Genomic DNA, 118,252 nt, shown 5'->3' with positions numbered 1-118,252 from the left:
AACATTTTCTTTGACCAATAAATATATTTCTTCTATTGTATCTTCAGCGCCTGAGATCCTCCCTTCCATCTCTTGCATTGCTGATCATGCTTGCCTCTGGAGTCTCTGTTTGCTTACCTAGATTTTTCATTTCCAGATTTCCCTCAGTTCATGTTTTCTTTATCGGTTCTATTTCCATTTTTCAGGTCTTAAAATTTTTATTTCTTTGCTTCATCTGTTTTGGTTTTTTATTAGCTTTCATTGCTGCTTTTAAAAGACTTTACCCTCCTCCAATATTTTTTTGTCTTTTTCTCAAATTCTTTAAGGAATTTATTCAATTCTTTTTTAAGGGTGTCTATCAACTTAATAAAATTGGTTCTAATGTCTTTTTCAGCTATGTCAGATTATCCAGGGTTTACTACAGTAGTATACCAGGGCTGGTGACATATTGCCCTGGCTGATATCCTTTTTATTGGTTCTTTGTGAAGGTCATGTGTACCCTAATCCCACTTATCTACTCATCCCTTCATATCTACCCTCTGCTCTTGCATCTTCCCCCCAGAAAAACAAAAACAAAACAAAAGATCCTGCAGGCAGAAGCAGCGTATCCTTTTGTCCAAACAGCTTTACATGCAAATGTTTGTCACATGGCGTCATTGGTTTGCTTCAAAGCCTCTGGCTTCTGCCACACTTCCAATTCCGAGTCCTTCCTGGGACTCCTCTGGAATATCCTGTTGTTTCCCTGTGTCACGGAGATCCTGGGGCTTAGGTTCTACAGACCAGGCCCCTCACACATTCCTGAAGTTCATCCATCATGGAGGTGTTAGTGTGGGCTAACTCAAAGTCCTGAATCTGAGCCTAGCTGGCACACTGAGTCAGTCTGCCTAGCCGATCTCCTACACCAGTACTATCAGGGACAGTTCTCCCACTTTGCCCAGGCCAGTGGCAGGGCCAGATTTCATGTCTGCAGTATCAGTGAAGGTACAGGACTGGCTCTCCTGAACTTAAGCCCTCAGTGCCAGCTCACCTGCCACCAGGCCAGCTTTCCAGTGCTACTCAGGTACAAGGTGTGGGACCCACTGTCCTAAGTACAGCAGCCAGTGTTGGTTAGGGCCATCTCTCCTGCTTGAGTCAGGAAGAAAGAGGCAGGGAACAGGGAATCTCTCAGGCACCCAAGCAACATCATTGCTGATGAGGGAGGGGCATGGCCAATGCTTCTCTGTTCACATCCTTGGGATCGTCTTACCATCTTACCACCACGGGCAGCTCTACTGTGCTGTCCTGGTGAGATGTGGGGCTCATTCTCCCAAGTGCTATAGCTGGCAAAAGAAGGGGCCATCTCACCCATGCCAAGCCAAAGGGAGCTGACAGTTCTCCTGCTTGCCACGGGCAGCAAAGGGTAGGGCCATCTCTTCCATACCCATACAGCCAAATGGTGAGGAGGGCATGGTGCCAGTTCTCCTGTCTGCAACAGAAGGGTAGGGGCAGGAAAGGAGGTATCTCTTCAGAGGGTGTGCCATTACACAGCTGTCAGGGGGTGGGGCCAACTGTCTTGCTAAAACCTTCAGAGCAGGCTTACCTAGCACCAGGACCCAGGTGGAGCCTTTCCTCCGGGGTATTGCAACCAGGGAGGCCCAGGTTCAACTCTCCTGAGATACCCAGGTGGCAGGTGGGCCAGATCTGATCAGCCCTCAGATACCAACATGGCCCTCAGTGTCAGCATGACCAAGATTTCAGCATAGCCTCAGGCAACAGCACAGGCTACTCACACCAGACTGTTCCTCACCATCCTTGCCTATCCAGTTCCACCTCTCTTCATAGTGCACAAACCTTTCTGCTTCCCTTTCTCTCCCATGTATGTGGTGTTCTGTGTATGGAACACTGAGTGCATATGCTGTCCCGACCCACAGGATAGTCAACAGGGACCCCGGACCACGTAGGAGAAGGTGAGAGACAAGAGACACGAGAGATGGACAGCAAGACAGTATTCTGATCAAGCTGTCAAATTTTATTTTTTCACACAAGGCAATTTAAAGGGAAGCAAGCAGGTGTAGGGAGGGGTGAATGGGGAAAGTCATTGTATTCGGGGAACAATCTCAGGGGGCTAGCATCATATCCCAGGAACAGTTTCTCAGGATTGTGTCTCAGAATCTCAGGGGGAGATTGGCAATTGCTGTAGGAACTTGGCACTAAAAATTGATCATGAGGAGATGAAGTGGAGAGGAGTTGCTATGGTAACCTAACCACAGGTGACCTTCGTTTGTTCGAGCCCACTCAGGTGAGCTCTGCATGTAGTGATCTTTAAACTAGTACATTTCCTACTAAAAGTGGCCTAGAGAAAGCAGGCTAGAAATGGCTGAGAGGAGGGGGTTTTGAAATCTATGTGAGAATGGCTCCTGGCAATATGCTGTGTAGTGGAGTGTGTCTGTGTGCTGTGTATATTATATGTCAATTGTCGTGGGGTATATGTGTATGCTGTGAGTGCTTTATGTGTGCTTCGTGTCCAAAGTTTTTCTCATGAGATCACCAATCCTATCAGATTAGGCGTTCACTGGACACCAGTATCACTTCATTTTAACTGTATCAGTTACAAATTCAACACTCCTATTTCTTAATAAGGTCACATTCTAGGCCAACAAGGGATAAGATTTCAACATATAAATGTGAGGACACCATGCAACCCCACATAGTTGGTATGGAGTAACAATGATGCTGAAACTTTAAATTTTTGCTGTTCCTGCTCCTGCTGCTCCTGCTGTTGCTGCTGCTACTGCTGCTGCTGCTGCTGCTGTTGTTGTAGTAAGCCAGGGTCTCATGTACCACAGGCTGAACTCAAAGATGTTATGAAACCAAGAGGGACTTTAAACTCCTGATTCTCCTGCATCAACCTCTCTAGTATTAGAGATACTATATGCCTTCATACCCAGCTCTGCAATTTTACTTCTCTAATTCCCAATAGTGTTGAGCATGACCCTTATATGGTCATATGAGCTTGCACTTTTCTCCTGTAAACTGTCCTGCCTTAAGGGACAATTTACAAGATACATGTATGCTTGTGAGTCTAGCGGAAGCAGAATCTGACTATGCCTCCAGGTGCCACTCACCTCTCCATTCCCAGAAATGGGTACACTCTTCCACCTCCACCCCCAGTTCACTTCTACGCCACACTCTCAGTCCCTTCTAGTTCTTCTCCTCCCTACCCAAAGCTATTTCACAGCATCTCACCGCTCCTGCATACAACTTCCTTCTCAGTTTCCTTCTCTTTCTTTTTCTCTTCAGTAACTTTTAAAATATTGTATTTATTATTAATCCATGCTATAATAAAACTGGATCAAATCCACCTCCCTTTATCTTCCTTAGAACCTCTCCCCCATTTCTCCACCAGCTTTTCCTATCAACTTTCTTTTTACTTTTAGAGACAGGGTCTTACTTATCTAGTCAGTTCCCTTCTTCTACTTTGTAGATGCCAGGGATCAAATTCAGGTCTTCAGGCTTAACATCAGGCATCTCAGGAGACTTGTGAACGTCTCCTCCTGGCGCTATACATAGTAACATTAAGTAATTGGTGCCCTCCATCAGAGTTACTGTCAGTGAGAGAGCAAACCAGTTGGAGGAGATGGAAACATAAGAGGGTAATGGGAATATGAACAAAGTACAATGGCATGTGTGTGTGTGTGTGTGTGTGTGTGTGTGTGTGTGAATAATGAAGCACATTATTCTATATGCTAACTAAAACGTTAGTAATAAAAAACAAAATGGACAAAGCCCTGGATTCTATTCATCTTCAAGAAGATATAAAATTTGCAACAAGTACAAATAAAGGTGTTTAGTATCCACAGCTATCATGTAAATGCCAATCAAAGCCACCGTGAGATAGCACTCACATCTGCTAGTATGTTCATCACCAAAGGAAAGAGGTGACAAAGGATTAGAAAGAGTGTGGAAAACAGGGGACACTTGTACACTGTTGGAAGGAACATAGATTGCCACCACCTTTGTGAAAAATGGCATGGAGGTTATTAAATAAACTTGAAAAGATTTGTCTATTGTTTTACCCAAATCATTTCTTCTGTGTATATGCACAAGTGAAATAACATCATCTCATCAAGAAGATTCCTGTTTCAGTGTTCTTCACATACCAGATGATGGCAAGGACTCTCATTTTGCTTGGCAAAAAGCAACTTAAGGAGAGTTCAAAGTTACAGTCCATCGTGGTAGGGAAGTCAAAGCAGCAGGAATTTGATGTGGCTAACACATTGCGCCCACAATCAAAAAGAAGAAGGTAATGAACCCTTATGCTCAACTGACTGTCTCCACTTTACATAGCCTGGAATTCCAACCCAGGGAAGGCAATGGGCAGGTCTACCTTGATTAGCCTAATAAAAATAACCTCTCAAGCTTACGCTGAGGCCAGTCTCCCAGGAGACTATATCTCATCATGTTGAAAATTGAGAATCATCATCACCAAGTGTTTGTTTTGACTTAGTGTGAAGGTATAGTCTATCATGGAAGTGATGCTACAGTACATAAACATGCCTCTAAGTGTAGTGCTAGGCACATAACACAGATGTGTCATTCTAAACGATAATGGTCTACAGATAATGGTCATCCTAAATCCATACTTAGGAAACAGAGACAGAGACCAATGAGTAGTAATGTTACACTTAATTTCTACTTTTTATTTAATCTAATACCCTGCGCCATATAATAGTCCCACCGATATACATGGTATGTCTTTCCACTTCAGGTAAACATCTCTAGAGGAGCTCTGCAGCCACACCTACAGGCATACCTCCTACATTACTCTAAAACCCAACCCTTGACGGTCAAGGTTAAGGATCACACTGGTGAGGCGTCCTGCATCACAAGTCAACAGGATTCCACATTGTGCAACTTGCCACTTTTGGTATGTGATGGAAACTACTGTCTTACTAAGTTAATGTGATCCTGAGGAAAGAGTCCTCTGCACACATCTGCACACATCTGCCAGGTACAGAAGAGAGCGAGTGAGCAAATAACAAGGAATCAGAGGTTTGCTGAGTGAGTCTATGAACTCCAGAGTCCCTCTGCAGTTAACAAGCGTGTCTACGCTTGAGTTCACTGGAGCTGCAAGATGATGGCTGGAGACGAAGAGCATGAGAAGCTTCGTTGGTGGCGCCTCCCTCTGGAGAAGAAAGGCCCACCTATCTCACTGCTCGCTCGGGCTCCCCTCTTGGGATAATCTGAGTGTGGCATACACACAGGTCTCGTGTGTAGGCCTGCCCTCAAGTGTTTTGAAGGGAGGTGAATCCATGTGCTCCAGGAGTATGTCTTGGCAGAGTTGGGCATAAGTCACTTCCGTTGAGTCTTCTACTGGAGACAACTGCCATGATGAGAAACAAATTATGAAGAGAACACGTAGGTAGGATTCAAGAAGAGGAGAAGAGGGAGGGAGGGAGGGCTCACCTGTGCGTCCACCTGGCTGCAGTTCTCAGGCTGGGTGCATTCTAACTCACCATCTGGAAGGAAAGGCAGGAGAACGGGCCTCTTTCACATGAGCCTTGAAACCATAGAGGCTTGTATTTTATCTTTCATAAGTGACTGACAGAATCCTAGGGAAAGACAGTGACCTCACACAGCAGGGCGGCACCTCCCACCTTCCCACCTCTGCTGTTCTTCCCGGAGGGCCTACAAAGTCCCACAAGCAACCCTTCCTCAGAGACACTCCACCTTACATTTAATTTTCTCCTCGGTGTCCATGGCTGAGCTAGAGTTGAGTTAAAAAAAAAAGTGGAAATGTTAAAATATGCCTAAGAGATTATATATAAGTAGAATTTTTAGGAGTTTAGAGTGCTTGTTGAGCAGTAGGGGCCCTGGCTTCAGTATCCAGTACTCAGACAAAGTCTTAGATGGAGATGAAGAGGTGTATTTATTAGGAGAGTCAAATTTCCCTACCTTTTATATTTCGCTTGGATCCTAGTTCCACTACTGCTGGTCTCTACAGAGAGACAAAGATCAATCTTAGAATCCAACAAGCCCCAAACACCCCATACACCTACACACCCATACACCTACACACCCATACACCTGTACACCCATACACACCCCATACACCCATATACCCCATACATCTCATACTCCACACACCCATACATGCCACACACCCCCACACGCCCCACACACCTCACATGCCCCACATGCCTCACACACCCCACACACCTCATACACCCATCCCAGATTAACATCATCCCCAGGACATACTGCATTTGGCCCAATGGTGCCAGAGGCAGATGAGGAGAAGGAAAATGAAGAAGCAGACAGCAGCAACTGTGACCCAAACCACAATGGAAGACACAGATGGGCCTACAATTAGAAAACGGTAGTGATCTGTTATTAAATGTCTGTTACATTAGTTCACTTATGCAATTAAACATTTATTGCATGCCAACCTTATACCAAACAGAGAACTGGGTATTTAGGAAACTATAGAGAACCTACCTAACAAAACAATTGACACTATCAATCCATATGTTATTGATCATATAGGTAGTGTCTATGATGAGTCTCATAAAATAGAGACTTACTATGTAGCCCAGGATGACTTCAACCTTGAGGCCTACCTGACATCAGTTGTCTTCAGCTGGGATCATAGGCATGCATCAGCATACCCAACTGATGAGAAAAATTAAATACAATACCAAAGAAAATTCATTTGGGGAAGTGGTTCATAAAGGATAACTCAGTCCACTGAGGTTCAAGAAGAACTCTTTCCAGATAGTCTAGGAAGAACATACACTAATCTTGACTGAGAGCCTGAATGACCCACATGTAGAAAAGAAAATCAGGAAACAACAGGGAAAGTGTTTTATAATAAAAATTGGAGGTCAAACATAAAATTCAGCAGTCATAAACTGCAAAATATTATAATCTACAAAGACATGTTTAAATGAAATAAGTCTACAAAGAGATTAGCATACAATGACTAATATATTGTATTCTGTTTGTTTTGTTTTCTTTGTTTTAATAAAAGGGAGAGAGCATTATACCTTATCCTGACAAACTCTAAGTAAACATAGCAGTGTCTTCAACATTTGTGTGCACTAGTCACAGCAGCTAGGGAATATACACATGGCAGCTTGATATCCATTCACTGATAAACGCATAAGACAATGTAATATGTAGGCAGAATAGAACTTTATACATCTAGAGAAGAAAATGAAATCATAATACCCATAAGAAAATAGATGGACAACAACATCTGCCCCAACACCAGGGAGTAACTGGGACCAGCAGCATCCAGGGATGCAGGATCCCTGCCAGACCTACAGGAACCCAGTGGCATGGGTTCCTTCCAGTCTGAGCCCGTACCCTGAGCAGACCTTGGGCACTAGCTCCACAGCCAGTCCCACAACACCCAAAAAAAGTTCAACTCCTGGGCACTCTAACAAGCCCAGTAACAAAGGATTACAGGATCTCAGGAGCTTGGTCACACCAGGATCTCAGAATCCCAGAGGCAGCTTGACTCGTAGGAGCTCAGACACACCCAGGATCTCAGGATCAGAGGATCTCAGAATCACAGAATCACAGAGACAGCTTGACTCTGAGGAGTTCTGACACAACCAAGATCACAAGAGAGACAGGCTCCAGTCAGATACAGTGAGGGCAGGTAGCACTAGAGATGACCAGATGGTGGGAGGCAGGCGTAAGAACATAAGCAACAGAAACCAAGGTTGCTTGGCATCATCAGAATCTAGTTCTCCCACCATAGCAAGTCCTGGATACACCATCACACCAGAAAAGCAAGATTCAGATCTAAAATCACTTCTCATGGTGAAGATAGAGGATTTTAAGGACATAAATAAATCCCTGAAAGAAATACAGGGGATCCCTTCTGCTCCTTCCACCCCTTCCGTCACCCGGTCCTTTCTCCTGGAGCAAACTCTTGGGGAATCTGCTCCAGTGAACACACCATACCCTGATTCACCCTGGAGAATCCGATGCACTCAGTGCAGTTGAGGACCCACTGCACTCAGAGAAATTGAGGACCTACTGCACTCAGAGAAGTTAAGGATCAGCTGCACTCAGAGCAGCTGGATAACATCCTGACTGCTCCACTGTAGACCCAACAGTCTAAGGCCTCCCAGGAGATCGACTACAGCCAGGGCAACAGATCAGTAGCTTCTCTGCCCTTGTGAAGAGACCCCCCCCATAGGAATGCCCCACAGGTGGTCTGCTACAGCTAGGGCTGCAGGCCTACCAGGAGACTTGAAGCAATTCAGTGTCAAAAGAGGCAGACTCCAGAAAATCACTCAGACAAGCAAACACCAGGGATATCCAGAAGGTGAAAGGCAAGCACAAGACCATAAGTAACAGAAGCCAATATACGTGGTCATCATCGGAACCCAGTTCTCCCACCACAGCAACCCTTGAATACAACAACACAGCTGAAAATCAGGAAGCTGACCTAAAATCCTATCTCATAAAGATAATAGAGTCCTTTAAGGAGAACATCAATAACTCAATGAAAGAAATACAGGAAAACACAGGTAAACAAGTGGAGAAATTAAATAAAGTGATACAAGACCTAAAAGTAGAAATAGAAACAATAAAGAAAACACAAATGAAGGCAAACCTGGAAATGTAAAACCTAGAAAAGAGGCCAGAAATTACAGATTCAAGTATCAACAACAAAATAAAAGAGATAGAGAACAGAATGGCAGGATTGATATAGAAAAATGGCCGTCTTGCCAAAAGCAATCAACAGATTCAAAGCAACCCTCATCAAAATTCCAACTCAATTCTTCATAGAGTTATAAAGAGCAATGTCCAAATTCATTTGGAATAACAAAAAAATCCCAGAATAGTGAAAACTATTCTCATCAATAAAGGAACGTCTAGAAGAATCACCATCCCTGACCTCAAGATGTATTACAGAGCAATAGTGATAATAACTGTATGGTATTGGTACAAGGACAGGCAAGAAGATCAATGGAATAGAATTGAAGAACCATAAATGAATCCACACACCTATGGTCACTTGATATTTGACAAAAGAGCTAAAATCATCCTGTGGGAAAAAGACAGCATTTTTAACAAATGGTCCTGGTGAAGGTCAACATGTAGAAGAGTGAATATCGACCCATATTTATTTCCTGTACAAGCTCAAGTCGAAAAACATCCACATAACACCAGATAAAGTGAAACTTCTAGGGGTGAAAGTGGGGGAAAGTCTTGAACACGTGGGCACAGGAGAAAAGTTCTTGAACAGAACACCAATGGCTTATGCTCTAAAATCAAGAATTGATAAATAAGACCTCTTAAAATTGCAAAGCTTCTGTAAGGCAAAGGACACTGTCAATAGGACAAAATGGCAACCTTCTGGTTGCAAAAAGATCTTTACCAATCCTACATCTGATAGAGGATTAATATCCAAGACATAAAAAGAACTAAAGAAGTTAGACTCCAGAGAATCAAATAACCCAATTAAAAAATAGGGTTCAGAGCTAAAGGAAGAATTTTTAACTTAGGAACATTGAATGGCTAAGAAGCACCTAAAGAAATGTTCAACATCCTTAGTCATCGGGGGAATGCAAATCAAAACAACCCTTAGATTCCACCTCACACCAGTCAGAATGGCTAAGGTCAAAAACTCAAGTGATAGCAGACGCTCTTGAGGATGTGGAGAAAGAATACTCCTCCATTGTTGGTGGGATTGCAAGCTGGTACAACCACTCTGAAAATCAGTCTCACAGTTCCTCAGAAAAATGGTCATAGTACTTACTACCTGAGGACTCAGCTATACCGTTCCTGGGCATATATCCAAAAGGTTCTCCAATATATAACAAGGACACATGCTTCACTATGTTCATAGCAGCCTTATTTATAATAGCCAGAAGCTGGAAAGAACCCAAATATCCTTCAACAGAGAAATGGATACAGAAAATGTAGTACATTTACACAATGGTGTCCTACTCAGCTATTAAAAAACAATGAATCCATTAAATTCATTGGTAAATGGATGGAACAAGAAAATATCATCCTGCATGAGGTCACTCAATCTCACACGTGGTATGCACTCACTGATTAGTGGATATTAGCCCAAAAGTTCCAAATACCCAAGATACAATTTACAGACCACATGAAGTTTAAGAAGATGGAAGACCAAAGTGTGGGTGCTTCAGTCCTTCTTAGAAAGGGTAATGAAATACTCACAGGAGCAAATGTGGAGACAAATTATAGAGCAGAGACTGAAGAAAATGCCATCCAGAAACTGTCCCACCTGGGGATTCACCCCATATACAGTCACCAAACCCAGACTCTATTGTGGATGCCAAGAAGTGCTTGCTGAAAGGGCCCTGATATGGCTGTCTCCTGAGAGGCTCTACCAGAGCCTTACAAATACAGAGGCGGATGCTCACAGCCAAAGATTGGACTGAGCGCGGGGTCCCCAATGGAGGAATTAGATAAAGCACTGAAGGAGCTGAAGGTGTTTGCAACCTCATAGGAAGAACAGTATTAACCAACCAGACCCCAGAGGTCCCACAGACTAAGCCACCAACCAAGAAGTACACATAGAGGATCCCATGGCTCTAGCTGAATATGTAGCAGAGGATGGCCTTGTCAGGCATCAATGGGAGAAGAGACCCTTGGTCCTGAGAAGATTAGATGGATGCCCCATCGCAGGGAAATTCAAGGGCAGGGATTTGGTAGTGGGTGGGTGGGTGAGGGAACACCCTCATAGAAGTGGGGGTGGGGGATGGTATAGTAGTTGTGGTGGGGAGCTTGGGAAAGGGTTTAACATTTGAAATGTAAATAAAGAAAAAAAACAATAAACGAAAATAGTTGAAACTGAAAATCATTATATTATACCAAGTAAGCCAGAATCAGAGAGTAATAAATACCACATGGTTTCACCCAGGTATGAAACTTATATTTAAAACTATGCAAGTGCACCTATTGAAACTAAATAAGGTGATCACAAAGAAAGAGAACTTAAGGAAGCTAGGAACAGGAAAGCATAAGGAAATTATGTAACAGGAAAGCAGCAGTGGGGACTATCTTGGGAGAGAAAAAGAAGTAGTGGCCCTGGCTCTTCCTCCCAGTCTCATGTTCTCAGGTGTGATGGCACATAGATATATCATTAATTCCAGCACCCAGATCTCTGTGAGTTTGAAGCCATATGTGTTATTACTGTGTAGAAAGTAATAAGACTTAGACTCAAAATATACTTACAAATACCTTGGTAAGAGTAGCTAGGTGCCACTCTGGCTAGACATAACTAAAGATTTCCAGTTTATTCTAGCCTACATTCTGCCATGTGGCCGGTTACCTGTGCTAAGTACGATGTGTCCATCTTACCACATCTTTCTAGCCTGCTTCTTCCTTCTCATCTCAGCATCTTTCTAATTTCTGCTATCTGCTGGTTTATGACCTTCTTCTTGGTCCATCTCGTCTCCAGTCTCTCCCTGGGACTCTCTTGAATCTCTCTCATATATTCTTACCATGTCCTAGAACATTCTCTCTTCCTGCCAGAGTCCCACCTCATATTTACTGCCTCTTCTCATTGGCCATTGGCCATTATATTGACAGGTGATACTTATAAAAGATTCCTTCTACACAGTAATAACGCATATGGCTTCAAACTCACAGAGATCTGGGTGCTGGAATTAATGATATATCTGTGTGCCATCACACCTGGCTTGAAATTTTAATGTAAACATGAATTGAGGCAGTCAGCAGTGCCATACACCTTTAATCTCAGCTCTTGAGAGATAGAGGCAGGCATATCACTGAGTTCGAGACACTTTACAGACCAAGTTTCAGGATCGTTAAAAAAAGAAAGCTGTATCAAAAAGCCAAAATGAAATAATTTGTTTAAAAAGAAAGAAGGCAGTCAAGGAACACACCTGAAGTGGGTGTTCAACTTTCTGAATTAAACTGGTGGCGTTAGATGTGTTGCAAGATCCTGTGGTTGGGAGTGAATTGAGAAAGCAGAGAACTGCCCAGTTGAGAACAAAGGGCCAGCCCCGGGTGCCTAAAAATGGGTGCTTGCTGCCTTTAATTTTGTTGATTGAAAAAAAATGTCTAATGAGTATTTTATCTGACTATTTCAATATCAATGAAATATAAGGAACCTGGCCACCAGAGAAGATGGTGTACAGTGATGCTTCACCCACATCCCAACTGCTTATTTAAAATTGATCAACATTCTCTCCAATAACTGTCTGGAGCAGAAGAGCTAAGAGCACACAGGACATATGGTCAGTTGAGCAGCAGGGACAGGATCCTTCCAGCCGACATTTGCACCAAGGAACCAGGCGACTCCACTGCCTTCTGTGCACCGCTCGCCAGGAAAGAGTGATCTCCCAGCAGCACTTTCACTTCTGGGCATGGAGGTGAGATCTCCACTTTATCTCCAATAATTGTCCAGAGAGGAACAGCTAAGAGCGCATAGGGCATACAGTGGAGCAGCTGGGAAAGGAGTCTTCTGGTTGCCATTTGCACCAGGGAGCCAGGCAGCTCCGCAGCCCGCTGTGCACAGCCCACCAGGAAAGAGTGATCTCCCAGCAGTGCATTCACTTCTGGGCAAGGAGGTTGGATCCCCACTTTCTCTCCAGTAACTGTCTGGAGCAGAAGGGCTAGGAGCGCATAGGACATACAAACAGTGGAGCAGATGGGACTGGATACTTCCAGTCGACATCTGCACGCAGAAGCCGAGTGGCTCCACAGCCATCTGCACAAAAATCCTGCCAGAAGAGAGTTGGTCTCCCAGGAGTGCTGACACAGGCTTACAGGCCCACAGGTGGGACAAGCTACAGCAGAGGCAACAAGACCAAATAACACGAGAGATAACCAGATGGTGAAAGGCAAGCACAAGAACCCTACCAACAGAAACCAAGGCTACTTGGCAACATCAGAACCCAGTTCTCTCACCACAGCAAGTCCTGGATACCCCAACACACTGGAAAATCAAAAGTTGGGTTGAAATAACACCATGCATCTTATCAGATCATCACAGATTGAGGCTGATCTTCAATAACATCAGAAACAACAGAAAGCCCACACACGTCTGGAAGCTGAACAACATTCTACTCAATGATAACTTGGTCAAGGAAGAAATAAAGAAAGAAATTAAAGACATTTTAGAATTTAATGAAAATGAAGCCACAACATACCGAAACCTATGGGACACAATGAAAGCAGTCCTAAGAAGAAAACTCATAGCTCTGAGTGCCTCCAAAAAGAAAACAGAGAGAGCTTACACTAGCAGCTTGACAGCACATCTGAAAGCTCTAGAACAAAAAGAAGCAAATACACCCAAGAGGAGGAGAGAGCAGGAAATAATCAAACTTGGGATGAAATCAACCAAACAGAAACAAAAAGAACTATACAAAGAATCAACCAAACCAGGAGCTGTTTCTTTGGGAAAATCAACAAGATAGATAAACCGTAGACAGATTAGCCAGAGGGCACAGAGACAGCATTCACATTAGTAAAATCAGAAATGAAAAGGGAGACATGAAAACAGAAACTGAGGAAATCCAAAAATCATCAGATCCTACTACAAAAGCCTTTATTCAACAAAACTGGAAAATCTGGATGAAATAGACAATTTCCTAGACAAATACCAGGTACCAAAGTTAAATCAGAATCAGATAAATGATCTAAACAGCCCCATAGCCCCTAATGAAATAGAAGCAGTCATCAAAAGTCTCCCAACCAAGAAAAGCCCAGGACCAGATGGGTTTAGTACAGCGTTCTATCAGACCTTCAAAGAAGACCTAATACCAATACTCTCCAAACTATTCCACAAAATTGAAACAGAAGGAACACTACCCAACTCATTCTATGAAGCACAATTACTCTGATACCTTAACCACACAAAGACCCTACGAAGAAAGAGAATTTGAGACCAATTTCCCTTATAAATATCGATGCTAAAAGACTTAATAAAATTCTTGCCAACCAAATCCAAGAACACATCAAAATGACCATCCATCATGTAAAAGCAATGTACATCAAACCAGTAGCCAACATCAAACTAAATGTAGAGAAACTCAAGGCCATCCCACTGAAAAGAGGGACTAGACGAGGCTGCCCACTCTCTCCCTACCTGTTCAATACAGTACTCAAAGTCCTAGTCAGAGCAATTAGACAACAAAAAGAGGTCAAAGGGATACAAATTGGAAAGGAAGAAGTCAAAATATCATTATTTGCAGATGATATGATAGTATACTTAAGTGGCCACCGAAATTCTACCAGAGAACTTCCAAACCTGATAAGCAACTTCAGCAAAGTGGCTGGATATAAAATTAACTCAAACAAATCAGTGGCTTTCCTCTACTCAAAGCATAAACAGGCTGAAAAAAATTAGAGAAACAACTCCCTTCACAATAGTCACAAATAATTTGTGTGAGGTGCAGATATGTGCTTTGAGCTTTAGTAAAGTTAATTTTATGAATGTGTGTGTCCTTGCATTTGGAGCATAGATGTTCGAATTGAGAGTTCATCTTGGTAGATTTTTCCTTTGATGAGTATGAAGTGTTCTTCCATGTCTTTTTATGTTTATGTGGCTATCTTCTTTTGGGCTTGTTGAAAGATTACTTTCTTGCTTTTTCTAGGGTGTAGTTTCCCTCCTTGTGTTGGCGGTTTCCATCTATTATCCTTTGTAGGGATGAATTTGTGAAAAGATATTGTGTAAATTTGGTTTTATCATGGAATATCTTGGTTTCTCCATCTATGATGATTGAGTTTTGCTAGGTATAGTAGCCTGGGCTGGCATTTGTATTCTCTTAGGGTCTGTATGAGGTCTGCCCACGATCTTCTGGCTTTTATCATCTCTGGTGAGAAGTCTGGTGTAATTCTGATAGCTCTGCCTTCATCAATTACTTGACCTTTTCCCCTTACTGCTTTTAATATTCTTTCTTTGTTTTATGCATTTGGTGTTTTGATTATTATGTGATGGGAGGAATTTCTGTTCTGATCCAGCCTGTTTGGTGTTCTGTATGTTCATGGATATCTCTTTCTTTAGGTTAGGGAAGTTTTCTTCTATAGTTTTGTTGAAGATAAAACAAGTTGTAAATCTTCACTGTCTTCCATACCTATAATCCTTAGATTTGGTCTTCTCATTGTGTCCCAGATTTCCTAGATGTTTTGGGTTATAAGCTTTTTGCATTTTGCATTTTCTTGAACTGTTGTGTCAATGCTTTCTATGGTATCTTCTACACCTGAGATTCTCTCTTCTATCTCTTGTATTCTGTTAGTGATGCTTGCATCTATGACTCCTGATTTCTTTCCAAGGTTTTCTATCTCCAGAGTTGACTACCTTTGTGATTTTTTTTATTGTTTCTACTTCCATTTTTAGATCCTGGATGGTTTTGTTCAGTTCCTTCACTTGATTGTTGGTGTTTTCCTGTAATTCTCTAAGGGATTTTCGTGTTTCCTCTTTAAGGGTTTCTGCCTGTTGACTCATGTTCTCCTGTATTTCTCTTTTTCTTTCTTTCTTTTTTTTAAATTGAAAACGGAAGTAAAAAACATTTTATAATAAAATTGAAGTTTACATAGAAAATATTTCTGGCAAAATTGATAAAAATGTCTCCTGTATTTCTTTAAGGGATTTTTGTGTTTCCTCTTTAAGGGCTTCTACTTTTGACTCATGTTCTGTTTTGGTTTTTTTTTTTTTTGGCCTTTTGGATTTTTTTTTTTTTGGAGACAGAGTTTCTCTATATAGCCCTGGCTGTCCTGGAACCCACTCTGTAGACCAGGCAGTCCTCAAACTCAGAAATTGCCTGCCTCTGCCTCCCAGAGTGCTAGGATTACAGGAGTGCGCCACCACCGCCCAGCTCCTGTATTTCTTTAAGGGAGTTATTTATGTCCTTCTTGAAGTCCTCTATCAGCATCATGAGATGCAATTTTAAATCCAACTCTTGCTTCTCTAGTGTATTGGGGTATCTGGGACTGGCTGTGGTAGAACTGGGTTCTGATGTTGCCATGTGGCCTTGGTTTCTGTTGGTAGGGTTCTTGTGCTTGCCTTTCAACATCTGGTTATCTCTGGTGTAAATTTGTCTTACTGTCTCTGGCTGGAGCTTGTTCCTCCTGTGGGTCTGTAAGCCTGTGTCCTAGGAGACCAACTCTCTTCTGGAAGCGTCTATGCACAGAAGGCTGTGGAGCCTGGCTCCCTGGTACAAATGGTGACTGGAAGGCTCTTGTCCCACCTGCTCCACTCAACTCTTTCATTTTCAATATCACTATTAGCTAGGGAGGTATGTATGTACATGTGTGTGTGCATGTGCATGCACGTGCATGTGCCAGCACTGAAGTAATTTACATAGCCATAACTGAGTAGAACACCCTATATCGTGATGAATAATATCTGTCCTCCAAGAGAATACACCCACATCTGCCCTATTTTCACATGATTAGCAGAAATTTTTCAGAGTCCAGATGCAAATAAACAATTCCAGTCTGAATCAAATAGCACACAGGCAGACATAAAGTGGACTTGATATATCCCACATCCATTGGGAATTCTCTAAGCACAGAGACAATGGCCAAGTACCACACATCCTTACCTGGGACCGAAAGCTCAAGGGGGTCACTAGGCAGTGACCACAAGTAGGAATTCATTTTGAAGGAGCCAAAGCATCTGTAGGTCCTCCTGTGCCCTGGGCTCAAAGGGAAGATGGGGAATGTGTTGTGGTCCTGTTGTAAGCAGTTCTGAGGAAAGGATGCATTCCCACCTCTGCAGAGGATAAAGATCTCAAAGAAATGATCTGTGTGACAGACAAGAGTCACATTTCTTTCTGAGAATCCCTTGGGTCCTGAATCAACAGCAAGGGATGGCTTCTCTTTGTAAACACCTGGAAGTGAGAAAACCCTGTTATTAGCTGCTCATGGTAGCACAGACCTTTAATCTCAGGACCCAGGAAGCAGAGGCAGGTAAATCTCTGTGAGTTTAACATCATCCTGTTCTATATAAAGATTTCAAGGCCAGAAACAGTTATACATGAGACCTAAACCCACAGCCCCCAAAAAATCACAAAAGATCCTGTTATTTAAAAACATTATTAAAATTGATCATAAGATTCAGTCTTATAAAACAGAAGGCAATATGAAACCAAAAGGAAATTCTTCGATCTATAAATACAACCAAAGAAGGCTCTATGTAGGAACAGAAAGCCGCTGTCATTCCCCGTGAATTCCACCACGAAGGGACATAGTCACCACTCTAAAGGGACCACAGTCAGCATAGACCTACAGAGGGTCAGGGTATGAATCTAAGTCGGTAGAGCTCTTGCCAAATATATGCACTGCCCTGGGTTCTATACCTATCACCACATGATTATGTGGCTGACCAGGTGTATAATGCTAGTACTAACAGCACAGAAGCAGAAGGATCAGGTGGCTCCAGACACACAGGCAGCAGAGGATGGCCTTGTTGGACATCAAAGGGAGGAGAGGACCTTGGTCCTGGAAAGGTTTGATGCCTCAGTGTAGGAGAATACCAGGACCAGGAAGCAGGAGGGGGATGATTGGGGAAAAGGAGGAGGGGAGAGGGCTTATGGGACTTTCGGGAGGGAGGAGACTAGGAAAGGGGACAACATTTGAAATGTAAATACAGAATATATCTAATAAAAAAAGTAAAAAAAAAAAAAAAAAAGAAGTTCAAGATTATGTGAGGATACACATCAGAGAAGAGGAAGCACCGGAAGGAGAGGACAGGACAGAAAAGGAAAAGAAAAAAAGAGAGATCAGCATATGGGGGCAGAGATACAGAGCAGGGCCTGTGATGGGTCGTGTGTAGTTCACTGAGGTAGGCAACAGAGATTTAGACTGGCGAACAGTGTTCCTGGAAGTTACTCACCTGTCACGATCAACTGCAGTGTGCCATTAATATGTGTCCATTTTCCTCCCTTGTGGTATGTACAATAGTAAATCCCAGCATTGATGTGCATCATGTTCAGCAGACTGAACTCAAAAACCTCTTGGGTTTTTCCATGTGCTGTGCTATCACGCCACATCCCACTGGGTACGTGATGTTGTAGACGCACCTTGGTCACTCCTGGAGGGGTCCTACAGAAGAGTGTCACGGCACTACCTGTGGAAACCACAGACCCCGGAACTGCCCAGATGGAAGGCTGGGGAGATGGTTCTAAAGGGACATGGAAAAAGAAGTCTAGTCATCTGATGTCAGGGAAGTGTGGTTCCCAGGGAGCTATGGAGTAACTCCCACATCAATCGTGAATCAAGAAAATGGCCACACAGGCATGCTCACAGGCTGATACGGTGGAAGCAATTGCTCTGTTAACATTCCATATTCCCAAATGACTCTAGCTTATGTCATGTTGAAAGAAAACTCACCAGCAGACTTCCTGGCATGTTTTAATAGGCCTAATCATCTTTACTGTTCTCAAACAGTGTAAGAATAACTCCCCTACCTTAGTGCTGTCTAGTGGCTTCTCTCCATGTCTCCCGACAGCCCAGGAACTAACCCTGAAGATTGTCACTCTTATCACCAAACCTTGACATGTCCACAGGCCAGCCAACATAGTGCTCCATTAAAGCACTGACATAATGTCTTACTTTGCCCCTTTCTTCCCCCGTAAAATCCAACCACTCCATTCTCACAAAAATCCTGAGAGCCTCAGCATCTAGATGAACTGCCTCTGTGCTGCCCCCTCATTAGACAGCAGTTACTTCAACTCTGTCCGAAGATGATGTGTCTTCCTAGGAGCAGGCTCAGTAAGAGAACCAGAAACAGCTCACATGAGAAGAGATGAGAAGAAAAAGAAAACAAACTCGAAATTAAATGGCTGAATCTTAAGCAACAAACAATTGTACAGGCGCCCCTCCTCCACACCATTTGTTGCAATATCCTTCTAAACTGGATAGCATGTGAGCCGTAGTAGGCCATGGTGGAGAATCTATACCCCACAGAAGGTCACAATAGTAAGGACTAAATATGAAGTAAGTATACAGCTGGTTGTCAATATCTGCTCCAAGATTCCTAAACTTCCAATGCTACTCTAAACCAAAAACCAGTTTCTGGGTGCTTAAACAAAAACAGACTCACCATGGTGTGCCCAGATCCTCTGTTCTATTAAACACACTGAAACAGGAAAAGAAAAGATCTGATGAGAGAAGTCTGCCCTGAACTCCACTGACGCCCTACCAAGAGCCAAGAGCAGGGCGAGATGGACAGGCTGAGGATTAAACCTGGGAGCCTGTGTTCATCACTCTCTAGCTAAGAATAAAGACCCTTGTACCACTCACCAAATGCAAGAAGAGCAGCCCCAAGGCCCATGATGGTGATTCGAGCCAGATCTCCACATCCACAGAGACCTAGTTATACTGTCTGCGCTGGGGGGACACACCCATGGAGTAGAGCAGACTGGTGTCCGGAAACTCTGTCAGGAATTATGACACCCAATAAAACAGGAAGAGGATAAGCTCTTGCACAACACATCTTCGACGCCTCAAGTCTGGGCCAGGCAATGAGTCCTCTATTCACTTTTTTTTTCCAGGCTTTAAATCCTGTTATGGGTGTGGGCACACTATCCTCTGACGTTCCCATATATGTGTGCACCTGTGGGCAATGAGAGAAAACCACAAGATGCAAGCAGAAAACATGGATCCCAAATGCCCCCCTCCAAAATCTACTGGAATGGTTCAACTAGTCTGAACAGGAAGTAGGCAGACATGAAATATAACAGCTTGGATTACAGGAGGGAAGAGCCAAGGAAGATACATACCAAGGCTTCTGCAGTATGTGCATGGTCTCCGTAAATAATTCTCCTAACCAACTAACTGCAGAAGTAGTTAGTAGGAACTAACTACATGTCCCTAGAGCTGATGATGCAAATAACAGAAATGAAAATAACTCAACTTAAAAGCAGACTACAGGACTTCCAGGTGTGTCGTTAAGCTGCTAGTGTATGCTCTCTCCATTTTCTTTTTGGAGGCACTCAGGGCTATGAGTTTTCCTCTTAGCACTGCTTTCATTGTGTCCCATAGATTTGGGTATGTGATGCCTTCATTTTCATTAAATTCTAAAAAGTCTCTGATTTCTTTCCTTATTTCTTCTTTGGCCAAGGTGTCATTGAGTAGAGTATTGTTCAGCCTCCATGTGTATGTGGGCTTTCTGTTGTTTTTGTTGCTATTGAAAACCACTCTTACTCCATAGTGATCTGATAAGAGGCATGGGATTAGTTCAATCTTCTTATATTTGTTGAGGTCTCTCTTGTGACCAGTTATATAGTCGATTTTGGAGAAGGAACCATGAGATGCTGAGAAAAAGGTATATTCTTTTGCTTTAGGGTGAAATGTTCTATAAATATCAGTCAAATCCAATTGGTCCAAAGCTTCAAGTAGTTTTACTGTGTCCTTGTTTAGTTTCTGTTTTCCCGATCGGTCCATTGAGGAGAGTGGAGTGTTGAAGTCCCCCACAATTATTGTGTTAGGTGCAATGTGTGCTTTGAGCTTTAGTAAAGTTTCTTTTACGAATGAGGGTGCCCTTGCATTTGACGCATAGATGTTCAGAATTGAAAGTTCTTCTTGGCGGATTCTTCCTTTGACCAGCAAGAAGTGTCCTTCTGTGTCTCTTTTGATGACTTTAGGTTGAACGTCAATTTTATCTGATATTAGAATGGCTACTCCTGCTCCGTTTCCTGTGACCATTGGCTTGTAAGTTTGTCTTCCAGCCTTTTACTCTAAGGTATTTTTTATCTTTGACACTGAGGCACACGTGAAAGCCCTGGAACAAAAAGAAGCTAATTCACCCAAGAGGAGTAGAAGACAGGAAATCATCAAACTCAGGGCTGAAATCAATCAATTGGAAACAAAGAGAACCATACAAAGAATCGACGAATCCAGGAGCGGTTCTTTGAGAAAATCAACAAGATAGATAAACCCTTAGCCAGACTGACCAAAGGGCACAGAGAAAGTATCCAAATTAACAACTTAGAAATGAAAAGGGAGATATAACAACAGAAACTGAGAAAATCCAAAAAATCATCAGATCCTACTACAAGAGCCTATACTCAACACAACTGGAGAATCTGGAGGAAATGGACAATTTCCTTGACAGATACCAAATACCAAAATTAAATCAGGACCAAATAGATCATGTAACAGTCCCATAACGCCTAAAGAAATAGAAGGAGTCATAGAAAGTCTTCCAACCAAAAAAAGCACAGGACCAGATGGTTTCAGTGCAGAATTCTATCAGACCTTCAAAGAAGACTTAACACCAATACTCTTCAAACTATTTCACAAAATAGAAACAGAAGGAACACTACCCAATTCCTTCTACGAAGCCACAATTACGCTGATACCAAAACCACACAAAGATCCAACAAAGAAAGAGAATTTCAGGCCAATTTCCCTTATGAACATTGATGCAAAAATACTCTATAAAATTCTTGCCAACCGAATCCAAGAACACATCAAAACGATCATCCACCATGATCAAGTAGGCTTTATCCCAGGAAAGCAGGTTTGGTTCAATATACGGAAATCCATTAATGCAATCCACTACATAAACAAACTCAAAGAAAAAAACCACATGGTCATTTCATTGGATGCTGAAAAATCATTTGACAAAATTCAGCATCCTTTCATGCTTAAAGTCTTGGAAAGAACAGGAATTCAAGGCCCATACCTAAACTTACTAAAAGCAATATACAGCAAACCGGTAGCCAGCATCAAACTAAATAGAGAGAAACTTGAAGCAATCCCACTAAAATCAGGGACTAGACAGGGCTGCCCCCTTTCTCCTTATCTTTTCAATATTGTACTTGAGGTACTAGCTCGGGCAATTCGACAACATAAGGAGGTCAAAAGGATACAAATTGGAAAGGAAGAAGTCAAACTATCATTATTTGCAGATGACATGATAGTCTACCTAAGTGACCCAAAAAGCTCCACTAGAGAACTCCTACAGCTGATAAACAACTTCAGCAAAGTGGCAGGTTATAAAATCAACTCAAGCAAATCAGTGGCCTTCCTATACTTAAAGGATAAGCAGGCTGAGAAAGAAATTAGGGAAATGACCCCCTTCACAATAGCCACAAACAGTATAAAGTATCTGGGGTGACTCTTACCAAACATGTGAAAGATCTGTATGACAAGAACTTCAAGACTCTGAAGAAGGAAATGGAAGGAGACCTCAAAAAATGGGAAAACCTCCCATGCTCATGGATCGGTAGAATCAATATAGTTAAAATGGCCATTTTGCCAAAAGCAATATACAGATTCAATGCAATACCCATCAAAATCCCAACTCAATTCTTCACAGAGTTAGAAAGAGCAATTCTCACATTCATCTGGAATAACAAAAAACCCAGGATAGCTAAAACTAATTTCAGCAACAAAAGAAATTCTGGGGGAATCAGTATCCCTGACCTCAAGCAATACTACAGAGCAATAGTGTTAAAAACTGCATGGTATTGGTACAGTGACAGGCAGGCAGATCAATGGAACAGGATTGAAGATCCAGAAATGAACCCACACACCTATGGCCACTTGATCCTCGACAAAGGGGCTGAAAACATCCAATGGAAAAAAGATAGCCTTTTCAACAAATGGTGCTGGTTCAACTGGAGGTCAGCATGCAGAAGAATGTGAATTTATCCATCCTTGTCTCCTTGTACTAAGTTCAAATCCAAATGGATCAAGGACCTCCACATAAAGCCAGACACTCTGAAGCTAATAGAAAAGAAACTGGGGAAGACCCTTGAGGACATCGGTACAGGGAGAAAGATTCTGAACAGAACACCAATAGCGTATGCTCTAAGATCAAGAATTGACAAATGGGACCTCATAAAATTACAAAGTTTCTGTAAGGCAAAGGACACCATCAAAAGGACAAATTGGCAACCAACAAATTGGGAAAAGATCTTCACCAATCCTACATCAGATAGAGGGCTAATATCCAATATATATAAAGAACTCAAGAAGTTAGACTCCAGAAAACCAAACAACCCTATTAAAAATGGGGTACAGAGTTAAACAAAGAATTCTCACCTGAAGAACTTTGGATGGCGGAGAAGCATCTTAAAAAATGCTCAACTTCATTGGTCATTAGGGAAATGCAAATCAAAACAACCCTGAGATTTCACCTTACACCAGTCAGAATGGCTAAGATTAAAAATTGAGGAGACAGCAGGTGTTGGCGAGGATGTGGAGAAAGGGGAACACTCCTCCACTGCTGGTGGGGTTGCAAATTGGTACAACCACTCTGGAAATCAGTCTGGCGGTTCCTCCGAAAACTGGGCACCTCACTTCCAGAAGATCCTGCTATACCACTCCTGGGCATATACCCAGAGGATTCCCCACCATGTAATAAGGATACATGCTCTACTATGTTCATAGCAGCCCTATTTATAATTGCCAGATGCTGGAAAGAACCCAGGTATCCCTCAACAGAAGAGTGGATGCAAAAAATGTGGTATATCTACACAATGGAGTACTATTCAGCCATTAGAAACAATGAATTCACGAAATTTTTAGGCAAATGGATGGAGCTAGAGAACATCATACTAAGTGAGGTAACCCAGACTCAAAAGGTGAATCATGGTATGCACTCACTAATAAGTGGATATTAACCTAGAAAACTAGAATACCCAAAACATAATCCACACATCAAATGAGGTACAAGAAGAAAGGAGGAGTGGCCCCTTGTTCTGGAAAGACTCAGTGAAGCAGTATTCGGCAAAACCAGAACGGGGAAGTGGGAAGGGGTGGATGGGAGGACAGGGGTAGAGAAGGGGGCTTACGGGACTTTCAGGGACTGGGGGGCTAGAAAAGGGGAAATCATTTGAAATGTAAATAAAAATATATTGAATAAAAAAAGTTAAAAACAATAAAAAAATAAAATAAAAGCAGACTACAGAGCTAAATACAGAGTTCTCAGAGGAAAACAAATGGCTAAGAAATATTGTCCTTGCTCTCCACAGAAATCCAAATAAAACTATCTTAAATTTTTATCATATTCCAGCCAGAATGGCTTATTAAGAAAACAAAAGAAGAGTCATGCCACCTGACACACCTACAGGCCTATCTGCAACCACACCGTGTGGCAAAGACGAAGGATGACACCCAGGTGCCAGCCTACTGCTCCTCACAGCGGGAACCAGAGCAATGTGCAAGTATGTGGTGCAGAGAAAGAGAAGCCAACCTGTTTGAGCATTATACAGAGAGACAAAACTAGAGACACAAGAGTGGAGAGGAGTAGCCTGGTGTGGGTAGCCTGCCCTGCCACCTGAAGTGGAGAAGTCCTAGCCCATGCTGCCACTAAGGGCCATGTATGGGTCTATAGCCATGCAGCAGCAAGGGTCTGTGTAGATGTGCAAAGTTTATATTACCACTATTGACCATTTGAATGTCTCTACTCTAGGGTGTTAGCATGTTAGCATGTCCAAGGCTTGTGCAGAGCTGGCCCCACCATTCACCAGATGTTCAGTCCCCATCACTAACCAAAAATTAAAAAAAAAAAAAAGGTTGCTACTATGGTACTATGGTGGCTCGTACCTGTAATCCCAGGCAGAAAGATTGCCAAGTTTGAGGCAACCTAGGCTACATCCTGAGTCACAAGCTAGCATGTACTACAAAGTAAGTAAGACCATCTCAAGAAAGGAGGAGAAGGAGGAGGAGGAGGAAGAGGAGGAGAAGGAGGAGAAGGAGGAGGAGGAGAAGGAGGAGGAGGAGAAGGAGGAGGAGGAGGAGAAGGAGGAGGAGAAGGAGGAGGAGGAGGGGCATGGGTTCCTTCCAGTCTGTCTGAGCTGGTGCCCTGAGCAGACCTTGGGCACAAACTCTGCAGCCAGTCCCACAACACCCAGAGGAAGCTCCACTTCCAGACACTTTTTCAAGCCCAGGATCACAGGATCACAGGAGCTTGATCACACCAGGATCTCAGGGTCCCAGAGTCAGCTTGACTCCCAGGAACTCAGACACACCCAGGATCTCAGGAGCTCAGGATCACAGAATCACAGAATCACAGGATCACAGGATCACAGGATCACAGAGATAGCTTGACTCTGAAAAGTTCTGATACAACAAGGATCATAGAAAGGACAGACTCCAGTCAGATATAGAGAGGGCAGGTAGCACTATTGATAAACAGATGACAGGACCCATCCGTAGGAACATAAGCAACAGAAACCAAAGCTAGCATGTACTACAAAGTAAGACCATCACTTGGCATCATCAGAACCCAATTCTTCCACCATAGCAAGCCCTGGATACACCATCACACCAGAAAAGCAAGATTTGGATCCAAAAATCACTTCTCATGATGCTGATAGAGGACTTTAAGAATGACATAAATAACTCCCTTAAAGAAATTCAGGAGAACACAGGTAAACAGCTGGAAGCCCTTAAAGAGGAAATACAAAAATCCCTTAAAGAATTACAGGAAAACACAACCAAATGGGGAGGAATTGAACAAAACCATACAGGATCTAAAAATGGAAATAGAAACAATAAAGAAATCAAAACATGAGACAACCCTGGAGATAGAAAACCTAGGAAAGACTTCAGGAGTCATAGATGCAAGCATCAACAACAGAATACAAGAGATAGAAGAGAGAATCTCAGGTGTAGAAGGTACCATAGAAAGCATTGACACAACAGTCAAAGAAAACACAAAAAGCAAAAAGGTCCTGGCCCAAAACATGCAGGAAATCCAGGACACAATGAGAAGAACAAACTGAAGGATAATAAGTATAGAAGATAATGAAGATTCCTAACTTAAAGTGCCAGTAAATATCTTCAACAAAATTATAGAAGAAAACTTCCCTAGCCTAAAGAAAGAGATGAACATACAAGAAGCCTACAGAACTCGAAAAAGACTGGACCAGAGCAGAAATTTCTCCCGTCACATAATAATCAAAACACCAAATTCACTAAAGAAAGAAAGAATATTAAAAGCAGTAATGTAAAAAGGTCAAGTAACATATAAAGACAGGCCTATCAGAATTACACCAGACTTCTCACCAGAGATGATAAAAGCTAGAAGATCCTGGGCAGACCTCATATAGATCCTAAAAGAACACAAATGTCAGCATAGACTACTCTACCCAGCAAAACTCTCAATCATCATAGATGGAGAAACCAAGATATTCCATGATAAAACCAAATTTACACAAATATCTTTCCACAAATCCAGCCCTACAAAGGATAATAGATGGAAAACGCCAACACAAGGAGGGAAATTACACCCCAGAAAAACCAAGAAAGTAATCTTTCAACAAACCCACACAAACATAATTTCACTTCTAACAACAAAAATAACAGGAAGTAACTATCACTTTTCCTTAATATCTCTTAATATGAAAATTAATATTACCTACATACCCTAATCAATTGAAACTCAAAAATGTGAAGAATTAGAAATTTGTTGTCTGGCACCCAGGGTCTCTCTAATTTGGTAATTGGAAAAATATGTCCAATATTGTATAATCTATATACACTTTCTGCTTGTTTGTGCATGACAGTGTCTTGCTGTGTACCGCATAATGGTCTTGAAATCATGCTTCTCCAATCTCAGCCTCTCTATAAATAGGATTGTTTAGTTGATGTTTTCACACTATACTATGGTTTTCAGAACAGCTTACATATTTCAAATTTATTTATACAGTCAAAAGGAACATAGACAATCAATTTGGGAGGTGGCTTGGCTTGTAGGAGAACATCAAAGAGTGAGACTGAATGTTTTGCTTGATATTTATAATTATTGTATCAATTTTGAAGAAGATGACCTTTTTCTGAGATGAATGCTTTACAAAATCGTCACAGCCAATGAACCAGAATCTTATCTTCACCTAATGTCTTGCCACCCTCTAAGCAGTACCATTGTTCATTGAAACAGTTGATGAATGACTTCATGGATAGACCATGTTAGATAATTTCTTAAGTGAATGTAACCTGTTCCCTGTGGGCTGAGAATGATGACAATCACTCAAGTCAAATAGCTTTGACCATAGCAGAAAATCTGTATCCAAATAATTGTGCCTACAGTTCATGACTTGGCCCAGCAGAACTGTCAACTCTTAGCTTAGCTACTATGGAGGTAAAATCCTTTGGTGATGTGAGGGACATTGAAGTACAGCCTTATTACTATGAACTCCAACGTCTAAAAATTGTTCTTATTTTCGGTTTCTACCACAGTAAGAGCCAAGATTGTAAGTTCTAGTAAAAACAAAATGGAAGAAACAAACAAAAAGACTTTATCTTTTTATGTTCATTAAATAACATGTCCATTATTTTTATGCTTGGTATAAAAATATATATTGTGTTAAATATGATAAAAATTAAAATTAAAATTAAAAAACTGGAACTAGGTGCAAGGACAGAAAATAAATGATGGACTAGTCCATCTATACAAGACTTCAACATAAAACACAAAGCAGATGATTTATCTCTTGACAAAACTATGCTAACTTATGACATAAAATTATTGCTTTAAACTTTTAATGAATTTATGATGCTAGAAAAAGATAATGAATGTTAGTCAGATACTAGTCTTAATGGAAAGACAATTCTTTTGTAACTCCTTAAACCTTTATTGATCTATGACATGAACTATTGCCTTAAGCTTATTATGAACTTATAGAAGTAAAAATGCTTTAGAAACCATGTGATCAACTATCCTGAGATAAAAACTAAGAACAACAATAAAAAAAGAAAGATGTAAAAAATTTAAAGGAGAAGAGGAAGAGAAAGGAGAAGGAGGAGGAAGAGGAAGAAGAGGAAGAGGAGGAGAAGGAGAAGATGAAGATGAAGAAGAAGAAGAAAAAGAAGAAGAAGAAGAAGAAGAAGAAGAAGAAGAAGAAGAAGAAGAAGAAGAAGAAGAAGAAGAAGAAGAAGAAGAAGAAGAAGAAGAAGAAGAAGAAAGAAGAAAGAAGAAAGAAGAAGGCAGAGGAACAGGAGGAGGAAGAAGAGGAGGAGGAGGAAGAGGAGGAGGAGGAGGGAGAGGAGGAGGAGGAGGAAGAGGAGGAGGAGAAAAGAAGAAGCCTGAGAGAAAGAAATTACTAGAGACCCAGAAGAACCCCAAGTCCCTTGGAGGGCATCAACACTTCCAATCATCTACAAAACGCCTCCACTCCCGTCATTTTCACATTAGCACACCGAGGGCCAAGGTTTCCCCAGGCTAACATGCCCAAGGCATATGCAAACCACATATCTTAGTTAGGGCTTCTATTGCTGTGAAGAGACACCACGACTCCTCCAACTCTCATAAAAACATTTAACTGGAGCTGCCTTACAGTTGAGAGGTTTAGTCTACTATTGTCATGGTGGGAAGCCTGACAACACACAGGCAGACATGGAGCTGGAGGAGCTGAGAGTTCTAGATGGAGACTGACAGTAAGCAGGAAGAGAATGAGACACCTGGCTCGGTTTGAGCATCTGAGACCTCAAAGCCCATCCCCAGTGTGTAGCATAGTTCTTCCAGCAATGTCACACCCACGCCAACAAGGCCATGCCTCCAACAATTCCACTCCTTATGAGTCTGTGGGGACCGCTGTTTTCAAACCACCACACCACAGGAACAGCAAACTCCACCAAAGCCTCCAAGAGGTGGGAGGAGAATATTCTATGTAGCATGGAAGAGTCTGCTAAGAGTTCTAAGACGCTTTTGAAAGCCAAGGTGGGAGCCTGGCATTTGGAATTCATCTGCAATTCCAGAACAAAACCAGAGAGAGGAAGGGAGAGAGAGAGGGAAGGAGAGAGAGAGGAGAGAGGTGGGCAGAAAGAGATGGAAATTCCTGCCTCTGCTCATTGGCATTTGCACAAGCCTGGGTATTCTGGTTACATACACCTCAAAAACTCAGTCTGGTTCCATCAGAGTCTTACTGTGCAGTCTAGGAGGCCTTAAACTCATGCCAGTCCTGTCTCTTCCTCCCAAGGGTTATAGGCATGTGTCTTTGCCACCAACACCCCGGCCGGGTATGGGGGTCCCTGGGATGGGGGTTCTTGAAGTCCAGGTGGGTAAGGATTCAGTGGTGACAAACAGAAACAAGCACAGAGGCAGTTTGTACTCAATTTTTTTTTTTGAGACACGGTTTCTCTGTGTAGCCCTGGCTGTCCTGGAACTCAGTCTGTAGACCAGGCTGGCCTTGAGCTCAGAAATCCGCCTGCCTCTGCTTGTTCAACCACACTAGCAATCGAGTATTCTTTTGTCAATAAATCTGCCATAGCATTTCCTAAAGCCAATGGACCCGGCAGGCCAGGATGTCCTCTGATATGTCCTATAAAAATTTTTCTTTCTCTTGGTTGAATTTTATTTTGCAACTGAATCAAGAGTGATATAATTTTGGAATTCCAGATATAAGAGCTGTCTCTATATCTGGAAATAAACAAACTACATATTTTGAACTGCATAAAGATTGAACTCTTCCGGTGTGTGTTCGAGCACAGTAATGACTGCAATAATTTCCACCTGCTGTGCGGAAATTTCTTTTGCCTTTTTAATAATCACAGGTCTATCTTTTATATAGACAGCTGAAATCCCATTGGATGACCCATTTGTAAATACTAAGAGGGCATCAGAAATAGGTTCTGACACTATTTTAGAAGGAAAGATTATTTCTATTTCTTCTACACACTTTAATATAGGGTGCTGAGGTACATGATATTTAATTTGTCCGATATAATGAGTGAATGCAATTCCCCAATCATCTGCAGTTTGGAGTAAACACTCCCGTTGTTCCTTATTATAGGGAATAACAACTTCATGCATTTCTCTGCCAAACAGTTCCCTGGATCGTAACCTCCCTTTAATAATTAATTGACTGGCAGTGGTGGCACATACCTGTAATCCCAGCGGAGGCAGAGGCAGGCGGATTTCTGAGTTCGAGGACAGCCTGGTCTACAGAGTGAGTTCCAGGTCAGCCAGGGCTACACAGAGAAACCCTATCTCGAGAAAAAAAAACAAAAAATAAACAAAAACAAAAAAACACAAATAATTGAGATTTTGCTGTGCGGTGGTGGCGCATGCCTGTAATCCCAGCACTCTGGGAGGCAGAGGTAGGCGGATTTCTGAGCTCGAGGCCAGCCTGCTATACAGAGTGAGTTCCAGGACAGCCAAGGATATACAGAGAAACCAAATAAAAAAACCAAAATAATAATAATAATCACAATAGTAATAAATTGACTACACATAAAAGGATAAGATGATACCATTTTTCCTTGAGTATGAGGGAGATGAATTAATTCATTCCAATACACCTTCTTGCCATAAACATGCAGTTGGTGTGTAAGATGTTTTAAGTATAATAGGGAACCATGTTTTTACATAGTTTATCTGTTTTACTTTAGCATCTTTTGTTCTATCAATTCTAATTGCTTTAAGGCTTCTTTTGTAAGCTGTCTTTTAGATTTGGGATTAGGATCTCCTTTAAGAATTTCAAATAAATGATGCAATTGTCCTGTGGTAATTTTTAAATAAGGTCTAATCCAATTAATATTTCCCAATAATTTTTGAAAATCATTACATGTCTTTAATTATCAATCCTAAGTTGCAATTTTGAGATACAATATATTCATTATGAATTGTTTTTCCCAAATAATTTATTGGCTTGCTATGTTGAATTTTATCAGAAGCAATAATTAGTCCATGCTTGGTCAATGCCTCAATCATATTTTTCAAAATTAATTCAGGTAAATCCTTTGTTTTTTCTGCTATAAGAATATCATCCATAAAATGTGATATGAAAACCTTTTTATGCTTAGCCCTGATGGATCTAAAAGCTTGATCTACAAATTTCTGACCAAGAGTTGGACTATTTTTCATGCCTTGGGGGAGAACCTTCCATTGATATCTTTGAAATGGCTTTTGAAAAGTAACAGAAGGAATGTTGAAAGCAAATCTTTGTGTGTCTTTTGGTTGTAACTTTATATTGAAAGAACAATCCTTTAAATCTTTAACTATAATATGATAATTCTCTGAAACAGCTACTGGGGATGGAAGTCCTGGCTATAAGGCTCCCATGTCGTGCATTGTCTTATCAACAGCCCTAAGATCTTTTAAGAGTCTCCATTTGCCTAACTTTTTTCTTAATGACAAACACAGGAGTATTCCATAGACTGTTAGATTCTTCAATATGTCCTAACTGCAGTTGCTTTTCTACTAATTGTTCTAGAGCCTGTATCTTTCCCTGAGTTAGGGGCCACTGATTCTTCCACACAGCCTCATCGCTAATCCATGAAATTTTGTCTGCATATAACTCATCAGCGGCCCCTATAAAAATGCTGATGGTTCCAGTTTTCATCTGTGGTTAGTTTTATTTTCATTTCCCCTAAGATATCTCTTCCCCGTAAGGAGAATGGCAAAGAGGAAATAATGCAAGGTTGGAAAGCACCCACTTTCCTTCACATTCCCGTGTCAGGATTTTTGAACTTTAAGCTATGTTGGGAGCTAGGCCCAATCCCACCAGAGTAGAGGTGGTGTGAACTATATAAACCATGTCCCAGGCCAGGCCTTTCCTGCAGTGCAAGGCCTATCTGCTCCTGTGTCCAACAATCCTTGGGTATTTTTTCCCTCTACTTTTATAGTTTTAAGGGTCTTTGTCTAGCAATTTTCTGAGCCCAGGCTGTCACTTCTGTGGGGCCACACACTTCATCCCCTCTAGTCTGTTTTAATATTGGGTTGGGGAGCTACACATAAGGGAGTACTATTATCTGACCTACCCGTTGGTTTTTATGCAGTTGTATTGTTTCTTTTAATGGCCTAATCATAATTTTTACCTCTCCCTGGAAGTCTGAATCAATTACTCCAGGAAGTACTTCAAATTTTTTCTTATAATTTGAGCTTCTCCCTATTATAAGACCAAAGGTGCCAGGTGATAGTGGCCCTTTTCATCCTGTGTCTGCTAATTGCACGCCCTCATAATTAGAGGCTATGTAATCTTTGTCTACTGCAAGATCTAATCCTGCACTTCCTGGTGTTGCTCTGGGTAAGCTTAAGATGTTAAACTCAGGGGCCAGAGGAGTCAATTCACTTTTACCTTCCTCTGTCTCCCTATTTTGCCCTTTTTGTAAATTTCGGGGCAGAGGGCATGGCCCTCAACCTGATTTTTGTCTCCTCATCTTTCAGAGGGGCTCCATCCTTGGGAAATTTTGATTCACATTCATTTCCCTCCTTACACTGAGGACATAACCCCAGAGGTTGGTTTTCGTATTTTTATTTTTTGAAGTCTGCTCTTCTTTTGTACAGTCATGGCTCATGTGTCCTTGCTGGCTGCAAGAAAATCATAAGCCTTTCAAGTTCTGAACATCAGCGCTGAAATGTTGCCCTTGCATTGCTGCAGTACAGGCCATGCCCTGGACCACAGCTGGCGAGGCATCTCTGCATACTTCGATGGAATCGTACACGGTCCCGGTTTTTCTGGTTGGTCTAATTGGTTCCTGGCAGAGAGGATTGCTATTTTCTCTCTTTTGTTAATTTAACATATTCTTTATTTACATTTCAAATGATTTCCTCTTTCTGGTATCCCCACTCCCCAAAAGTCCCATAAGCCCTCTTCCCTCCCCCTGTTCCCCCATCCAACCCTTCCCACTTCCCTGTTCTGGTTTTCCCCTACACTGCTGCACTGAGCCTTTCCAGGACCAGGGGCCTCCTTTCCTTCCTTCTTCTTGGACATCATTTGATATGTGGATTACGACGTCTTGGGTAATCCAAGTTTCTAGGCTAATATCTGCTTATCAGTGAGTGCATACCATGAGTGAACTTTTGAGATTGTGTTACCTCACTTAGGATGATGTTCTCCAGCTCCATCCATTTGTCTAAGAATTTCATGAAGTCATTTTTCTAATGGCTGAATAGTACTCCATTGTGTATATATACCATTTTTTTGTATCCATTCCTCCGTTGAGGGACATCTGGGTTCTTTCCAGCTTCTGGCTACTATAAATAGGGCTGCTATGAACATAGTGGAGCATGTATCCTTATTACATGCTGGGGAATCCTCTGGGTATATGCCCAGGAGTGGTATAGCAGGATCCTCCAGAAGTGTTGTGCCCAGTTTTCTGAGGAAATGCCAGACTGATTTCCAGAGTGGTTGTACCAGCTTGCAACCCCACCAGCAGTGGAGGAGTGTTCCTCTTTCTCCACATCCTCACCAACACCTGCTGACTCCTGAGTTTTTAATCTTAGCCATTCTGATTGGTGTGAGGTGAAATCTCAGGGTTGTTTTGATTTGCATTTCCCTAATGACTAATGATGTTGAACGTTTTTTTAAGGTGCTTCTCAGCCATCTGAAGTTCTTCAGGTGAAAATTCTTTGTTTAGCTCTGTACCCCATTTTTAATAGAGTTATTTGGCTTTTCTGGGGTCTAACTTCTTGAGTTCTTTGTGTGTATTGGATATTAGCCCTCTGTCATATGTAGGGTTGGTGGCATTTTTACATACTTGTTGTTTCAATAACATGTCCAAGCCCTCAGAGGGAGGAAGCATCCTGCCTAGTCCTTCTTCCAACCTAGCAATAAAGTCTTCTAAAGACAGGCTTCCTTCCTCCGCGAACCACTGACTGACACTCAGTACAAAGTCATAAAGTGCTGCCAAACTCTTCTCTGAGGTTTTAACACCTCTACTTTCTAAAATATGTCTCAACACTGCCAGGCACAGGCCTCTGTTCTTGGACTGTGAGAGCCCCATGATTCTTACCTTCTCATCATCTTAACTCATCTGTCTCTATCGAAGAGTCTGCAGCACTCTGGACGAGGTCCTATCCTTTACCTGAAAAAGTGTTTTTTAGGAAAAAAGGAGAGAGAAAGCCTTCCTGCTTTGAGACCAGCGTTGAAGCGCCAGCTGTCACAGACCACCACAGCTGGGTATGGGGGTCCCTGGGATGGGGGTTCTTGAAGTCCAGGTGGGTAAGGATTCAGAGGTGACAAACAGAAACAAGTACAGAGGCAGTTTGTACTCACTTATTTTTTTTTTCAAGACATGGTTTCTCTGTGTAGCCCTGACTGTCCTGGAACTCACTCTGTAGACCAGGCTGGCCTCGAACTCAGAAATCCACCTGCCTCTGCCTCCCAAGTGCTGGGATTAAAGGCGTGCGCCACCACTGCCTGGCACAGAGGCAGTTTGAATCTGAGTGTATTCTGCAGCTCTCAAGCAGGGGATTTTATACATGAAAGCAAACATGATGCAACTCTTAGAAACCATATCCAGCAAAACAATCGTGAATACCAACAAGAATCATTTGGCACAGTAAAATACAAAAATCACCTAAGCATTACAACTGTGAAACTACATGTTCAGTGAATCACAAACAGAACAGGTAACGCCATTATCAAGATATAACAATTCTGAAAGAATATGTTCAATAGGGCTATCATCCAAGGCTAGTGGCATATTCCCAAGAACAGGTTAATAAATCTTTATGGTCAGCGCTCTTAACCACTGGGCTAACTTTCCAGCCCCTTTGATTAATTACTCCTTAACATCTAATACCTGATTTTTTATAAATCTTCAAAGCATAAATTTAAACTATTTTAATTCTTTCGAATTAAGGTTTTCTTTACCATATACCAAAATCCACCTCCAATGACACACGTGCAGCCATATGAAATTTTATTGTTGGGAAAGTTTTTATCTATCATAATAATTTTGTAAACGATTTGAAAAGTAAAGCATTGGTTTCCCTGGAGATAAGGTCATGTTAGTGACCCCATCTCTAGAGATGGTTTCATACCCATTATTCTTGCTTAAGATCGTGGTCTAGGCTACCAGGAACCTGTAGGTAAGAAAAGGAATGAAAGAGAACGAAATAGAAAAATTGCAATGGTCAGGCGGTGGTGGCGCACACCTGTAATCCCAGCACTTGGGAGAAATAGGCAGGTGGATTTCTGAGTTCGAGGTCAGCCTGGTCTACAGAGTGAGTTCCAGGACAGCCAGGGCTACACAGAGAAACCCTGTCTCGGAAACAAACAAACAAACAAACAAACAAACAAAAAATATTGCCATGAGAACTATGGCTCAATATGTTTTCTCCAGCCAAGAGTTCCACAACCGGTTCCAGGAAACCTTCTTTTGAAGTCTAATGCCTCAGTCTGTGGAACTTGTCACACAGATTCTACTGGGGTCGGTGTGGCGTGACGTGACTCCCACACAACTTAGAGACTCATCTCAACACCATCTCCTACTAGATCACACAGCTCACGGGCACCAGGGTTTTCTTTTATTCTCATGCACACCAGTGTTTTGACTGTGTGTATGTCTGCAGGAGCATGCTGGATCTCGTGGGGCAGGCATCACAGTTGTGAGCTGCCATGAGGGTGATGGGAATCGAACCCAGGTCCTCTAGAAGAACAGTCTCTTAACCACTGAGTCATCTCTTCAGCTCCCGGTCACCAGAGTTATGGCCATACTCTTAAGGGGCCACCATCCAACTGGCCACAAGGACCCACCTGGGAGGAACTGACCCTGCTAATGGATAAACACACAGGCAGAATCTTGAAGACATCACAGATCCAGCACGTGCCTTACTGTGGAACTTAACTGCCTTAATTAATATCCCTTGTTACTTATGTCTAGGGTAATTTTCAACATTCCACTATCCACACCAGGTGGGCCCTGTCCTGTCAAAGGTGCTGATGATCCAAGAACTAGATCAGTTTACCTGGGGCTGCTGGGAGTTAACCCTTCAGTTGCTGGATTATGCGGTGCCCAGGAAGACCTGAGAGAGGAACCAGTGGAGGAAGACATTGGGTATATTCACCCACCAGGTTCCACTGTGCTTGGATAGTGTCACAACTGACGAGGTTGTGTGGTCACAAATCCAATGTGGGTCAGGACAACATCATTTGTAGACCTGTAATCCTACCACTCAGGAATTGGAGGCAGGAGAATTCACACCTGAAGGTCTCTCTGTGCTCCTGAGTTTGAGCCTAGCCTGGGTTCCAAGAACCGGTCTCAAAAACATGAATTTATGTCAGCCCAGTGTGTACCCTTTGGACATTTTGTCACTGGTCACCAAAAGCAACAGGACAGACTGAATTCCTCAGCTCCAAAGAGCAGTACATATAATCTATTCCAAGTTCAATCCCTTTCTGTGCTGAGTCACCATGCAAAGCGACATTTTGTGGCTGTTCCTTTGGTCTGTTTTGGGGTTTTGTCTTCATTCATTGTGGCTTGAGTTCCAGTTTTTGAGCTAGAATCTTACTATTGCAGTCCAAACTAGACTCAAATTCAAGATCTTCCTGCCTTAGTCTCCCTAAGCTAGGATTACAGGTATGTTACTGCCATACCCCAGTTCTTTCGTTGGCCTAATTACTTGCCCACAAATTATATATATAAAGTGTGTGTGTGTGTGTGTGTGTGTGTGTGTGTGTGTGTGTGCCACGTATGCCTACAGGCCAGAAGAAGGCATCAGATCCTAGTATAGATTGCTGTGAACTACCATGTGGTTGCTGGGAATTGAACTCAGGACCCTGGAAAAGCAGACAGTGCTCTTAACCACTGAGCCATGCTTCCAACCCTCTGTACTGGTTTCTCAACTACATTTTGTCAACTTTCCTATCGCTTAGGGTTCCGCTGTCTTCAAGCCATCTGGGACCTTGCGATTATGAGGGGGAAGCATTTGTGGTACACGACGTCTCTTGGTTTTGAAAAGGAAATAGATATTGGTTGAGGATCTGTGGTTAGAAGCAGCCACATCCATTTGCAAGAAAGACAAATCCTCCAGCATGAATGGCATCTCCATGGTCAACCACCCGGGCAGCCTGGGCCCCACATGGATATGGACTTTTAGGATGAACTTTATCTCCCAGGGAAGATACCCTGCGGTGGTTAATACCGTCGACTCGACAGTGTCACGTCTGTCATGTCTGAGGGAGTTTCTGGTTGAGTTCTTTGTGATGTGAAGACCCACAGTGCGCATGCGCAGCATGGCTGACGGCCGAGCCTTAACAAAAAGCAGAACCCAGAGGCTGCTAGGACTGCTCCGCAGGTAAAGGCACTCGCCACAGGAGGCCGACAACCCGAGTCCAGTCCCCAGAACCCGTGTCACAGTGGCAGGGATGAGTTGGCTCCATGATGCTGTTCTCTCAGTGCCACAGGCAGAGCATAGCGTTCGTCCACCACACACTAGCAATGACAGCAGCCAACCAGGGAAGTGGCGAGATCATTCGCTGAGTAGGAAGAACGCTTGTGACCAAGAGGTCTTCTCTGGCTTCCACGAGCATGCACTCGCATTCCTCTCGGTGCTGCCACACTGAGCTGCCCCGTGCCTGCCTCCTGCCCCCATGCCCTCCGCGCCATGAACTCCTGTGTCCTGGGACTGCCAGACTAAAACCTTCCTTCCTTAAGTTGATTTTATCAGAAACAATGTCCCCTCGTAAGTGCACACCTCAAACAAAAGGACGAAGACAAATTATCGGCAGAAATGTCTATTTCCATTTATTTGGTTGTAAACATCGATTGTAAACGCAGGGTGTAGCAGACCTGTAATCTCTGGGCCCCAGAGGCTCAGACAAGGAGACTGAGAGTCCAGGTTTAGTCTGAACTATAGAGTGAAACTCTGTCTCAAAACAAAGGAGAAGAGTGAAGTCGATCTAGTCTAATTTACGCAGAACAGGATAGGTTTGGGGGATGAGAAATAATGGGAATTTTTGCAAAGTCACCATCTTGGTAACAACTGAATGTCTTAGTTTCTTAAAGGGAATAAACAGCAAGGTTATATGTGTAATAAATTCCACACAGAAAGAATAAAATAAAACCCATGACTCACAGCAGGCACTATGGGTCAGAGGTGAAGGCCCCTTTCACCAAGTCCGACAAACTGAGTTGGATCCTCAGACTTAAAAAGAGAGATTCCCACAGGTTGTCCGAGGGTTGCCCTCTGACCTTCATCATGTAATGCACATACAAGGGCATGTGCACATACCTGTAAACATACATAATATACATGTTCATATGTACACACACACTCACACACTAAATAGACATTTTTATTTTAAATCTATCAGTCAGCTGTTTGGAGATTTCACGGTTTTGTTTTGTTTTGTTTTAACAGGATCTTGTTTAGCCCAGGCTGGAGAGGATGACTTGAACTCTTGATCCTCCTGCCTCTCTTCCCTCTTAAGTGTCACTACCCCTAACAAATTATCATCATCAAACAAGCCTGAGCGTCTAAGGTTTAAAATTAGGAATTGGAGAGATCGTGACCCCAGGTCACGCTGGTTTTCTGAGGCAGTAGCTGTCAGCGTTTCATTCCACTCTGTCCTGAGCAGTTCAGGGTTAACAAGGGCTGTGCCAGGGTTCCCAGTGGACTGCAGCCTGCAGCCCCCGCCACTGTCCAGGACACGAGGTGTCCACAGCTGCCCTTTCTGAGTTGGGCAAACGCTTCAGGCCCACACCATCCCTGAAGTAGCAGTGACACTTTGCAGTTTGGACTCAAGAGCTGCCTGGACCGGGCCGGCACCAGTATCTGGGCCGGGCATAGTAAGGCATGCCTTTAATCCCAGAAGGCAAATATCTGTGAGTTCAAGGCCAGCCTGCTCTACACAGCAAGTTCCAGGAAGGTCAGGGTTACAAAGTAAGACCCTCTCTGCAAAATAGTAATAATAATAATAAAATAGAAAGGTATCTGATGCATGCCTGTGAGCACACCTCCATGGGGATCTGCTTCAAGTTACTGTCCTGAGTTCCTGCCCTGTCTCTGCTCTTCCATGATAAACTATAACCTGTAAGATAAGGAATCCCTTTTCCTCCCCGAGTTGATTTTGGTCATGGTGTTTATCACAGCAACAGAACGCTAACTGGAACAACAGTGAAATCAGAAAGCAGGCACAGTGTACACAGCCACAGAGATCCATAGAGCACCTGCTCCTTAGCAGTGGACCAGTCAGTCCGCCACAGCAGCTCTAGCGCCCACTGTCTCTGGACCCTGCCCATGACCACAGTAACCGACTCCTCTATCGGCCTCCCCTTTTAGATTCCTAAGGAGGGCACCTGATGGACCACCTTCCCAGTAGCCAAGAGTACATGTCCCTGCTACCCCCTGAGCTAGTGCCTACCTGTGGTCCAACTCAATGTAACTGGCTAACAGTAAATGCTAGGACCAACACTGCCACCTAGAGGATGATGAGGGCATGGCAGCCAGCAGTCACAGTCTTGAGATTCTAATAGTACCAACGCTGCCCCTAGAGGATGATGAGGGCATGGCAGCCAGCAGCCATAGTCTTGAGAGTTCAACCATGCAACGCTGCCCCTAGAGGATGCTGAGGGCATGGCCAGCAGCAGCCTTGGTAACACAGCCCCATCTGGATCTCTGAAGGTTATCTGGGGATGGAATGTCCTCTCCCAGTGGACCCTTGAGCCATGTCCAAGCCCACCAAATGGGCACTTTCAGTCCAAAGCCTCCGGGCTACTTCTTCATCTTCAGCCTCGGGAGATGGAGCCTTCTCTCTGAGTCCATCAAAGTACTTCCCCGAAACATTCTCCAGTTCCTCTGCTACAGCCAGATATGTGCTGGGCTGGGCCGCCAGCTGGGGACTCTTGAACAGCAACCAGAAGAAGGGCCCTACAATCACCCACAGAACAGCTAAAAAATTTTTTTTTAAAATCCCTGGTCTCAGCTCCTGGTTTTGTTGATTCTTTGTATGGTTCTTTTGTTTGCACTTGATTGATTTCAGCCCTGAGTTTGACAATTTCCTGTCTTCTACTTCTCCTGGGTGAATTAGCATCTTTTTGTTCCAGGGCTTTCACGTGTGCCATTAAGCTGCTAGTGTGTGCTCTCTCCCGCTTCTTTTTGGAGGCACTCAGGGCTATGAGTTTTCCTCTTAGCACTGCTTTCATTGTGTCCCATAGATTTGGGTATGTGATGCCTTCATTTTCGTTAAATTCTAAAAAGTCTTTGATTTCTTTCTTTATTTCTTCTTTGGCCAAGGTGTCATTGAGTAGAGTATTGTTCAGCCTCCATGTGCATGTGGGTTTTCTGTTGTTTCTGTTGCTATTGAAGACCACTCTTACTACGTAGTAATCTGAGAGAAGGCATGGGATTAGTTCTATCTTCTTATATTTGTTGAGGTCTGTCTTGTGACCAATTATATGGTCGATTTTGGAGAAGGTACCATGAGGTGCTAAGAAAAAGGTATATCCTTTTGCTTTAGGATGAAATGTTCTACATATATATCTGTTAAATCCAATTGGTCCAAAGCTTCTATTAGTTTCACTGTGTCCCTGTTTAGTTTCTGTTTTCCTGATCAGTCCATTGAGGATAGTGGAGTGTTGAAGTCACACACAATTATGGTGTTAGATGCAATGTGTGCTTTGAGCTTTAGTAAAGTTTCTTTTATGAATGAGGGTGCCCTCCCATTTGGAGGATAGATGTTCAGAATTGAGAGTTCTTCTTGGTGGACTTTTCCTTTGACCAACAAGAAGTGTCCTTCCATGTCTCTTTTGATGACTTTAGGTTGAAAGTCAATTTTATCTGATATTAGAATGGCTACTCTGGCTCGTTTCCTGAGACCATTTGCATGTAAAAGTGTTTTTCAGCCTTTTACTCTAAGGTAGTGTTTGTCTTTGACACTGAGGTGTGTTTACTGTATGCAGCAAAATGTAGAGTCCTGTTTCCTTATCCAGTCTGTTAGTCTATGTCTTTTTATTGAGGAATTGAGTCCATTGATGTTAAGAGATATTAAGGGATAGTGATTATTACTTCCTGTCATTTTTGATGTTATTTTTATATTTGAGTGATTATCTTCTTTTGGGTTTGATCAAAGAAGGTTACTATCTTAATTTTTCCAGGGTGTAGTTTCCCTCCTTGTATTGGAGTTTTCCTCCAGTTATTCTTGGTAGGGCTGGGTTTGTGGAAAGATATTGTGTAAATTTGGTTTTATCATGGAATATCTTGGTCTCCCCATCTATGATGACTGAGAGTTTTGCTAGGTTTAGTAGTCTTGGCTGACATTTGTGTTCTCTTAGAGTCTGCATGAGATTCTCCCAGGATCTTCTAGCTTTCATGGCCTCTGGTGAGAAGTCTGGTGTAATTCTGATAGGTCTTCCTTTATTTTTTTCTATATTCTTTGTTTACATTCTGAATGCTTTCCCCTTTCCTGGTTCCCCCGTCCCCATCAGTCTCATGAGCCCTCTTCCCTTCACCTATTTCCTATTCACACACACCCCCAGCCCATTTGCTTGTCCTGGTACTCCCCTACAATGGCGGATCAAGTCTTTTCAGAGCCAGGGCCCTCTGTTTCCCTCTTCTTGGGTATCATTTGATATGTTAACTGTGTCTTGGGAATTCAGAGATTCTGGGCTAATTAATGTCCACTTATCAGTGATTGCATTCCATGTATATTCTTTTGTGATTAGGTTACCTCACTTAGGATGATATTTTCCAGTTCCAACCATTTGCCTAAGAATTTCATGAATTCATTGTTTTTAATAGCTGAGTAGTATTCCATTGTGTACATATACCACATTTTCTGTATCCATTCCTCCACTGAGGGACATCTGGGTTCTTTCCAGTTTCTGGCTATTATAAATAAGGCTGCTATGAAAATAGTGGATTATGTGTCCTTATTGCATGCTGGGGAATCCTCTGCATATATGCTCAGGAGTGGTATAACAGGGTCCTCCAGAAGTGTAATGCCCAGATTTCTGAGGAACCGCCAGACTGATTTCCAAAGTGATTGTACCATCTTGCAATCCCACCAGCAGTGGAGGAGTGTTCCTCTTTCTCCACATCCTCGCCAACACCTGCTGTCTCCTGAGTTTATAACCTTAGCCATTCTGACTGGTGTGAGGTGAAATCTCAGAATTGTTTTGATGTGCATTTCCCTAATGATTAATGATGTTGAACATTTCTTAAGGTGCTTCTCAGCCATCTGAAGTTCTTCAGGTGAAAATTCTTTGTTTAGCTCTGTACCCCACTTTTTAATAGGGTTATTTGGTTATCTGGGGTCTACCCTCTTGAGATCTTTGTATATATTAGATATTAGCCATCTGTCGGATTTAGGGTTGGTGAAGATCCTTTCCCAATTTGTTGGTTGCTGTTTTGTCCTTTTGACAGTGTCCTTTGCCTTACAGAAACTTTGCAATTTTATGAGGTCCCATTTTTCAATTCTTGATCTTAGAGCATAAGCTATTGGTGTTCTGTTCAGGAACTTTTCCCCTGTGCCCATGTCCTCAAGGGTCTTCCCCACTGTCTTTTCTATTAGTTTCAGTGTGTCAGGTTTTTGTGGAGGTCCTTGATCCACTTGGAGTTGAGCTTAGTACAAGGAGAGAAGAATGGATCAATTCACATTCTTCTGCATGCTGACCTCCAATTAAACCAGCACCATTTGATGAAAAGGCTGTCTGTTTTCCATTGGATGTCTTCAGCTCCTTTGCCGAAGATCAAGTGACCATAGGTATGTGGGTTCATTTCTGGATCTTCAATCCTATTTCATTGATCCACTTGCCTGTCATTGTACCAATACCATGCAATTTTTATCGCTATTGCTCTGTAGTAATGTTTGAGGTCTGGGATACTGATTCCCCCAGAATTTCTTTTACTATTAAGAATAGTTTTAGCTATCCTGGGTTTTTTGTTATTCCAGATGAATTTGAAAATTGCTCTTTCTAACTCTATGAAGAATTGAGTTGGGTTTTGATGGGGATAGCATTGAATCTGTAGATTGCTTTTGGAACAATGGCCATTTTAACTGTATTAATCCTACCAATCCATGAGCATGGAAGTTTTTTTCCATTTTCTAAGGTCTTCTTCGATTTCCTTCTTCAGAGATCTGAAGGTCTTGTCATATAGATCTTTCACCTGTTTGTTTAGAGTCATACCAAGATACTTTATGCTGTTTGTGGCTATTGTGAAGGGTGTCATTTCCCTAATTTCCTTCTCAGTCTGCTTATCCTTTGAGTATAGGAAGGCTACTAATTTGCTTGAGTTAATTTTGTAACCTCCCACTTTGCTGAAGTTTTTTATCAGCTGTAGGAGTTCTCTGGTGGAGGTTTTGGGGTCACTTAACTATACTATCATATCATCTGCAAATAGTGATAGTTTGACTTCTTCCTTCCCAATTTGTATCCCTTTGACCTCTTTATGTTGTCTAATTGCTCTAGCTAGGACTTCAAGAACTATATTGAAAAGATATGGAGAGAGGAGGCAGCCTTGTCTAGTCCCTGATTTTAGTGCTTCAAGTTTCTCTCCATTTAGTTTGATGTTGGCTACCAGTTTACTGTATATTGCTTTTGCTATGTTTAGGTATGGGCCTTGAATTCCTGTTCTTTCCAAGACTTTTAGCATATGTTACTTGACCTTTTTCTCTTACTGCCTTTAATATTGTTTCTTTGTTTAGTACATTTGGGGTTTTTATTATTATGTCACGGGAGGTACTTCTGTTCTGGTCCAGTCTGTCTGGAATTCTGTAGGCTTCTTGTATATTCATGGGCATCTCTCTCTTTAGGTTAGGGACGTTTTCTTCCATAATTTTGTTGAAGATATTTGCTGGCCCTTTCAGTTGTAAATCTTCACTCTCATCTATACCTATAATCCTTAGGTTTGGTCTTCTCATTGTGTCCTGGGTTTCCTGGATGTTTTGGGTTACAACTTTTTGCATTTTGCATTTTCTTTGACTGTTGAGTCAATGGTTTCTATGTTAGCTTCGGCATCTGAGATTCTTTCTTCCATCTCTTGTATTCTGTTATTGATATTTGCATCTATGTCCCCTGATTTCTTCCCAAGGTTTTCTATCTCCAAAGTTGTCTCCCTTTGTGATTTCTTAGTTGTTTCTACTTCTGTTTTTAGATCCTGGATGGCTTTGCTCAGTTCCTTCACTTCTTTGTTTGTGTTTTCCTGTAATTCTTTAAGAGATTTTTGTGTTTCCTCTTTCATGACTTCTGCCTGTTTACTCAATTTCTCCTGCATTTCTTTAAGTGATTTTTGTGTTTCCTCTTTATTGGCTTCTACCTGTTGACCCATATTCTTCTGAATTTCTTTAAGTGATTTTTGTGTTTCCATTGTAAGGGCCTCTAACTTATTCATGTTCCCCTGTATTTCTTTAAGAGATTTATTTATGTCCTTTTTGTGTTCCTCTAGCAGCATCATGACCAGGATCTTAGATCCAAATCTTGTTTTTCTGGTGTGTTTGGGTATCCAGGACTTGGTGTTGTTGGAGAATTGGGTTCAGACGCTAGATGATTGCCTAGATTTCTGTTAGTAATGTTCCTACGTTTGCCTTTTGCCATCTTGTTATCTCTGGCATTAATTGGTCTTGTTGTCACTGGCTGGTGTTTGAACCTCCTGTGAGCCTGTAAGGCTATTTCAGCACCTCTGGATGGCTGATTCCTGATGTGCTGCCCTCCTCTTGGGTGCACTTGAATCCCTAGTGTGTCCTGCCCCAAGTTGTCTCTGTGAACCTGGTGCTTCCTGTCTGCTCCTTCAGGGAGTGATGATGGCAGATGCTATGGGGAACTTTCCCAAGTGCTGATCCCTCTGCAGGGCAAAAGATCCCCCAATTGGGTTGGTGCACAAATGGCCTGCCAAGCTGCCCAGGCCCTGAGTCCAGGTAAAAGCCTGACAGGCTTAGGTCCGAGTGATGTTCGCCTAGGGCTATGTCTGCTAGCTGGCTCTGTCTGTTAAATCTCTATGCCAAGATAGCAAGGCGTGCCCCTGCAAGTGCTGGGCAGTCTGCAGGGCAAACGACCACCCTACTGGATTGGGACACAAACGGCCCACCGAGTTGCCCAGGGCCTGGGTGCAGGCAAAAGCCTCACAGGCTTAGACCCAAGCAATGTTAGCCTCGGACTATGTCTGCTAGCTGGCACTGTCAGATCTCTCTGGCGTCCAGGAGCCAAGATGGCGGAGCGCCTCTCATAACTGGCTGGCAGGAGACAGAGGTCTTATGGGGCTTCAGTGTGGTAAAAAACACTGCAACTCTGCCACATGCAGCCCAGCTGGCCAGTGGTGGCCATGGTCTGCGGCCGCCTGTGGGTTTTCTTCTCAGTATTTATTTAAAGTTTTACTATACTTTCTTATTTCATGGAGAAGGGAGAGCTAGAGCATTCCAAAGCATGAGTGTGTTCTCTCCTTCTACCATGTAAGTCCCAAGGATTGAACTTGGGTCATCAGGCTTAACCTTTATCCACCACTCTATCTCACCACCACCACCCACAATATGTCATCAACTTTTTTCCCGTGTATCCCAAGCTAGCTTCACATTCTCTATGTAGAAGAAGATGACTTTTGACTCCTGGTCCTCCCAAGTGCTGGGACCTATACCACCATGCCCAGTCTTATGTGGATGCTGTGATTGCACGCATCACAGATGTATAGCCTGCTCAGCTTGATACTACTTCACATAATACCTGTGTATTAGTCAGGGTTCTCTAGAGTCACAGAACGTATGGGCAGTCTCTATATAGTTAGGGAATTTGTCGATGACTTACAGTCTTCCAACTCCCCAACAATGGTCAGCAGCAGCTGTGGATGAAGTACAAGGATCTAGCAGTTGCTCAGTCCCACGAGGTTTTAAGCCAGCAAGGAAGAGTGAGTGAGTCTTACTCTTCTGAGGAGCAGAGCCTCTAGAGCCTCTCCCTCATCTATGCTGACATTTTGGCTGGCTTGATCTGTACAGGTCTCATGCAGTTAACTACAGTTGCTATGAGCTCATGTGTACAACAGTCATGCCGTGTCCATATGATAATGCTTCACATGGCTCCTCTCCGTGCTCCAGCTCTTAGTCCCCCCTTACAAGATGTTTTCCTGAGATGTATAAGGAGAGAGGTTGATGAAGATGGCCCTCTATGACTGAGCACTTCATTTATTCTTAACATTGTGATCAGTTATAAGATTCTTCATTAACCACACTTAACTGTAAAAAGAAGCTTCTCTGACTAAACTTGAAAACAACACAGGTTGTAGTTATAAATATTTCTCAGTTTGACAGTGTGTGACTATCTAGTGAAATGACATCCAGTTCCCCACTGGAAAACTTTCAACACTTTTTATGGTACCATGTAGCCTCCTTTCTAACAGCCTCAAATCTAAGCAGCAATTTGTTGGTAACCCCCATCACTATCATGCCCCTATTGTACAAGCAAGCACAACTTGCCTAGAAGGTGAGTATTAGAGTGCACAGGATCCAGTGCTGGATAAAACTTAATGAGTTAAGTTTTGTGTCTTGTCTGCAAGGCTGTGTAGATGCTCCATCACTCTGTCCAACTACAACGACTTCTCTGAGACTCTCTCGGAAGCAACAGGAACATGAACACTCTAGACCTGTCTCAGAATGCCATGGGAATGGATGCCGTAAAGACATTCTGTGAAGCCTTGAAACTTCAAATTTGTCCCCTCCAAACACTCAAGTGTGATCCCGCTATTTCCTATTTCATAGTGTTTCATACATGGAGGTTTTGGTGGTGGTGAGACACGCAATGCAACAGAATGATTCACTGTTGACATCAGTCACTGGCGATAAGCTTCCATCTACTGGCATTTAGTCAAGCAAATAATATTTTAAATTTTCAAGACAGCATTTCTTTGTATAGCCCTAGAACTCTCTTTATAGACCAAGCTACAAAGAAACTAAGAAAAATGCCTGCCTCTGTCTACCAAATGCTGGAATTAAAGGTATGTACCACCACATCAGGGATCACCAAACAATATTAACCTTCTCTTTAACCCTTCTGTTGCACTGGTGGGTAAACAGAGTCATAAAGCGAATGCATGGGAGGCCAAGAAGCCACCGTTGTCAGACACTTGTCTATTAGGGTAGATAAACTGTAAGTCCAACATAGTGTCTCAAGAAAAGTGGGAGCCTGGTATGATAGCTCAGGTCTGTTTTCTGGACCTTGGGAAGTTGAGATAAGATTGCCATACATGGGTTTACATTGTGAGTCTCAGGCATTCCTAGACTAAAGCATGAGATGCTCTCTTAAAATAACACAAATAAAAATGTGGCTGGGGAGATAGATTACTTAATAAAGTGCCTGTTACTCATTCATGAAAACCGCAGAACACACATAAGTGTATGAAGGTATGAGTTTGTAATCCCAGTTTTGGGGAGCCAGAAATTAGGCAGATTCCCCTAAAACTTGACATACAGCTTAATCTAGCCAATTGATGAGCCCCTGTTTCACAGACCCTGATTCAAAACATAATGACCAAAGGAGACACTGCATATATCTTTTTTCCCTGTTAAATCAATATGCAGGGCTGAGTATGTGGCTCAGTTGATAGCATTGTTGCCTAGTGTGTACCTTGAGTTTGATCCCTAGAACTGCATGAAAATGGCTGTGATGGTAAACTTGAAAGGTGGAGGTGGAACCTGAGAGCAAACATGGGCTAGACCTAGGGCCCTGCACAGATGTCGCAGATGTGCATCTTTGACTGTAAGCAGGTTCCCTATAATTGGAGCATGGACTGTTCCCCACTCTGTCACTTGTCAGTGGATATTGTTCTCCTAACTGGACTACCGTGTCTGGCCTTGGTGAGAAAGGATGGGCCTAGTCTTGTGTGACCTGATGTGCCAAGAGGAGATGATACCCAAGGAGGCCCTCCCTGTTCTCAGAGGAGGAGAAGGGATATGGGGGAGGAAATTTTTGAGCAGGAACTGGGAGAGGTGGGCTAATATCGGGGTGTAAGGTGAATAAATAATGAAAGAAAGGGGAAAATAACAATTCAAGGCCATTAGTAGCTACATAATAAATTTGGGGCTAGCATAGGCTACATGAAACCAAGTAGGCTGGGGCTGGGAAGTTAGTGAGTAAAATTCTTTCTCTGCTAACATGAAAACCTTAGTTTGGACCATCAGTACTCACATAAAAGCTAGGCACGGCCGTACAGGTCTATAATTTCAGTACTTAGAGACAGAGTCAGAAAGATTCTGGCAGCTTACTAGCTAGCCAGTTTAATCAAAATGGTAAGCGGCAGGGTGTCAGGGAGAGACCCTGTCTCAAAAACTAAGATGGCTGCGATTGATCAGATTGCCCAGAGGTTAAAAGCACTTGCTGCTCTTGCAGAGGGCCCAGATTTGTCTTCAGCACCTGCAAAGGGGCTCACAGCCATCTATAACTCCAACTTCAGGGATCCAGTGCCCTCTTCTGAGATCCCATGGGAACCAGGCACCAGGCACGATTGTGGTGCACATACATACATGCAGGCAAAATACTAATATAAAAAAATAATTTTGAATGGGCATTATAGTAAATAATCAGTTGACATACCTGTGGCAACCTCTAGCATCTATGTACAGCCACAGGAGTGCATTCCACCAACATATGCACAGGCACACATGCATATACCATATACCAAAATAAGATTTAAAATATGACTACGCAATTCCACCTTGCAGTATAGTATTACAGTGACCCATGAAACATTTAAGGCATGTGGGAAGTTTAAATGGGTTTTCTCAAAGCAACAAGAAACAATTTTTCTCCTCTGGTTGTGACCTAGGTTGAAATTTGATGGCGCTAACCCCAGTATACAGAACTTGATCCAAGAAAGGAAGGAGGACCATCCACAACTGAGCATTATCAGTGGCCAAGCGGATCTTAAGAAAAAGGGTCTGTCTTTTCCTCACTTCATTTTTTGAGCCAAAAGAGTAGGGGGCCTTGAAGATGTGGGTGAAGGCTCTCTTGGCACCCTCTCTGATCTATTGGTATCTGGGCTAAATGTCCTTATCCTTCCCAGGTCTCTGTATAAAACTAACACATGTCACTAAATGATGGTAAATGTCAAACATTTGTATCACTGGTATGTTGAGGAATAAAAGTAAAAGCATTCATGAAGAACTGTGTTTACTAATGGGTCCCCGCAAAACTGAAAGAAAATGTTAGGGTAATATGCAACACTATTCCTGAGCAGATGCTAACTACACACACCCAGATTGGGCACCAATGACAGACCAAAGTATGGATACCACAAAAATCTAATTTGGTAAACCAGAAATTTTTTTAAAAATTAGGATTACTTCCAGAAGTAGCAGCGACTCAAAGGTAACCACATCACCAAAGCTCACCCCAGCGTGGGTGATGACTCAAGAAATCTGACAATCTGGACCATGCTGCACAACTCATAGGCCATTGGATAGGTTGGAGAGTTTCTGCCAGGCACATGGGGCCAGTCTGGTCTGAGTATCTCTCAGCATCCTTAGTATTATATATGTTTGTGAAGTAATGGGCCTAGTATATCTGGTCAGTTTCAGTGACTGTCTCAGTCACTGAGTTGATTCCTTCCTGAGTTAAAGGGTCTGCCCTACAGTACAGTGGTACGTTTTACCTCCCTTTAGAAGATCCTGCATCTTAATGAGATTCCCTACAAGATGAAAGGTATCATCTCATTTGGAATGTAAACAAAGAATATAGAAAATAAAAATATTAAAAAAAAAAGAAAGGTATCATCTCCAAAAAAAAGCACTACACAATAGTATGGAGATTGCAGAGCAGGAAATGAATGTGGCAACTGTTTGGTTATACCTATTTCTATAGTCCTACCAGGCTACACTGGATTATGGTTTTATGTTTTGTTTGCAGCCCTGGGGATCAAAGCCAAGGTCACACACAACAAAGGGTAGAGAATAGAGGAAGCACAGAGTGAAATAGGTATCCTTGACCTAGGTATGGCATGTCCAGGACTCTAATGTTTCAGCCCTGCAGGACTGGCTACAGCTTACCTAGTGATGGCAAAACCTTCCTAAAGAGTCCAAGTACAATTGAGTGACCAGTGTGGGTAAAACCTAACACCCGCTGTTCTATTTCAGGTGTTGAATCCAGAGTCACTCAAGAATAAGTTGTAATGAGAGGAGGCTTTTTGTTTAAGCACTGGCACCTGAACTGATTGGTGCCAGGATTACACTTAGGGGCATTCCCAAGCCTAGAGTCCTATCAGCCCAGAGATTATAAAGGCAAAAAACCATGAGATTTTGTGTATTCTGCCTACATGTAAGCAAAGGCTTATTTTAACACGTATGTCTTACAGCGGTCCAAGGCACCTTTTGAGCAGGGTAAGCAAGCTTGAGTACAAAAGCAGAAATAGCAGTTAACGTTGCAAAAGCAGCAGTAACTCAAAGGTAACCACATCACCAAAGCTCACCCCAGCCTCCATTCCAATATCAGAGGCCACTGCTCTCCACACTCTTTGCTGGTTCTTTTACTTTGGAGATGGGGGAGAAGCAGACTGAATGGCTGGATTCTTGTGTTGTAGTTTTGTCTCTTAACCATTAGATCTTTTAACTACCTGTAATATCAGTATTTCCATTCAAGGTTACTTAGAGTTTTATTGTGTAAGATTTGTAATAATTTCTTATAACAGTTATTTGTTTTTTTTGAAATTGATACACACATATATATACACATATATATTTATTTAACTATTAAGTACAAATAGGTGTGCCGTGTAACTTGGCTACAGAGCTGGATGAGCAGCTAAGAGCACACACTGCTCTTCCAAAGGACCCAAATTCTATTCCCGACATCCACATCAGGCAGCTACAACTGCCTGTGACTCTAGCACTGAGCATCTGACGCCCTCATCTAGACACTGTGGACAAGCACTCATGTACACATACCCACCACACACCCACACTGGATTTTAAAACACATCTTTTCAGGAGGATGTTTTTAATTTTTTTTCTGTCTTTAATTCTCCTTAGTAGCAGAATATACCCCCAGAAAAGTACATGTTTTCCAATTTATCTTATTTTTAAAATGTAGGTTTCTCTACTCTAACAGTTCCAGGGCAGGAACCTGTAACTCAGTGGTAGAACATGTGCCTAGCATATGGGAAGTCTTAAGTTCCAACACCACCACTACAAAATAAATACACAAGCCCAAAAAAGTTTCAATAGCTGTGTGTGTGTGTGTGTGTCTGTGTGTCTGTGTGTCTGTGTGTGTCTGTGTGTCTGTGTGTGGGTGTGTTTGTGTGTGTGTGTGTGTCTGTGTTTGTGTATCTGTGTGTGTGTCTCTGTGTGTGTGTCTGTATGTGTGGTGTATGTCTGTGTGTCTGTGTGTGTCTGAGTGTCTGTGTGTGTGTCTGTGTGTGTATGTGTGTGTGTATGGGTATGTTTGTGTGTGTGTCTGTGTGTGTGTCTGTGTGTGTGTCTGTGTCTGTGTGTGTCTGTGTGTGTGTGTCTGTGTGTGTGTATATGTGTGTGTATATGTGTGTGTGTGCCCCTGCACAGGCATGTGCAAAGGCAACAGCTAGACAGCCGCCCTTTCCGTGATCTCAAAGAGACATATCTGAAGACAGAAAATACCAGCAAAATAAAAGCTCCAGTTAGCAGGAAGGGACCAACCCCTGGCTGGAAGCCTGGGTGACAGTAAACAGCATTTTCTAGATAATTCCAAGCAGTTTCCTAGAAAAGTCAAACCATGTAGAAATGATGACTAAACCAAATAGACAGATTTTTCTTTTAATATTTTGGGAGGTATAACTCATAAACCAAATTACCATCCTCCAAAATCAATATTTAACACACATAATAACTAAAATTGTACATTTACATGGGGTACATGTATGTATATTATGTAATATACCTTTTTCTGTTGAAAACATTCAAAAATCATTGTGTCCTTTTTTTTGTTTTTTTGTTTTGGTTTTGGTTTTGGTTTTGGTTTTAGAGACAGAGTTTCTCTGTGTAGCCCTGGCTGTCCTGGAACTCACTCTGTAGACCAGGCTGGCCTCGAACTCAGAAATCCGCCTGCCTCTGCCTCCCAAGTGCTGGGATTACAGGCGTGTGCCACCACTGCCACCCGGCTCTGTGTCCTTCAAATACACAATACATTATGGTTACCTGAAGTCAAGATGGTATATGTTTCGGAGGTGTGAATTCGTATGCAGTACAAAGCCAGCGTTGAACTCAATACCCTCTGACGTCTCTTCCCATGCACTGGTGTGGCCCTATCGACTTCGCTCAGCTGCCTGACTAGTTGTTTTAAGCGAGCCAATCAATGGCTCTCAGCACACTGTCAATATTGGCCAGCCATCATCTCATTCCAGTTCCACGACAATCTTCATCACACTACAGTTCTTCCCGCATTCCCCTCCTCTATCCTCATCTCCCAGAAGTGATCATTTCCAATCTCTCTGAATTTGACTATTCTGGCCTTTCAGGTGAGATTAAGACTCTTTTTAACACAGGGAAGTCATACGTGTGTTTTTCAGGAGTGTGTATGGTGTTGCCTCATATGGTTTGTATCACATTTAATCAAGCTTATGCTGAAAATATTAAGTGAAAAAATTATATGAGTAAAAAATTTCACACCATCCCAGACTATTACATCTCAGAAAGTAAACCAACGTTGTGGGTGTGTATACACTGCCTGCCTGTTCATGAAGATGCAACAGCCACCTTGTTTGGCAGACCAACTGTCAGACATTCTAGTCAGATACCTCTTATTTTAATGGCCTCAAAATGCAAGACTATATGTAGGAAACACATGATGGGTACAGGATTTGGCACTTTCTATAGTTTTAGGTACAAATCTTGAAATATATCTACTATAAACAAAAAAGACTATGCAGATCATATAGATTATATCGTAAGAAAAAGTAACACGCTGTCCCACTTTCTGGAGGGCACATTTCCCTTCTAGAAAGGGAACATATCCAACTGTGACTTAAGTTGAATTTAGGGTAAAGGTTAAAGCTATGGCCTATCAGAGGAACACAGCCTATTACAGAACAAAAGATTGTGCATAAATGATGGAAGAGGTCTGCTGTGAAAGCCAGGTATTTTATAGATTAATCTCGAATCCATGTTAGATTGCATCCAAAAGATTGAAGAAAGGCCATTGCTCAGGTCTATTATGATATGTACAATATGCACGATATCAGAAAAGAGGCTTTTCCCATCCTGTGTGGAGTTATTAGAGCAAAGCAAACGTTGGCTCAACTCTTGACTGAGCACCAAGAAAGCTCATGACTCACCATCCTACCTTGTTGTCTCTGCCTCATATTTATTCTCCACGCTCATTTTTTTATATAACCTCCCCACTCCTGAGTTCATGTTCATGTCTGTGGCTCTAATGGTGATGTCCATGGTTATGAACATCTGGTCAATCCCTCTGCTGAAGGCCATGTTATTTCTAGGCCAGTGGAAGGGGTGGTAGTGGCCTTTGGCCAGCTCTGATCCTGTGTTGGAGGCATTTCTTCCGACTGTGACAATCCTCTCCTAGAAGCCCCACCAAGATTATTATAATCATGGCACCGAGGCATATCCGGACCAGATTCCCCTTGGCATAGTGCTGATAAGCAAAATCTAAGGGAAAGAAAGTTGATAACAGATGTTAAAAGGCTCATCTCCATGCCCCACTCTGTGGCGATCCACACCATTCGCCATTACAAGATGGCGCCGAGGAGTGTGGTAAACACCTTCATTTTGGACCATGTCCCAGCATGAGTCTGCCCAGCAACAGCAATCAACCTATCCCAGCTTGACTAGCTTATCTATAGTAGAAACATCCTGCCCTGCCAATATAAGCCGCTCCCTTTCCTTCTCCCTCGCCCCTTGCCTCCAGCTCTCCCTCAACCAAGCAGCGCTCCAATAAAGTGTGATCAGAGAAGGATCCATGTCAGTGGTCTTCTTCCCCTGCTGGTCAGGGGCTCGCCACACCACTCCATATTCATGATTTGAGATTCTATTCTCCTCCATCAGTTAAGATGATCATCCCCACCATCACCAACAGGGGTCAGAACAGAATAAGTCCAACTCTCAACACAGTGATGCTCTCAGAGATCCCTTCCTGAGTCCCAATACAATCTCTCCTCTAATACAATCAACAGCTTGTTATATTACTGACTTATAAAAGAAGATAACTTGCAACACCTGGGGATCCATCCCATATGCAGCCACCAAACCAAGACACTATTGTTGATGTCAAGAAGTGCTTGTCGACAGAAGCCTGATATAGGTGTTTCCTGAGAGACTTGGCCAGAGTCCTACAATACAGATGGGGATGTTTGCAGCAATCATTGAATTGAGCAGGAGGACAAAAAAGGAGGGGTTATGGGAAGGGCAGAAGGAGCTGAAGGGGTTTCCAACCCCATAAGAAGAACAACAATATCAACAAAGCAGGTCTGCCAGAGCTCCCAGGGACTAAACCACCATCCAAAAAATACACATGAAGAGACCCATGACTCCAGCTGCATACATAGCCAAGGATGGCCTTTTCTGGCATCAAAGGGAGGGGAAGGCCTTGGTTCTGCGAAGGCTTGAGGCCCCAGCATAAGGGAATGCTAGGGCAGTGGGGTGGAAGTGGGGGAGCACCTTGTGGAGACAGGAGGAGAGGGTTGATGGGGGAGGGGGGTGAAGGGGGAATTTCCAGAGAGGAAACCAAGAAGGGATATAACATTTGAAATGTAAATAAACAAAATGACCAATAAAAACTTTTTAAAAAAACTAAGGAAAAATTAAAAAATAAAATAAGCCGGGTGGTGGTGGCACACACCGTTAATCCCAGCACTTGGGAGGCAGAGGCAGGTGCATTTCTGAGTTCGAGGCCAGTCTGGAGTTCCAGGAACTACAGAGTGAGTTCCAGGACAGCCAGGGCTATACAGAAAAACCCTGTCTCGAAAAAAAACAATAAATAAATAAATAAATAAATAAATAAATAAATAAATAAATAAATAGAAAAGAAGATAACTGTAGATGAGGAATGTCCTTATTTGAGTATTTGAAATTTTCCAACCTTCTAACTAAATTTTCTCTACCAATTCTGAACTTCATATGTTGATATTCTACTCCCCTTAATGTTTTATGTACCAGACTCCAAAATTATAGATCTATTGATTCCACGTAAAGGGAAAATAGTCTGCATGAAGGGATGGGATACAACGGAAGATCCTGTGGTTGGGAATGAATTGAGAAAGCAGAGAACTGCCCAGTTGAGAACAAAGCGCCCGCCCCGGGTGCCTAAAAATGGGTGCTTGTTGCCTTTAATTTTGTTGATTGAAAAAAAAATGTCTAATGAGTATTTTATCTGACTATTTCAAATAGCAATGAAATATAAGGAACCTGACCACCAGAGAAGGAGATGGTGTACAGTGATGCTTCGCCCACATCCCAACTGCTTATATAAAATTGATCAACATTCTCTCCAATAACTGTCAGGAGCAGAAGAGCTAGGAGCACACAGGGCATATGATCAGTTGAGCAGCAGGGACAGGATCCGTCCAGCTGCCATTTGCACCGAGGAACCAGGCGACTCCACTGCCTTCTGTGCACGGCTCGCCAGGAAAGAGTGATCTCCCAGCAGCACTTTCACTTCTGGGCATGGAGGTGAGATCTCCACTTTATCTCCAATAATTGTCCAGAGAGGAACAGCTAAGAGCGCATAGGGCATACAGTGGAGCAGCTGGGAAAGGAGTCTTCTGGTCGCCATTTGCACCAGGGAGCCAGGCAGCTCCGCAGCCTGCTGTGCACAGCCCACCAGGAAAGAGTGATCTCCCAGCAGTGCATTCACTTCTGGGCAAGGAGGTTAGATCCCCACTTTCTCTCCAGTAACTGTCTGGAGCAGAAGGGCTAGGAGCGCACAGGACATACAAACAGTGGAGCAGATAGGACAGGATACATTCAGTCCACATCTGCACGCAGAAGCCGAGTGGCTCCACAGCCATCTGCACAAAAATCCTACCAGAAGAGAGTTGGTCTCCCAGGAGTGCTGACACAGGCTTACAGGCCCACAGGTGGGACAAGCTACAGCAGAGGCAACAAGACCAAATAACACGAGAGATAACCAGATGGTGAAAGGTAAGCACAAGAACCCTACCAACAGAAACCAAGGCTACTTGGCAACATCAGAACCCAGTTCTCCCACCACAGCACGTCCTCGATACACCAACACACTAGAAAAATAAAAAGTTGGGTTGAAATAATACCATGCATCTTATCAGATCATCACAGATTGAGGCTGATCTTCAATAACATCAGAAACAACAGAAAGCCCACACACGTGTGGAAGCTGAACAACACTCTACTCAATGATAACTTGGTCAAGGAAGAAATAAAGAAAGAAATTAAAGGCATTTTAGAATTTAATGAAAATGAAGCCACAACATACCGAAACCTATGGGAAACAATGAAAGCAGTCCTAAGAAGAAAACTCATAGCTCTGAGTGCCTCGAAAAAGAAAACAGAGAGAGCATACACTAGCAGCTTGACAGCACATCTGAAAGCTCTAGAACAAAAAGAAGCAAATACACCCAAGAGGAGGAGAGAGCAAGAAATAATCAAACTTGGATGAAATCAACCAAGTAGAAACAAAAAGAACTATACAAAGAATCAACCAAACCAGGAGCTGTTTCTTTGAGAAAATCAACAAGATAGACAAACCTTAGACAGATTAGCCAGAGGGCACAGAGACAGCATTCACATTAGTAAAATCAGAAATGAAAAGGGAGACATGAAAACAGAAACTGAGGAAATCCAAAAATCATCAGATCCTACTACAAAAGCCTTTATTCAACAAAACTGGAAAATCTGGATGAAATAGACAATTTCCTAGACAAATACCAGGTACCAAAGTTAAATCAGAATCAGATAAATGATCTAAACAGCCTCATAGCCTCTAATGAAATAGAAGCAGTCATCAAAAGTCTCCCAACCAAGAAAAGCCCAGGACCAGATGGGTTTAGACCTTCTATCAGACCTTCAAAGAGACCTAATACCAATATTCTCCAAACTATTTTACAAAATTGAAACAGAAGGAACACTACCCAACTCGTTCTATGAAACACAATTACTCTGATACCTTAACCACACAAAGACCCTACAAAGAAAGAGAATTTGAGACCAATTTCCCTTATAAATATCTATGCTAAAAGACTCAATAAAATTCTTGCCAACCAAATCCAAGAACACATCAAAATGACCATCCATCATGTAAAAGCAATGTACATCAAGCCAGTAGCCAACGTCAAACTAAACTCAAGGCCATCCCACTGAAAAGAGGGACTAGACAAGGCTGCCCACTCTCTCCCTACCTGTTCAATACAGTACTCAAAGTCCTAGACAGAGCAATTAGACAACAAAAAGAGGTCAAAGGGATACAAATTGGAAAGGAAGAAGTCAAAATATCATTATTTGCAGATGATATGATAGTATACTTAAGTGGCCACTAAAATTCTACCAGAGAACTCCCAAACCTGATAAACAACTTCAGCAAAGTGGCTGGATATAAAATTAACTCAAACAAATTAGTGGCTCTCCTCTACTCAAAGCATAAACAGGCTGAGAAAAATTAGAGAAACAACTCCCTTCACAATAGTCACAAATAATTTGTGCGAGGTGCGATGTGTGCTTTGAGCTTTAGTAAAGTTAATTTTATGAACGTGTGTGTCCTTGCATTTGGAGCATAGATGTTCGAATTGAGAGTTCATCTTGGTAGATTTTTCCTTTGATGAGTATGAAGTGTTCTTCCGTGTCTTTTTATGTTTATGTGGCTATCTTCTTTTGGGCTTATTGAAAGATTACTTTCTTGCTTTTTCTAGGGTGTAACTTCCCTCCTTGTGTTGGCGGATTCCATCTATTATCCTTTGTAGGGATGAATTTGTGAAAAGATATTGTGTAAATTTGGTTTTATCATGGAATATCTTGGTTTCTCCATCTATGATGATTGAGTTTTGCTAGGTATAGTAGCCTGGGCTGGCATTTGTGTTCTCTTAGGGTCAGTATGAGGTCTGCCCAGGATCTTCTGGCTTTTATCATCTCTGGTGAGAAGTCTGGTGTGATTCTGATAGCTCTGCCTTTATCAGTTACTTGACCTTTTCCCCTTACTGCTTTTAATATTCTTTCTTTGTTTTATGCATTTGGTGTTTTGATTATTATGTGACGGGAGGAATTTCTGTTCTGATCCAGTCTGTTTGGAGTTCTGTATGTTCATGGATATCTCTTTCTTTAGGTTAGGGAAGTTTTCTTCTATAATTTTGTTGAAGATAAAACAAGTTGTAAATCTTCACTGTCTTCCATACCTATAATCCTTAGATTTGGTCTTCTCATTGTGTCCCAGATTTCCTGGATGTTTTGGGTTATAAGCTTTTTGCATTTTGCATTTTCTTGAACTGTTGAGTCCATGGTTTCTATGGTATCTTCTACACCGAGATTCTCTCTTCTATCTCTTGTATTCTGTTGGTGATGCTTGCATCTATGACTCCTGATTTCTTTCCAAGGTTTTCTATCTCCAGAGTTGACTACATTTGTGATTTTTTATTGTTTCTACTTCCATTTTAAGATCCTGGATGGTTTTGTTCAGTTCCTTCACTTGATTGTTGGTGTTTTCCTATAATTCTCTAAGGGATTTTCGTGTTTCCTCTTTAAGGGTTTCTGCGTGTTGACTCATGTTCTCCTGTATTTCTCTTTTTTCTTTCTTTCTTTTTTTTTATTGAAAATGGAAGTAAAAAACATTTTATGATAAAATTGAAGTTTACATAGAAAATATTTCTGGCAAAATTAAAAAAAGGGGGCTCCTGTATTTCTTTAAGGGATTTTTGTGTTTCCTCTTTAAGGGCTTCTACTGTTGACTCATGTTCTGTATTTTTTTTTTTTGGCCTTTTGGATTTTTTTTTTTTGAGACAGAGTTTCTCTGTGTAGCCCTGGCTGTCCTGGAACCCACTCTGTAGACCAGGCTGGCCTCGAACTCAGAAATTCGCCTGCCTCTGCCTCCCAGAGTGCTAGGATTACAGGAGTGCGCCACCACCACCCAGCTCCTGAATTTCTTTAAGGGGGTTATTTATGTCCTTCTTGAAGTCCTATATCAGCATCATGAGATGCAATTTTAAATCCAACTCTTGCTTTTATAGTGTATTGGGGTATCTGGGACTGGCTGTGGTAGGAGAACTGGGTTCTGATGTTGCCATGTGCCCTTGGTTTTTGTTGGTAGGGTTCTTGTGCTTGCCTTTCAACATCTAGTTATCTCTGGTGTAAATTTGTCTTACTGTCTCTGGCTGGAGCTTGTTCCTCCTGTGGGTCTGTAAGCCTATGTCCATACTCCTAAGAGACCAACTCTCTTCTGGAAGCGTCTATGCACAGAAGGCTGTGGAGCCTGGCTCCCTGGTACAAATGGTGACTAGAAGGCTCTTGTCCAACCTGCTCCACTCAACTCTTTCATTTTCAATTTCACTATTGGCTAGGGAGGTATGTATGTACATGTGTGTGTGCATGTGCATGCACGTGCATGTGCCAGCACTGAAGTAATTTACATAGCCATAACTGAGTAGAACACCCTATATCGTGATGAATAATATCTGTCCTCCAAGAGAATACACCCACATCTGCCCTATTTTCACATGATTAGCAGAAATTTTTCAGAGTCCAGATGCAAATAAACAATTCCAGTCTGAATCAAATAGCACACAGGCAGACATAAAGTGGACTTGATATATCCCACATCCATTGGGAATTCTCTAAGCACAGAGACAATGGCCAAGTACCACACATCCTTACCTGGGACCGAAAGCTCAAGGGGGTCACTAGGCAGTGACCACGAGTAGGAATTCATTTTGAAGGAGCCAAAGCATCTGTAGGTCCTCCTGTGCCCTGGGCTCAAAGGGAAGATGGGGAATGTGTTGTGGTCCTGTTGTAAGCAGTTCTGAGGAAAGGATGCATTCCCACCTCTGCAGAGGATAAAGATCTCAAAGAAATGAGCTGTGTGACAGACAAGAGTCACATTTCTTTCTGAGAATCCCTTGGGTCCTGAATCAACAGCAAGGGATGGCTTCTTGTAAACACCTAGAAGTGAGAAAACCCTGTTATTAGCTGCTCATGGTAGCACAGACCTTTAATCTCAGGACCCAGGAAGCAGAGGCAGGTAAATCTCTGTGAGCTTAAAATCATCCTGTTCTACATAAAGATTTCAAGGCCAGAAACAGTTATACATGAGACCTAAACCCACAGCCCCCAAAAATCTCAAAAGATCCTGTTATTTAAAAACATTATTAAAATTGATCATAAAATTCAGTCTTATAAAACAGAAGGCAATATGAAACCAAAAGGAAATTCTTCAATCTATAAATACAACCACAGAAGGCTCTATGTAGGAACAGAAAGCCGCTGTCATTCCCCGTGAATTCCACCACGAAGGGACATAGTCACCACTCTAAAGGGACCACAGTCAGCACAGACCTACAGAGGGTCAGGGTATGAATCTAAGTTGGTAGAGCTCTTGCCAAATATATGCAATGCCCTGGCTTCTATACCCATCACCACATGATTATATGGCTGTCCAGGTGTATAATGCTAGTACTAACAGCACAGAAGCAGAAGGATCAGGTGGCTCCAAACACACAGGCAGCAGAGGATGGCCTTGTTGGACATCAAAGGAAGGAGAGGACCTTGGTCCTGGAAAGGTTCGATGCCTCAGTGTAGGAGAATATCAGGACCAGGAAGCAGGAGGGGGATGATTGGGGAATAGGGGGAGGGGAGAGGGCTTATGGGACTTTCGGGAGGGAGGAGACTAGGAAAGGGGACAACATTTGAAATGTAAATACAGAATATATCTAATAAAAAAAAGTAAAAAAAAAAGAAGAAGAAGAAGAAAAGAAGTTCAAGATTATGTGAGGATACACGAGTCTGGGAGTGCACAGCTTGCTCCGGTGGCAAGGAGCTTAGGTTCCAGTCCTGAGGCCTCTGGCGGGAGCCCTCAGATCTCTCCGCTTCCGGATCCAGATCATCTTGGGCGGCAACACCACATCTCCAGGTCCTGCAAGAGGCAAGAGGGGCTTCCGGGCGGCCAGCAGGGAGAAGTCGGTGTGCTCTGGTGAATCCAGCAGGCCCCAGCAGGAGCCTTCAGGTGTCTGCTTCGGGATCTGAACAGCCTGGGCAACAGCACCCTGTCTCCAGGCAGTGCAGGAGGTAAGCTGTGCACCAGAGGCGACCTGGGAAGGGGCAGCTTGCACTGGTGAGTCCAGCATTGACAAGACCAACTAACACCAGTGAGAACTAGATGGCAAAAGGCAAACGCAGGAATGTCACTAACAGAAATCAAGGCAATATGGCAACATCTGAACCCAATTCTCCTTTACCAGCATGTCCTGGATACCCCATCACACCAGTAAAACAAGATTTGGATTTAAAATCACTGGTCATGATGCTGGTACAGGAACACATGAAGGACATACTTAAAGAAATTCAGGAGAAAATGGATCAAAAGTTAGAAGCCCTTGCAAGGGAAACACAAAAATCATTGAAAGAAATTCAGGAGAATACAAAAGTCAATAATGAGGAAATGCAAAAAACACTTAAAGAAATACAGGAGAACTTTTGTCAACAGGCTGAGGTCATGAAAGAGGAAACACAAAAATCTCTTAAAGAATTACAGGAAAGCACAAACAAGCAAGTGAAGGAGCTAAGAAAAACCATCCAGGATCTAAAATCAGAAGTAGAAACAACTAAGAAAACTCAAAGGGAGACAACTTTGGAGATAGAAAGCCTTGGGAAGAAATCAGGGGACTTAGATGCAAATATCAACAACAGAATACAAGAGATAGAAGAAAGAATCTCAGATGCTGAAGATACCATAGAAACCATGGACTCAACAGTTAAAGAAAATGCAAAATGCAAAAAGCTTGTAACCCAAAATATCCAGGAAATCCAGGACACAATGAGAAGACCAAACCTAAGGATTATAGGCATAGATGAGAGTGAAGATTTACAACTTAAAGGGCCTGCAAATATCTTCAATAAAATTATGGAAGAAAACTTCCCTAACCTAAAAAGAGAGATGCCCATGAATATACAAGAAGCCTACAGAACTCCAAACAGACTGGACCAGAACAGAAATACTTCCCATCACATAATAATCAAAACACACAAAGAAAGAATATTAAAGGCAGTAAGAGAAAAAGGCCAAGTAACATATAAAGGAAGACCTATCAGAATCACAGCAGACTTTTCACCTGAGACTATGAAGGCTAGAAGATCCTGGGCAGATCTCATGCAGACTCTAAGAGAACACAAATGCCAGCCAAAACTATATATCCAGCAAAACTCTCAATCACCATAGATGGAGAAACTAAGATATTCCATGACAAAACCAAGTTTACCCAATATCTATCCACAAACCCAGCCCTACAAAGGATAATAGGTGGAAAACACCAATACAAGGAGGGAAACTTCACCCTGGAAAAATCAAGATAGTAACCTTTCATCAAATCCAAAAGAAGTTAACCAATCAAATTTAAAAAATAACGTCAAAAATGACAGGAAGTAACAATCACTATTCCTTAATAATCTCTTAACATCAATGGACTCAATGCCCCAATAAAAAGACATAGACTAACCGACTGAATACGTAAATAGGACCCTACATTTTGCTGCTTACAGGAAACACACCTCGGGGTCAAAGACAAACACTACCTTAGAGTAAAAGGCTGGAAGATAATTTTACAAGCAAATGGTCTCAGGAAACAAGCTGGAGTAGCCATTTTAATATCAGATAAAATCGACTTTCAACCTAAAGTCATCAAAAGAGACTCTGAGGGACACTTCTTGCTGGTCAAAGGAAAAATACAACAAGAAGAACTCTCAATCCTGAACATCTACGCTCCAAATGCAAGGGCACCCTCTTTCGTAAAAGAAACTTTATTAAAGCTCAAAGCACACATTGCACCCAACACAATAATTGTGGGTGACTTCAACACTGCACTTTCCTCAATGGACCGATCAGGAAAACAGAAACTAAACAGGGACACAATGAAACTAATTGAAGCTTTGGACCAATTAGATTTAACAGATATATATATATAGAACATTCTATCCTAAAGCAAAAGAATATACCTTTTTCTCAGCACCTCATGGTACCTTCTCCAAAATCGACCATATAATTGGTCACAAGACAGACCTCAACAAATATAAGAAGATCGAACTAATCCCATGCCTCCAATCAGATCACTATGGAGTAAAAGTGGTCTTCAATAGCAACAAAAACAACAGAAAACCCACATACACGTGGAAACTGAACAATATTCTACTCAATGATACCTTGGTCAAGGAAGAAATAAAGAAAGAAATTAAAGACTTTTTAGAACACAATGAAAATGAAGACACAACATACCCAAATCTATGGGACACAATGAAAGCAGTGCTAAGAGGAAAACTCATAGCCCTGAGTGCCTCCAAAAAGAAAATGGAGAGAGCACACACTACCAGCTTAATGACACACCTGAAAGCCCTGGAACAAAAAGAAGCTATTTCACCCAGGAGGAGTAGAAGGCAGGAAATCATCAAACTCAGGGCCGAAATCAATCAAGTAGAAACAAAGAGAACCATACAAAGAATCAACAAAACCAGGAGCTGGTTCTTTGAGAAAATCAACAAGATAGATAAACCCTTAGCCAGACTAACCAAAGGGCACAGAGACAGTATCCAGATTAACAAACTTAGAAATGAAAAGGGAGATATAACAACGGAAACTGAAGAAATTCAAAAAATCATTAGATCCTACTACAAAAACCTATACTCAACACAACTGGAGAATCTAGAGGAAATGGACAGTTTCCTAGACAGATATCCGACACCAAAACTAAATCAGGATCAAATAGATCATCTAAACAGTCCCATAACACCTGAAGAAATAAAAAGGGTCATAGAAAGTCTCCCAACCAAAAAAAGCACAGGACCAGATGACTTCAGTGCAGTTCTATCAGACCTTCATAGAAGACCTAACACCAATACTCTTCAAACTATTCCACAAAATAGAAACAGAAGGAACTCTACCCAACTCGTTCTATGAAGCCACAATTATGCTGATACCAAAACCACACAAAGATCCAACAAAGAAAGAGAACTTCAGGCCAATTTCTCTTATGAATATTGATGCAAAAATACTTACTAAAATTCTTGCCAACCGAATCCAAGAACACATCAAAATGATCATCCACCATGATCAAGTAGACTTCATCCCAGGGATGCAGGGATGGTTCAATATAAGGAAATCCATCAATGCTATTCACTACATAAACAAACTCAAAGAAAAAAACCATATGATCATCTCATTAGATGCAGAAAAAGCATTCGACAAAATTCAGCATCCTTTCATGCTAAAAGTATAGGAAAGAACAGGAATTCAAGGCCCATACCTAAACATCGTTAAAGCAATATACAGCAAACCGGTAGCCAACATCAAACTAAGTGGAGAGAAACTTGAAGCAATCCCACTAAAATCAGGGACTAGACAAGGCTGTCATCTCTCTCCATATCTTTTCAATATAGTACTTGAAGTTCTAGCTAGAGCAATTAGACAACATAAGGAGGTCAAGGGGATACAAATTGGAAAGGAAGAAGTCAAATTATCACTATTTGCAGATGACATGATAGTCTACTTAAGTGACCCGAAAACCTCCACCAGAGAACACCTACAGCTGAAGCAGGAGGGGGATGATTGGGGAATAGGGGGAAGGGAGAGGACTTATGGGACTTTCGGGAGGGAGGAGACTAGGAAAGGGGACAACATTTGAAATGTAAATACAGAATATATCTAATAAAAAAAGTAAAAAAAAAAAAAAAAGTTCATGATTATGTGAGGATACACGTCAGAGAAGAGGAAGCACCGGAAGGAGAGGACAGGACAGAAAAGGAAAAGAAAAAAAGAGAGATCAGCGTACGGGGGCAGAGATACAGAGCAGGGCCTGTAATGGGTCGTGTGTAGTTCACTGAGGTAGGCAACAGAGATTTAGACTGGCGAACAGTGTTCCTGGAAGTTACTCACCTGTCACGATCAACTGCAGTGTGCCACTAATATGTGTCCATTTTCCTCCCTTGTGGTATGTACAAGAGTAAATCCCAGCATTGATGTGCATCATGTTCTGCAGACTGAACTCAAAAACCTCTTGGTTTTTTCCGTGTGCTATGCTATCACGCCACATCCCACTGGGTACTTCATGTTGTAGACGCACCTTGGTCACTCCTGGAGGGGTCCTACAGAAGATAGTCACGGCACTACCTGTGGAAACCACAGACCCCGGAACTGCCCAGATGGAAGGCTGGGGAGATGGTTCTAAAGGGACATGGAAAAAGAAGTCTAGTCATCTGATGTCAGGGAAGTGTGGTTCCCAGGGAGCTACGGAGTAACTCCCACATCAATCGTGAATCAAGAAAATGGCCACACAGGCATGCTCACAGGCTGATACGGTGGAAGCAATTGCTCTGTTAACATTCCATATTCCCAAATGACTCTAGCTTATGTCATGTTGAAAGAAAACTCACCAGCAGACTTCCTGGCATGTTTTAATAGGCCTAATCATCTTTACTGTTCTCAAACAGTGTAAGAATAACTCCCCTACCTTAGTGCTGTCTAGTGGCTTCTCTCCATGTCTCCCGACAGCCCAGGAATTAACCCTGAAGATTGTCACTCTTATCACCAAACCTTGACATGTCCACAGGCCAGCCAACATAGTGCTCCATTAAAGCACTGACATAATGTCTTACTTTGCCTCTTTCTTCCCCCGTAAAATCCAACCACTCCATTCTCACAAAAATCCCGAGAGCCTCAGAATCTAGATGAACTGCCTCTGTGCTGCCCCCTCATTAGACAGCAGTTACTTCAACTCTGTCCGAAGATGATGTGTCTTCCTAGGAGCAGGTTCAGTAAGAGAACCAGAAACAGCCCACGTGAGAAGAGATGAGAAGAAAAAGAAAACAAACTCGAAATTAAATGGCTGAATCTTAAGCAACAAACAATTGTGCAGGCGCCCCTCATCCACACTGTTTGTTGCAACATCCTTCTAAACTGGAGAGCATGTGGGCCTTAGTAGGCCATGGTGGAGAATCTATACCCCACAGAAGGTCACAATAGTAAGGACTAAATATGAAGTAAGTATACAGCTGGTTGTCAATATCTGCTCCAAGATTCCTAAACTTCCAATGCTACTCTAAACCAAAAACCAGTTTCTGGGTGCTTAAACAAAAACAGACTCACCATGGTGTGCCCAGATCCTCTGTTCTATTAAACACACTGAAACAGGAAAAGAAAAGATCTGATGAGAGAAGTCTGCCCTGAACTCCACTGACGCCCTACCAAGAGCCAAGAACAGGGCGAGATGGACAGGCTGAGGATTAAACCTGGGAGCCTGTGTTCATCACTCTCTAGCTAAGAATAAAGACCCTTGTACCACTCACCAAATCCAAGAAGAGCAGCCCCAAGGCCCATGATGGTGATTCGAGCCAGATCTCCACATCCACAGAGACCTAGTTATACTGTCTGCGCTGGGGGGACACACCCATGGAGTAGAGCAGACTGGTGTCTGGAAACTCTGTCAGGAATTATGACACCCAACAAAACAGGAAGAGGATAAGCTCTTGCACAACACATCTTCGACTCCTCAAGTCTGGGCCAGGCAGTGAGTCCTCTATTCACTTTTTTTTCCAGGCTTTAAATCCTGTTATGGGTGTGGGCACACTATCCTCTGACGTTCCCATATATGTGTGCACCTGTGGGCAATGAGAGAAAACCACGAGATGCAAGCAGAAAACATGGATCCCAAATGCCCCCCTCCAAAATCTACTGGAATGGTTCAACTAGTCTGAACAGGAAGTAGGCAGACATGAAATATAACAGCTTGGATTACAGGAGGGAAGAGCCAAGGAAGATACATACCAAGGCTTCTGCAGTATGTGCATGGTCTCCGTAAATAATTCTCCTAACCAACTAACTGCAGAAGTAGTTAGTAGGAACTAACTACATGTCCCTAGAACTGATGATGCAAATAACAGAAATGAAAATAACTCAACTTAAAAGCAGACTACAGGACTTTCAGGTGTGTCGTTAAGCTGCTAGTGTATGCTCTCTCCATTTTCTTTTTGGAGGCACTCAGGGCTATGAGTTTTCCTCTTAGCACTGCTTTCATTGTGTCCCATAGATTTAGGTATGTGATGCCTTCATTTTCATTAAATTCTAAAAAGTCTCTGATTTCTTTCCTTATTTCTTCTTTGGCCAAGGTGTCATTGAGTAGAGTATTGTTCAGCCTCCATGTGTATGTGGGCTTTCTGTTGTTTTTGTTGCTATTGAAAACCACTCTTACTCCATAGTGATCTGATAAGAGGCATGGGATTAGTTCGATCTTCTTATATTTGTTGAGGTCTCTCTAGTGACCAGTTATATAGTCGATTTTGGAGAAGGAACCATGAGGTGCTGAGAAAAAGGTATATTCTTTTGCTTTAGGGTGAAATGTTCTATAAATATCAGTCAAATCCAATTGGTCCAAAGCTTCAAGTAGTTTTACTGTGTCCTTGTTTAGTTTCTGTTTTCCCGATCGGTCCATTGAGGAGAGTGGAGTGTTGAAGTTCCCCACAATTATTGTGTTAGGTGCAATGTGTGCTTTGAGCTTTAGTAAAGTTTCTTTTACGAATGAGGGTGCCCTTGCATTTGACGCATAGATGTTCAGAATTGAAAGTTCTTCTTGGCGGATTCTTCCTTTGACCTGCAAGAAGTGTCCTTCTGTGTCTCTTTTGATGACTTTAGGTTGAAAGTCAATTTTATCTGATATTAGAATGGCTACTCCTGCTCCGTTTCCTCTGACCATTGGCTTGTAAGTTTGTCTTTCAGCCTTTTACTCTAAGGTATTTTTTATCTTTGACACTGAGGCACACATGAAAGCCCTGGAACAAAAAGAAGCTAATTCACCCAAGAGGAGTAGAAGACAGGAAATCATCAAACTCAGGGCTGAAATCAATCAATTGGAAACAAAGAGAACCATACAAAGAATCAACGAATCCAGAAGTAGAAGACAGGAAATCATCAAACTCAGGGCTGAAATCAATCAATTGGAAACAAAGAGAACCATACAAAGAATCAACGAATCCAGGAGCGGTTCTTTGAGAAAATCAACAAGATAGATAAACCCTTAGCCAGACTGACCAAAGGGCACAGAGAAAGTATCCAAATTAACAACTTAGAAATGAAAAGGGAGATATAACAACAGAAACTGAGGAAATCCAAAAAATCATCAGATCCTACTACAAGAGCCTATACTCAACACAACTGGAGAATCTGGAGGAAATGGACAATTTCCTTGACAGATACCAAATACCAAAATTAAATCAGGACCAAATAGATCATGTAACAGTCCCATAACGCCTAAAGAAATAGAAGGAGTCATAGAAAGTCTTCCAACCAAAAAAAGCACAGGACCAGATGGTTTCAGTGCAGAATTCTATCAGACCTTCAAAGAAGACTTAACACCAATACTCTTCAAACTATTTCACAAAATAGAAACAGAAGGAACACTACCCAATTCCTTCTACGAAGCCACAATTACGCTGATACCTAAACCACACAAAGATCCAACAAAGAAAGAGAATTTCAGGCCAATTTCCCTTATGAACATTGATGCAAAAATACTCAATAAAATTCTTGCCAACCGAATCCAAGAACACATCAAAACGATCATCCACCATGATCAAGTAGGCTTTATCCCAGGAAAGCAGGTTTGGTTCAATATACGGAAATCCATCAATGCAATCCACTACATAAACAAACTCAAAGAAAAAAACTACATGGTCATTTCATTGGATGCTGAAAAAGCATTTGACAAAATTCAGCATCCTTTCATGCTTAAAGTCTTGGAGAGAACAGGAATTCAAGGCCCATACCTAAACTTACTAAAAGCAATATACAGCAAACCGGTAGCCAGCATCAAACTAAATAGAGAGAAACTTGAAGCAATCCCACTAAAATCAGGGACTAGACAGGGCTGCCCCCTTTCTCCTTATCTTTTCAATATTGTACTTGAGGTACTAGCTCGGGCAATTCGACAACATAAGGAGGTCAAAAGGATACAAATTGGAAAGGAAGAAGTCAAACTATCATTATTTGCAGATGACACGATAGTCTAAGTGACCCAAAAAGCTCCACTAGAGAACTCCTATAGCTGATAAACAACTTCAGCAAGGGGCAGGTTATAAAATCAACTCAAGCAAATCAGTGGCCTTCCTATACTTAAAGGATAAGCAGGCTGAGAAAGAAATTAGGGAAATGACCCCCTTCACAATAGCCACAAGCAGTATAAAGTATCTGGGGTGACTCTTACCAAACATGTGAAAGATCTGTATGACAAGAACTTCAAGACTCTGAAGAAGGAAATGGAAGAAGACCTCAAAAAATGGGAAAACCTCCCATGCTCATGGATCGGCAGGATTAATATAGTAAAAATGGCCATTTTGCCAAAAGCAATATACGAATTCAATGCAATACCCATCAAAATCCCAACTCAATTCTTCACAGAGTTAGAAAGAGCAATTCTCAAATTCATCTGGAATAACAAAAAACCCAGGATAGCTAAAACTATTCTCAGCAACAAAAGAAATTCTGGGGGAATCAGTAGACCTGACCTCAAGCAATACTACAGAGCAATAGTGTTAAAAACTGCATGGTATTGGTACAGTGACAGGCAGGCAGATCAATGGAACAGGATTGAAGATCAGAAATGAACCCACACACCTATGGCCACTTGATCCTCGACAAAGGGGCTGAAAACATCCAATGGGGGAAAAAAGATAGCCTTTTCAACAAATGGTGCTGGTTCAACTGGAGGTCAGCATGCAGAAGAATGTGAATTGATCCATCCTTGTCTCCTTGTACTAAGCTCAAATCCAAATGGATCAAGGACCTCCACATAAAGCCAGACACTCTGAAGCTAATAGAAAAGAAACTGGGGAAGACCCTTGAGGACATCGGTACAGGGAGAAAGATTCTGAACAGAACACCAATAGCGTATGCTCTAAGATCAAGAATTGACAAATGGGACCTCATAAAATTGCAAAGTTTCTGTAAGGCAAAGGACACCATCAAAAGGACAAATCGGCAACCAACAAATTGGGAAAAGATCTTCACCAATCTTACATCAGATAGAGGGCTAATATCCAATATATATAAAGAACTCAAGAAGTTAGACTCCAGAAAACCAAACAACCCTATTAAAAAAATGGGGTACAGAGTTAAACAAAGAATTCTCACCTGAAGAACTTTGGATGGCGGAGAAGCATCTTAAAAAATGCTCAACTTCATTAGTCATTAGGGAAATGCAAATCAAAACAACCCTGACATTTCACCTTACACCAGTCAGAATGGCTAAGATTAAAAATTCAGGAGACAGCAGGTGTTGGCGAAGATGTGGAGAAAGGGGAACACTCCTCCACTGCTGGTGGGGGTTGTAAAAGGTACAACCACTCTGGAAATCAGTCTGGCGGTTCCTCCGAAAACTGGGCACCTCACTTCCAGAAGATCCTGCTATACCACTCCTGGGCATATACCCAGAGGATTCCCCACCATGTAATAAGGATACATGCTCTACTATGTTCATAGTAGCCCTATTTATAATTGCCAGATGCTGGAAAGAACCCAGGTATCCCTCAACAGAAAAGTGGATGCAAAAAATGTGGTATATATACACAATGGAGTACTATTCAGCCATTAGAAACAATGAATTCACGAAATTTTTAGGCAAATGGATGGAGCTAGAGAACATCATACTAAGTGAGGTAACCCAGACTCAAAAGGTGAATCATGGTATGCACTCACTAATAAGTGGATATTAACCTAGAAAACTGGAATACCCAAAACATAATCCACACATCAAATGAGGTACAAGAAGAAAGGAGGAGTGGCCCCTTGTTCTGGAAAGACTCAGTGAAGCAGTATTCGGCAAAACCAGAACGGGGAAGTGGGAAGGGGTGGGTGGGAGGACAGGGGTAAAGAAGGGGGCTTATGGGACTTTCGGGGACTGGGGGGCTAGAAAAGGGGAAATCATTTGAAATGTAAATAAAAAATATATTGAATAAAAAAAAGTTAAAAAAATAAATAAATAAAAGCAGACTACAGAGCTAAATACAGAGTTCTCAGAGGAAAACAAATGGCTAAGAAATATTGTCCTTGCTCTCCACAGAAATCCAAATAAAACTATCTTAAATTTTTATCATATTCCAGCCAGAATGGCTTATTAAGAAAACAAAAGAAGAGTCATGCCACCTGATACACCTACAGGCCTATCTGCAACCACACCGTGTGGCAAAGACGAAGGACGACACCCAGGTGCCAACCTACTGCTCCTCACAGCGGGAACCAGAGCAATGTGCAAGTATGTGGTGCAGAGAAAGAGAAGCCAACCTGTATGAGCATTATACAGAGAGACAGAACTAGAGACACAAGAGTGGAGAGGAGTAGCCTGGTGTGGGTAGCCTGCCCTGCCACCTGAAGTGGAGAAGTCCTAGCCCATGCTGCCACTAAGGGCCATGTATGGGTCTATAGCCATGCAGCAGCAAGGGTCTGTGTAGATGTGCAAAGTTTATATTACCACTATTGACCATTTGAATGTCCCTACTCTAGGGTGTTAGCATGTTAGCATGTCCAAGGCTTGTGCAGAGCTGGCCCCACCATTCACCAGATGTTCAGTCCCCATCACTAACCAAAAATTTAAAAAAAAAAAAAAAAAGGTTGCTACTATGGTACTATGGTGGCTCGTACCTGTAATCCCAGGCAGAAAGATTGCCAAGTTTGAGGCAACCTAGGCTACATCCTGAGTCACAAGCTAGCATGTACTACAAAGTAAGTAAGACCATCTCAAGAAAGGAGGAGAAGGAGGAGGAGGAGGAAGAGGCGGAGAAGGAGGAGGAGGAGGGGCATGGGTTCCTTCCAGTCTGTCTGAGCTGGTGCCCTGAGCAGACCTTGGGCACAAACTCTGCAGCCAGTCCCACAACACCCAGAGGAAGCTCCACTTCCAGACACTTTTTCAAGCCCAGGATCACAGGATCACAAGAGCTTGATCACACCAGGATCTGAGGGTCCCAGAGGCAGCTTGACTCCCAGGAACTCAGACACACCCAGGATCTCAGGAGCTCAGGATCACAAAATCACAGAATCACAGGATCACAGGATCACAGAGATAGCTTGACTCTGAAAAGTTCTGACACAACCAGGATCATAGAAAGGACAGGCTCCAGTCAGATATAGAGGGGGCAGGTAGCACTATTGATAAACAGATGACAGGACCCACCCGTAGGAACATAAGCAACAGAAACCAAAGCTAGCATGTACTACAAAGTAAGACCATCACTTGGCATCATCAGAACCCAATTCTTCCACCATAGCAAGCCCCGGATACACCATCACACCAGAAAAGCAAGATTTGGATCCAAAAATCACTTCTCATGATGCTGATGGAGGACTTTAAGAATGACATAAATAACTCCCTTAAAGAAATTCAGGAGAACACAGGTAAACAGCTGGAAGCCCTTAAAGAGGAAATACAAAAATCCCTTAAAGAATTACAGGAAAACACAACCAAATGGGGAGGAATTGAACAAAACCATACAGGATCTAAAAATGGAAATAGAAACAATAAAGAAATCAAAACATGAGACAACCCTGGAGCTAGAAAACCTAGGAAAGACTTCAGGAGTCTTAGATGCAAGCATCAACAACAGAATACAAGAGATAGAAGAGAGAATCTCAGGTGTAGAAGGTACCATAGAAAGCATTGACACAACAGTCAAAGAAAACACAAAAAGCAAAAAGGTCCTGGCCCAAAACATGCAGGAAATCCAGGACACAATGAGAAGAACAAACTTAAGGATAATAAGTATAGAAGAGAATGAAGATTCCTAACTTAAAGTGCCAGTAAATATCTTCAACAAAATTATAGAAGAAAACTTCCCTAGCCTAAAGAAAGAGATGTACATACAAGAAGCCTACAGAACTCGAAATAGACGGGACCAGAGCAGAAATTTCTCCCGTCACATAATAATCAAAACACCAAATGCACTAAAGAAAGAAAGAATATTAAAAGCAGTAATGTAAAAAGGTCAAGTAACATATAAAGACAGGCCTATCAGAATTACACCAGACTTCTCACCAGAGATGATAAAAGCTAGAAGATCCTGGGCAGACCTCATATAGACCCTAAAAGAACACAAATGTCAGCATAGACTACTCTACCCAGCAAAACTCTCAATCACCATAGATGGAGAAACCAAGATATTCCATGATAAAACCAAATTTACACAAATATCTTTCCACAAATCCAGCCCTACAAAGGATAATAGATGGAAAACGCCAACACAAGGAGGGAAATTACACCCCAGAAAAACCAAGAAAGTAATCTTTCAACAAACCCACACAAACATAATTTCACTTCTAACAACAAAAATAACAGGAAGTAACAATCACTTTTCCTTAATATCTCTTAATATGAAAATTAATATTACCTACATACCCTAATCAATTGAAACTCAAAAATGTGAAGAATTAGAAATTTGTTGTCTGGCACCCAGGGTCTCTCTAATTTGGTAATTGGAAAAATATGTCCAATATTGTATAATCCATATACACTTTCTGCTTGTTTGTGCATGACAGTGTCTTGCTGTGTACCGCATAATGGTCTTGAAATCATGCTTCTCCAATCTCAGCCTCTCTATAAATAGAATTGTTTAGTTGATGTTTTCACACTATACTATGGTTTTCAGAACAGCTTACATATTTCAAATTTATTTATACAGCCAAAAGGAACATAGACAATCAATTTGGCTTGGTTTGTAGGAGAACATCAAAGAGTGAGACTGAATGTTTTGCTTGATATTTATAATTACTGTATCAATTTTGAAGAAGATGACCTTTTTCTGAGATGAATGCTTTACAAAATCGTCACAGCCAGTGAACCAGAATCTTATCTTCACCTAATGTCTTGCCACCCTCCAAGCAGCACCATTGTTCATTGAAACAGTTGATGAATGACTTCATGGATTGACCGTGTTAGATAATTACTTAAGTGAATGTAACCTGTTCCCTGTGGGCTGAGAATGATGACAATCACTCAAGTCAAATAGCTTTGACCATAGCAGAAAATCTGTATCCAAATAATTGTGCCTACAGTTCATGACTTGGCCCAGCAGAACTGTCAACTCTTAGCTTAGCTACTATGGAGGTAAAATCCTTTGGTGATGTGAGGGACATTGAAGTATAGCCTTATTACTATGAACTCCAACGTCTGAAAATTGTTCTTATTTTGGGTTTCTACCACAGTAAGAGCCAAGATTGTAAGGTCTACTAAAAACAAAACAGAAGAAACAAACAAAAAGACTTTATCCTTTTATGTTTATTAAATAACATGTCCATTATTGTTATGATTGGTATAAAAATATATATTGTGTTGAATGTGATAAAAATTAAAATTAAAAAACTGGAACTAGGTGCAAGGACAGAAAATAAATGATGGACTAGTCCATCTATACAAGACTTCAACATAAAACAAAGCAGATGATTTATCTCTTGACAAAACTATGCTAACTTATTTCATAAAATTATTGCTTTAAACTTTTAATGAATTTATGATGCTAGAAAAAGATAATGAATGCTAGTCAGATACTAGTCTTAATGGAAAGACAATTCTTCTGTAACTCCTTAAACCTTTATTTATCTATGACATGAACTATTGCCTTAAACTTATTATGAACTTATAGAAGTAAAAATGCTTTAGAAACCATGTGATCAACTATCCTGAGATAAAAACTAAGAACAACAATTAAAAAAAAAAGATGTAAAAAATTTTAAAGGAGAAGAGGAAGAGAAAGAAGGAGGAGGAGGAGGAAGAGGAAGAAGAGGAAGAGGAGGAGGAGAAGATGAAGAAGAAGAAGAAGAAGAAGAAGAAGAAGAAGAAGAAGAAGAAGAAGAAGAAGAAGAAGAAGAAGAAGAAGAAGAAGAAGAAGAAGGAAGAAGAAAGAAGAGGAAGAAGAAGAAGAAGGAAGAAGAAAGAAGAGGAAGAGGAGGAGGAAGAGGAGGAGGAGGAGAAAACAAGAAGCCTGAGAGAAAGAAATTACTAGAGACCCAGAAGAACCCCAAGTCCCTTAGAGGGCATCAACACTTCCAAACATCTACAAAGCGCCTCCACTCCCATCATTTTCACATTAGCACACCGAGGGCCAAGGTTTCCCCAGGCTAACATGCCCAAGGCATATGCAAACCACATGTCTTAGTTAGGGCTTCTATTGCTGTGAAGAGACACCACGACTCCTCCAACTCTCATAAAAACATTTAACTGGAGCTGCCTTACAGTTGAGAGGTTTGGTCTACTATTGTCATGGTGGGAAGCCTGACAACACACAGGCAGACATGGAACTGGAGGAGCTGAGAGTTCTAGATGGAGACTGACAGTAAGCAGGAAGAGAATGAGACACCTGGCTCGGTTTGAGCATCTGAGACCTCAAAACCCATCCCCAGTGTGTAGCATAGTTCTTCCAGCAATGTCACACCCACGCCAACAAGGCCATGCCTCCAACAATTCCACTCCTTATGAGTCTGTGGGGACCGCTGTTTTCAAACCACCACACCACAGGAACAGCAAACTCCACCAAAGCCTCCAAGAGGTGGGAGGAGAACATACTATGTACCATGGAAGAGTCTGCTAAGAGTTCTAAGACGCTTTTGAAAGCCAAGGTGGGAGCCCAGCATTTGGAATTCATCTGCAATTCCAGAACAAAACCAGAGAGAGGAAGGGAGAGAGAGAGAGAGAGAGAGAGAGAGAGAGAGAGAGAGAGAGAGAGAGAGAGAGAGAGAGAGAGAAAGAGAGAGAGAGAGAGAGGAGAGAGGTGGGCAGAAAGAGATGGGAATTCCTGCCTCTGCTCATTGGCATTTGCACAAGCCTGGGTATTCTGGTTACATACACCTCAAAAACTCAGTCTGGTTCCGTCAGAGTCTTACTGTGCAGTCTAGGAGGCCTTAAACCCATGCCAGTCCTGTCTCTGCCTCCCAAGGGTTATAGGCATGTGTCTTTGCCACCAACACCCCGGCCGGGTATGGGGGTCCCTGGGATGGGGGTTCTTGAAGTCCATGTGGGTAAGGATTCAGTGGTGACAAACAGAAACAAGCACAGAAGCAGTTTGTACTCAATTTTTTTTTTTTGAGACACGGTTTCTCTGTGTAGCCCTGGCTATCCTGGAACTCACTCTGTAGACCAGGCTGGCCTCGAACTCAGAAATCCGCCTGCCTCTGCCTCCCAAGTGCTGGGATTAAAGGTGTGCACCACCACCGCCTGGCACAGAGGCAGTTTGAATCTGAGTGTATTCTGAAGCTCTCAAGCAGAGGATTTTATACATGAAAGCAAACATGATGCAACTCTTAGAAACCATATCCAGTGAAACAATCGTGAATACAAACAAGAATCATTTGGCACAGTAAAATACAAAAATCACCTAAGCTTTACAACTCTGAAACTACATGTTCAGTGAATCACAAACAGAACAGGTAACATCATCATCAAAATATAACAATTCTGAAAGAATATGTTCAATAGGGCGATCATCCAAGGCTAGTGGCATATTCTCAAAAACAGGTTAATAAATCTTTATGGTCAGCGCTCTTAATCCCTGAGCTAACTTTCCAGCCCCTATGATCAATTATTGCCTAACATCTAATGCCTGATTTTTTATAAATCTTCAAAGCATAAATTTAAACTAGTTTAATTCCTTGTAAGTAAGGCTTTTACCATATACCAAATCCACCTCCGATGACACACGTGCAGCCATATGAAATTTTATTGTTGGGAAAGTTTTTATCTACCATAATAATTTTGTAAACGATTTGAAAAGTAAAGCATTAATTTCCCTGGAGATAAGGTCACATTAATGACCCATCATTCTTGCTTAAGATCATGGTCTAGGCTACCAGGAACCTGTAGGTAAGGAAAGGAATGAAAGAGAGCAAAACAGAAAAATTGCCATGAGAACTACAGCTCAATGTTTTCTCCAGCCCAGAGTTCCACAATCAGTTCCAGGAGACCTCCTTCTTTTGAAGTCTAATGTCTCAGGCTATGGAACTTGTCACACAGATTCTGCTGGGGTCCGTGTGGCATCCCTCCCCCTTTTATTTATTTATTTATTTATTTATTTATTTATTTATTTATTTATTTTTAGTTTTTTTTAGTTTTTTTCGAGACATGGTTTCTCTGTGTAGCCCTGGCTGTCCTGGAACTCACTCTGTAGACCAGGCTGGCCTTGAACTCAGAAAACCACCTGCCTCCACCTCCCAGAGTGCTGGGATTACAGATGTGCGCCACCACCACCACCACCACCACCACCGCCCGGCCCTTTTTTATTTTTTATTTGAAGCTCTTAAATTTCTCTTTTGACTGTAGAGATGGAGGAAAAGATTAGTCGGAAGATGCTTGGAAAAATAAGGAAAAGAAGAAGAAATATTCCTGAAGCCTCGGCCTCAACAATGATCCAATGCAGCTAATGAACAGGGTTTAAAGACCATAACCAAGGCTAATAGACTGAGCCGAATCCTCTATGCCAGCAGATTAAATATGTGCTTTGCTCATAGCGGAGATTTGTCCTATTGCCAAAACTACCTCCTCTAAAGCATCAAGTTTTACTTCTAACTTTTTATCTATAATTTGTTGCCTTGCAAGTACTAAAGAGACATTTTTATTTAAATCATCAATGAAATGTGCAGTGTTTATACCTGAAACTATTGCAACTGTTGAAACTGTAAGTGAGGTAAGGGTGGCTATTAAAGCACCAATGCCCCCCAGTATGTTCATACCAGCCTTATTTATAATAGCCAGAAGCTGGAAAGAACCCAGATGTCCCTCAGTGGAGGAATGGATACAGAAAATGTGGTATATTTACACAATGGAATACTACACAGCAATTAAAAACAATGAATTCATGAAATTCTTAGGTAAATGGTTGGAACTGGAAAATATCATCCTAAGTGAGGTAACCCAATCACAAAGGATCACACATGGAATGGAGTCAATGATAAGTGGATATTAGCCCAGAAGCTCTGAATACCCAAGACACAACTCACATATCGAATCATTCCCAAGAAGAAGGAAGGAGAGGTAGCTGGTTCTGGAAAGGCTTGATGCAGCAATGTAAGGGATTACCAGGAGAAGTAGGAGGGGGTTGATTGGGGAACGGGCGAAGGGAAGAGGGTTTATGGGACTTTTGGGAAGGGGGTACCGAGAAAGGGAAAATCATTCGAAATGTAAACAAAGACTACAGAAAATAAAAAAAAAAGAGAGAGAGAAACTTAAAAAAACAAAAAGCACTAAAGCTGCAGCAAACGCTTTGGTCTAATTAGCTCATTAACTCTTTTAAGCATTTGCAAAGCTACATTATCAAACCAATACCATCTTTTAAATCTACAGGAAGCACAACGTAAGAAGGTCTTTGTAATAGCAAAATGACTGAATAATTTTTAATTGAAATGGGATCAACACAATTAGTTAGAAAACATTTGGAACAGCTGACTTGATAAAATATTTCTACCTTAGTAATTTTTAAATCTGAGGACTGTCCACGAGTGTACCATAAGGATAGTTTAGGCAACATCTAATTGCCAAAGGAGTGCTCTTAGATCCCTTCGGTTTTTTAGAAGGACCATGTTAGTTGCAGCAAAAAGTCTAAATAATCCTGGAGAAACATTAGAAATATTATGTGGAGAAGGGAGAGCAAGCTTCTTCAAATTCCATATTACTTCTCTCGCCTTCTTCTGCTTCTTTCTTTTCAGGTTCTTGATAGAGGATTTTTGGTGGAAGGGTCGAATAAGTCTGTCTGGGATCCAGATTGGTGTTTCTGCATTCTGTGGAAAAATGCAAGCATATCCTCTTCCCAAGGTGATTAACAATCTGGCCCTTTCCAGGTGCCTGTTAAAAGATCCTTACACATCACTAAAGGAGTAGCAGTCTGCTGTAGGGGCCCAATGTTTTTGCATAGGAGCAAAAACCTTCATCATCTGTATTAAGGTGATCAATGGGAAATAAAGCATGGCTTAATAATTGATGAGGTGAATAGTAATGGCCACTAGATTTTAATCTTTGAAGTTGTGCCTTAAGATTTTGATGAGTCCTTTCTGTGATAGCCTGACCTTGGGGGTTATATGGAATTCCTGTTGTATGTTCTGTGCCCTACTGAATACAAAATTTTGCAAAAGCTTGGGAAATAAATGCTGGAGCACTATCAGTTTTAATTCTTTTTGGCACACCTAAGGAGGAGGAGCATGTAATAAGATGTTGCGTGACATCTTTCACAGCCTCCCCGGTTCTCGCAGTGGCCATGACCACACAGAGTAGGTATCTACAGTAACATGTGCATAGGCCGACTTTCCAAATTCTGGGATGAGAGCTACATCCATTTACCTCAAAACCTGAGCCTTAAGGCTCCTTGGATTAACTCCCATTTTTAATGGATGATACACATCAGGACAATGTTCACAGTCCTTCACAATTGCCTACCCTGTTCTCGTGTCAAATTGAACATCCTTCTCAAGCCCAGTGCGTTCTGATGATGTAAAGCATGGCTGTCTACTGCTTGTTCAACCACACTAGCAATCGAGTGTTCTTTTGTCAATAAATCTGCCATAGCATTTCCTAAAGTCAATGGACCCAGCAGGCCAGGATGTCCTCTGATATGTCCTATAAAATTTTTTCTTTCTCTTAGTTGAATTATATTTTGCAAATGAATCAAGAGTGATATAATTTTGGAATTCCAGATATAACAGCTGTCTCTATATCTGGAAATAAACAAACTACATATTTTGAACCTGTATAAAGGTTGAACTCTTCCAGTATGTGTTCGAGCACAGTAATGACTGCAATAATTTCCACCTGCTGTGCGGAAATTTCTTTTGCCTTTTTAATAATCACAGGTCTATCTTTTATATAGACAGCTGAAATTCCATTGGATGACCCATTTGTAAATACTAAGAGGGCATCACAAATAGGTTCTGACACTATTTTAGAAGGAAAGATTATTTCTATTTCTTCTACAAACTTTACTATAGGGTGCTGAGGTACATGATATTTAATTTGTCCGATATAATGAGTGAATGCAATTCCCCAATCATCTGCAGTTTGGAGTAAACACTCCAGTTGTTCCTTATTATAGGGAATAACAATTTCATGCATTTCTTTGCCAAACAGTTCCCTGGATCGTAACCTCCCTTTAATAATGAATTGACTGGCAGTGGTGGCACATGCCTGTAATCCCAGCGGAGGCAGAGGCAGGCGGATTTCTGAGTTCGAGGACAGCCTGGTCTACAGAGTGAGTTCCAGGTCAGCCAGGGCTACACAGAGAAACCCTATCTCGAGAAAAAAAAACAAAAAATAAACAAAAACAAAAAAACACAAATAATTGAGATTTTGCTGTGCGGTGGTGGCGCATGCCTGTAATCCCAGCACTCTGGGAGGCAGAGGTAGGCGGATTTCTGAGCTCGAGGCCAGCCTGCTATACAGAGTGAGTTCCAGGACAGCCAAGGATATACAGAGAAACCAAATAAAAAAAACCAAAATAATAATAATAATCACAATAGTAATAAATTGACTACACATAAAAGGATAAGATGATACCATTTTTCCTTGAGTATGAGGGAGATGAATTAATTCATTCCAATACACCTTCTTGCCATAAACATGCAGTTGGCATGTAAGATGTTTTAAGTATAATAGGGGACCATGTTTTTACATAGTTTATCTGTTTTACTTTAGCATCTTTTGTTCTATCAATTCTAATTGCTTTAAGGCTTCTTTTGTAAGATGTCTTTTAGATTTGGGATTAGGATCTCCTTTAAGAATTTCAAATAAATGATGCAATTGTCCTGTGGTAATTTTTAAATAAGGTCTAATCCAATTAATATTTCCTAATAATTTTTGAAAATCATTAAATGTCTTTAATTATCAATCCTAAATTGCAATTTTGAGATACAATATATTCATTATGAATTGTTTTTCCCAAATAATTTATTGGCTTGCTATGTTGAATTTTATCAGAAGCAATAATTAGTCCATGCTTGGTCAATGCCTCAATCATATTTTTCAAAATTAATTCAGGTAAATCCTTTGTTTTTCTGCTATAAGAATATCATCCATAAAATGTGATATGAAAGCCTTTTTATGCTTAGCCCTGATGGATCTTAAAGCTTGATCTACAAATTTCTGACCAAGAGTTGGACTATTTTTCATGCCTTGGAGGAGAATATTCCATTGATACCTTTGAAATGGCTTTTGAAAAGTAACAGAAGGAATGCTGAAAGCAAATCGTTGTGTGTCTTTTGGTTGTAACTTTATATTGAAAGAACAATCCTTTAAATCTTTAACTATAATATGATAATTCTCTGAAACAGCTATTGGGGATGGAAGTCCTGGCTATAAGGCTCCCATGTCGTGCATTGACTTATCAACAGCCCTAAGATCTTTTAAGAGTCTCCATTTGCCTAACTTTTTTCTTAATGACAAACACAGGAGTATTCCATAGACTGTTAGATTCTTCAATATGTCCTAACTGCAGTTGCTTTTCTACTAATTGTTCTAGAGCCTGTATCTTTTCCTGAGTTAGGGGCCACTGATTCTTCCACACAGCCTCATCGTTAATCCATGAAATTTTGTCTGCATATAACTCATCAGCGGCCCCTATAAAAATGCTGATGGTTCTAGTTTTCATCTGCGGTTAGTTTTATTTTCATTTCCCCTAAGATATCTCTTCCCCATAAGGAGAATGGCAAAGAGGAAATAATGCAAGGTTGGAAAGCACCCACTTTGCCTTCACATTCCCGTGTCAGGATTTTTGAACTTTAAGCTATGTTGGGAGCTAGGCCCAATCCCACCAGAGTAGAGGTGGTGTGAACTATATAGACCATGTCCCAGGCCAGGCCTTTCCTGCAGTGCAAGGCCTATCTGCTCCTGTGTCCAACAATCCTTGGGTATTTTTTCCCTCTACTTTTATAGTTTTAAGGGTCTTTGACTAGTGATTTTCTGAGCCCAGGCTGTCACTTCTGTGGGGCCACACCCTTCATCCCCTGTAGTCTGTTTTAATATTGGGTTGGGGAGCTGTATATAAGGGAGTACTATTATCTGAGCTACCCGTTGGTTTTTATGTAGTTGTATTGTTTCTTTTAATGGCCTAATCATAATTTTTACCTCTCCCTGGAAGTCTGAATCAATTACTCCAGGAAGTACTTCAAAATTTTTCTTATAATTTGAGCTTCTCCCTATTAAAAGACCAAAGGTGCCAGGTGATAGTGGCCCTTTTCATCCTGGGTCTGCTAATTGCACGCCCTCATAAATAGAGGCTATATAATCTTTGTCTACTGCAAGACCTAATCCTGCACTTCCTGGTGTTGCTCTAGGTAAGCTTAAGATGTTAAACTCAGGGGCCAGAGGAGTCAGTTCACTTTTACCTTCCTCTGTCTCCCTATTTTGCCCTTTTTGTAAATTTCGGGGCAGAGGGCATGGCCCTCAACCTGTTTTTTGTCTCCTCATCTTTCAGAGGGGCTCCATCCTTGGGAAATTTTGATTCACATTCATTTCCCTCCTTACACTGAGGACATAACCCCAGAGGTTGGTTTTTCGTATTTTTATTTTTTGAAGTCTGCTCTTCTTTTGTACAGTCATGGCTCATGTGTCCTTGCTGGCTGCAAGAAAATCATAAGCCTTTCAAGTTCTGAACATCGGCGCTGAAATGTTGCCCTTGCATTGCGGCAGCACAAGCCGTGCCCTGGACCACAGCTGGCGAGGCATCTCTGCATGCTTCTATGGAATCATACATGGTCCCAGTTTTTCTGGTTGGTCTAATTGGTTCCTGGCAGAGAGGATTGCTATTTTCTCTCTTTTTTTAATTTAGCATATTCTTTTATTTACATTTCAAATGATTTCCTCTTTCCAGTATCCCCACTCCCCAAAAGTCCCATAAGCCCTCTTCCCTCCCCCTGTTCCCCCATCCACCCCTTCCCACTTCCCTGTTCTGGTTTTCCCCTACACTGCTGCACTGAGCCTTTCCAGGACCAGAGGCCTCCTTTCCTTCCTTCTTCTTGGATATCATTTGATATGTGGATTACGTCTTGGGTAATCCAAATTTCTAGGCTATTATCTGCTTATCAGTGAGTGCATACCATGAGTGAACTTTTGAGATTGTGTTACCTCACTTAGGATGATGTTCTCCAGCTCCATCCATTTGTCTAAGAATTTCATGAAGTCATTGTTTCTAATGGCTGAATAGTACTCCATTGTGTATATATACCATATTTTTTGTATCCATTCCTCCGTTGAAGGACATCTGGGTTCTTTCCAGTTTCTGGCTATTATAAATAGGGCTTCTATGAACATAGTGGAGCATGTATCCTTATTACATGCTGGGGAATCCTCTGGGTCTATGCCCAGGAGTGGTATAGCAGGATCCTCCAGAAGTGTTGTGCCCAGTTTTCTGAGGAACCGCCAGACTGATTTCCAGAGTGGTTGTACCAGCTTGCAACCCCACCAGCAGTGGAGGAGTGTTCCTCTTTCTCGATATCCTCACCAACACTGCTGACTCCTGAGTTTTTAATCGTAGCCATTCTGACTGGTGTAAGGTGAAATCTCAGGGTTGTTTTGATTTGCATTTCCCTAATGACTAATGATGTTGAACGTTTTTTTAAGGTGCTTCTCAGCCATCTGAAGTTCTTCAGGTGAAAATTCTTTGTTTAGCTCTGTACCCCATTTTTAATAGAGTTATTTGGCTTTTCTGGGGTCTAACTTCTTGAGTTCTTTGTGTATATTGGATATTAGCCCTCTATCTGATGTAGGGTTGGTGGCATTTTCTCATACTTGCTGTTTCAATAACATGTCCGAGCCCTCAGAGGGAGGAAGCATCCTGCCTATTCCTTCTTCCAACCTAGCAATAAAGTCTTCTAAAGACAGGCTTCCTTCCTCCGTAAACCACTGACTGACACTCAGTACAAAGTTGTAAAGTGCTGCCAAACTATTCTCTGAGGTGTTAACACCTCTACTTTCTGACGTATGACTCAACATTGTCAGGCACAGGCCTCTGTTCTTGGACTGTGAGTGCCCCCATGATTCTTACCTTCTCGTCATCTTAACTCATCTGTCTCTATTGAGGAGTCTGCAGCACTCTGGACGAGGTCCTATCCTTTACCTGAAAAAGTGTTTTTAGGAAAAAAGGAGAGAGAAAGCCTTCCTGCTTTGAGCCCAGCGTTGAAGCGCCAGCTGTCACAGACCACCACAGCTGGGTATGGGGGTCCCTGGGATGGGGGTTCTTGAAGTCCAGGTGGGTAAGGATTCAGAGGTGACAAACAGAAACAAGTACAGAGGCAGTTTGTACTCACTTATTTTTTTTTTCAAGACATGGTTTCTCTGTGTAGCTCTGACTGTCCTGGAACTCACTCTGTAGACCAGGCTGGCCTCGAACTCAGAAATCCGCCTGCCTCTGCCTCCTGAGTGCTGGGATTAAAGGTGTGCGCCACCACCGCCTGGCACAGAGGCAGTTTGAATCTGAGTGTATTCTGCAGCTCTCAAGCAGGGGATTTTATACATGAAAGCAAACATGATGCAACTCTTAGAAACCATATCCAGCGAAACAATCATGAATACCAACAAGAATCATTTGGCACAGTAAAATACAAAAATCACCTAAGCATTACAACTGTGAAACTACATGTTCAGTGAATCACAAACAGAACAGGTAACGCCATTATCAAGATATAACAATTCTGAAAGAATATGTTCAATAGGGCGATCATCCAAGGCTAGTGGCATATTCCCAAGAACAGGTTAATAAATCTTTATGGTCAGTGCTCTTAACCACTGGGCTAACTTTCCAGCCCCTTTGATTAATTACTGCTTAACATCTAATACCTGATTTTTTATAAATCTTCAAAGCATAAATTTAAACTATTTTAATTCTTTCGAATTAAGGTTTTCTTTACCATATACCAAAATCCACCTCCGATGACACACGTGCAGCCATATGAAATTTTATTGTTGGGAAAGTTTTTATCTATCATAAAAATTTTGTAAACGATTTGAAAAGTAAAGCATTGGTTTCCCTGGAGATAAGGTCATGTTAGTGACCCCATCTCTAGAGATGGTTTCATACCCATTATTCTTGCTTAAGATCGTGGTCTAGGCTACCAGGAACCTGTAGGTAAGAAAAGGAATGAAAGAGAACGAAATAGAAAAATTGCAATGGCCAGGCGGTGGTGGCGCACATCTGTAATCCCAGCACTTGGGAGAAATAGGCAGGTGGATTTCTGAGTTCGAGGTCAGCCTGGTCTACAGAGTGAGTTCCAGGACAGCCAGGGCTACACAGAGAAACCCTATCTCGAAAAACAAACAAACAAACAAAAAATATTGCCATGAGAACTATGGCTCAATATGTTTTCTCCAGCCAAGAGTTCCACAACCGGTTCCAGGAAACCTTCTTTTGAAGACTAACGCCTCAGTCTGTGGAACTTGTCACACAGATTCTACTGGGGTCGGAGTGGCGTGACATGACTCCCACACAACTTAGAGACTCATCTCAACACCATCTCCTACTAGATCACACGGCTCACGGGCACCAGGGTTTTCTTTTATTCTCATACACACCGGTGTTTTGACTGCGTGTATGTCTGCAGGAGCATGCTGGATCTCGTGGGGCAGGCATCACAGTTGTGAGCTGCCATGAGGGTGATGGGACTCGAACCCAAGTCCTCTAGAAGAACAGTCTCTTAACCACTGAGTCATCTCTTCAGTTCCCGGTCACCAGAGTTATGGCCATACTCTTAAGGGGCCACCATCCAACTGGCCACAGGGACCCACCTGGGAGGAACTGACCCTGCTAATGGATAAACACACAGGCAGAATCTTGAAGACATCACAGATCCAGCACGTGCCTTACTGTGGAACTTAACTGCCTTAATTAATATCCCTTGTTACTTATGTCTAGGGTAATTTTCAACATTCCACTATCCACACCAGGTGGGCCCTGTCCTGTCAAAGGTGCTGATGATCCAAGAACTGTATCAGTTTACCTGGGGCTGCTGGGAGTTAACCCTTCAGTTGCTGGATTATGCGGTGCCCAGGAAGACCTGAGAGAGGACCCAGTGGAGGAAGACATTGGGTATATTCACCCACCAGGTTCCACTGTGCTTGGATAGTGTCACAACTGACGAGGTTGTGTGGTCACAAATCCAATGTGGGTCAGGACAACATCATTTGTAGACCTGTAATCCTACCACTCAGGAAGTGGAGGCAGGAGAATTCATACCTGAAGGTCTCTCTGTGCTCCTGAGTTTGAGCCTAGCCTGGGTTCCAAGAACCGGTCTCAAAAACATGAATTTATGTCAGCCCAGTGTGTACCCTTTGGACATTTTGTCACTGGTCACCAAAAGCAACAGGACAGACAGAATTCCTCAGCTCCAAAGAGCAGTACATATAATCTATTCCAAGTTCAATCCCTTTCTGTGCTGAGTCACCATGCAAAGCGACATTTTGTGGCTGTTCCTTTGGTCTGTTTTGGGGTTTTGTCTTCATTCATTGTGGCTTGAGTTCCAGTTTTTGAGCTAGAATCTTACTATTGCAGTCCAAACTAGACTCAAATTCAAGATCTTCCTGCCTTAGTCTCCCTAAGCTAGGATTACAGGTATGTTACTGCCATACCCCAGTTCTTTCGTTGGCCTAATTACTTGCCCACAAATTATATATATAAAGTGTGTGTGTGTGTGTGTGTGTGTGTGTGTGTGCCACGTATGCCTACAGGCCAGAAGAAGGCATCAGATCCTAGTATAGATTGCTGTGAACTACCATGTGGTTGCTGCGATTTGAACTAGGGACCCTGGAAAAGCAGACAGTGCTCTAACCACTGAGCCATGCTTCCAACCCTCTGTACTGGTTTCTCAACTACATTTTTGTCAACTTTCCTATCGCTTAGGGTTCTGCTGTCTTCAAGCCATCTGGGACCTTGCGATTATGAGAGGAAAGCATTTGTGGTACATGACGTCTCTTGGTTTTGGAAAGGAAATAGATATTGGTTGAGGATCTGTGGTTAGAAGCAGCCACATCCATTTGCAAGAAAGACAAATCCTCCAGCATGAACGGCATCTCCATGGTCAACCACCCGGGCAGCCTGGGCCCCACATGGATATGGACTTTTAGCCCCTTTAGGATGAACTTCATCTCCCAGGGAAGACACCCTGCGGTGCTTAATACCTTCAACTCGACAGTGTCACGTCTGTCATGTCTGAGGGAGTTTCTGGTTGAGTTTGTTGCGTTGTGAAGACCCACAGTGCACATGCGCAGCAGGGCTGACGGCCGAGCCTTAACAAAAAGCAGAATCCAGAGGCTGCTGGGGCTGCTCCGCAGGTAAAGGCACTCTCCACAGGAGGCCGACAACCTGAGTCCAGTCCCCAGAACCCGTGTCACAGTGGCAGGGATGAGTTGGCTCCATGATGCTGTTCTCTCAGTGCCACAAGCATAGCATGGCGTTCGTCCACCACACACTAGCAATGACAGCAGCCAACCAGGGAAGTGGCGAGATCGCTCGCTGAGTAGGAAGAACGCTTGTGACCAAGAGGTCTTCTCTGGCTTCCACGAGTATGCACTCGCATTCCTCTCGGTGCAGCCACACTGAGCTGCCCCGTGCCTGCCTCCTGCCCCCATGCCCTCCGCGCCATGAACTCCTGTGTCCTGGGACTGCCAGACTAAAACCTGCCTTCCTTAAGTTGATTTTATTAGAAACAATGTCCCCTCGTAAGTGCACACCTCAAACAAAAGGACGATAACAAATTAGTAGCAGAAATGTCTATTTCCATTTATTTGGTTGTAAACATCGATTGTAAACGCAGGGTGTAGCAGACCTGTAATTTCTGGGCCCCAGAGGCTCAGGCAAGGAGACTGAGAGTCCAGGTTTAGCCTGAACTACAGAGTGAAACTCTGTCTCAAAACAAAGGAGAAGAGTGAAGTCGATCTAGTCTAATTTAAGCAGAACAGGATAGGTTTGGGGGATGAGAAATAATGGGAATTTTTGCAAAGTCACCATCTTGGTAACAACTGAATGTCTTAGTTTCTTAAAGGGAATAAATAGCAAGGTTATATGTGTAATAAATTCCACACAGAAAGAATAAAATAAAACCCATGACTCACAGCAGGCACTATGGGTCAGAGGTGAAGGCCCCTTTCACCAAGCCCGACAAACTGAGTTGGATCCTCAGACTTAAAAAGAGAGATTCCCACAGGTTGTCCGAGGGTTGCCCTCTGACCTTCATCATGTAATGCACATACAAGGGCATGTGCACATACCTGTAAACATACATAATATACATGTTCATATGTACACACACACTCACACACTAAATAGACATTTTTATTTTAAATCTATCAGTCAGCTGTTTGGAGATTTCACGGTTTTGTTTTGTTTTAACAGGATCTTGTTTAGCCCAGGCTGGAGAGGATGACCTTGAACTCTTGATCCTCCTGCCTCTCTTCCCGCTTAAGTGTCACTACCCCTAACACGTTATCTGATGATAAACAAGCCTGAGCATCTAAGGTTTAAAATTAGGAATTGGAGAGATCGTGACCCCAGGTCACACTGGTTTTCTGAGGCAGCGTTTCATTCCACTCTGTCCTGAGCAGTTCAGGGTTAACAAGGGCAGGGTCTGTGCCAGGTTCCCAGTGGACTGCAGCCTGCAGCCCCCGCCACTGTCCAGGACACGAGGTGTCCACAGCTACCCTTTCTGAGTCGGGCAGACGCTTCAGGCCAACACCATCCCGGAAGTAGCAGTGACACTTTGCAGTTTGTACTCAAGAGCTGTCTGGACCGGGCCTGCACCGGTACCTGGGCCGGGCATAGTAATGCATGCCTTTAATCCCAGAAGGCAAATATCTGTGAGTTCAAGGCCAGCCTGCTCTACACAGCAAGTTCCAGGAAGGTCAGGGTTACAAAGTGAGACCCTCTCTGCAAAATAGTAATAATAATAATAAAACAGAAAGGTATCTGATGCATGCCTGTGAGCACACCTCCATGGGGATCTGCTTCAAGTTACTGTCCTGAGTTCCTGCCCTGTCTCTGTTCTTCCATGATAAACTGTAACCTGTAAGTTAAGGAAGCCCTTTTCCTCCCCGAGTTGATTTTGGTCATGGTGTTTATCACAGCAACAGAACGCTAACTGGAACAACAGTGAAATCAGAGAGCAGGCACAGTGTACACAGCCACAGAGATCCATAGAGCACCTGCTCCTTAGCAGTGGACCAGTCAGTCCGCCACAGCAGCTCTGGCGCCCACTGTCTCTGGACCCTGCCCATGACCACAGTAACCGACTCCTCTATCGGCCTCCCCTTTTAGATTCCTAAGGAGGGCACCTGATGGACCACCTCCCCAGCAACCAAGAGTACATGTCCTTGCTACCCCCTGAGCTAGTGCCTACCTGTGGTCCAACTCAATGTAACTGGCTAACAGTAAATGCTAGGACCAACACTGCCACCTAGAGGATGATGAGGGCGTGGCAGCCAGCAGTCACAGTCTTGAGATTCTAATAGTACCAACGCTGCCCCTAGAGGATGATGAGGGCATGGCAGCCAGCAGCCATAGTCTAGAGAGTTCAACCATGCAACGCTGCCCCTAGAGGATGCTGAGGGCATGGCCAGCAGCAGCCTTGGTAACGCAGCTCCATCTGGATCTCTGAAGGTTATCTGGGGATGGAATGTCCTCTCCCAGCGGACCCTTGAGTCATGTCCAAGCCCACCAAATGGGCACTTTCAGTCCAAAGCCTCCGGGCTACTTCCTCATCTTCAGCCTCGGGAGATGGAGCCTTCTCTCTGAGTCCATCAAAGTACTTCCCCGAAACATTCTCCAGTTCCTCTGCTACAGCCAGATATGTGCTCGGCTGGGCCGCCAGCTGGGGACTCTTGAACAGCAACCAGAAGAAGGGCCCTACAATCACCCACAGAACAGTTAAAAAATTTTAAAAATCCCTGCTCCACCCTCAGGGAGCCCAAAACCCCTGAGGCTGGAAGCTGACCTGAAGTCCCAAGGAACCCACCTCCAGGCCTTTGTCTTTGCAGTGCCCTCTACCCAAAGGTCCCATCCCAGGCAACACCCCCACAAATTCCTCTAAAAGGAGGGATGAATCCAAAAGCTGACTCTTACAGGAAGCCTCCCTGGATGTTCCCAGAAAAATAAAAGCACATTTTCCCCTATTCTCTTTCTTTTTCCTGGAAATAATCGCTCTTCTCAGACCGGGGCATATGTAGCCCAGGCTGGCCCTGGACTCACTCATTATACAGTCAAAGATGAACTTAAACTTCTTACCCTCCTGCCTCTACCTCCAGAGTGCTGGGAGGCATGTCCCAGTGTGTTTGATTTTATGTGGTGCTGGGGATCAAACCCAGAGCTCCAGGAACGATAGCCAAGCAGTTCCCCAACTGAGCTCCGTCTCCAGCCCTCAACTTACCAAATGCGTCCTGTGGTACTCTTGCACGAAAATCCTCACTACATGCCCATTAAATGACTCTCAGACATTATGAATACCTGTTACAGTGTTCTGTTGACTAAGACTACATTCTTTCCATTCTTCTACAATACATCCCAATCGCAGTTTCTCCCCCACCCCCATTCCTCTCAGTCCCCCTTCCCACTCTCCCTCTTCCCCAGATCCACTCCTCTGTTTCCCCTCCGAAAAGAGTGAGCGTCCCAGGGACAGCAACTGAACACAGCATAACAAGACACACTAAGACCAGGCACAAGTCCACATGTCAGGGGCTGGGTGAGGCGACCCAGGAGGAAGAAAAGGGTCCCATTTTTAGGGGTCCCACAAAACCCTGAGCTACGCGACCATGACATACGCAGAGGACCTAACACAGACCCAGGCAGGCTTGGAGATGGCTGCTTCGGTCTCTGAATGAGCCCTGCTTCGTTCATTCTCTAAGCCGTGTTCTCCTGGTATTCTCAATCCTGCTGGCTCCTACAATTCTGCCTCCCCCTCTTCTCTGGGGTTCCTCACGCTCCAAGAGGACCCACGAAGCTTTTCAATTTAAGTTCTCTCCACCTCGTGTTTGGCTGTGTGTCAGATTAGATTCTGGGCCAGACACTGTGCAGACCAATTTCTGGGCAATCTCAGCTCATCTTCCTAGTGACGGTGAGGGCAGTCCCATCACAGGCCTGAAACGAACACTCAAGGCAACAGGCATGGCAAGGCATGTCTGTGATCCCAGCACTCAGGAAGCAGAGGCAGGAGGATCACAAGTTCACTGCCAACCTGGTCTACGCAGTAAGAGGCTGTTAAAACTGGGCGGTGCATTATCCTGAGTCACTTAGATGTGAATGAAGCCAGGGTTATCCTGTGCATAGCCTGACTCCAGGAGTCAAGATATAACTTCCAAGACAGTTTTCTTACTCATCAATGAGGCTCTAGCTCATTTTCAGTGGATCTGAGGCCAGAACCACATAGAACAATGACCCACTGAAAGACATGGGAGATCTGAGAGAGGTAAAGGCAGCAGCCAGGTGTGGTGGCACACACCTGTAACCCTAGCACTCAGGAGGTAGGAAGATCAGAAGTTCAAGACCAGCCTAGTCTAGATAAGGCCATGTTGAGAAAAACAAAATTGCCAAATGTGATGGCACATTTACTTAATCCCAACACTCACAAGGCAGAGAAAGACAGATCTCTGTGAGTTCAAGGGCCAGCCTGGCTTACATAACAAGTTCCAAGCCAGTCAGAAATATATAGTGAACCCCAGTCAGAGGAACAGAGAATCAAAAGAAGTAAAGTGACGGGCTCCGAGAGAAAGTCTTGGATCCATAGTAGAGAGGGCACAAGGAAAGGGCTCTGGGAGGGGACACCAAGCTGGAAGGGGACTCACCGAGCGTGAAGCCGGAGAAGGCGGAATTGTGCATGCCTGTATGTCGCCCCAGCTCCGTCCTGGCCACGCCAGGGTGCAGTGCATTGACAGTCACACCCGTACCTAGGAAAAATAGAAACGTTGGTGGTGAGTGCTGAGAAGATAGTTCTGTGGTTAAAGAGCTTGCTGCGTACGCAGGAGGTCCTGAATTTGATGCCCGGAATACAGGTCAAAACGAGCGTCAGTGGTGGTGCATGCTTGCCAGCCCCAGGGAGTGCTAAGGAGGCAGAGGCAGGCAGATCGCTGGGGCCCCCAGATCAGCTGGGTGAGCTTCAGGCCACGGAAGAGACGCTGTCTCAAGTAAAAAACCAAGTGGATGACACCCAACATTGTCCCCTGACTTACACTCACGCACCCCACGTGCATGTGCACATGCTCACGCGCACGTGCAAACAGACACACACAAAGACTGGTGAAATAACACTAGGCTGGCCCCACTACAGGGCTCCTCCTCAGCCTAAGCTGCCTCCCACACTCCAGCACATATTACCCTCCAGGCTTTGAACCCTTGGTTTCGAGTGGCTTCCCCTTACACTTGTGGTTCTGTGATGTGGCTCCCTCAAGCACAGCAGCCCTGAAGGCCTGGTAGACGCACATTTCTGGACTCCATCACCCCCACTAAAGTCTGAAGCAGAGGACAGGAGTGGATCTGAAATACTACAATTGTGACTATCCCCCCCAAGGATGGCCGGCACTGTTTGTTGGTCCCAAACAACTCTTGAGAAGCAAGATGCCAGGGGAAACTTTTTTAATCTGTGACACTACATTCCTCCCATTAGACTGGAAGGAATTGGGGGAAGCATCCAGGAGGACCCCTGAATTCTCAACCCGCTAGATGCCGGAAGCAACCTCTCGCTGACCCAGTTGAGATAGGCATGTCTACAAACATTCCCACATGTCCCTTACAGACCAAAACGACTCCCAAACCACAACCACAACCACAGGCTTTCAGCACCAGAAGCTTAGAAGTCTATCCAAGAAAGGCAAGATGGGCATGTCTGATGAAGGCAGGCTAATCGAAACTAAAGAGCAATCATTAGAACCATGATCCATTAGTGATGTCTGCCTCCGGCACTGGATGGGAACATGGTGGTGCAGGCGCCATCCTTTTGACTACAGTGTTTAAAGCTACAACGTTCCTCTTCATCACCAGTTCAGGGTTATATACTACCCTAGACACAGAGAGGAAGGAAGAAGACCAGAAAAGATCACCATTTGCACACCTCGCAGGCGGCGGCTCAGCTCCTTGGTGAAGAGGACAACAGCCAACTTGCTCTGGCAGTACGCTGCCTTGGTGTCATACTTTTTCATCTGCCAGTTCAAGTCGTCGAAGTCTATATGCCCAGCCACGTGAGCCAAGGATGAGAGATTGATGATGCGTGACGGGGCCGAGGCCTTCAGTTTGTCCAACAGCAAATTTGTCAATAGAAAATGCCCTAGATGAAGGACAACAAGGAAATATTTTTCCCCACGGTAATTAATCTATTTCTTTTTTTGTTTTGTTTGGTTTTTTGGTTTTTTTTTTGTTTGTTTTTTGGATTTGTTTTCTCTGTATAGCCCTGGCTGTCCTGGAACTCACTCTGTTGACCAGGCTGGCCTCGAACTCAGAAATCCGCCTGCCTCTGCCTCCCAGAGTGCTGGGATTACAGGCGTGAGCCACCACCACCTGGCTTTCTATTTCTTTTCTTAATGTGTATGAGTGCTTTGCCTGCATGCAGTTCCCGTAGAGACCATAAGGGGGCAGTGTAGCCCCTGGAACTAGAGAGGCCATGACAAGTGCTGGGAACCAAACCCAGGTCCTTTTCAAGAACAGCCAGTGCTCCTAACCACTGAACTACCTCTCCAGCCCCACTATTTTATTTTTTTCATTCTCAGCAATAATATAATCCTCCTCTTCCTCTCTATCCTCACCCACTTTGTTGTTTTGTTTTCTGAGGAGAAAAAAAAAAACTTTAGACTTAGGTTCAGTTATTCTTTTTTTCAGCTGTAATTTCTTTGGGAAGGGACGGGCAGAGCATGCGTGTGGAGGTAAAGCCACCCTCCAGGAGTTGGTCTTCTCCTTCCGCCATGTAGGTCTCAGAGATCAGCCTCGGGCCATGAGGCCTATCAGGAAGGACGATGTGAGGGCAAGCTCTGACATCTGTCATCCGTCACTCACCAGGGTTGACCTCGGCTGATCCACCCGGCTAGGCAGGCATCCCTAGCCTCCCTCACTGCTCCACACACAACCAGAGGCTGCACCCGTGGTTGAAGCAGATTACCTCTACCTTCCATCAAGGGTGTTTGAGTGTCTGTGTTCTTCCGCTAGAGCTACCAAGCCATCTCTCAAAAAGGCATATGATACCAAGCCCACTGTCTCAGTTACTGTTCTACTGCTGCAAAAGCATACCAGGGCCAAATCAACTCATAAAAGAAAGCATTTAGTTGGAGGATTGACTAGTTCTAGAGAGTTAGTTTATGGTAATCATGGCGGTAGGTAGTCAGGCATGGTGTCGAAGAAGTATCTGAAAGCTTTTCATCCTGATCCACAGGCAAGGAGAGGTAAGGCCTGGGATGTGCTTTTGAAACCTCAAAGCCCACCCCCCAATGCCACACCTCCAACAAGGCCACACCTCTAGTCCTTCCCAAACAGTTCCACTGACTGGAAACCAAGAATTCAAACACATAGGCCTATGGGGCCCAGTCTCATTAAAACCACCACACCCAGGTTTGTTTGTTTTTTTAAACCATAACTACTTCTGGTGGTGAAATGATAGCTTTCCTTTCACAGCCTTCCTTTCTTTCTTCTTTCCTTCCATTAGCAAGAATGAGGACTTAGGAAGAATGCAAAAGTTAAAGAAAAAAAATCAATAAATAAATAGGCTAATGAACTGAACAGTTCTCAACTAAAGAAATACAAATGACCAACAACTATTTGAAAATGTTTTGCGCTTGTCGCTGCAGTGAGTCCAATGGCCAGAAAATGTTCATCAACAGATAAACATCATAAAGAAAATGTGATACCTATAACCCCGGCACCTAGAAGGTAGAGGAAGGGGGACCAGATGTTCACAGTCATCTTTAGATACAAGTTCAAGGCCAGCCTAGGTCTCAAACAAGATAAGTTCAGACAAGAGCGTGATGCAGGGGAGATGGGTTGAGTCAGAGGGAAATCCTGGATAGATATGATCCTATTCTATTTTATGTACTATGAAATCCTCAAAGTTAAGTTAATTTTATTTTTTTAGTTCTTTGTGACTCAGGCTGGAGAGTTGGCTCAGAAGTTAAGAGAACTGGCTGCTCTTCCGGAGGTCCTGAGCTCAATTCTGTGAGACATTGAGGCTCACAAGCATCTGTAATAGGATCTGGTGTACTCTTCTGGCCTGTAGGCATACATGCAGGCAGAATGCTGGATATGCAATAAATAAATAAATAAATAAATAAATAAATAAATAAATAATAAGTCTTTAGAAAAAGAGAGAGTGACTGGGACTCACTATACACAGCCTTGTGTAGTCTGGAACTTGCTGTGTAGACCATACTGACCTAGGAATTCATAACAATCCACCTGCCTCTGTCTCGCTGGTGCTAGGATTAAAGGCATGCACCACCACCTGGCTGAAGAAAAAAAAAAAAATCAAAGAAAATGTGATAGATACGTATAAAGGAGAAATAGGAGGCCATAAAAAACTGAAATCAGGGCTGGAGAGACGGCTCAGCAGTCAAGAGTACTGGCTGCTCTCCCAAGCGACTCAGGCTCAATTCCCAGCACCCACAGGGCTGCTCGCAATCCTACCCTAGGGGATCTGATACCCAATTCTGGTCTCAGAAGGCACCAGGCATGCACGTGGTACACAGACATACATGCAGGCAACACCCATACACAATAACTCAAGGAAGGAAGGAAGGAAGGAAGGAAGGAAGGAAGGAAGGAAGGAAGGAAAGGAGGGAGGGAGGGAGAGAGGGAGGGAAGGAGGGAGGGAGGGAGGAAGGGAGGAAGGGAGGGAGGGAGGGAGGGAGGGAGGAAGGGAGGAAGGGAGGAAGGGAGGGAGGGAGGGAGGAAGGGAGGAAGGGAGGAAGGGAGGGAGGGGGGAGGGAGGGAGGGAGGGAGGGAGGGAGGGAGGGAGGGAGGAAGGGAAGAAGGAAGGAAGGAAGGAAGGCAGAAAGGAAAAACACAAGACAGTCATTTTTGTCTAATGTCGCCTGAAGACAGGGCCTCAGAGGGGAGCCACCTGGGTCACGTGGGCTGTGCGCATTGTGAGGGGCATCCTGGCAGTGATCAACGCTGATGTGGGAAGATCGACGCTGAGAGTGGGCGCTTGCTGTTTGCTTCCCCTCAGCCCTGCACGGTCTAAGAGTGAAGAAAGCACCTGAGCACTCCCACGCACACATCACATGCCTCTCTGCTCCTGACTGTGGCTGTGCACTAAGTGACTAAGCCACTGCAAGTCTCGGCTGCCTGGACTTCCCCAAGTGCTGGGCTGTAACCCGGAACCCTGAGCCAGACAGACCCTTTCCCCGTAAGCTGCTTTTCTGCCAGGGCGTTTTATTGCAGCCACAAAAAATAAAACTATGAAAGGGGACTGACTGGCCAGGCAGCGGTGGCACACACCTTTAATCCCAGCACTTGATAGGCACAGGTGGATATCTGAGTTCTAAGCCAGCCTGGTCTACAGAGTGAGTTCCAGGACAGCCACGGCTACACAGAGAAACCCTGTCTCGGGGGGGGGGGGGGGGGGGGCGGGGGGGGGCGGGAGGGGGGAGAGAAAGAAAGAAAGGAGGGAGGGAGGGAGGGAGGGAAGGAGGGAGGGAAGGAGAGAGAGAAAGAGAAAGAAAGAAAGAAAGAAAGAAAGAAAGAAAGAAAGAAAGAAAGAAAGAAAGAAAGAAAGAAAGAAAGAAAGAGAAAGAGAGAAAGAGAGAGAAAGAAAGAAAGAAAGAGAGAAGAAGAGAAAGAAAGAAAGAAAGAAAGAAAGAAAGAAAGAAAGAAAGAAAGAAAGAAAGTAAGTAAGAAAAGAAAATGTCATCATTTATATGACCTCAAAATAATTTTTAAAAAGTAGTAGAAGGAAAAAAAATGAATGTCCCAGTCTATGGGACAGACATACACATTAATAAATTTTAAAAGAATGGAGCAAGATTACACACACACCCCAAAGTAGGTGACTCCCCATCAAGAACCCACTCTTATCCCAAGTAAACCCATCCCAGGCCTCACCCAAGTGGTTGACACCAAACTGCATCTCAAAGCCGTCCTCAGTGGTCCAGTGTGGGCACCGCATCACAGCCGCATTGTTGACCAGAATGTCTACCCGCTCCTCCTCTAGAAGACATGGGTGAGGACAGATACGTCAGGAGGGACTCCACCCCTGCCTGAAGGAAGGACAGCGTCCCTCCCACACACGTTCCTGTCTACCTGGCACACGTGAAGGTGGATCTTTGTAGAGATGACTGAGTACCACTTAGGTAAGATCACGGAATGTGCCTTGATGCAACAGAGGTGGTTGCTCTCCTCCTAAAGGAGAAGAGCCAGGCTAGAGACAGAGGGAGGGTGTCCTGTGACAAGAGCCCAAAGATGAGAGTGACGGGGACTGACTAGCTGAAGTAGGTTACTGGGGAAAGGTCTTGGAAACCACCAAAGTGTCCTGAGTTCTAGCTCCACTCTCTGCTTGCTCACTTGGTCAGCCATGATGTGAGTGGCCTCTACCTCATCTTCCCACACCCAAGGACTGAGCCTGATCCCTAGGAGTTCAACACATAACCTTGACCAGAGCTAAGACTATCACAGAGATGATCTAGATAAAGTAAGGTCTTTGGGGCTAGGGATACAGCTCAGTTGGCTCAGTGCTGTGTAGCCTGTACCAGTCTCTGGCTTCCTTCCCCAGGACATGAAACAACTCTTGTGGAAATACCTATAACCCAAGTATGGGGGGGGGGGGGGGAGGTAAGAGGATTAGAAGGTTGGAGTCATCCTATGTAGATAGGGAGTTACGGACAACCCGGGCTAGACACCTTGTTTCAAAAAAACATAATGGAGTTAGACGTGCGTGCATATTGTCCTTAGAGAGGACCCTGAACGTTTGTTCTGGCTGACATCACAAAATACTACAAGCCAAGCAACTTTAACAACAGAAACTGGGACTGGAGAGATGACTCGACAGCTAAGCCACTTGCTGCTTTTGAAGAGTACCTGGGTTCAGTTCCTAGCACCTGTACGGTAGCTGCCCTAGGTAGTTTTATGTCAACTTGACTCAAGCTACGATCATCTGAAAGGTGGAAACCTCAGCTGAGAAAATGCTTAATCTCTTATCCATGAGATAAGGCTACAGGCAAACTTGAAGGACATTTTCTTAATTAGTGATTGATAGGGGAAGGCCCAGCCCATCATGGGTGGTACCATCCTTGGGTTGGGGGTCTTGGGTTCCACAAGAAAGCAGGCCAAGTAAGTCATGAGCACCACCTCTCTATGGCCTCTGCATCAGCTCCTCCTACCTCCAGGTACCACTCTGTTTGAGCTTCCTTCAATGATGCACAGCAATGTTGAAATATAAGCCAAATAAACCCTTTCCTACCCAGATTGCTTCAGGTCATTGTGTTATGTTGCAGCGATAGAAACCCTCACTAAAACTGTGGCTCACAACTGTTCATAACTCCAGTTCTAAGGTGTGGGTTAATGGTGTGTCCCTTGTCCACTGCTCTTGGGACTCCGGCCGCTGGGAAGGCAGGATGAGGGAGTTTTGACTGCACTTTCCACTCAGAGGCCTTCTGCAGGAGACTAAACAGTCATGGCGAAGAGTGGTGATGAGTAAAACTGTACCCCACTTTCTCAGGGTGGGCCTGGGGTTAAATACCTTTTGCAGGGAGGAAAGTCTGGGAAGGGGGGTTTATTGGCTAAGTCCTCCAGGCCTTTAGGTACCTCATTAAAATGGAGATCTGTCTTGAGGCTACATGACCTGTGGTCACATTTTCTACCTGTGGAGGGCCTGGGAGTGTAGCCCTTAGGTGACTGATGGCCACAGACCTATGGAGAACTGCTGTCTCATGTCAAGGACCTGGTGTCCAGAAACGTGGCAAAACACCTACCTTTAGACCTGTGGTATCACTGGGGCTTCAAACCTAGCTCAACCAGACACTGTGCTGCCTGTCACAGATGCACACTAAGGGACCCAATTCCTTCTTCTAGTCTCCTTGTGTGCCAGACACGAATGTGGCACGCATAAATACATGCAGGTAAAACTCTCATACACATAAAGGAAAAATAAATACATCTTAGCCGGGCAGTGCTGGCATACACCTTTAATCCCAACACTCTGGAGGCAGACACAGGATCTCAGTAAATTTGAGGCCAGCCTGATCTACAGAGTGTGTTCCAGGACAGACAGAGAAACCCTGTCTTGGAAAACCTAACCCCACCCCCCAAAAAAATTGTTAAAAGAAACCAGAAATGGATGGCCAAGATGCTGAAAAGCCAGGATCAGGACCTTAGCAAGGGCTAGTCCAGCTGGGACTGAGGAAGAGAATCCACTCCAGGCCTTGGCTAGTAGATGACCAACTCCACCCATCATCTTCCCTCTGTGCACAGCCCTGTGTCCCAGTTTCCCATAATGAGGACACCAGGGATACTGACTGAGGGCCCATCCTGATGACCTCACTTCAACTTGATAAACCTCTACAAGAGCCTATCTCCAAACAAGGTCACCTTCTGAGAGCCTAAGAGTCAGAGCCTCCCACACAGAGACATACTGAATCCATACCACTTCCAAGACCTTGTCAGTGGACAAAAGGAACTGGGTGTCTTGCACCTACGAGATGTGGACCAGGGTCTTATTCCTCACTCAGTGGGTGAGTGGAATATAGGGCGCCAATGAAGAACACAAGCTCCAAGCCACGGGTGGTAGTGCAGGCTACCAGGGAAACTGAGGCAGGATTACAAGTTCAAGGCCAGCCAGGGTCATAAAGCGAAACCTTGTCTCAAGGGCTGGGGAGACGGCTCAGAGGTTAAGAGCACGTACGACTGGCTCCTGCAGAGGAGCGGGCTTCAGTTCCCAACATTCACATCAGGAGTCATAACTACCCATAACTCCAGGTCCAGGGTATGCACTGCCCTCTCCTGGTCCCTACAGGCACCTGTATCCACACATACAGACACACACCAACATGTGTAACCAAAAATAGATAGGTAATAAAGTAAGTCACTGCTGGGCCCAGTGGGAGGCCTTTTCATGCCAGCAGAGAGAGATTGCTTCTCCTTTTCATTCAGCCTGGGACCCCAGCCTCTGAGATGATACCGCCCAGTTAGTTAGGTCTTCTCATCCCAATTAACTGCATTTGGGAACTCCCTGACAGATGAGCCCAGAAGTGTATCTCCTAGGTGATTCTGGAACCTGACACCTGGACAACCAACTACCACTCATGTTCAAAGTCCCAGGTTTGATTCCTAGTTGGGGTGGGGATGGGGAAAGGGGTACAGGCACATCCTCTCTGCAACCAGGCAGACAAGAGTTCAAATCTTAGCTCTAAAGCCTGACATAGTGACTCAGCCTGTAATCCTGGCCAGCTTCTCTGGGACTCAGTTTCTTCCTTTATTAAAAAGGATGACAGAGCCGGGCGGTTGTGGCGCACGCCTGTAATCCCAGCACTCTGGGCGGCAGAGGCAGGCAGATTTCTGAGTTCAAGGCCAGCCTGGTCTACAGAGTGAGTTCCAGGACAGTTAGAGCTACACAGAGAAACCCTGTCTTGGGAGGAGGGGAGGATAACAGGGCTGAATAGATGGCTCAGTGGTTAACAGCACTGACTGTTCTTCCAGAGGTCCTGAGTTCAATTCCCAGCAACCACAGTGTAGCTCACAACCATCTATAGCGAGCCTCTTCTTTCCTGCAGGCAGATATCCAGGGAGAATGCTATATATAAAATAAACAAAATCTGAAAAAATAAAAAAAGGATAATAGTACCTGCCTGGTAGAACCATGTAATTACTAGTCAATCAACAAGTATCTTCTAAGCACCTGTTATTGGACACTGGAAATACAGGGTGGACAGGCGAGTTGAGGTCACAGCCTTCCTGAAACGGACATTACAGCAAGACTGAAAACCAAACACACTCAAGAGAGAGCTCTCCTACTTCATCAGTAAGTTCTGACCATAGGAGGTTTCTCAGGCTAATAAGTGGATTTATTTTTAAAAAATAAAAAGAAACTCTCTTGAACTAGAGATGGCTTGATGGCTGAGAGAACATACTAATCTTGCAGAAGACAACTGAGGTGGGAAAAGCGCTTGCTGCCAAGCCTGACTTCCTGAGTTCGAGCCCCAGAGCCCAAATGATGGAAGCAAAGAACCAACCAACCCCTCTGACCTCCACACATACACACACTCCGAGCACGCGTGCGCATGCGTATACACACACGCGCGTGCGCGCGCGCGTGCACACACACAAGGCCCATATATCTGAGCACTCTCCGGCTGGTGCCCCTGTCTCAGGAGCTCACAGACTCTTTGGTACCATGGCCCTGCTAGCTGAAGTGCGTCACTAAAGGCAGGCCTTGAACATGGTACACGCTTCTGGTTCCCCAGACCTTTCCGCTTCCATATCTACCAAGCCGTCCAGAAGAGCAAGCTATGCTAAAAGCCCCCACTACACCAAAGTGCTCTGACCAGAGCTATCAGCCATGTCTCCCCACGACGTGACAGACTGTTATCTCCTAAACTGTGAGGCGAAATAAACCCCTCCACTCTGATATTTCTGTCAGGTATTTTGTCAAGGTGATAAGTTAATTAATGCATACATGTTTGCTTTATAAATGCTTTAAAATAGCCACAGAAGAGTACACAAGAGGCTAGGGCCACTGGCCCGCCTTAATGACCCTGCTGCTGATCCGGGCAGCCTGAGCTGCGCAGACCCACGTGAGAACTGACCGTTCCTGCAAACTGTACTCTGATCTTCATGTGTGTGCTGGGGCACATCTGCACCCACAAATGCTAGATGGATGATAGATAGATAGATAGATAGATACCTAGATAGTTATATAGATACATAGATATATAGATAGATAGATACGTAGATACACACACATACATGATAGATGATAGATACATATATACATACATACATGATAGATACACAGATACACAGATGATAGACAATAGATACATACATGATCGATAGACAGACAGACAGATATATACATACATACATAGATACACAGATGATAGAAAATACACACATGATAGATATAGATAGATACATAGATACACAAATGATAATACATACATACATAGATACATATATATAGATAGATGATACATACATACATACATGATAGATAGATGCACAGATATACAGATGATAAATACATACATGAAAGATACAAACATACATACAAACATTGACAGATGGATACATGGACGATGGTTGGTGATAGAGAGAGAGACAGACAGACAGACAGACAGATAGATAATTACAATAAATATACCTTAAACGTTAACAGCTGGCTGGAGCGATGGCTCAGAGGTTAAGAGCACCGGCAGCTCTTGCAGAGGACCTGAGTTTGATTCTCAGCTCCCACATGGGAGCCCATGTCCCATTCACAGTCGCCCATAACCCCAGGTCCAAAGGCCCTCTTTTGGCTTCTGCAAGCACCATATGCGTGTGCTGCACATACATGCAGGTAATAAAAATACCTATGGTCATATTTTTCTTTTCTTTTTTCTTTTCTTTTTTTTTTATTTTTTATTTTTTTTTTGGTCTCTGTGTAGCCTTGGGTGTCCTAGAACTCACACTGTAAACCAGGCTGCCCCCAAACTTAAAGAAATTCCCCTGCCTCTGCCTCCCAAGTGCAGGGGTGATTAAAGGCGTGCACCACCACTGCCCACCACACATAAATAATTTTAATAAATCAATTACAATAAGGAAGCCAGCATGCTGAAGACACTTTGCACTTTCTGACAGTGGCTTCAGGATGGAGCTATGGCCCTATTCAAAACACTGACACGTGACAGTTTTGACATCCACTAAAAGGTAAGTCACCCCTCATTGTGACAGAAATACAGAATTTGCCAGGCGAACCCTGTGATTATCCAAGGGCACTCACGAGAAAGCCCCGGGCACTGCCGTCCAGAAGCACACGTGTGACCTGACAGACAGAGCACTTCTGACTCATCACCGTCCTCAGAACCGCCAGAAAGCCTGGGAGCAAAGATGAGTTGCTGTCCCGCCCCTCTCCATCACCCTGCGACCTCAGAGCAGATTCTGAAACAAGGGCAGCCTCACCCGGCTGCCAGCCTTGCGAATATATATACAGCCTTGCTATACAGCAGCACTGTGCCCCACTCCCCAAGCCGACTCTCCGCCCTCCGTCTGGCTCCTGTTTCCCACACTGCAGATGCTGTGTTTGTAATCACTGTCACACATCCCCACCGCTTGGTCCATCCGTCATCCTGCACCGTCAGGATCTACTCTGAGATGAACTCCCCAAAGGCTGTCATGGGACTAAGCGAGAATGGAGCTCAGGAGTAAAGCATTTGCCTAGAGTCTCCCCGTGAGGGCTGGGGGCAGGACCCAGCAAAGCAGCTGCCTAAAATCCCAGACTGATGGGCTGGGGGCGTGGCTTAATGGTAGAGTGCTTGCCTAGAATTAACTAGTAAAGGGCTGAGGGTGTGGTTCAGCAGTAGTCTTTAAACCTGGCATTCACAAGGTCCTAGGTTCTATTCCTAACACAGGGGGGAGTGGAACAAGAAGCTATGTTAGTTGGCATGGTAGTGCACACTTGTAATCTCAGTTCTCAGGAGTCTGTGGCAGGAGGATTTTTGAGTTTGAGGGCAGTTTAGATAATACATAAGATCCTGTTTCAAAATAAAAGAAACAAACAAACAGAAAACAGCTTTTAAAGAAGCATGTTGAACTCCTGACCCAGGGAGATGCTGTGTGTCACATGATGAGTTAAGATGGGGAAAGGCGCCTGGCAGTGGTGGCGCACGCCTGTAATACCAGCACTCTGGGAGGCAGAGGCAGAGGCAGGCAGATTTCGGAGTTCGAGGCCAGCCTGGTCTACAAAGTGAGTTCCAGGACAGCCAGGACTACACAGAGAAACCAAAACCAAAATCCAAAAAAACCAAAACAACAACAACAACCAAAAAAGATGAAGAAAGGGCCAGGTGTGATGCTGTGCACCTTTTAATCCTGGCACTCAAGAGACAAGGGCAGGTGGATCTGTGAGGTCCAGGTCAGCCAGAGCTACACAGTAAGACCCAGTCTCAAAAAAATAAATAAATAAAAATTCCAATCTTTTTTTTTTTAAAGGTGGTAAGGGGAAGTATAACGGTATCCGCCTTTAAGCTCAGCTTGGCACGTGAGAGGCAGAGGCAGGTAGATCTAGATGAGGGACTACACAGTGGGATTGTGGTTTTTCTCTCAAAGAAAAAAAAAGGTGCCCAGCTTGGGGCTCAGTGAGTAAAGGTTTTTTATCACCAAGCCTTCTGACCTTATGTTCTGACCTTATGCTTGGGACCCATGGAAAGTAGATTAGATAGAGGATATCTATCCTCTGACTCCTACACATAAGCCACAGCATGCCTGCGTGCCCACAAACACACACACAACAAATGTGTACATACATATAAATGTGTGCATATACACATATACAGTAATTTCTACATATAAATTTACACACCACACACACACACACATAAAATAAATGTGGTAAGAATGGATGGGATGGAACATTATATATGTCCACATAGCTGGGCCACAGGATGCCCAGATGCTTGATCAAACATTACCAAATTTTTTGAATGATATTAATATTTACACCAACAAACTGCGAAGCAGCCAGCCTCCCTAAGGTGAGTGGGCCTCATCCAATCTTCAGAAGGCCTGACCACAACAAAAGTGACCCTCTGCAGAGCGGAGAGAATTCTTCCCGCCAAAGGCCTTCAAGCTTGGACGTCAACTCTCTTCTCACTTCAAACTCAAACCAGTCTGGAGCCTGAAACCTCTGGACAGGAACCACACGTACCGGATCTCCTGGGTCTCCAGGTTGTGAGCAATGGCCCTGGGTCTTGTCAGCTCTACACCTGTGTGAGCGAATTCCTTGTAGTGTGTGTGTGTGTGTGTGTGTGTATGTGTGTGTGTGTGTGTCTATAGACATATTCATTTATAAATACATACACACATACACACTCACACACATACATACATACATACAAATCTTTAAGATAAAATAATATTACCATGACCAAGAGAACTTACAAAAAGTTTACTGGAGGCTTACAGTTTCAGAGTGTTCGTGTCCGTGACCATCAAAGTGGGGAGTATGGCAGCAGACAGACAGGCATGGGGCGGGGCCAAGAGCTGAGAGCTTCTATCTGATCCATACACATGAGACAGAGAAAGCTAACTGAGTATGGTGTGGGCTTCTGAAACCTCAAAGTCCACTCTCAATGACACTCCAGCAAGGCCACACCTCCAAATCCTTCTCAAACAGTTCCATCAACTAGGGACCAAGCATTCGGATATATGAGCCTCTGTAGGTAATTCTCACTCAAACCACCACCCCCTCCTACTCTGAGGAAGTGCCAACAACCCACAAGCCAGACCATGATGGACTCTCACAAGCAGGCACAGCTGATCTTAGGAAGCCAACAGAAAAACAGGGGGCAGCTGCATTTAGCCTGCAGACCCTGTCGGCCAGCCTCTGCTCCAGAGCTTGCAGGCTTTAGGTACTCAGAGGCTAGCCTGACACTACAGACCTTGGCTGGAAAAGGTCTCTTGCCTACCTTTAATGATCTTCCTCGCAAACTCCCGGATGGACTTGAGGGAAGCCAAGTCTAGGTGTTCAGCCCGTACACGGGAATTCAAGGTCTCCCCACGGATGTCCTTTGCTGCCGCCTCGCACTTCTCCATGTCACGGCAGGCTAGAATGACGTTGCCTCCTGGAACAGGAAAAGAGCATACACTTAGCCTACACAGCTATCCAACAGAAATAAAAGCATGCACCCACCTTAAACCTGTACGTAAGTGTTCTTAGTAACATATTCAATGACCAAAAGATGGACAGTCAATTATTACCAGGCTCGGGGAATGTAGGCCTGAAATGGCAGTGAATCTAGAGGCTGAGGCAAGAGGGCTATAAGTTCAAGACCTGCCTGGGCAAGTTGGTAAGAACCTGTATCCAAAAGGTCAAAACAGGGCTGAGGATGTAATTCGGCAATAGAGCACCTCCCTAGAATTCCCCCAGTGAAGAACTGAGGGTGTGGCTCAGTGGTAAAGCCCTTCCTAGAATCCCCCAGGGAGGGGCTGGGGGCGTGGCTGAGTGGTAGAGCCCCTGCCTAGAACCCCCCCAGTGAGGGGCTGGGGGCGCGGCTCAGTAGTAAATCACCTGCCTAGCAAACACGAGGCCCTGGATTCAATTCCCAACACACACACATACACACACACACACACACACACACAAATGTCCACCCACTAATCAATACATAAATCAACTGCAGTCTATCCATGCAATAACATACTATTTGGTCATAAATGCAGTAAAGCACTGACGTATGACAAGGTGAATGGTCCTTGGAACTCTACACTCAGTGAGTCAGACACAAAATTCATACACACTGCCATGTATATGTGATGTCCAGAACAGGTAAATCCATAAAGAGAAAAGACACAGGTTTCATGGAGCTAGGGGACTTGGGGGAGGGGAGGCGCCATGAAAATATCCTAAGGCATGTGGGAAAATGGAAACACTTGAAGGATGTATGGGAATGTGCTACTGTTATTCTGAGAAATGCCACAGGGGCTATCCTCTCTCCTCCACAAGCGTGTACACACATACGCACGTGTACACGTATACGCATGTGTGCACCCACCTCCCCCTATACACATAGAGCAAACATGTCAAGATATACAAATACTGAGGCTGGCAATTGCCTCAATAGGTCATGGCCCTTACTGCTAAGTCTGAGAACCAGGGTTCAACGCCAGGACCTATATAGTAGGAGAAAACCAGCTTCCATAGTTGTCCTCTGAAACACACACACACATGTACACACATGTGTGTTCAAACCCCACTCCACCCCAACATACACAATCTACATAATAAAACTAGTTTTGGTTTTGGTTTTGTTTAAGAATTTGACTACTCTAATTAGCAAAATTATGTAGTAGTCTTTTTTGTGTCTGCCTTTTTCATTTAGCACAATGTCCCGTAGAGTTATCATGCAGGAGCATGTCTGAGCTCCTTTCCTTTTGAAAGCATAGTAATATTCCACTGTGTGGGTAAGCCATACTCTGTTTATTCGTCTACAGATCAATGCCTGGAGTGCTTCTGCCCTTGAGGTATTTTAAACATGGCTGCCACACACAACAGTGCACACGTAAGTCTTCTAAACCCCAGAGCAGGTTACCTCTTTTAGCCAGCTCCAAAGCAGTTTGTTTCCCGATGCCCGTGTTGGCTCCTGTCACAATAACAGTCTTCCCAGGTATGGTGGCCTTGCTGGGACAAGCCCCTCCAGCGACATAGTCCCTGAAGGTGAGAAACATAACAGTGAGCTCTGTCTGCCTCGAGCCTGGATTTATGAACTGGGGCAAACCACTCTTGTAAGCTCACAGTCATCACCAAAGCACCAAAACCACTCGAGTCCTTGTCACGGCCCCAGAAAAGGATCATACATTGGGACATCTCCAAGAGGTAACAACCATTTATTTATACTCTTATAACAACAAAGACTGTAGCCAGAAGTGGGGGTACACACTTGTGAGCCCAGTACTCAGGAGGAGATGGCAGGAATACCAGGAATTTAAGGTTATCCTCAACTACAGAGCAAGCTCAAGGCCAGCCTAGGCTACATGTTACCTTGTCTATCGACAGATGGCTAGACAGATGCAGGACGGGCAGACAGACAGAATGCATGAAGTTGGAAGGTGCATGTGTCAGAGGGGCCCGAGGGAGTTGGAGAACAACAGAAGGACGTGGATATGTATACATCATGAAGCTGGTGAGATGTCTCAGCAGTAAGAGCACTGTTGCTCTTACAAAGGACCCAGGATCAGCTCCCAGCACCCGACATGGCGACTCACAGTAACTCCAGTTCCACAGGATCTAACATCCTCTTTTAATCTCCGAAAGCATAGCATATGCATACATGCAGGGGGAAAAAAAAAACTCATGTAAGCTGTTAGTGGTCACACATACACACACACACACACACACACACACACACACGTCCTTGGTCCCAGCACTCAGGAGGCAGAGGCAGGTAAAAAACTCATGTAAGCTGTTAGCGGTCACACACGCACACACGTCCTTGGTCCCAGCACTCAGGAGGCAGAGGCAGGTGGATCTCGGTGAATTCAAAATCAGCCTAGTCTATATAACAAGTTCCGGGACAGCCAAGGCTTCATAGTGAGACCCAGTCTGAAAAACGCAAGGAAGGAAAGAAGGACCGGGGAGGAGAGGAAAGGGAAAAAAGGAGGGAAGGGGAGGCAAACAGGCCGGGCGCAGAGGCAAGGATAGAGGAGAAAAAGTAGAGTGGTCCTGGGATAAAAGGTGCACAAGATCTATGCTCCACCCCTTCTCCCTAGGTGACCTTGGAGAGGTGACCCGCCCTCCTCTTCCGGGAAAGGCCGTACTAGTGGGTGGGCTGGGAGGCTTGGCTCCGAGGACTTGGACAAGGGATCCTTCGCAGGACGTGTTCAGCATTCCCCTGCCGCAGGCATACCACCAAGCGCGCAGAGACGCGCAGACTCACTTGAGCAGCACGGTGCCGCCGATCACCGTGCCCACTACGGACACCGGCAGCAGAAAGCGGTTCATCCCAGGCTGGGGAACAGGTCGTCGGTGGATCTGCACTCCAGGCCACTCTGCGGATGAACCCGCTGCCCAGGAACCCACATGCGCTCGAGCAGCGTGAAAGTGGAAGGAAGCACCGGCGACCAGAAACCCGGCTTTGGGGCGTGGCCAGACGTAGGGGAGGGGCTTTAGGCCCACGGCGCACTTAATGCTGGGAAATGTAGTTTCTGGAAATGGGGCGAGGCCGAGGTTGACAGGTGTGTGAGCTACCAGATCAAATGTCAGTCACACTCAACCAGTCCAAAGGCGTCCTGAAGTTGGGCTTAAAAAGAAAGAAAGGGAAAGAAAAAGAAATAAATAAAATAGTAGCCAGTAGCACGTGTTTAATCCCAGCATTACAGAGATGGGGGCAGGCAAATCCATAAGTTTGAGGCCAGCCTGGTCTACAGAGGGAGTTCTGGGACAGCCAGGTCCATGCAGAAAAATACTATTTGGGAGGAAGAAAATAAATAAATAAATAAATAAATAAATTAGATAGATAGATAGATAGATAGATAGATAGATAGATAGATAGTTTGGTACCAAGCATTTCCATTTCCAGACATCAAGCCCCTGTAGAAGGAACTATGATTTTCCTCCTCTAAATAATAATTAATAATAGTACTTTCTGCATAGGCCTTGTGAAGGAAGGAAGAAGGCTGGGGCCTGGACCCCTGGGTCTGAGGGAGGAGGGTGAAGTGTAGATTCCTGAGTCTGAGGGAGAAGGGTAGGATCTGGACTCTTGTGTTTAAGAGGGGAAGTCTGGGGTGTGGGCCTTTGGGTCTGAGGGAGGAAACTGAGACCTGAACCATTGGATCTGAAGGAAAAGAAGGATACAGGCTTTAAAACAACAGTGAGATGGCCCATGGGGTAAAGGCATTTGCCACACAAGCTTTGCATCTTGTGATTGATTCCTAGAACATGGTAGAAAGATAAAACCAACTTCCAAAAGCTGCCCTCTGACCTTCCACCATGGCATGTATGTGCCCACACATTTATACACCAAAAGACAAGAGTAATATATTTAAAACATACTGAAGCATTAGTGTCTAAAACCAAAGGGGGAAGAAAGGAAGACAGACAGACAGACGGACAGACAGACAGGCGGATGGAAGGGAAAAAAGAAAGGAAGTTAGGAAGAAAGCTACAGGCTGTGGGCAAATGCATTCTGTGGCTAGAAAATTTCCCAGTACACTTGACATCTGATTTGTCTTCATGAAGGCGACAAGGAGATAATATGTTTCAATTATCAGATTGGCAATGTTGAAAATGATGATAAATATTCAGTGTTGGCAAGGCTCAGGGGAAACTCCTATTGGTGGGAGTCAATTATCTGGTGTTTCTGAAGGTCTAGTCGGTCGCCTGTCACAGGATGAGCCGTGTATACTGTTGACCCAGACATTCCCTTTGTAAGAAGTCATGCGTAAGGGATGATTGGTCATTCCAAAAGAATAAAGAACAGCTGGCCTGAGTGTGCACTTGTGAGTGCTCACTCACAACCTCTTACATCAACTATTTAGCACCTCTTGTGTTCCAAACACAGTTACTGAATTCAGTCCTTACCACACAGTTTCCCCGACAGTAACAATAAAGGGTGATTCTCCTGGGACTGGAAAGGTAGTTCCCTAATTCAGAGCACTTGATGCTCCTGCAGAGGACCCTGGTTTAGTTCCCAGCCCCCAACAACCATGTCTAATTCCAGTTTCAGGGGTTCAGACACCCTCTTCTGACCTTCACGGGCACTGCACAGAAATGGCTCAATGAGCCGGGCGGTGGTGGCGCACGCCTGTAATCCCAGCACTCTGGGAGGCAGAGGCAGGCGGATTTCTGAGTTCGAGGCCAGCCTGGTCTACAGAGTGAGTTCCAGGACAGCCAGGGCTACACTGAGAAACCCTGTCTCGAAAAAAACCAAGTCCAAAAAACCAAAAAGAAAGAAAGAAAGAAAGAAAGAAAGAAAGAAAGAAAGAAAGAAAGAAAGAAAGAAAGAAAGAAAGAAAGAAAGAAGTGGCTCAGTGACAATTCAAGCAAGTACAATATTCACCCACATAAGCTAAATAGGTAATTTTTAATTTAATAGGAGTGTTTTTTCAAATGTCTGAGTGCCTTCATCTACCACAAATGTGAGGAAGTATCCTAGTTAGGGTTTCTATTGCTGTGATAAAACAGCATGTCTAAAAGCACTTTGGCAAGGAAAAAGATTATTAGAATGCATTACAGGCTGTGATCCAGCTAGCCCAACAATGGCTGTCTACCAATGACCAAAGAATTCAGTAGCTGTTGAGTCCAAGAGGCTGGTCTTCGGTGTATGTCAGAATCCTGAAGAATCACTCCAATGCCAGTGAAGCAATGGACTTGGAAAGACCGTGGTTGGAAAACTGGCACCTGGAGTTGGGTGTTGCTTGGCAGACGTGGCCATGTGTTTCGGGAGGATTGTGAAAGGACCTTGGAACTCGGGGCTAGAAAAGCCTTTGAGTGTGGAGAGCTCCGTGGGCTGCTCTATGAAAGCTTAGAAGATGAGCGTGTTGAGAGCAAGCCAGCCCGCAGCCCCCCTCCACGGCCTCTGCATCAGCTCCTCCCTCGGCTCCTGCCCTATTTGAGTTCCTCTCCTGACTTCCTAGGATGATGAACAGTGACATGGAGATGTAAGTGAAATAAATCCTCTCTTCTCCAACTTGTTTCAGTCATGGTGATTCATCTGACTAAGAAGATGGTAAGAAAAAGTCAAGCAGATAAGCCACAGTGGGTGCTACATGTTTGGTTTTGTTGTTTGTTTGTTTGTTTTTGTTTGTTTGGAATAGGGCCTCTTGTAGTCTAGCTGGTCTCTAACTCACTATGTAGCTGAGGACAACCTTGAGTGCATTCAACCTAAAATCAGCTACTCCTAGGACAGACTCCTACTGAGAAGGCTTCTTAGCCCTCTCCACTGCCCTAGGGTTGCAGCCGCTCCTCCACAGAAGCAGGAAGCAGCCCCAGACAATGCACAAACAAACCAGTATGACTATGTTGCAATAAAGCTTTATTTAGAAAACAAGTAGAGGGCCACAGTTTGCCAGCCCCTACCATGCAATTTGGGGGGAAAAAAATGTCAAGAAGGCATTTGTGATACAAGAACCCGTCCCACAGTGAGTTCCAGAACACGGCTGCCTGGAAATGTGGCTATCACCAAGAGGAAGATGCAAGCAAAGTCCTGCTTTCGAAGGCCTCCTACCCAATTCCCAGACACACCCAAGGTGGATGGAATGTCACTGTGCACTTCAGGTTGACTGTGCACCCTTTGCCAAGGTTGATGTTCTGGAGAAGAACCTGGTGCACACCGAGTGCTGTCCCAGGTGCTGAGAGTATTCTATAGGGTCCTCTGACTTCCTGGGGCAGAAGCTTCGAGACACCCAGTGAAGTCTCCCTCAGTCCCTCCTGCCCTCCCTCACTTCCTCTCTCTCTCTCTCTCTCTCTCTCTCTCTCTCTCTCTCTCTCTCTCTCTCCCCCCCTTCCCTTCCTTCCTCCCTCCACTCCCTCCACCTCCAACACTTGTGTTTGAAACAGTGTGGCTCAGACTCCCTGTATAGCTGAGGATGACCTTGAACTCCTGATTCTCCTGCCTCCGCCCACCCTACCCACCATATTTGGCCTGTACAGTGCTGGGTGATACGTTTTGTAAAACAAGGTATGATATGACAGGAGGGGCGCCTTGGCAGGCCCATGCTGAGGCATCCCCACCCCGTGAGGTACCAGCCATAAAGCGAGTCTAGTATAAAATGGAGTTTATTTGGGGGCCTGGGAAGGGAGTTGAGAAGGGAGTCGAGGCAGGAAAAAAAGACACGACAGGGAAGGAGAGAGAGGGGGAAGAGAAGAAAAGAGGAGAGGAGAGGAGAGGAGAGGAGAAGAGAAGGGAAAGGGAGGGGAGGGGAAGGGAGGGGAGAGGAGAAGAGAAGAGAGGGGAGGGGAGGAGGAGAGAGGAGAGGACAGGAGAGGACAGGAGAGGAGAAGACAGGAGAGGAGAGGACAGGAGAGGACAGGAGAGGAGAGGACAGGAGAGGAGAGGCTGGCCCGGACTCTGGACTGAAGAGGGCCAGCAGCTCCAGCATCAGCTACTTTCACATGTGCCGAGCTGTACCCCAGGATCCACTCTTCCCTCCCTGCTCACGGTACTGGAGCTAGCCCAGGAGCAGTCCCCCCCCCCCTTCCTCTCTCCTGGCTGGAAGACAGTTATGATGGCAGCAGTTGGAACAGCCATCTTGAGTCCCAAGATGGAAGCTATGCAGTAGTCCATTCCCTGCCCATAGACTTGCCTTCCCCAGTTTCAGACACACAAGATCAGCCTTTAGCTCAAAACATTAAATGGAAAATTCTAGAAACAAATACTTTATAAGTTCCGAGTCGAGTTCTGCACAGCATGATAAGATCTGGAGTCTTATGAGTGTGTGGGTGTCTCCTACCAGCATTGAACTCAAGGAGAGCCGCTCTGTGTGGTTTCATCTAAATCTTTATCCCTGGAACATTCTGCAATATCTGGCACAGAATAAATGCTTAATAAACCCTTGGAGAGGGAACGTCTTGGATGAATAGCCATAAAAACATTCGGAGCACAGGCCCGGCGTGGTGGCGCACATCTTTAATCCCGGCGCTCAGGAGGCAGAGGCAGAAGGATCTCTGTGAGTACGAGGCCAGCCAAACAAGCAACAACAACAACAACAAAAATCAGAGATGATATGGAGACACAGAATGCATCTCTCAGTCCTCATCAGAGAAACGTCTGTTTGCAGTTGAGACTCACAACTGGTCAAGGTGCAAAGACTACAGAGAGCTCAGCCCTAACCTGGACATCTATGTCACGACACCTCCTCTAAGGCTTGGGGATCATTGTAAAGAGTGGGGGAAGGAGTGTAAGCTCCCCCCCCCCAGAAAAAGAGTCTGCATCCCCAAAGCTGTGGATGTCTACAAGAATACAGTGTCTTCTGGGCAGGTAAGTTGCCTGTGTGAGCTCACTGTGATTATGACAGCATGCCCAAGACCCACGCAAGTTCAAGCCAGAGCAAATAGCACCATGAGTGCGGGACATGGACGTGAAGTCCTACCCCTGAATGAGGAACTCTTGGCAGCTGACAGATGGGGACAGGGAGAGTCAGGCAGCCACATTCCAGGACGCACATCCAAGGCTACTAGGCAGCATAAAGTTGATCTGATGGCTCTGGGAAGGAGGAGCAGGAAGCTCAGTGGGTAGAGAAGGGGAGGTGTATCTAGGCAGGATTAGGGGGTAGATATGATCAAAACGTGTTTAACAGTATCAAAGAGCTAATTTTAAAAGTCTTTTAAAAGAAGTTCAGGCCGGGTGGTGGTGGTGGCAGCGCACACCTATAATCCCAGCACTCTGGGAGGCAGAGGCAGGCGGATTTCTGAGTTCGAGGCCAGCCTGGTCTACAGAGTGAGTTCCAGGACAGCCAGGGCTATACAGAGAAACCCTGTCTCCAGAAGAAGAAGAAGGAGAAGGAGAAGGAGAAGGAGAAGGAGAAAGAGAAGTTGTTCAAACCAAGGGCCTATGGTTGTAAAGTCTAGCCTACGTGGTCCTAGGCGTGGTCCCAGCACTGCGCAAGCCAGGCATGGAGGTGCGCCTGTGCAATACAAGCGCTCAGGAGGTAGAGGGAGGGGGATGGGTGCCCTTTTTAACTACACAGCAAATTTGAGGTCAGTCTGGCCTAGCTTAGTCTCACAAAAAAAAAAAATGGGGTAGGAATAAAAACAGAAAGCAAAGAGAAAAAGAAGAGAAGGGAGAGAGCAGGAGGGGAAACTGAGGCTGGAACCATGAAAGCAGGTAGCAGAGTTCTGAACTGCTGCCCACAGAGCGTTTTCATTCACCTCACTACGCGTCATCTCAGTTACTCAACTGTTTGCTGTCTGGCTTTTTGTCATTGACCCGGCACTTACTTAACCGTGGCCCAAGCTATTGACGTGTGTTATCAATCTCACAGGGAGGCCCTCCTAGCAGCCGTGGAGGCAGCTGCTAGAAATGACACCCATTTTAGAGAGGAAGAAACTGAAAGTCAGGAGTTCTGAAAGAAGAAACAATGAGCAGGATATAAAGTGTACCAGTGAACAATAATAATAAAAAATAATAATAATAATTTAAATAAAAAAATAAGAAGACGTGCTCTCACACTTGCTCAAAGCCACGCCCACACGGAGGTCTGGCCGCCCCACTGCTCGCTGCTACAGGGCCTCCTCAGAAGGCCAAGTCTTCCAGTTTCAGTCAGGCCTTGCCTTCTATCCCTCCCAAATAACAAACAGTTCCTGCCACCAACCTGTTCCTCCACCTCCCTCTGCCAGCCAGGCCGGTTCTGGAGAGCCACCAGGTTCCACTCAAGCATCCCGGGTTCTGCTCCCTGCCCCCCTCAGGCTGCTACTGTCAGGAACTAAGTCTGGGGGAATCCTGCTTGGCCCCAAAGCTTAATGAGGGAGCTCGTGACCACACCCTGCTCATCCTGTGGCCCCGACTGGCCTGGAACTCATGATGTAGCTCCGGCTAGCCTGGCCTTGAGTTAGTCGAGAGCACCCTGCCTCTGACTCCTTGTGCCATACCCAGGCCTGCCGGGCTTAAAGGGGAGGCCTCACCACATGTGCTGAGTACTAACTGAAGTCAAGAGGCTCTTAATGATAATAAAATAAGAGGACTTGAAATCAGGAAGGAAAGAGGGTGGTGGTGGGTCCTGGGTGGAGCTGAGGGGAGGGCATGGGAATGGGTAAGTTCAACATACAGCCAAGCATGGTGGTGGCCCATGGGTGAGTTCTGGGATAATGGAATAACACAGTAAGAGTTCACCTTTTTTTTTTTAAGTTGTATACATACATGAAATTCTCAAAGAATAGATAAAAACATCTTAGCTGGGCAGCAGTGGCACCAGCACTTGGGAGGCAGAGGCAGGTGGATCTCTGTGAGTTCAAGGCCAGTTTAACTCTACAGAGTGAGATCTAGACAGCCAGGGTTGCACAGAGAAACTCTGTATCAAAAAAAAAAAAATCAACAAAAGAAAGAAAGAAAGAGAGAAAGAAAAGAAATCTTTCCTTTTTAGTACTATCAACAGAATCCAGAGCCTTCCCCATACCAGGCCGGCTAGCTACAGCTGAGTCATGGCCTCCTCGATTTCGTTAGTGGATCCTAAGCAGACGCTCACACCACAGCAACACGTCCCCAGAGCCTGGCTGTGTAGACCCTGAGTCTAGGCAAGTGTTTCCTCACTGAACCGCACTCCCAGCCCCCAGCTGGTAGATTCCACGAAAGCTCTCCCACTTAGCTACATCCCCAGCCACAGGAACGAAAGGCACTTGAGCCCCACAGTCACAGCTGTCCCCATCTTGGCCACCTTCGCAGATTTCACCCACCAGCTTTCTTAGGGACTGCCTTCCCCAGCTGGAAATCCTCTGCACATTTCTCAAATTCCAGGTCAGCACTCTGGGCTCCACCCTGGGAAGTCTTCCCTATCCACCCGAGAGAACAACCGGCCCTGCCTGCCTCTCCTCACACCATCGCTTCATCTCTGCCCAGAGTTTCCCTCACTGTGAAGCTGTGTGCTCAAGTGCTTGGTTTGGTTTTTAGTTTAATACCATGTATGTTTCTTTCTTACTAGGTTGTTGCTATATAAGTGCTTGCTTACGTGTGCGTGCATGTGTGTGTGTGTGTGTGTGTGTGTGTGTTGGTATACTGCACATGTGAAGATCAGAGCACATCTTTCAGAAGTTGGTTCTCTCAGGCCTGGAGAGATGGCTCAGCAGTTAAAAGCACTGGTTGCTCTTCCAAAGACTCGGGTTCAATTTCCAGCCCCAAAATAGTGGCTCACAACCATCTGGATCAAACACCCTCTTCTGGCCTCTGTGTGCATCCATACAAACAGCCAAAACATCCATACATATAAAATAGTGAAATATTCTGGCCAGGTGGTGGTGATGCGCATCCTTAATCCCAGCCCTCAGGAGACAGGGATAGCTGAATCTCTGAGTTCAAGGCTATCCTGGTCTACAGACTGAGTTCCAGGACAACCAGAGCTACACAGAGAAACCCTGTCTCAAAGACAGAGAGGGGAGAGGAGAGAGAGAGAGAGAGAGAGAGAGAGAGAGAGAGAGAGAGAGAGAGAGAGAGAGAGAGAGAGAGAAAGAAAGAGAGAGAGAAAGCCAAGGTCCCGCCTGCTCTACCACTGAGCCACACTCCCAGCCCCTCCCTGGGGGATTCTAGGCAGGGGCTCTACCACTGAGCCACGCCCCAGCCCCTCACTGGGGGATTCTAGGCGGGGCTCTACCACTGAGCCACGCCCCCAAACCCACTGGGGATTCTAGGCGGGCTTCTACCACTGAGCCACACCCCCAGCCCATCACTGGGGGATTCTAGGCAGGGACTCTACCACTGAGCCATGCCCCCAGTCATCACTGAGGGATTCCAGGCTAAGTAATGCTCCTACTAACTCATTTATTGATTTTTATGAAGCTGTCCAGGCTCTTGGCAAACACCAAATTTTCAATCCTCCTGCCTCAGCCTCAGAATTTCAGGCCTATGGCCATCTGGGAGCTGTGTCCTGAATGAACATGTTCTCTTGTGTTTAAGCAGACATATGCTTCTGATACCCTCCCTGATAACCATAACTCCCCTTAACTGTGAGTTTGATTTTTCTCCCCTGGAAGGGTTTCCTCATTCGAGGGGTTTGAGCTGGAAATGGAGGGTTGAGATAAGGAAGGTAACAAGGGTCAGTACCTCCAGGCCCTACATGTAAGACTTCAGGACAAAACCCAGTGCGAAAGAGGAAAATTCCACCTCCTGAACTACAGTGAACCAGGGAGGACACAGAGGTGAGACACAAACTTATGAAGGCCACCATGGCTGGATGAGCAGGCGTGGGCTGGACAGGCTTCTCCAGGGAGAGATTCCTCAGGTGAGTTTCCCAGGCAGCGTCGCAGCCTCCACCCTGTGTGTCTGAGTCAGGCTAGCCACAAGTGGGAGCCTCACTTGACTTTGGGAGCCAAAGCTACAATTCAGAGAGAGGGAGCGGTTTTTCTTTGCTGCCAAGAAAGGTGGAAAAAACTCTTTGCTCTGGAATGAGGGTGGAGAGTCAGGTTTCAGTACACTACCTGTACTACACACAACCGGAAGTAGTGGTGGGTAGAAGGACTGGAGAGTAGGGTGGACGGTGGGTGGACTCCTCCTTGTCCTCGCTTCAAGGAGAAGAAAGGTTCAGACCTCCTCCCTCAGACTTGGGAGTCCAGCCCCAGACCTCCTCCATCAGACCTGAGAGTCCAGAACCCAATCCTCCTCCCTCAGAGTCCACAATCCATTCTTCCTCCCTCAAACCCAAGAGTCCAGCCCACCGCTCCCAGACTCAGGAGTCTGCCCCCAGCCCCCTTTTTCATATCCAGAAGCCTGCCTCTCTCAAACTCAGGGGAGGCTCTGAACTCCAGCCCTCCACCGTCAGACCCTGAAATCGGGATCCCGGGGTTACAACCAATAACTTTCTCAGACAGTTTTTATCCCTGGACATAAGGAAGAGGCCTCGGCTCAGGTGTCCCCCTTGTGATTGTGTCTCAGGCTGGGCTCCTGATCCCGTCTGTGCTGGTTTCTCGCTCTAAGCCTAGGTTGTTTCTACAGTCACGTGGTTCACACTTCTCTACACCTTCCTTCAAACTCCTGCACATACACAAGAGCTCAGAAAGAAAAATTGTGACATGGTAAGAACATTAGCAGGAACGAAGAAGAAGAAGAAGAAGAAGAAGAAGAAGAAGAAGAAGAAGAAGAAGAAGAAGAAGAAGAAGAAGAAGAAGAAGAAGAAGAAGAAGAAGAAGAAGAAAGAAGAAGAAAAGAAGAAGAAGAAGAAGAAGAAGAAGAAGAAGAAGAAGAAGAAGAAGAAGAAGAAAAGAAGAAGAAGAAGAAGAAGAAGAAGAAGAAGAAGAAGAAGAAGAAGAA

At 43.8% G+C, this 118,252-nt stretch overlaps 2 protein-coding genes across 24 annotated transcripts; both read right to left on the bottom strand.

The window, feature by feature from the left end:
- Positions 1 to 4,632: 4,632 nt before the first annotated feature.
- On the bottom strand, positions 4,633 to 66,133 carry LOC127674284 (leukocyte immunoglobulin-like receptor subfamily B member 2). 20 transcript variants are annotated; one of them, XM_052170060.1, is made up of 10 exons: positions 66,009 to 66,133; positions 65,809 to 65,844; positions 64,718 to 64,887; positions 17,822 to 17,939; positions 16,530 to 16,817; positions 6,220 to 6,321; positions 5,914 to 5,956; positions 5,694 to 5,725; positions 5,425 to 5,477; positions 4,633 to 5,341 (listed from the first exon to the last, which is right to left on the bottom strand). In XM_052170060.1, exons 1-10 carry the CDS (start codon positions 66,037 to 66,039, stop codon positions 5,168 to 5,170), a joined length of 1,047 nt encoding a protein of 348 aa, XP_052026020.1. In that variant the 5' UTR covers positions 66,040 to 66,133; the 3' UTR covers positions 4,633 to 5,167. The 20 variants fall into 20 exon arrangements, with proteins under 20 accessions (XP_052026020.1, XP_052026037.1, XP_052026092.1 ...); XM_052170077.1 differs by having other exon boundaries at positions 17,822 to 18,008; positions 64,787 to 64,887; XM_052170132.1 differs by having other exon boundaries at positions 64,718 to 64,833.
- Positions 37,948 to 108,413, bottom strand: Rdh13 (retinol dehydrogenase 13). Of its 4 annotated transcripts, none has more exons than XR_007975354.1 (8): positions 108,239 to 108,413; positions 106,895 to 107,013; positions 105,272 to 105,427; positions 96,720 to 96,824; positions 92,749 to 92,961; positions 91,487 to 91,588; positions 88,082 to 89,555; positions 37,948 to 38,003 (listed from the first exon to the last, which is right to left on the bottom strand). XR_007975354.1 is itself a non-coding variant. In XM_052170202.1 (7 exons), the coding sequence occupies exons 1-7, from the start codon at positions 108,301 to 108,303 to the stop codon at positions 89,311 to 89,313; spliced, it is 1,005 nt and encodes a 334-aa protein (XP_052026162.1). In that variant the 5' UTR covers positions 108,304 to 108,413; the 3' UTR covers positions 88,030 to 89,310. The 4 variants fall into 4 exon arrangements, 1 of the variants encoding a protein (XP_052026162.1); XR_007975355.1 differs by having other exon boundaries at positions 37,948 to 38,363; positions 88,461 to 89,555; XR_007975356.1 differs by lacking the exon at positions 37,948 to 38,003 and adding an exon at positions 38,376 to 38,642 and having other exon boundaries at positions 88,717 to 89,555.
- Between the last annotated feature and the right edge of the window lie 9,839 nt (positions 108,414 to 118,252).

Source organism: Apodemus sylvaticus, chromosome 1 (assembly GCF_947179515.1).
Source record: "Apodemus sylvaticus chromosome 1, mApoSyl1.1, whole genome shotgun sequence".
Classification (NCBI taxonomy): domain Eukaryota; kingdom Metazoa; phylum Chordata; class Mammalia; order Rodentia; family Muridae; genus Apodemus; species Apodemus sylvaticus.
This window is presented reverse-complemented; position numbering and strand designations above follow the sequence as displayed.

Excerpts from the sequence above, each read along its gene's own strand:
- LOC127674284 (XM_052170069.1), bottom strand. The coding sequence starts at position 66,039 with ATGGGCCTTGGGGCTGCTCTTCTTGGATTTG. Across the intron at positions 65,845-66,008 it reads GGCTGCTCTTCTTGGATTTG|TGTGTTTAATAGAACAGAGG; the intron begins GTGAGTGGTACA and ends TTCCTGTTTCAG. Across the intron at positions 16,818-64,599 it reads ACTGCAGTTGATCGTGACAG|GTGTTTACAAAGAGAAGCCA; the intron begins GTGAGTAACTTC and ends TCTCACTTCCAG.
- Rdh13 (XM_052170202.1), bottom strand. The coding sequence starts at position 108,303 with ATGAACCGCTTTCTGCTGCCGGTGTCCGTAGTGGGCACGGTGATCGGC. Across the intron at positions 96,825-105,271 it reads TGCGAGGAAGATCATTAAAG|AGGAGGAGCGGGTAGACATT; the intron begins GTAGGCAAGAGA and ends CATGTCTTCTAG. Across the intron at positions 89,556-91,486 it reads CTTCTCCGGCTTCACGCTCG|GGCCCTTCTTCTGGTTGCTG; the intron begins GTGAGTCCCCTT and ends GGGTGATTGTAG.